The sequence below is a fragment of the Macaca nemestrina genome, chromosome 4, assembly GCF_043159975.1.
Source record: "Macaca nemestrina isolate mMacNem1 chromosome 4, mMacNem.hap1, whole genome shotgun sequence".
NCBI lineage: Eukaryota > Metazoa > Chordata > Mammalia > Primates > Cercopithecidae > Macaca > Macaca nemestrina.
In genome coordinates, this window is record NC_092128.1 from 15,340,672 (window position 1) to 15,481,273 (window position 140,602).

At 47.9% G+C, this 140,602-nt stretch overlaps 5 protein-coding genes, 1 long non-coding RNA gene and 1 pseudogene across 16 annotated transcripts in view; 3 read left to right on the plus strand and 4 right to left on the minus strand.

The window, feature by feature from the left end:
* Nucleotides 1-18,361: 18,361 nt before the first annotated feature.
* Nucleotides 18,362-21,244, minus strand: LOC105471172 (uncharacterized). The gene is made up of 3 exons (XR_981027.3): nucleotides 21,042-21,244; nucleotides 20,264-20,300; nucleotides 18,362-19,000 (listed from the first exon to the last, which is right to left on the minus strand). It is a non-coding gene; the product is annotated as an uncharacterized lncRNA (long non-coding RNA).
* Nucleotides 20,626-38,433, plus strand: LOC105471171 (EPH receptor A1). Of its 3 annotated transcripts, none has more exons than XM_024789531.2 (18): nucleotides 20,626-20,758; nucleotides 21,819-21,886; nucleotides 27,566-27,847; nucleotides 29,121-29,529; nucleotides 29,767-29,922; nucleotides 30,235-30,579; nucleotides 30,730-30,857; nucleotides 31,107-31,257; nucleotides 31,521-31,617; nucleotides 31,833-31,891; nucleotides 32,679-32,804; nucleotides 33,684-33,869; nucleotides 34,006-34,067; nucleotides 34,172-34,378; nucleotides 34,832-34,981; nucleotides 35,311-35,504; nucleotides 37,415-37,570; nucleotides 37,654-38,433. In XM_024789531.2, exons 1-18 carry the CDS (start codon nucleotides 20,677-20,679, stop codon nucleotides 37,730-37,732), a joined length of 2,937 nt encoding a protein of 978 aa, XP_024645299.2. In that variant the 5' UTR covers nucleotides 20,626-20,676; the 3' UTR covers nucleotides 37,733-38,433. The 3 variants fall into 3 exon arrangements, with proteins under 3 accessions (XP_024645299.2, XP_024645301.2, XP_070950417.1); XM_024789533.2 differs by having other exon boundaries at nucleotides 20,630-20,758; nucleotides 29,121-29,253; XM_071094316.1 differs by lacking the exon at nucleotides 20,626-20,758 and adding an exon at nucleotides 21,263-21,386.
* On the minus strand, nucleotides 38,074-48,024 carry LOC105471178 (zyxin). Its single transcript, XM_024789534.2, has 10 exons — nucleotides 47,758-48,024; nucleotides 47,393-47,615; nucleotides 46,726-46,925; nucleotides 46,490-46,582; nucleotides 45,853-46,374; nucleotides 40,807-40,927; nucleotides 40,525-40,694; nucleotides 40,258-40,436; nucleotides 39,238-39,358; nucleotides 38,074-38,621 (listed from the first exon to the last, which is right to left on the minus strand). The coding sequence occupies exons 2-10, from the start codon at nucleotides 47,598-47,600 to the stop codon at nucleotides 38,517-38,519; spliced, it is 1,719 nt and encodes a 572-aa protein (XP_024645302.1). The 5' UTR covers nucleotides 47,601-47,615; nucleotides 47,758-48,024; the 3' UTR covers nucleotides 38,074-38,516.
* On the plus strand, nucleotides 46,855-77,445 carry LOC105471179 (family with sequence similarity 131 member B). Of its 3 annotated transcripts, none has more exons than XM_071094317.1 (7): nucleotides 46,855-47,254; nucleotides 70,689-70,798; nucleotides 71,066-71,101; nucleotides 71,414-71,507; nucleotides 71,809-72,006; nucleotides 73,431-73,574; nucleotides 73,832-77,445. In XM_071094317.1, exons 2-7 carry the CDS (start codon nucleotides 70,745-70,747, stop codon nucleotides 74,302-74,304), a joined length of 999 nt encoding a protein of 332 aa, XP_070950418.1. In that variant the 5' UTR covers nucleotides 46,855-47,254; nucleotides 70,689-70,744; the 3' UTR covers nucleotides 74,305-77,445. The 3 variants fall into 3 exon arrangements, with proteins under 3 accessions (XP_070950418.1, XP_011721834.1, XP_011721836.1); XM_011723532.3 differs by lacking the exon at nucleotides 46,855-47,254 and adding an exon at nucleotides 68,111-68,267; XM_011723534.3 differs by lacking the exon at nucleotides 46,855-47,254 and adding an exon at nucleotides 68,695-68,830.
* A 141-nt stretch (nucleotides 77,446-77,586) lies between these two features.
* LOC105471182 (chloride voltage-gated channel 1) lies at nucleotides 77,587-116,161 on the minus strand. 3 transcript variants are annotated; one of them, XM_011723537.2, is made up of 23 exons: nucleotides 115,880-116,161; nucleotides 112,356-112,476; nucleotides 111,463-111,594; nucleotides 110,708-110,836; nucleotides 110,353-110,486; nucleotides 108,816-108,893; nucleotides 107,707-107,785; nucleotides 100,530-100,655; nucleotides 100,111-100,195; nucleotides 99,775-99,876; nucleotides 98,927-99,011; nucleotides 98,513-98,662; nucleotides 92,004-92,073; nucleotides 91,678-91,788; nucleotides 89,031-89,244; nucleotides 88,668-88,801; nucleotides 85,302-85,543; nucleotides 84,815-84,926; nucleotides 84,408-84,487; nucleotides 84,120-84,158; nucleotides 80,503-80,607; nucleotides 80,325-80,411; nucleotides 77,587-79,374 (listed from the first exon to the last, which is right to left on the minus strand). In XM_011723537.2, the coding sequence occupies exons 1-23, from the start codon at nucleotides 116,057-116,059 to the stop codon at nucleotides 79,003-79,005; spliced, it is 2,967 nt and encodes a 988-aa protein (XP_011721839.2). In that variant the 5' UTR covers nucleotides 116,060-116,161; the 3' UTR covers nucleotides 77,587-79,002. The 3 variants fall into 3 exon arrangements, with proteins under 3 accessions (XP_011721839.2, XP_011721840.2, XP_011721842.2); XM_011723538.3 differs by lacking the exon at nucleotides 107,707-107,785 and adding an exon at nucleotides 108,305-108,383 and having other exon boundaries at nucleotides 115,880-116,119; XM_011723540.2 differs by lacking the exon at nucleotides 115,880-116,161 and adding an exon at nucleotides 112,963-113,191.
* Nucleotides 116,162-119,062: 2,901 nt separating this feature from the next.
* Nucleotides 119,063-119,755, plus strand: LOC105471181 (adenosine 5'-monophosphoramidase HINT1 pseudogene; annotated as a pseudogene).
* Nucleotides 119,756-124,591: 4,836 nt separating this feature from the next.
* Nucleotides 124,592-140,602, minus strand: part of LOC105471186 (caspase 2) — a 20,751-nt gene continuing 4,740 nt past the window's right edge. For 3 of the 5 annotated variants that reach the window (XM_071094319.1, XM_071094318.1, XM_071094320.1), the window contains 10 exons: nucleotides 140,477-140,602; nucleotides 139,696-139,863; nucleotides 139,466-139,547; nucleotides 137,856-137,950; nucleotides 137,402-137,578; nucleotides 131,765-131,893; nucleotides 131,521-131,611; nucleotides 127,881-128,030; nucleotides 127,018-127,127; nucleotides 124,592-126,860 (listed from right to left, as the gene is read on the minus strand). The exon at nucleotides 140,477-140,602 is cut by the window's right edge and continues 25 nt beyond it. In XM_071094319.1, coding sequence (XP_070950420.1) covers nucleotides 126,729-126,860; nucleotides 127,018-127,127; nucleotides 127,881-128,030; nucleotides 131,521-131,611; nucleotides 131,765-131,893; nucleotides 137,402-137,578; nucleotides 137,856-137,950; nucleotides 139,466-139,547; nucleotides 139,696-139,863; nucleotides 140,477-140,602 — 1,260 coding nt within the window. In that variant the 3' untranslated portion in view covers nucleotides 124,592-126,728. Of the gene's footprint in view, nucleotides 126,861-127,017; nucleotides 127,128-127,880; nucleotides 128,031-128,731; nucleotides 129,817-131,374; nucleotides 131,436-131,520; nucleotides 131,612-131,764; nucleotides 131,894-137,401; nucleotides 137,579-137,855; nucleotides 137,951-139,465; nucleotides 139,548-139,695; nucleotides 139,864-140,476 lie in introns of those variants that run through there. The other 2 variants (XM_071094322.1, XM_071094321.1) reach the window with 2 other exon arrangements.

A 140,602-nucleotide genomic window follows, 5' to 3' on the forward strand; every position in this document is an offset into this window, starting at 1 on the left:
AGTAGGAATACCTGGCTCTTTAGTCTAGATGCATATATCACTTTGATAAAATCTTAAGAAAAAAAATGTGAAAAGTCAAGAAAGAGAGGGGTACAAGTAAAAACAGTCAAATTGGTCTTCTTTGGTTTTCGTAAATGATGGTGCCTCCTAGAAGCAAAGACTCATTTTCCTCTCACAGTTAGATACTGGACTGCTGTCCTCTGTAAACAGGAATTAAAGTGATCTAATATTGCTCATAATTTTATTAGAATCTTCCAAGTATGTGTTCTTCATAATTACTTGAAGGAAGAAAGGGCAGAAGACAATATGAGTCATTTTTCTAAAATGGCTTAATCATCTTGCAAAAAAAAATCCTAATCCAAGATTTCCATTTCTCAAATAATAACTTTTCTCCTGCTTTTTTTTTATCTCCACCCTATTCCATCTTATTTCCCCCTCCCATCCTCAGACAGCCCCCGCCCGCCACTCAGCAGCCCAGCCCTTCCTTAAGGCACCGGGGGTGAGGGGAGTATTGGTGGTGGTAGATGATGAAACACTTCTTCTTAGAACAAGGCCAGAATGCAGCAACCTACATACTCACTCTTAGTGGTAGGACAGTACTGGGCATGGGAGGGTAAAATAAAGAGGTAAATGAAGAGGCATCTGCTGTCTTTCCAAAATAATGGGAAAACTAGCCCATTTCCTCTTAAACTCAATGGAGAAGGACTTTTAAAAAGCATTCCCAATCTTTCAGCTCCTGACAACGCCCACGGAAATCCCTATGGTTTTACTTGCCTGCACGTGCAGAAATGAAGAATGTAGAGGAACTTCAGTGTGGCTAAGGTAGTGGCATTTCCAGCTGGGTAAAACTAGGAGGGGATTTCAGAGTGGCGCAGGAACACTAAGGAGTGAATGTGGAACCAATAGGAAATGAGCACCAGGCTCCCAGTAAGACGGTTGATAGATGAGTTCATTTTCTTCCTCCATCAGATAATGGGAACAAAAGTAAGAAAAAAATGTTTTCTAAAAAATCACAAGGCCAAGCACAGTGGCTCAAGCCTGTAATCCCAGCATTTTGGGAGTCAAGGCGGGTGGATTACCTGAGGTCAGGAGTTTGAGACCACCCTGGCCAACATGGTAAAACCACATCTCTACTAAAAATACAAAAAAAATGGCCAGTTGTGGTGGCAAGTGCCTGTAATCCCAGCTACTTGGGAGGCTGAGGCAGGAGAATTGCTTGAACCTGGGAGGCGGAGGTTGCAGTGAGCAGAGATCGTGCCATTGCACTCCAATCTAGACAATACAGCAAGGCTCTGTTGAAAGAAAGAAAGAAAGAAAAAGAAAGAGAGAAAGAAAGAGAGAGAGAGAGGAAGGAAGGAAGGAAGGAAGGAAGGAAGGAAGGAAGGAAGGAAGGAAGGAAGGAAGGAAGGAAGGAAGGAAGGAAGGAAGGAGAGAAAGAGAGAAGGAGAAAGAGAAAGAAAGAAAGAAGGAGAAAGAAAGAAGAAAGGAAGGAAAGAGAGAAAGAGATAGAAGGAGAGAAGAAGAGAAAGAGAAAGAAAGAAGGAGAGAAAGAGAAAGAAAAAGAGAAAGAAAGAAAGAAAAGAGAGAGGAGAGAAAAAGAGAAAGAGAGAGAAAGAAAGAAACAAAGAGAAAGAAAGAAAGAGAAAGAAAAAGAAAGAAAGAAAAGAAAGAAAGAAAGAAAGAAAGAAAAGAAAGAAAGAAAGAAAGAAAGAAAGAAAGAAAGAAAGAAAGAAAGAAAGAAAGAAAGAAAGAAAGAAAGAAAGAAAGAGAGAGAAAGAGAGAGAGAGAGAGGGAGGGAGGGAGGGAGGGAGGGAGGGAGGGAGGGGAAAAAGGAAAGAAAGAAAGGAAGGAAGGAAAGAAATCAAAAGCCACAAGATATTAAGTAGTTCCAGAAAAGAGATACAACCTCAAATTAAGCCAACATTAATTAAAAATCTAATATGAAGCTGACATTGTGCTAAACACATTCACATCCATCATTTTTTCATGTAATCTTGTTTAAGGATGTCGTACGCACTCCAGGATTTGCTCTTTTTTATGAGATACACTGTCTGTGCCTCTGTTTTTCTCAGAAAAATGTAGTGAAGCTGTGCCATTCTACATTTGCCCTGGATGGAACTCCATGATACCACCTCGCTTCACGATATTTCACATCGCCTGATGGAACCCAAAGAAACCAGCTTTATTTCTGTGCCACTTCTCAGTGATTAAACCTCAAACTTCGGAACCAAAATTGCTGTTCTGAATAACTAACAAGTGTTTTCTCACCTTCTCTGTTTTTCCTTTTTCCCATAATATTTCATAATTATGTCACCAGGTGGCAATGAGTAACTACGCCCATGCAGGCAAATATTTAAAAGAATCAGAAAATAGGGTGACATTGCAAGGAAAGTTGCAAAAATAAAATGTTCATCATGACATTCTACCATTTTAAATTAATTTAGCATTGGTCTGTTACAAAATGCATATAATTTAGATTCAGAAGAATTGGGCTTCAGTTATACTTTTGTCACTTTCTCAAGATGTAACCTAGGATAAATCTCTCCCTCTTTTTCAAATTTGATGTGTACAAATGTAATAAGAAGCACTTGGCAACGTCAGGAACATTTGATAAGGCAAGACACATAAAGATATGTGCGTAGCCAGGCACAGCGGCTCATGTCTGTAATCCCAGCCCTTTGGGAGGCTGAGGCGAGTGTATCACCTGAGGTCAGGAGTTCAGGACCAGCCTGGCCAACGTGGTGAAACCCCATCTCTATTAAAAATACAAAAAGTAGCCAGGCATGGTGGCATGTGCTTGTAATCCAGCTACTCAGGAGGCTGAGGCAGGAGAATCACTTGAATCCGGGAGGCGAAGGTTGCAGTGAGCCGAGATTACTCCACTACTCCAGCCTGGGCGACAGAGTGAGACTCCGTCTCAAAAAAATAAAAATAAACAGAAAAAAGAGGGCCCGGGCGTGGTGGCTCACGCCTGTAATCCCAGCACCTTGGGAGGCCAAGACTGGGGGATAAGCTGAGGTCAGGAGGAGTTCGAGACCAGCCTGGCCAACGTGGCAAAATCCTGACACTACTAAAAATACAAAAAAAAAAAAAAAAAGTTAGCCAGGCGTGGTGGCGCATGCCTGTAGTTCCAACTACTCAGGAGACTGAGGAGAATTGCTTGAACCCTAGAAGAGGTTGCATGAGCCAAGATCGCGCCACTGTACTCCAGCCCGGGTGACACAGCATGACTCCATCTCAAATAAAAATAAAAATAATAAATAAAGAAGGAGGTATTTTTATTTCTTACTAACAAACATATCTCAAATCTGGTAACAGCATTGTCTTAATATTTTGAATCCTGCAATGGGCGTCAAAGACCTTGAGCTAAATATCTTCAAAGTTCCCTGCCAGCCTAAAATTCCAGGATTCTGACTTTCTCTCTCTTTCTCAATCACTGTCTAAGTACTTACCTCTTTCCTTTTCATCAGTCTCTCTGGGACGAAGTCCAGCTTTACCATCTCTTCAAGAAATGCCTTCAAGCTACTGACAATTTTAAATTAAAATACCTTGCTAATCAATGAATCTAATAATAATAGCTTCTGCTTATTTTGTTCCTATTCTGAACCTGACATTTGTCTAAGTAGTGGCATTCCCGTCAAAGAGCTGTCTTACCAGAGATTAAATCTCACAATGTGTTTAGTTTACAAACAAGTCAGACTAGCTGAGGAGGACCTTCTTGGAAGAGTAGGGTGAGCTCTTTGAAATCATGAGTGAGACACTCCTCTGAGAAGCCCAGTCAGCGTGACCTCCCCTAAGGAAGGCTGGATTCCCAGAGATAAAAGAAAGGTCATAACTCTGGGTTTTCTGAGTGAACTGGAATTTGCTCCATCCCAGGTCTGGAGACCACGTAGAGAAAAGAAACAGAAAATGAAACAGCCATCCTCTGGAGAAGTCACACTTCGTGCCCCTGCCTAGTGAGAGCCCCTAAGTTGAAACAATATTCTTCCCTGAGGATTTGTTCTGACATGCACACAAAAAGGCACAGAGAAGGGTGCTTCTTGCTGCAACCCTCTAGAGGGGGAAAAGAGCGTCAGCATTATCATTAAATCATTGGTTCTTAACGTGAATAGTGCCTCCCTCTGAAAGGTATTTAGGAAATTTACGTGAGTGTTTTTGGTGGTCACCGTCTTCGGGATTACTATTGACATTTATTGGTTGCAGCCAGGATGCACCACAAAATGAAGAATTTTACCCCATCCAGCAAGGACTTTGGGTGTCCTGCCAGGCATTCATGTGGGCGAAAAACATCTGAGCCAAGAATTTAACTACACTATATATAAAGTAATTCTTGCACACTTTTAATATACAATGACTTTCCTAAAAATGAAACCATCAAATAAATTGAAAGACTCTGGAACTTTGTTTAATTTGAATCTTTACTGTGAGTTATTTATCATCTCAGAAAAATCATGAAGTTGATGGCAACATCACACGCATTATTTAAATCCGTAACAAAACACACCTAAATCTGTCTGGATTTGGATCTGTCACATTCCCTTGCATCTCCCTATAGGGGCAAGCACCTGTCTATTTCATTATGTTATCTACTACAGTGTACCACCTACCTATCAAATGTGAACTATTTATATATCAAAATGCAAATTATTTTTATTATAAATTGCTTTCCTTTATATTCTTATATTCAGTTAGGACATCATATTGAGTTTTAATCATTTTAGGTAAATTAATAGAGTTTATGAATTTCAGTTCACCATAATATGGGGGTCATTCCCTCAACATTTTTGTAAAAGGAGGCATTGGTCCAGACACAGTAACTTTTTTTTTTTGAGATGGAGTCTTGCTTTGTCACCCAGGCTGGAGTGCAGTGGCACCATCTCGGCTCACTGTAACCTCTGCCTCCCAGGTTCAAGCAATTCTCAAGCCTCCGCCTCCTGAGTAGCTGGGACTACACGTGCCCACCACTGTGCCCGGCTAATTTTTGTATTTTTAGTAGAGACAGGGTTTCGCCATGTTAGCCAGGCTGGTCTCGAACTCCTGACCTCAGGCCATCCACCCACCTCCGCCTCCTAAGTGCTAGGAATACAAGTGTGAGCCACCACACCTGGCTCAGACACATTATGTTTAATTACATAAAATATGATACGTTATACTGTGGAATATCCTGCCACAGTTAAAAGGATTAGCTAAATCTATATATACTGATATGGAGAAAGCTCCAAGACAGTCAAATGAAGAAAGTTGTTTCAGAAAAATGTACACAGCATGTACAACTGATATCAAGTATATAAAAATCTATATATATAAAAACACGCTATGCCTAATTAGAGAGAAAGAGAGAAAGAAAAAGCATGGGGGGAAGTCTAAAAGTTTAAAAATAAACTGATACCCAGGAGATTGAATCAGGAATGGTAGTCAAGGTGAATTTCTGCTTTATTTGTAATGCTGGAATGTGTACAAAGAGAACGTATGCAGGTATTCATTACATAAGTGAAAAAAAAAAAAACTGGTAAAACAGAAATGTTGAAAAGAATTGCCAGGAAAAAAAAGCTGTGCTCAAGCTTTCATGGTTGTCACCCAGTATTCCTGGGTGACGGAAACAGCTCCACTAAAGAGTGGCTTTCTATAGGAACGGCCTCTTGGCATAGTGTCTACCAGAAGATGCTGGTCCCAGCATCTCCTGGTTACTGGAGGGAGCTCACCGAGCCTGGCATTCCTGAGCCTCTCTGAGCCCAGCCCATAGCACCCTGATGCCCCACAGCACTGGGCAGCCATATCAGACCTCTGCATTCTTGTGCACACTGCACTTTGACTTAAAACCCAGCCTAGTCCGGGTGGCGCCCTCCACTGAGTATAACCTTGGGGGAGGGGGCAGTCCAATGCTGAGGTGAGCCAGGCCAGTGAGCAGCATTGCATTATCATCATTAGCCATCAAGAAGGCATGGAGCTTCACTGACTTTTGGGTTTTAAGGCAATTACTTTGCAGCCATCAAACTGGGCTCCCACCCTCTTCCAGATCAAGACTCTAGTAAGCATTAGGAGACCCAGAGACATAACAGGATTGGGGTTGGAGTACCAGAGGAGGGTTAGAGTGAACTCCTGGGTCTCCTGCCGTCGCTATAAGGTGGAGGGCTTGGCGCACTCTGAGGAAGAAGGAGGCAGCGCATCCTACATGACTACGTCATAGCCATCTCAGGGGTTATGGTCAGCATAAAGAACTCCCTTACAGAAGCTCATGGGGCTCATTGTCAATATCAAGTGCAACAGAAAAACTAGAACTCACCTTTTGGTAAGGCAGCTACAGCAACAGACCAGTATATTTCTCAAGCCCAGTTTGGAGGAAGAGGTTTTATACATAAAAGATCAATTTGTACAGTCATTTCCCCAGGTCCCCCCAGCCTGGGGGACAAATGACACATCGCAATGGCACTAGGCCCTATGCGCCCTGCCAGCTTGGTCTGTGGGTCTCCAGACCCAGCCCTCTCATGGGCATCCAGCCCCTGCACAGCTGTCCTGGACTCTGCTCCCACAGCGGCTCTGCTGCCTGCTGTTGCTGTCCTTCTCCACCGCTGCTCGGCCTGCCCGTGACCTGCCACCAGCCTCCTGCAGCTCTCAGCCTTAGAGGAGTGGTCTTACCTCTGAGAACTGTGCTCTTTCCATCAGCTTTAGGTAGCTGAGTCTTTAAGGGATCACACAGACCTTTTTTCCCCATAGAAGATATACTTTCAATGGGTATCTCAGAAAGCAGACACTCTGAGGAAACTTCCTGGATGACAAGGTCAGTGTCCCATTTTAGCTCACATATCTGCATTCTCTCCAACTCTGGATGCAAGTTCCCTGCCTTCCAGGCATCCAATGAGGCAACATTCTTCAATGCTCCTTTACTTTGTACACCATCTAAATCCCAGAGTCTTCAGAACGTAGCCATCGCTACCAAGGCCTTTGCATAAGTAAGATTCCTAGTGTCTACACAGAGCGGTGAGAGTTAAATGCAGCAATTGAGTGTGAGTTCTGGTGTCAGACCTTCTGGGTTTGAAGGTCACCTTGACTATTCCTAGCTGAATAACCTTGATTTCAGTTTATTTATCAGTAAAATGAGCAAACCACATGAGTTCTCATAAGATTGAATGGCAATGTACGTGAAGGGCGTGACATGGTGCTAGTTCATATAAGAACTGCAAAACAGCTATCAGTGTTCTGTCCCAGAGCCACCAACGTACAGATAAAGGCCCTGTTCCAACTTTTCCACACAGCAATGTGCATCTTAAAGGCTGTATTATGCCCTATATACTGCTTCATTTTAGTATTCCCTTCTTATCTCTGAACTCTTCTTCAGAGTAAGAATTCTAAAATTATATTGGATCTGGCCAGGCTCAGTGATTCATGCCTGTAATCCCAGCACTTTGGGAGGCCGAGGCGGGTGGATCACCTGAGGTCAGGAGTTCGAGACCAGCCTAACCAACATGAAGAAACCCCATCTCTATTAAAAATACAAAATTGCCGGGTATGGTGGTACATGCCTGTAATCCCAGCTACTCAGGAGGCTGAGGCAGGAAAATCACTTGAACCCAGGAGGCAGAGGTTGTGGTGAGCCAAGATTGTGCCATTGCACTCCAGCCTGGGCAACAAGAGTGAAACTCCATCTCAAAGAAAAAGGAAAGAAAAAAAATTATATTGGATCAATTGTGACTTTGTTTCTGAGAACTTCAAGTAAACAGCTGATATGGTTTGACTGTATCCCCACCCAAATCTCATCTTGAATTTCCATGTGTTGTGGGAGAGACCCAGTGCAAGGTAATTGAATCATGGGGGCAGGTCTTTCCCATGCTGTTTTCAGAACAGCAAATAAGTCTCACAAGATCTGACGGTATTATAAGGGGGAGTTTCCCTGCACAAGCTCTCTGTGCCTGCTGCCATCCATGTAAGATGTGACTTGCTCCTCCTTGCCTTTCACCTTCTGCCATGATTGTGAGGCCTTCCCAGCCAGGTGGAACTGTAAGTCCAATAAACCTCGTTCTTTTGTAAATTGCCCAGTCTTGGGTATGTCTTTATCAGCAGCGTGAAAACAGACTAATACAATGGCATTCACAAAATTTTAGATCTTAACGTTAAAGGGCCCTTGAGAGATTATGTAGTCTTGCCCATGACTTTAGATAAGATCTTATTATCCCCATGCAAAGCCAAATGAAATCAACAGAATTGCCTAAGATTGCATGCCTAGTAAAAGATGAAGGTTCAAAGCCAAAAGGCTTTGATTTACCCGAGAATATTGGAACTTTTGGCCATTTCCATTGCATGTGAGTGTCCATGGTTCTTGGTGATGGACTCTTAACTCCTTAAGTGCCACGAGAGTTTCTTAAAGTAGTTATGTTTGTCCATTGCTCTCCTCACCAGCCACTTACAATTAGGTGCTTCATAAAGACTTGGTGATAAAGGTAACACTAATCATGATAATAACAAGGGCCATCTTTCTACTATCCTATTGTTTGTTTTATTTATGTATTTTAGTTCTGAAAGTTGCAAAAAGGCAGTGAGGGATGCATTTCAAGCTGGAAGAAGAGCAATGAAGAAAAACAGAACAAATCCTCACAAGGAAATAAAAGGCCAGTGAAGAACTGAATAAAGAACTGAGTGAACCTCAGAGCCCCTTCTGAACAAACAACCTTTTGGCAGAAGGCCAGACCCTCAGGGAGGACGGCGGGAGGTGTCGGTGCTGCTGGAGAGAACTGGAGAGCAAAGGGACCATCAGAAAGTGACTTTTATATTTAATCCCGCTAGACTATTGGGAGACACAATGTGAAATTCACGTCACAGAGCAGAAGCATAGAGCAAAATAGGAGGATTAGAAGAGCAGACAGCAGGAAGAGAACATATCAACAGAGGAAAGGAAAGAAAAATATCAGGACTTCACTAAAATTTTCGTTCATTTTGTTCTCCTACCAGGTGACAAGCAGCAGAGGAAAACAAAAAGACTGTCTTAGTCATGGGTAACTGTCCTTAGTCTTTGGAATCCCATCCTTCCAAGAAAATCAAGACTCTAAATCCAAAAGCACCACATAATGATAAAGTTTTTATAGAAGGTATTGCTGGGGGACAGAGATGGAGGATGCATTCCCTCCCACAACCCACTGCAAATCTTCATAAATGCCCCTTCCGTATCTTGGCTGTTTTTAACCAATGCTCTCCTCCTGAGCATCTGACATGTCTCTGCCTGCTTCCTGGGCTTTTCTCAACAATCCTCATCCAGGCTTTTCTGGTTCCCTGCCTCTCAGTTTCCATTGCCAACCCCATCACTCAAAGTCTCCCATCCGCCAAACAAAATCCTAATTCGTCACCATTGTCTCTAAAGCATTTTCCCAGAGGGCAGAAATTTATTTCCAGCACCCCTATGTTCACACTGAGATAAGATTTTTTTGAACCAAAAATATAACTACGCATCTGAATATGAGTATCGGTTAATTTCCCTCACCTCCATGTCTAAGCAGCCAACACATCCTGTCATACTACAAGTAAAATGTCACTCATCCCCTCCCTCTATCCGCTCATTGACCAAGTTTGAGCCCTTACTGTTTCTTCCCTGGACGATTATCTCTCTGATTCCAGTTGCTGCCTCTTCCAGCTCTTCCCAAAATGCTCCGCTGAGCACGTGTCTCCCATATTCAAAACTTTTCCTGGTTCCAGGTTAGATAGGGAGGAAAGTTCAGAGTCTAGTCTGGTCACCAATGCTGACTCCAGCCTTAGCCCATCTCCCAATTTCCCCTCTTTACCCCAATCCAGTCGGTCACACCACCCTGCAATGCCATTCCTTGGACAGAGGCCATTTTCCCATTTCGTACAGGTATCGAGCTGATGCTTGTGTGGGCCTGAAACATTTGCTGCACAGCTGACTCTTCCCAGCCCCTGCACAGTCCTGGACAACCTGCTTCAGGCCCCCTCATCTCTTATTTAGACCAAGACAACAGGCTCCTAACCTACCCATGCTTCTGCCCTCAGCACTCCCCTGCCTTGCCCCATCTGTGTTCTGCACTCTGGGCAGGTTGATCTCTTCAAAGGCAAGTCAGAGAATATGCATCTTGTTTTACTGGACTCCCTCTAATGGTTTCCATCTCACTCAAAGTCAAAGCAAAAATCTGTGAAATGGCCTGGGAGACCTTAGGTGTGCTGCTCCCCATCCAACACCTATGACCATCTCCCTCCTAAAGCTCTGGCCTTCCTGTCCTTCCATGAACCCCATGCATGCCTGCCTCGGGCTTTAGGGCTGTTTCCTTGGCCTGGATTGCTCGTCTCTCCGATGACTTTTGTAGCTCATTCTTTCCCTCCTTCAATTCTTTGCTCAAAAGTTACCATATCTGTATAATAGAGCCCTCCTTATGCAATTCCTATTCCCCTTACCCTGTTTTAATTTTTCTCCCAGTATGTCTCACCATCTGAAGAATGCATTTTGTTATTCATTTATGTACCATCTGGCTCCTCCCCCTAGAATGTACACTCAGGGAGGGTGGGGTTTGGGTTTTGTGTTTTGTTTTGTTTTGTTTTTTCAATTTTGTTGTTTGCTGGTATATCCCCAGCACTTATAACAGTGCCTAACTCATAATAGGATCTCAATAAATTTTCGTGGAATGAATGAATAAAAACTGCCTGTTGAAGTCATTCTACTAGTCTCAACACAAAGGCCACCTTCTCCCATACTGTTCCTGTCAAAATTAGCCTACTGTATTCCTTGGCCACTTGCTTCTGCCTCCACCTTAGGGCTCACCCCTTTCACATAGTGCATCCCCCTCCCACAGAGGTGCTCCCGGAAGGTAAATGAGCCCATTTGCCTGTGAAGAAGCTCAGTCTCAGAGACGTTAAGAGAAATGTCCAAGTCTTACACATAGGAGACAGAAAGCTGGAGTCTACAGAATCCAAAGGCTACTAAATACCCATTCCATTAACTCCTAGTGCTTCTCAAAAACAAACAGGAACTTTCTAAGCAAACACTCAGTACAGTGGGTGTCAGGTTTTAATTTTGGTCTAATATTTAGTACTTCCCCAGAACTGCTGAAAGAAAGAAGAAAAGAAGGAAGAAAGGAAGGGATGGAGTGAGGGAGGGGAAAAGCTTCAGTCCCTTCTTAATTGAGGCTCTGTTCAGAAAACACAGCAGTTTCACTGTAAGAAGACTTAATCAGGGCCAGGTGCGGTGGTTCATACCTGTAATCCCAGCACTTTGGGAGGCCGAGGCAGGCGGATCACCTGAGGTCGGAAGTTTGCAGACCAGCCTGACCAGACCAGCCTGACCAACATGGAGAAACCCCATCTCTACTAAAAATACAAAAAAGTAGCCAGGCATGATGGCACATGCCTGTAATCCCAGTTACTTGGGAGACTGAGGCAGGAGAATCTCTTGAACCTGGGAGGCGGAGGTTTCAGTGAGCCGAGATGGTGCCATTGCACTCCAGCCTGGGCAACAAGAGTGAAACTCCGTCTCAAAAAAAAAAAAAAAAAAGATTGCTTAAAGCCAGGAGTTGGAGACCAGCCTGGCAACATAGTGACAGCTCATCTCTTAAGGAAAAAAAAAAGTTAATCAGAGTGTAAGTATATCTCTCTAGCTTACAACCTAACAGATACACTACAAACAGTGGGCACCATGTTTTCCCAGCCAGCACCTCCTAGATGACTTGGTTTCTGGTTTTTTTGTACGTATCCAAAGCAGAAAGCCCAAAAGTGAGACAACATGGTGGCACACCCCTCCCTCCCTGCCTCACCTGGTCAAAAGGCTATCATTACTGTGATGACTACGTCAAGTTAAGAAAGCTACTTTCTAGCCTAAGAGCCTACCATCTTTATAATAATAGGAATCTATAAAAATCGCTGTCACTTTCATATCATGTTGATAAATATTCCCATAGTATTCTAAGATTATATAAACAGAAATTATCTGTGGTTCTCACACCCGGAATTTGAAGATACGGGTGCAATTATCAAATTTTCCCACTAGGTGGCTCTCATATTTTATGAACCACGCATGGCCTGGGTCTCCTAAACTCAGGGATAGATTTGCAAATATGTACATTAATTTCTTATCAGAGGTGGTTATCTATATGTTCAAATGTGTCTGTGTCTGGGTAAGTAGACTTATAATACTTTCTAACTGGAACTTGTTAGGAAAACATATAAATTACCCTATTACCGATCCCTTTATAAATAACTTCTTCAAAGCAAAATGTAAAAGAAATCCAATCTGTGCCCAATTAAGAGGTCCCATATTTATCAAATTCTTTATTTATTTATTTATTTATTTTGAGACAGAATTTTGCTCTTGTTGCCTAGGCTGGAGTGCAATGGCACAATCTCGGCTCATCGAAACCTCCACCTCCCAGGTTCAAGTGATTCTCCTGCCTCAGCCTCCAGAGTAGCTGGGATTATAGGCATGCACCACCATGCCTAGCTAATTTTGTGTTTTCAGTAGAGACGGGGTTTCTCCATGTTGGTCAGGCTGGTCTCGAACTCCTGACCTCAGGTGATCTGCTTGCCTCGGCATCCCAAAGTGCTGGGATTATGGGCGTGAGCCACCGTACCCGGCCCAAATGCTTCTTTTGTAAAACAACAATATAATATTACCTCCTGACAACAGAACAAGTAACTTCAAATAGTAAGTATGGGTTATGCCAGCCTTCTTCCCAACCCTCTGTAGAAGTTACAAGAACTCCTAGCCTAGCTAGAAATAACACTAAATGTTTTTCAAATAAATTATGCTTGCTTAATCCAGAAGACAAAGCTGACAGTTTATTTCAGCACCCTCTTCTCACAGGCTCGCTAAATTAAAATGGACTTCAAGACATGGCCGGTTTATCACTTTCTCTTCCCCTCCCGAGCTCCAACCAGTAAACTTTTTGACAAGGACCAAGCTATCGCTGTGCTCCCGGGGGATTCCGGTATTTAACACTTGTCTCAACCTGTTCTTATTAAATTTCTGACATGCCCTAGTTCACTGAGACACATTTGTTCTCTTCCTTTCCCTCCCTCGCTTCTACCTGCCCAAGCATTAAGGCAGCATATTAACTTCTCAGGTTAGCAACACTATCTTCTCAGGCAGTCAAGCAAACAAGTTCAGATAGAAACACAATGCTTTCTCATGAGACACGCACAAATATCATCGTAAGATATTTGAGTCACAGCCACTTCACATGACTAACCCCTCCACATTTTCATTTCATGACTCAAGAAATCAAATGAAATATTAGGACAATTGGGGATGGTTTTACTTGTACTTTGGTATGAGATCTGTGCAGAATGGGGGTAAGGAAGGTATTGAGATAAAGGCTTGTATCTGAATACACACTTGGATATAACACACAACTCCACGTGAATTCCCGTTTGACTCCCTTTTTCTCTCCCATCAGCTCCAGATACAAGCCCACCTCACTCCCTGTGGCTGCTACCATCCACCCTTCAACTTCAGCTTTCCCTTCCGTGTGTCCCACTGCTAGAATGCAATGCAGGTTCACAGCTTCTCAACTACCTCTTGTCTCTAAAACAAAGAGAATGATTTAGAGGATGTTACTATTGCAGAGGTAGATACTGGATTAAAAAAAGAAAATCAGCGCAGGGAGAATTGCCATACGTCCTGAAGTGTTAGAGTGGTATTTATTTTCATATTGCATCATAATGTAAATAGGTGGGAAATGATCCCTCTTAGCAATTTTTTCTTTCTTTTTCTTTTTTTTTTTTTTTTCGAGAAGGAGTTTTGCTCTTGTTGCCCAGGCTGGAGTGCAGTGGCACGATCTCAGCTCACTGCAACCTCCGCCTTCTAGGTTCAAGCAATTATCCTGCCTCAGCCTCCTTAGTAGCTGGGATTATAGGTGCCCGCTACCACATCCGGCTCTCTTAGCTTTTTCTTTAGTTTTCTCTTGCCTCTTCTTGAGATCGAAGCTTCATCCAAACATCCCTTTTAATCCAGGAGCTGGTGCTACTTTCAGCAGACTATCCTTAATTCCTTCTAACCCATCTTGCAATTAAACCTGTACAGGAGGACACAAAAATAAAAAACATGTATCCTTAAATGGCATGGTGCCACCAGAAGCTTTTGCTTGTACACTTTCTCATATTTGTACTTTCCTCATATACTATGACCAACAACATTATCATCATTTCCCCCATTTTGCAGATGAAGAAGCAAAGGCTCAAAACAGCTAGGTGATTTGCCCAAGATCACTTGTCTGTGAAGTGACAACATTAATATCTTCTAAAAGATAGCTTTGCTTTTGACACTTCAGAGAAAACTTCCAACCACCTCTATCTCAAAACAGTTCTATTTCTAGCAAGAAGACAGCTTCCTAAACAATATCAGGTGTCTTCCTCTTAGCAAACTGACTGGAAGAAAGAAGGACATGCAGGGTTTCAGGGGGAGGGTGTATAATTGGGACCTGTGGCACTGCTCACAGACCGCCTCTGCATACTTTTAATCAATTAAAGAGTCGTTAGGAGGCTGGGTGTCATGGCTCACTCCTGTAATTTCAGCACTTAGGGAGGCCAAGGCTGGGGGATTACTTGAGATCAGGAGTTTGAGACCAGACTGGCCAACATGGTGAAACCCCGTCTCTACTAAAAATGCAAAAATTAGCTGGGCATGGTCGCAGGTACCTGTAATCCCAGCTACTCAGGAGGCTGAAGCCGGAGAATCACTTGAACCTGGGAAGCAGAGGTTGCAGTGAGCCAAGATCATGCCACTGCACTTCAGCCTGGGCAACAGAGTGAGACTCCATCTCAAAAAGAAAAGAGAGAGAGAGTCATTTGGATTAGGAAAAGTCTACTTTAAAAAAGGAAGTACGTTTTGTTTGGAAAGATTAAGCCTCTCAGAGACACACAGACAAGCTGTACAAACCATGGAAGTCGTCCAATGTAGCAATTCAAGGGTAGAACCTGAACCCGTTTAACCACAGGTCAAGAGGTTTTTAAAAATAAGGTGTTCTTTATACAGTGGGATACCATACAGCAATGAGAATGAATCCACACACAACCAAGGAATACATCCTCCAAATGTAATGGTAAAGAACTCGGACACCAAAGAATGCATATCAGATGATTCCATTTTATAAAGTTTAAAAATAGGCAAATCTACTCCATAGTGTTTTAAGTCAGGTGGGGAGCGGGGTAGTAAAACAAAAGTGAGGTGTTAGCAAACATCTCTGCTTCTTGAAACTCCAAATAGAGGTTAGGACACAGGACTGGGAGTCAGACAGAGCTAGGTTTAAATCCTGGTTCTGCAGTTGAGTGTCTTTGAACTACTTTAATTCCCTGTGTCTCAGATTTTTCCACCTATAAAATGAGACTAATGATACCTTCCTCCAAGGGTTGGTGTGAGAAGTCAATGAAAGTCATGTATGTGAAGTGCAGCAGCCTACGTAGGTGCTGTAATAAGTGGTAACTGTTATTATCCCCACCCCTGTTGCCTGGTGGTAAACGGGATCAGAGAACAGATAGGTAAGAGCACAGACAAGAAGGAAAGGGAAGGACCTAACTAGGCTTATGATTAAAGATGTGCAGAATCCACCAGAAGGCTGTACTGGCGAGTGCCATTTCCTCCCTCCCACAGCCCACAAGGTCTCCTGGATTTTGCTGCCTGCAAGTTTGGGCTGGCCCAACACAGTCAACCAAAGTCGGTTGGGTGCCATCCATGCAGGCCCTTGCTAGGGGACCTTATACTGTTATAGGAAAGGGGTCTGGATCCAGATCCCAAGAGAGGGTTATTGGATCTCACACAAGAAAGAATTCAGGGCAAGTCCATAAAGTAAAGTAAAAGCAAGCTTATTAAGAAAGTAAAGGAATAAAGAATGGCTACTCCATAGACAGAGCAGCCCCGAGGGCTGCTGGTTGCCCATTTTTATGATTATTTATTGATTATATGCTAAACAAGGGGTGGGTTATTCATGTCTCTCCTTTTTAGGCCATATAGGGTAACTTCCTCAAGTTGCCATGGCATTTGTAAACTGTCATTGGTGCTGGGGGGAGTGTAGCAGTGAAGACGACCCTAGGACCCTCTTGTGGCCATCTTGGTTTTGGTGGGTTTTGGCTAATTTCTTTACCGCAACCTGTTTTATCAGCAAGGTTTTTATAACCTGTGCCTTGTGCCGACCTCCTATCTCATCCTGTGACTTAGAATGCCTTAACTGTCTGGGAATGCAGCCCAGTAGATCTCAGCCTCATTTCAACCAGCCCCTCCTCAAGATGGAGTTGCTCTGGTTCATATGCCTCTGACAATACTAGTCCAAGAAATTAATTTGTACTAATTCTCTCATAATAGCTGCTAGCAACATACTGGGTTACCCTGCTGGTGATGTTGGTTGCATTTTAACCAGAGCCTGTGGACATACAAGACCATGACCTAGGCTGGGTGTAATTTCACCTTATCCTCAGTCAGAAAGGAGCTGGGTAGGGAGTCGAAGGGGAATAATATGAACAGGGTAATGTTAAGGTCAAGGTTACAAGAACAAGCCACAGCCTGGGCTGCAGGGACTCTGCAGGCTTTCCTTTCTGACTGCAGAATGAGAACAGGGACAGACGTCAGAAGGGGAAAGAGGGGTCCCTCTGGGAGGCCCCGTCTGCTGTGAAGCCTATGGTTCCTAGGGGATCAGAGCACAGGAGTTTTGGGGTTTGATTTTGTACTGTTAAATGATGTCTTAGGGCATCTCTATAGGGAATACTGCCCAGCGTTGAAAAAGAGAAACTGCTGATGGAGGCAACAAGAAAGATGGATTGTAGAAGGATGAATCTTAGAAGGATGGATCTTGGGAGCATCATGCTAAAGAGAAAGACCCAGAGTCCAGAGACTGCAGAAAATTCTGGAAAGGACAAAACTTATCCAAATGGACAGAAACCCTAAGGCTGGAGGTGGGATTGATTCACAGGAGCACCAGGGAATGTTTTTAGATGATGAAAGTGCTCTGCATCTTGACTGAGGTGGTGGCGCATCTACATTTGTGAGAGCCCATTAAACCATACACTTGGAATGGCTGCAATTTATTTTATGCACGTTATCCCTCAATAAAGTTGATTTTGGGATGGAAAAATAATGATGTCATCCCAGCACTTTGGGAGGCCGAGACGGGCGGATCACGAGGTCAGAAGATCGAGACCATCCTGGCTAACACGGTGAAACCCCGTCTCTACTAAAAAATACAAAAAACTAGCCGGGCAAGGTGGCGGGCGCCTGTAGTCCCAGCTACTCGGGAGGCTGAGGCAAGAGAATGGCGTAAACCCGGGAGGCGGAGCTTGTAGTGAGCCGAGATCCGGCCACTGCACTCCAGCCCGGGCGACAGAGCGAGACTCCGTCTCAAAAAAAAAAAAAAAAAGAAAAGAAAAATAATGATGTCTTAGTCACTGAGGTTGTTCTGCTCTGGGAGCAAGCTGGGAGGCCTGCAGGAGAACTCCAGCAATTCCCAGCCTCCACCATTCTCCTAGCCAATTAACGTTTGCTCAGTACCTTACAGTTAATAAAGTACTTTCTCCTCTTTTGATCATTACACCGACTCTGTGGCCTGGACATGATTAATCTCATTTCATAGCTAAGGAAACTGAGGCACATTATGGCTAAGGGAACTGGCCAAAGTCTCTTGACTCAAAATCCTGCTATACTTTTATTTTCTGAGACCACCCCTGAATATAGCCTCAGAAATCATCCACGCCTAGGGAAACTGAAACCGTGGTCCAGAGAACGTAAATAATTTGACAACAGTTGTACTGCTAGTTAAGAACACATACTAAACTTGAAGGTATGCCTCCTCTCATGACAAACCAACCAGAAAATGTCAAATCAAGATAATCCTGAAAGGAAACAGAAAGTGGACATTCATTCCCCATATGCAGAGACTTTCAGACCAGTCTGAAATTAAAGAGCCAATCCTAAAACAAAAAGCAAGACTTTTTTTCCAGGGCTCTAGACTCCACCTCTCACTGCACGGAGCAGTCTCCCCCACTCCACCCACCCACCCACCCCCTGGAGTCCCAAGGGTCTTGTAACTTTAACAAACTGCAGCAGCAAGCACACGCATTACCTCACCACAGTCTGGCTTATTTCCTAGCAGCAATTGTCCAAAGCTTGCTCCATTTCCCCCCTTCTGTTGGCTTTGCACCCTTCGCCCATTCCTCCCTGCTGAAATCACAAAGCTCTGACCCCCGCCAGCCGGTGTGAGCCTCCTCCTCCTTCCTGGAGTCCTTAACATTAGAAGCGAGGCCTCTGGTGCAGAGCAATGTGTATCAGATGGCCCCTCTGTATACACATTTTAAAAGCATGTAAGTGTGGGAGTAGAGGGAGAGAGGGAGGGAAAAATACACGATGATGTGTACATAGTATCATGGGCGTCCGTGTGAAGAGACCACCAAACAGGCTTTGTGTGAGCAATAAAGTTTTTTAATCACCTGGGTGCAGGCGGGCTGAGTCCGAAAAGAGAGTCAGCAAAGGGAGATAAGGGTGGGGCCGTTTTATAGGATTTCGGTAGGTAAAGGAAAATTACAGTCAAAGGGGGTTGTTCTCTGGCGGGCAGGAGTGGGGGTCACAAGGTCTCAGTGGGGGAGCTTTTTGAGCCAGGATGAGCCAGGAAAAGGAATTTCACAAGGTAATGTCATCACTTAAGGCAAGGACCGACCATTTTCACTTCATTTGTGGTGGAATGTCATCAGTTAAGGCGGGGCAGGGCATTTTCACTTCTTTTGTGATTCTTCAGTTACTTCAGGCCATCTGGGCGTATACGTGCCTGTCACAGGGGATGCGATGGCTTGGCTTGGGCTCAGAGGCCTGACACACGTGAGGAAGGAATCCTAGGAGGACTTACAAGAAACAGTTGATGGTGGTTAACTTGGGGAGCAGAAATTAGACGGTTGGAGGGCAGAGGGTTCTACTTTCCATTTTGTTTCTGTATGTTCAACATGAATTTCCTAACCAATGCCCATGAATTACATTTATTTATGCAAATAAGGATAGTCTGAGCCAAGAACTGACGGGCTGTGTTTGTCATATGCGTACCTGCATAAGAAAGGAAAAAAAAAAAAAAAAACACCTGAGACGCATTAAATTTTGGAAATGAGAAAAAGCACCTACAATCCACCACCTCCCTTCATTCACAGTACCGAAATGTGCAACAATGTAGATGATAGAAAAACTATGAACAATTTACCCAAATGGGATGGAGCCAAGGAGGAGTGAAAGAAGGAGGGCCAGGAGTGGACTCCTAGCCTCTTTTGTAAATGCATCATTCCCCTTTGAGCCACTGTGGCTCCTGTGTGTACCTTGCCTGGGGTCCACTCCTGCCCGCCGTTTGAATCATCTGTGCAATTATTTATGTCTCAACCCCCAGCATCCCCAAAGTAATAGCTTATATAGGGCAGACATTGTCCTTCTGTTCTTAGGTGCTTCTAGAGCTTCCTGCATGCATAGTAGAAACTGAACAAATATTTACTAAATAGAATATAAGGAAGTCTCAGCAGAGCGCAGTAAGTCAGGCCTGTAATTCCAACACTTTGGGAGGCAGAGGCAGGGAGATCACTTGAGGTCAGGAGGAATCACTTGAGGTCAGGAGTTCGAGACCCGCCTGGCCCACATGGTGAAACCCCTTCTCTACTAAAAATAGACAAATTAGCTGGATGTGGTGGTGCACACTTGACTCTTGTAATCTCAATTACTCGGGAGGCTGAGGCAGGAGGATCGTTTGAACCCGGGAGGCGGAGGTTGCAGTGAGCCAACATCATGCCACTGCACTCCAGCCTGGGCCACAGAGCGAGATTCCATCTCAAAAAAGAAAAAGAATATAAGGAAGTCTGCAAGGAGGTTAGAGGGCACCTTCTTAGTGGCTTGACACCACTAAGATGGGTTAAAATATTCTTCCCTGCCACCTGTAGCTGGAACCTTAAGCAGATATTCATGTCTGCTGTGGAAGTGCATGGCAAGGTTCAAACTCCTTTTCTTGTTTACCCAGCCCTGGCCCGCACCTGCCTTTCTGCCCTGATTCCCAAGACAAATCCTGCGCCCCAGCAGTCAAACTGGTCCATTCACCACTCCCTGGGCGCACCTTGAGGCTCCCTGCCTTCAGGCCCTTGCTGGTGCCTTTCCCAATCTCTGCCACTGAAAACCCAGGTCACACCAGCTCTCCCTGAACACTCAACTAACGTGCCCCGACGACTGGGCTTGCTTCCTCTTCTAACCTCCAGATGCTTCACTGCGGGCTGTACCCCACCTTGCACTGTGGTCATCTAAGCCTCCCCTGCTGGAGGGTGAAGATGTGACTCTTACCCCTGCCTTCTCCGGTCCTATTACCCAGCTCTGGGGTCTGCAGAAAGAGAGAAAGAGGAATATAGGAGTGTAATTCAAGTCAGAGGTAGAATTAGGTTAAAAGCTGGATCAAGACTGGGTTGAGTTTAGGATTAGAATTGGGAAAAGGTTCATCAATTCTTAATCCCACCTACTAGGCGGCGCCCGCAGTCCCATTAGGGTCAAGACGCCTCCAGTTCTTGAATATGATTACCAGTCTAGCAAGTTTCTTTCCTGCCCTGCTGTCCCTTTAAGAAGGTGAACCAGGTGAGGCCGGGACTCCGCCCCCGGCACTGGCCCCGCCCCCCGCCCCCGCCCGGCCCGCCAGGCTCCCCCAGTCCCTTGCGACCAGACCCTGCAGTCCGGGCAGCTGTCCCAGGTCCCGGCCCGGAGCCATGGAGCGGCGCTGGCCCCTGGGGCTCGGGCTGGTGCTGCTGCTCTGCACCCCGCTGCCCCCGGGGGCGCGCACCAAGGAAGGTACCAACCCCCGCCCTCGCGCCCCCGCCCTCGGGCCCCCGCCCCCGCGCTCCCACCCCCCTCCCGGGGCCAGGCCAGCACCCCCCTGCAGAAGCCGGCATTCCTCAGGAGGCCCTGTTCCCCGAGACCCTCGCCAGCTCTCTCGCTGTGCCCGACCGCCGGGCTGTCGACTGGCCAGGCCCATCTTTGGTCTTTAACCCCAAGCGGCTACTTTCCCGGGTCAGTCACCCCAACTCCCGCAGGCCAGCAATCGGCGCCTGGCAGTGAGGAGGGAGTTCCTGACCCTTGCCAGGAAGCAGCACCTGCACCCGCACCGCTGCCTGCATTCCCAGATAGTCCCAGCTTCAGGCGTCCACCCCAGAGATCTGAGCCCTTGGAAGTTGAAGGTGGCAAGTCGCCTCCTGCCAACCTAGGCCAGGGACAGAGGGACCCGCCTCCGGGGGAAGGGTTAGGACTGACGCCACAGGGGTTCCCAGTTTTCCGAGTCGAATATTCCATGTGAAAGCTGGAACACCCTGTCCGGCCCTACTCCCCACCACTTCCCAGGCAGGGAGCTGTGCCTCTTATCCCCACTTCACGATTCTGATCACTGGCCAGGTCAGGCCAAAGCAGGCTTCGGACACTGGAGGTGAGCCTCCCTACCCACGAAACCACTTCCGAGGTCCCCGGTCCACCCTGCCCACTCCTGGCTAGCATAGGTGAGCTCCTCCTGCCCTCCACCCGCTCCAATCCTGCAGCTGATGGGTGCCCCAGGCCTCAGCAGCCTGGGTAACCGAAGAGTTTTGTGGGGCTGCTCTTATTGCATTGACTTTGGTGGAAGACCCAGCGCTCCAAACCTTGTCCCACTCTGCCTTCCTTCCTTCACACACAGAAAGAGTGAAATCCCTGGAGCTCTTCACTCCTCAGTCCTGAGCCCTTTTTCTCCCCTAAGCCTCAGGAAGTCACAGCTTTTAGGAACAGGATGTTGCAGCCTGGGGCTGGGGCCCCAGAATGAGGAATGTGAGCTGCAGGGGCACCTCCTCCCCCAGAGGTGACAGACTTCTTTTCTCCCCACTTTCAGTTACTCTGATGGACACAAGCAAGGCACAGGGAGAGCTGGGCTGGCTGCTGGATCCCCCAAAAGATGGGGTAAGTGTCAGGGGAGGGAAGGATCTTGGAAGACTCCTGAAGGCCAGTGGGAAATGGGGTGGAGAGGTGGGTGGAGGAACAGAGAAAAGAGCAGGAAAAACTGGAAGTGTCTCCTCAGGGAGGGGGAGAGGAGGTTGAGTCAGAGCCTCCTGAATGGGACAAGGGGTGGGGGGGGCGGTCAGAATTCTCCCCAAGATGAACGCTTGAATGGCCTGGCTCCTCCAGTGAATACTTTGGAATATTGTGAATACAAGTTGATACTTGTGAGGGGGAGAGGAGCTCACATACCCAGGGAGAGAATGCACCATGCTGGGGACAGTTGAAGACTGAGACCAGTGCTTTGCTTGGGGAGGGACAGAAAAGGCAGAAAAGCATCCTCAATCTGAGATCCATTCATCCCAATGAAGTTGCATTGATAGGTTTCAGGGGCTGGGGAAACCCCATGAAAGTATACTGTAAATTCTGTATACGTAAGCGGGCATTTTTTTTTTTCCTAGAGAGGCCAGCCAAAACTTTCATCAGATTCTTCAAAGGGTCTTTGACTCCTCCAAAGTTAAAAGCTGCTCCCCTAAACGTTTTTGAGCCCTTAGCTCATCCTCCACACCTCCTCAGGCTGACTCCATGCACACCATGCATTCCAGCTGTTTGAAAGTGTCAGAGCTTGTTCCAATTCCCTTCCTTCCTTGGATGTTCCTAAGACTCAGTGAACAGGTTGTGGGGTGAGTCCGAGACAGCATATTCAGACTCAAATGCAGAGAGCACCTCTGATGATGTACGAAAAATCAAACTCAATTTTTTCCTACTGCACTCTCAACACAGATCACTTCGGTGACCTGTGGTCACCAAAATGCGTGGAGGGATTCCTCCTGCCTGCAGTGAGTTCTCTGGCAGATTCTTCACTGCACAGTAGCTGAGTGTCCTCTAATCTTATTCAGTTCTTACTCTATCTACCTGGAGATAGCCTCAGGTTGAGGGCTCAGCCCCACAAAACTGCCCCCCTCTAGACACCAATCACAAGTAATGGGTTGTCACCTATACTTCTGTTCCATCGGATGTAATCAGGTTTACCTGACCACCCTCCTCGGGTTCAATTAGTTTGCTAGGATGGCTCTCAGAACTCAGGGAAACATTGACTTATATTTACTGGCTTATGATAACGGATATTACAAATGATACCGTGAACACCAGATGGAATAGCTGCATGGGGTAAGGTATATGTGAAGGAGGAGAGCCACCCTGCAGCGACCTAATCATGTTTGGCTGTCCAGAAGCCCTGCAAACCCTGTCCCTCTGGGCTTTTATGGAGGCTTCATTACATAGGCGTGATTGATTAGGTCATTGGCCATTGGTTATCAGCTCAACCTTCAGCCTCTACCTTTCCTGCAAGTTGGGGGTGGGGCTGAAAGTCCCAACTCCAATCACAAGGTTGCTTCTGCCACCCAGGCCTCCCTGACCCCAGTCTAGTTCCCATCCCCGTCAGTCAGCTCATTGGCATATAAAAAGACATTTGTCGCTTTGGGGATTTTGAGCGTTTTAGGGGTTGTTTGCCAGGAAATGAGAACAAAGACCAAATATATATTTTACAATTCACAGCACCCTTTCTGCCGGCAGCACAGCTGGCCACAGAACCACAGGGGGCTGCCTAAGTTACTGGAGCATCTACAACTCTGGCTCTGAAACCCCTTCTCTCAGGGTTTCCTTCCTTACCCCAGTACTTGAGACTTCAATCCAGCCTCTGTTTCTGGGGTCAGGGTTACTTGCTTTCTTTCCCTCTGGGTCCTACAGTCCTGGCTCCATTCTCTGTTCTCTGTTCTCCCACAGAGTAGCCTGTAATTAGAGCTAATAGACTAAACCATAGTGGATCCTCCAGGAGGGGCCGTTTGGAAGATCCAGCCCTATTAGGTGACTTACCTCATAAACCAGCTAATCACCCACAGTGATAGCTGCAGGTCCATCTGCAGGCTCCCATGGGCCTTCCTTGGGCCGTTGACACCTCCACCCAAATAACTCTTCCCTAATTTGACTGGAATGGCAGCAAGGCCCCTTTCTCAGCTCAGACAAAACAGTACTGCATGCTGGGAGGGCAAGGAGACAGCCAGCAGTCACACACTCCCACTATCTACCTTGTCCCCCTCCTTCTCCCCATCTTTTCAAAACACACACACACACACATACACACACACACACACACACGCATGCAGGCCTTCAGGTCCAGAATGCACCCATGTGGCAGCCAGCAGTGCCTGAGTGATAAGCTAAAGGATCCTTACTGCTGACCCTGGACAGCTGGCTCTTGCCCATCTGTTACTGCTGGAACTGGGAGAGGGAAGTCACAGCTGGGAACATCTGCTTCTCCTGGCTCCAGCTGCAGCCGCGGCAATCTGGCTAATGAGCTGCACATTAACCACCCGCCACCCTGTCCACCTGACCCCCGCCAGTGCATCCACTTGGGCTGTCCCAGCACAGCCTTTCTTAGGAGCAGACTCTTGGTGCCTTTCTCATTCCAGCTTCCTTGCCTTTTAGATACCCCTTGCCCAATCTTTGAACACCCTAACATAATGCAAAAATATGTGCCTCGTAGCAGCTTCTGTTTCTGCCCCACCTCACCTCAAATTTTTGATTAGTGATTTTTTTTGCCTTTTCCCAGAGCTGAGGGTAGGGATGAGGGCCCCTGTATTATAATGGAGTAAAAACCTGGGGAAAGTGAACTTTCTAAGGGCCTCAATCTATTCTGCATTAAATTATGGAGTTGCAATAAAAATATCAATAGAATACTTTATAGAATTTGAGAGCTTTTGAAAATTCATCTGACAGAGGAAATACTTAAAAATGGTTCAGAAGAGTTTTTGAAGAATGAAATGGGAGACTTGTCTGACAAGCAGATATCAGAACCATCAGCTATAACTACAACATATGGCTTGCACAAGGTCACTCAGGTTAATGGGACAGAATAGAAAGTCCAAAAACAAGCCGACATATATGAGATTTTAGTATGTGATAGCATTGGAATTGCAAATCAATATGGAAAGTAACAACTAGTTAATAAACTGATAGTTAAATATGCATCATTTTTTAATAAAAATATAAAGATATATCTTTCCATTATACACAAAATTCATTCTAAGAAAGCTAAAATCTAAACCTAAAAGCCAACCTACACAAATTTTAGGAGAAAACATAGATCATTATAATCTTGAGGTAGGAAAACTTCCCAAGTAAAATATACAACCCAGCAATCATGAAGGGAAATACTGTAGATGTGATTATGGAAGAAATTTAGAATGTATGTCCACATCAAAACATCATTAGCAAAGCTAACTGGTATGGCAGACAGGGAGAAAATATTAGCAACATACATTTGAAGGAAATGATTCATGTCTATAATATGTTTAAAAAAAAACTCATCCAAATGAATAATCAAAAGACAATAGAATGTCATGCAAAGGTTATAGACAGATAATTGCATAAACATGCCAATAGCCAATGAACAAAAGAGAAATATACAACTTCGTCCTCTAAGAAATGTGAATTAAAATGCTAAGAAGCTGTGTTTTGACCCTAGGATTGGCAGAAAGCAAAAAGGTTATTAATATTCTATGTTGATGAAGTTTTGAGAAAATGAACCCTCTTGTGTTGCTGGTGGAAGTGTAAATTGATAAACCTTTTTTGGAAGACAATTTGACAGTATCTTGTAAAACTTGTAGTATGTCTACCCTTTGATATGGCAGTTCCGTGGAAATCTTACATCAATCTGCACATGATTTCTTTAAAAAGAAAAAAAAAAACTAGAAGATGTCTAAATGTCCAACACTAGGTGAATGACTAAATAAATTATGGCCTTCTCTACAATGGAGTATTACTTATGGTTTGCTAAAGAAAAAAAAAAGTAAGATAGCTCTATATACACTTTTGTGGCTATCTTTCAAAGACTTTTTTGAGAGGTAGTCTCGCTTTGTCACCCATGCTGGAGTACAGCGGCAAGATCTTGGCTCACTGCAACCTCCGCCTCCTGGGTTCAAGCGATTCTCCTGCCTCAGCCTCCCAAGTAGCTGGGATTACAGGCAGGTGCCACCATACCTGGGTAATTTTTTTGTATTTTTGGTAGAGACGGGGGGTTTCACCCTGTTGGCCAGGCTGGTCTTGAACTCCTGACCTCAGGGAATCTGCCTGCCTCAGCCTCCCAAAGTGCTAGGATTACAGGCGTGAGCCACCACTCCCGGCCCTCAAAATACTTATTATTTGTGAAAACAGAAAGTAGGTTACAAAATAACACTTGTATGATCCCGTGTTGAAAGCAAAACTCAGAAACATTCAAGCAGTTCTCTGGAGGCATTGAAAATGGTCTGGAAAGTTTTGCTAAAAATTGTTGAGAGTGGCTTCCTCTGAGAATGAGAGTGGAAGGATGAGGGTGAGGGAATTAAACTTTATTCTGTGTAAGTCTTTACTTTTTGACTTTTCACAATAAGCACACAGAGGTATAATGATTAAGAGCATGAATTCTGGAGCCCAGAATGCCTGGCTCATTTTCCAGCTCTGCCTCTCCTAGCTGAGTACCTTGGCAAGTCACTCGACCTCCCTGTGCCTCAGTTTCCTCATAGAAAGTGTTTAAACCGGTGACTGGGCCACAGTAAGCACTATGTTACTGCTAGCCATTAATATTACTAAGTTTAAAAGTTCTTTTCAGATAGAAGAAGCTAACAGCCTGGCCAACATGGCAAAACCTTGTCTCTACTAAAAATACAAAAAATTAGCTGGGTGTGGTGGTGCATGCCTGTAATCCCAACTACTCAGGAACCTGAGGTGGGAGAATCACTTGAACCTGAGTGGCGGAGGTTACAGTGAGCCAAGATTGTGCCACTGCACTCCAGCCTGGGCGACAGAGCGAGACCTTTGCCTCAAACAAACAAACAAAAAGTTAAGGGGAGTCAACTAGATAGTATCAAGAAGTCCAGCCAAATCTGTCAATTGTTGATTTTGCTGATGGCTATAATTGAAATATTGGAGAAGATGAGAATCCCCTATACAGTTCTGTGCTTGTTCTTACCCTCCAAATCTAAGGGGTTTTAATAATTAAAAATAAATCTTGGCCTGTGTGTGGTAGCTTACACACTTTGGGAGGCCAAGCAGGAGGATCATCTGAATCCTGGTGTTTGAGATCAGCCTGGACAACATAGTAAGACCTCATCTCTACTTAAAAAAAAAAAAAAAAAAAAGTAGCCCAGTGTGTTGGCAGGCACCTATAGTCCCAGCTGCTTGAGAGACTGAGCCCAGGAGTCTGACGCTATAGTGAGCTTTGATTATACCACTGTGTGGCCGACAGAACGAGACCCTGTCTCTGAAAAACAAAAAAATTCATCAATATCCTCTTGAACAAACAGAAGGGCTTTGCCTTGGGGGTACCTGACAGCTCTGCTGATGAAATAAGGGACCAGACTAACTGAAGGGACCAGGATCAACTGGGGATGTTAAGGGACTATTGTCTTACCCATCTTATAATCAAATAAATCCCCAACCCTAAACACTCAGTCTACTGTCCCAGAACTGAGGGGTGGGGAGAGGCAGGACAAGTAGCATAAACCTGAGGGGCTCTGACACAGCTGCTTCTCCATCAGCTCTAAAAACCAAGGGTTTGGGGAGCAGGAGATGATCTGGTCCCTGACTCTGATTCCCTCCTTGCAGTGGAGTGAACGGCAACAGATACTGAATGGGACACCCCTGTACATGTACCAGGACTGCCCAGTGCAAGGACGCAGAGACACTGACCACTGGCTTCGCTCCAACTGGATCTACCGCGGGGAGGAGGCTTCCCGGGTCCACGTGGAGCTGCAGTTCACCTTGCGGGACTGCAAGAGTTTCCCTGGGGGAGCCGGGCCTCTGGGCTGCAAGGAGACCTTCAACCTTCTGTACATGGAGAGTGACCAGGATGTGGGCATTCAGCTCCGACGGCCCTTGTTCCAGAAGGTGCTGCTTCCCTCCATGCCATCTGGGTCCTGGTACAGATCCCTGCCTGGCTCCTTATTGGGTGCCAGAGAAGGTTGCAGAGACAGGAAGAGGGTACAGAGGTAGAATCATGAAAAGTATTTGGCACTTGAGGCCTGGGCATGGTGGCTTGTGCCTGTAATTCCAGTGCTTTGGGAAACCGATGTGGGAAGATCACTTGAGGCCAGGAGCTTGAGACCAGCCTGGGCAACATGGCAAAACTTCATCTCTGCAAAAAATTAAAAATCACCTGGGCATGGTGGTCTATACCTGTAGTCCCAGCTACTCAGGAGACTGAGGCAGGAGGATCACTTGAACCCAGGAGTTTGAGGCTGCAGTGATCTGTGACTGTGCCACTGCGCTCCAGCCTGGGCGACAGAGCAAGATCCTGTCTCTAAAGAAAAAAAGAACAATGTGGCATTGGAAATCAGAAGGGCTGGATTTGAGTACCTTTTCTGCTGTGCCCTGACTTCGGGGATGTCATTTAACCTCTCCAGCTTTTGTTGCCTAGTCATAAAATAGTGACAATAATAGGGCCAGCTATATCTATTTTATAGGCTTTTATAAGCATCCACTGAGATCACAGGATGCCATGGTGGAGGGGGGAAGTGTAGCACAGAGTTATTCAGACTTTTCCTATCGATACCCGTGATGTTCATAAGCAACCTACTCCCTTAGTATCACTGGAGTCACGTAGCAAGACAATTCCCTGCAGGCTAGTACTCTCTGGCACATCTCTTTCTTTCCTACTCAAAAAAACATCCTGGGATGCAGAAGAGGAAGGAGCATTTGATGATACGATGTGCTCTTGTTTCTTTCCAAAGAGAAAATGTTGTAAAATTTGTTACTAAGTAAGAAATTGATAATGACATGCTCTATAACTGATCGTGTTATTGGCACTGGGTTTAGGGAATGCCTCTGAATAGTAGAAATGTTATGGACTGTAGAGTCCCAGTGCCTGGATTCCAGTCCTAGCCCCATGATGTGGTCGCTGTGTGATCTTATACAAGGTCTTTAACTTCTATTAGCCTTGGTTTCCTCATCTATTAAATAGAGACGATAAGCCATCCTGCCTCATAAGAGGATTGCATGAGCTAAATAGCATAATGCACATAAATGCTTAGCCTGGCACCTCACACATACAAAGCTCATTGTTCATGGTTGTGTAAAGTATTAAGCAAACAATTGTTTCTGTTATGTGGGAAAGAAGCAGGACTTTGCCATTGTTCCCCTTTCTTCCCCACCCTCTACCCAGGTAACCACGGTGGCCGCAGACCAGAGCTTTACCATTCGAGACCTCGCATCTGGCTCCATGAAGCTGAATGTGGAGCGCTGCTCCCTGGGCCACCTGACCCGCCGTGGCCTCTACCTCGCTTTCCACAACCCAGGTGCCTGTGTGGCCCTGGTGTCTGTCCGGGTCTTCTACCAGCGCTGTCCTGAGACCCTGAATGGCTTGGCCCAGTTCCCTGACACTCTGCCTGGCCCCGCTGGGTTGGTGGAAGTGGCAGGGACCTGCTTGCCCCACGCGCAGGCCAGCCCCAGCCCCAGGCCCTCAGGTGCACCCCGCATGCACTGCAGCCCTGATGGCGAGTGGCTGGTGCCTGTAGGACGGTGCCACTGTGAGCCTGGCTATGAGGAAGGTGGCAGTGGCAAGGGATGTGTTGGTAAGAATGGAGGTGGTGAGAACCTGAGGAACCACTCGGGAGGATTGCAGGAGTACCCCTGCAGAGAAGGCGGCCAGAGCTCTGCCTCAGTGGGTTTTTAACCTGAGTGTCCCAGAGCAGCAGACACACACATGCAGAGATGTTTCCAGTAGAAGGGATTGGGGCAGGAAGGGGTGGTGGTGGTTCTGCCTGTAAAAACATTTACAGAACCACTGCTCTGCTGTGTTCTCTCTCCAGCCTGCCCTAGCGGCTCCTACCGGATGGACATGGACACACCTCATTGTCTCACGTGCCCCCAGCACAGCACGGCTGAGTCTGAGGGGTCCACCATCTGTACCTGTGAGAGCGGCCATTACAGAGCTCCTGGGGAGGGCCCCCAGGTGGCATGCACACGTGAGTCCAGGGGGTGGGGCGTGACCATCTGGAGGGAGGGGCTGGATCTTTGCTGAGATTTTGTCAGGGTTGGATTTTTCCAGAGTTTGTCAGATATTGGAGATGGTCCAGGGTGTCAGGCACTTTTAGCCCCTGCCCTGGCACCTTGCTCTCCCTAGAAGAATGCAGAGATGTAGTCAAACCCAGTAGAAATCAAATCTCCCTAGGAGGACTTCAGAGGACATCGAGGATTGGGTGGTGGTGGAGGCCGGGGAACAGCAGCTCGGGTGACAGCGCGGTTGGCTTCTACTGATGGCTCCTCTTCTCCCACAGGTCCCCCTTCAGCCCCCCAAAACCTGAGCTCCTCGGCATCAGGGACTCAGCTCTCCCTGCGTTGGGAACCCCCAGCAGATATGGGGGGACGCCAGGATGTCAGATACAGTGTGAGGTGTTCCCAGTGTCAGGGCACAGTGCAGGACGGGGGGCCCTGCCAGCCCTGTGGGGTAGGCGTGCACTTCTCGCCAGGGGCCCGGGGGCTCACCACATCTGCAGTGCATGTCAGTGGCCTTGAACCTTACGCCAACTACACCTTTAATGTGGAAGCCCAAAATGGAGTGTCAGGGCTGGGCAGCTCTGGCCATGCCAGCACCTCAGTCAGCATCAGCATGGGGCATGCAGGTGAGAGGCTGAGAGGGGCTGGGACAGGGACCTGGCTTAACAAGGGCTTAAGACCACAGGGACAAATTGGTGGGCAAGAAGCCATAGGAAAGTTACTAAGGTTATTTCCTTTTTCCTTACATATCCAACCTTATCCCTCCGGACCCCCAGAGCCACTGTCGGGCCTGTCTCTGAGACTGGTGAAGAAAGAACCGAGGCAACTTGAGCTGACCTGGGCGGGGTCCCGGCCCCGAAGCCCTGGGGGGAACCTGAGCTATGAGCTGCACGTGCTGAACCAGGTCAGGATGCTACTGAGAGACAGTCTTCAGTATCTGTGCCCGGCACACCCCAACATTCCTAGCCTGGGATGTGGGGTGGGAGGAATCCACCCGAAGTCTACTGTGTGGCTTTCTCAGGGCAAAAGGCTGTGAAGAACCCTGTCGTAACCATTCTGCTCTCCAGCCCCTCCCTATGTGCTCTGATGCTGTCCATCACATCCACCCGGGTCTGGTTCAACACTGCCCGCTTAATGCAACTCCAACCCACAGGATGAAGAACGGTACCAAATGGTTCTAGAACCCAGGGTCTTGCTGACAGAGCTGCAGCCCGACACCACATACATCGTCAGAGTCCGAATGCTGACCCCACTGGGTCCTGGCCCTTTCTCCCCTGATCATGAGTTTCGGACCAGCCCACCAGGTGGGGTATCTTGTGTTCTGCCCCAACACACATACACCTGTTGCCCCACTGAGGCAACTCAGCTCCTGTTCCACATAGTGACCCTTCCTCTTCCTCTACACACATGCACACACATTCCTTTCTTCCGGGGGTGAGGGAAAGACACCGATCTGATGCACACTGAAAGATCTGACCCCTAGGTGTACCCAGGGCCCTGTCCTTTAACCCCCCTCATTTCTACGGACTGTGAGTCCCAACACTTCCTCACCCCTTTGTGCCTCCAGTGTCCAGGGGCCTGTCTGGAGGAGAGATCATAGCTGTCATCTTTGGGCTGCTGCTTGGTGCAGCCTTGCTGCTGGGGATTCTCGTTTTCCGGTCCAGGTGCCAGCTCCTGCCCCCTCCCCAACCACCAGCCCTGGGTCAGAAGCCCCTGACTGCAGCCCCAATGACCCTCCCATCCCCTAGTACCAAAGCTCAGTGAGTCCTCACACCCATCCTGCACTCCCTCCCCATTTCTGGGGAAGATTCAGCCAGAGTCCCTCGGACCCCTGAGGTGGTCCTGGGGCCCTGAAGGAGCTGGTCCCCAACCCCTGCAGGAGAGCCCAGCGGCAGAGGCAGCAGAGGCAGCGTGACCGCGCCACCAATGTGGATCGAGGTGAGCCAGGTGCACCTGCGTATGTCCCCACATGCATGTGCACACCTGTGTGTGTGTGTCCGTGTGTGTGTGTTGGGAGGTGGGAAGGGATCAAGGGACATAGTTGCTAGGCCAACTCTGGGGGGACATGTGGGGTTTGTTGTCCCCAGAGCTCTTGTGTTTTGCTACCTAATTAACTTTGGTTAATTAACTTTGTACTGATGGCCCCCAGTGGCTCTGATGCAATTATCTGTTAGTGTCCGTTCGCTGCTGGTGCTGCTGTCTTGTCACCTTGGGCTCTGGACAGCCCTCCGCATCCTGGAGGCCAGGCCTGTGGGCCGAGGCCAGGCAGGAGGAGGATTGATGTCCTCAGAGGCTTATGAGCTTCCTGCTTGTCACCTCATTAGGTGACCCACAAAGGGGAGAGTGAGTGGTCCATCTGGGCAACCGGGGTGGGAGCCAGGCATGGCTCTGTCTGGGAATGTGAACGAGGTGCGACTGACCAGAGTGGTGTGGGGACTGGCCGCTGAGAAGATTGGGCAACTCAGGCAGCAAATATGCTCTTTGGGTTTGGATCCTGGCCACCGCCCTGGACCTTGTGGAGTGAAGACAGCGGAGCTTGGAGCATAGACAGGGAGAAGAAAGGCTTAGTTGCTAAATGGAGACTTTCTCCCACCTCAGCCCAAACAGGAGTCACCTTGGGAAACAGGGAGGTGTGGAGAAGTGTGTGGTCCGCTGCTGGGCCTTCTGACCCCCATACTCCTGAGCCCTGATGTTGGTACTCCCCAACCCCCTGTTCTGCCCATAGAGGACAAGCTGTGGCTGAAGCCCTATGTGGACCTCCAGGCATACGAGGACCCTGCACAGGGAGCCTTGGACTTTACCCGGGAGCTCGATCCAGCGTGGCTGATGGGGGACACTGTCATAGGAGAAGGTGAGTCCCGCCGTGCACCGCAGCAGGACCCCCCTGTGGGGCAGCACAGAGCCACCAGCAGGCCCCTTCCTTCCAGCGCTTCTCTGGGGAGCCCAGCTGGCTTCTCTGGTCCAAGAGTTACCGGATGGACTCACTCTCTGCTCCGCTCTGTATCCTCTTTGAACCATTGTGTTCTTGTTAAAAACCCCTCATCAGGTGCCCTGGAGCAACCCCTGTCTCCTACACACTTGCTTCTGTGGTTTTGGAGTTTCTGATAAAGGGCATTGAACACATTGTTTTCATCCACAGAAGTGTTGCTGTGCTGAGGGCCCGGATGTTCTCTGATAATGCCCAAATGTAGGAGCCATTCCCTCCCTAGCCTGGCATTCCACCCCATCAGAGGCCCAGTGTCCTTGGGCTGCCCTGATCCCTTGGGTCACCAGAGGAAATGGGTCTCAGTGGAGAACAAAGCTTGGCGGTGTCCTTGCCAATTGTGCAGCTGAGCCAGGTGAGCTGGGACCAGAGGAGCTCACAGAAGAGAGGCGGCCATAGCCAGCGTCCCTGCCACTTGGGTACTAGCCCCAGACTGGCTTGCTCTTCATGAGCACGGCCTGGTCCCGCTCCACAGGGTTCATTCACCCTTCGGTTACCAAGCACCTTTTGTGAGCCAAGAACTGTGCAAACACTGGGAGACAGTGGTGAACAGGTCACAGCATTGCACTCCAGCTCCAGACTCTGACCTTCCCCAGCAAGGACAGCCCACGCCCTGTCCCGGGAAGGGCACTCCATGCTTCTGATTCTCCAGAAAAGAAAAGGGCCGGGGGACTGGAGGAGTTGCTGCCTGTCCCCTGGAGGAGCCCTGCAGTGCATCGGGCCACAGCCTATGTTCTTTCTACCCAGGAGAGTTTGGGGAAGTCTATCGAGGGACCCTGAGGCTCCCCAGCCAGGACTGCAAGACTGTGGCCATTAAGACCTTAAAAGACACATCCCCAGGTGGCCAGTGGTGGAACTTCCTTCGAGAGGCAACTATCATGGGCCAGTTTAGCCACCCGCACATTCTGCATCTGGAAGGCGTCGTCACAAAGAGTATGAGGAGCGCTCTCCCTCAGCTGGGGGCGGGAAATGCAGGAAGGAGGGGCGAAACCACTGGAAGTGGAGGGAGGATGTGCGGCCAGGGGCAGGAAGCCTGCTTCTGAGTGTGATACGTGTGTCTGTGTCTCAGGAAAGCCGATCATGATCATCACAGAATTTATGGAGAATGGAGCCCTGGATGCTTTCCTGAGGGTGAGGAGGGCAGAGGACTAGCTGGGGAGGGGGATGCGCCATGGTGCCCTGGGCACTAGGAGGAGACCCGGCCCATCCCGACTCACCCGCTCACCCTGCTACAGGAGCAGGAGGACCAGCTGGTCCCTGGGCAGCTAGTGGCCATGCTGCAGGGCATAGCATCTGGCATGAACTACCTCAGTAATCACAATTATGTCCACCGGGACCTGGCTGCCAGGAACATCTTAGTGAATCAAGACCTGTGCTGCAAGGTGTCTGACTTTGGCCTGACTCGCCTCCTGGATGACTTTGATGGCACATATGAAACTCAGGTGAGAGCCCAGTACAAACCCAATGCACATTCACATTGCCCCATAACATGCCATTCACACAGTCACGTGCATAAAGCCTCAGCCAGGTGCAGTGGCTCACACCTGTAATCCCAGCACTTTGAAAGGCTGAGGTGGGTGGATCACGAGGTCAGGAGATCGGGACCAGCCTGGCCAACATGGTGAAACCCCGTCTCTACTAAAAGTACAAAAAATTAGCCAGGTGTGGTGGCGCGCACCTGTAGTCCCAGCTATTCGGGAGGCTGAGGCCGGAGAATCACTTGAACCCAGGAGATGGAGGTTGCAGTGAGCCGAGATCACGCCACTGCACAGCAGCCTAGCAACAGAGGGAGACTCTGTCTCAAAAATAAAAATAAAAATAAAATAAAATAAGCAAAAGACTCGTGCTCAGGTGGACACCGTAACTTTCCGTCCCTGACCCATGTGCCTTCTTAGGGAGGAAAGATCCCTATCCGGTGGACAGCCCCCGAAGCCATTGCCCATAGGATCTTCACCACGGCCAGCGATGTGTGGAGCTTTGGGATTGTGATGTGGGAGGTGCTGAGCTTTGGGGACAAGCCTTATGGGGAGATGAGCAATCAGGAGGTGAGCCCAGAATATTCTTCCTCATCTCATCTCTCACACCTCTTATTCCCTCCCAAGGTCCTCCCATGGCCTTTTCCTGCAAATGTCTTTATTTATTGATGACCCTTGGTTTTTCTGTACTCCTGGCTCCTCTGGTCCTTTACCTCATGCCCTGTTCTCTTTACTCCTCCCACCCTGATCCTCCCACTGTGATCCTTCCATCTTGGCCCTCCCACCTCCTCCCATCCTGCCTAAAATCTCCACTGCAATTATCTTATGTGACCCTCGGTTTCTCATGGGCCTCCAGGTTAGCTTGCTACTCTAGAGCATCCTCCTGTCCTGCCGTGCAGGTTATGAAGAGCATTGAGGATGGGTACCGGTTGCCCCCTCCTGTGGACTGCCCTGCGCCTCTGTATGAGCTTATGAAGAACTGCTGGGCATATGACCGTGCCCGCCGGCCACACTTCCAGAAGCTTCAGGCACATCTGGAGCAAGTGCTTGCCAACCCCCACTCCCTGCGGACCATTGCCAACTTTGACCCCAGGTAACCATGTGGGGGAAGGACTAGGGAACCCAGAAGCAGTGCTAGGAGAGTGGAAATGGGCATTCAGCCACCTCCGAGTGCTGGGCCTGGGGAGCTCTGGACCAAGTCCAGTGTATGAGGCAAGACCACAGACATGCCCTTGGGGAAGAGTCCAAGAGGTCAGCTTTAGATCACGCATATTTGCAGAAAATCAGTTACAGCTGGGCCCCAGTTCCCTCACTTCACCTGGGCTCGAGGTTGGGGGTCCCATCTTTTCCCTTCTCTGGCTGCTTCACCTAGGACACTCCTGGAGCCATCCTTGCCAATCCCACTGCGTTATACTGTGGCCCAGTCTTGGGATGCATCCTCTTCCCCATAGAAATATTTCTGCATGTGGAGGAAAGGGTCATCCATTCACGAAGTTTTGGAGGACTGACTGGTGTAAGCTGTTTGCTGGACATTGGAGATAACAGCTGCACTTATGACCTGGTACCTGCTCCAGGGGGCTTGGGCAGCCAGGCTGGGGTAGGGTAGGCAGGAGCAGCCTTGCAGGGTTTGGGAATGCTCCTGGATCACATGGCTAGTTTGTGGGGAGCTGAGGGCTGGTAGGTTGCAGATAGTGCAGGATGACTGCAGCATCGTCTTTCGGAATAGCATCCATGAGGCTGGAGAGACAACCAGAGTCAACACAAAGAGGACCAACCCTGTTGAGAAGTTTGGACTTTACCCTGAGTGCAGAGAACCAATTCTTTTTTTCTTTTTCCCCCCGAGATGGGGGTCTTGCTCTGTCACCCAAGCAGGAGTAACATGGCACAATCTCAGCTCGCTGCAACCTCCACCTCCAGTGTTCAAGTGATTCTCCTGACTCAGCCTCCTGAGTAGCTGGGATTACTGGCACATACCACCACGCCCGGCTAATTTTTATACTTTCAGTAGAGACACGGTTTCACCATGTTGGCCAGGCTGGTCTTGAACTCCTGACCTCATGATCCACCCGCCTCAGCCTCCCAAAGTGCTGGGATTACAGGTGTGAGCCACCTGGCCTGGCCTAGAGAACGAATTCTTAAAAACTCTCCACTGGAGGGGACATGGTCAGAGTTGTATTTTACCAAAAATATGGCCTGAATGTAGAGAACGAACTGATGGGCAGGGGTAGGTGGGGCACTCCGGTCAGGGAGACAGGCAAGGCTGTACTTCAAGTGCTTTATTGGGTAGCCAGCGTGGCCAACTGACCTCTGTATCCAACCACCATATATAACCTTGTTTCTGGGAGAAAACATGCTCTAAGTCCCAACTTTTGAAACTATCTTTTGGAGCGCAACTCCCTCATACACTGGAGACTGCATGTGCTAATCTTTCTGGAATGCTGGATATTTTTTCCCCCAGCAGATTTACTTTGCTAATGGTTTTTGGCTCTGGTGAGCTTTAGTACAGGAACACTCATTGTATTGTGGGTGTCAGAGTGCAAGAATAACAGCCGAAGTTGAAGGTGGTGAGGAAGGACTGCTCCCAGAACTCAAGCAGCCACTACGAAAAAAGGCAGGACCACGCCCAGGTGCCAGGGCCTCTGTTCTACCTTCAGCTTCCTCTCAGACAGGAGACTTCCATGTCTTAACCAGCCCCCAGTCAGGTGCCCAGAACCGGCCACTCCTTCAGGAGACAGGCTGGTGATCCACTTCTGTTGGGGCTTCCAGGGCAGTCCCTTTCCATAGGTCTGTCGACAGAGCAGGACTGTCAGCCAGTCCGCTGTTGTGAGTACACCGGGAAACAGGCCAGGAAATGGGCTCAGAGATAATGGTGGGGTCGATCCAGTCTAGATGATCTCTGTGCCCAGACACCGAACTTCAGTGCTGGCGGCTGACGCTCAGAGGCTAAGGCCAACCAGATCAGCCCCTGTACTCCCGTGTCACCGACGAGCCCATATCCCACAGGGTGACTCTTCGACTGCCCAGCCTGAGCGGCTCAGATGGGATCCCGTATCGAAGCGTCTCTGAGTGGCTCGAGTCCATACGCATGAAACGCTACATCCTGCACTTCCACTCGGCTGGGCTGGACACCATGGAGTGTGTGCTGGAGCTGACCGCTGAGTAAGGAGCTGGGCTGTCTGGGCAGGGGAGGGCTGTCGGGGTGGAGCCTCTGTACTCATGCCCCCACCCTTCCTTGCCCACAGGGACCTGACGCAGATGGGAATCACACTGCCCGGGCACCAGAAGCGCATTCTTTGCAGTATTCAGGGATTCAAGGACTGAGCCCTCCTCTCACCCCACACCCAATCAGGGAGCAAGGAGCGAGGACGGGGCCAAGGTCCCTCATGGTCACTCCCTGCGCCCCTTCCCACAACCTGCCAGACTAGGCTCTCGGTGCTGCTCCTGCCCACTCTCAGGAGAACCCTGCTCTGCACCCCAGAAAACCTCTTTGTTTTAAAAGGGAGGTGGGGGTAGAAGTAAAAGGATGATCATGGGAGGGAGGTGAGGGGTTAATATATATACATACATACACATATATTTTTGTAAATAAACAGGAACTGATTTTCTGCCTCCATCCCACCCACGAGGGCTGTAGGCACTACAAAAGAGCTGACTACTGAGAATTCTGGAAAACAAGGTTTTTTTTTTTTTTTATTTGTAGCTATAGCTACAACCTGGCAGCACGGGGGAGGGTGGGAATGTCCTGGAGGGTCAGGGCATCTCCCAAGCCTCCGCAAGCAGAGTACAAAGGCTGCTCCGGGGGCTGGCCGAGAGCGTGGGTGCAGCAGTGAAAGCAGCAGCACTAAACCTGGTGCCCCGCTCAGGTGGGGTGTCTGGAGGACGGTGGGCAATCCCTGCAGGATGGGCGAGGACTAGACCCCAGGGTGGGGACCCTGCATCCCTAGGCCATCTTGGGCCCTGGGTCAGGGCACCTGGGATGCTAGAGTGGGGTCGGGAATGGGAGGGGCTAAACATCAAAACAATAACTGAGGTGAGGGCAGGTGGTCTCAGTGTGGGTGGTCCACGATGGGGCATGGACTGCGGTTTGAAGAGGGCCTGTCCTCACTCAGCTCTGGGCTCTAGCAGTGTGGCACTTCCGACAGAGCACGTGACCGTCCAGGGGGAAGCAGCCATTGTCATCTGCCTCAATCGACAGGGGCTTCCCGCAGTCCTGGGAAGAAGGAAGGGTGAGGGGCACTGGACCAGAAGGCCCCTGCTCTGCTCCACCCTACCCCACCCCGTGCAGCTCCATCGTGGAATTAGAAAGATGCTTCATGGCTCAGAGCTGGTGTCATCGCATTTTCCAGCCACACCCAACTCCCCATCCCTATCCTGCTTCCAGTCACCCACTAGCACCTTCCTGCAGGAGGGCAAGCAGTGGGTAGAACTGCTTCCAAGGTGTTTGCTCCCCTGCCCACCACCGCCCTAATAAAAGAGAGGTTTGGGGGCCTCTTCCATCCTGGCTCACCTCCATTCGAAGACTTCTTCTCTCAACTCCTGTCTCCCCATCCCCTACCACAGTAAAACACCATGCCCTTCCCTCCTATTGGCTTGTCCTGTTTCTTGGCTTATCCATGACTCAAAGTGACCTCAGAAGTCCCACAGCCCTGTTTCCTGCAGCGGCAGGAAGGATTCAGGCAGGGCAGATGGGCTGCCACCATGAGCCACCCTCAAAATCACAGCCCTGTTTCCTGAATGCTGGCGCTTTCCACCACCCAGTTAGTAAGCAGCATCTCCCGCCACCTCCTGGTCGGAACCAGCCCAAGGAGCCCAGAGGGATGGCTGACCTCACACTTGTAACACTTCATGTGGAAGTTCTTGTCCAGGGCAACCACTCGCACGGTCTCATCTCGGCCAGGCTCAGGCATGATGGGCTCAGAGCAGACGGAGCACCTCGGGGCGTACTGCCTGAAGGGGGAGAAAGGGCCAGCAGTTAGCCAGGGCTTTCATCCCCTGTGTGCACACACAGAAGCCAGGCTGTGCAGCCAGGAGGCAGACTTCTCTGCCCTGCATCTCTAGGTGGAGGAAGCCCACCAGAAGGGCCTAAGACTGAGCCACCATGACTGGCCCTCATCAAAGGGAGTTTCCTGCCTCCCCAGTCACTCTCCCAAAGCAAGATATCCTTCCACACACCTGCCACGGTGTTCTCTCCCACTAGATCCTTACTGTCCCATTCACACTGCAGCTCCTGCAGAAAGCCAGCCCTGAGGTACCCCTCCCATCCGATCCTGCTTCCCTGACCCTCACCTTCCCCCAATCCGCCCACCCCAACGCATGTTGCCTCTGCCCTGACTGCCTGGCACTGTGGAGGGATGTGAAGTTGTGGCCACCCCAGGTGGAATCCTAAAAGTGTCTGCCCAAACACTGACCCCCACTGGAGGTGGGGGTCAGATTCTGCACTGTTCCCACAGCTGCACTGAGGTTCTGTGGGTCAGCCTGGAAAAGGAGTCACCTTCTAAACACTGTTTCTGAGGAGAAACCAGATTTCCAAACAGCTGATCTCCAGAAGAACTTTTAGAACCCAGCCTGTGTGAAATGAAGTCACTCCAGCACACTTCACGAAATGCTGACATAGACACACGATAAGCTTCAGTGATCAAGGGCGAGGGAGGGACCAGCCAGCAGCAGGACTCGATGTCCAGGCCTAAGGCCCCTGGACAGCTACATCCAGATGACTTGGTCCCTGCTGTCTACACACAGGACATGGGACCAGAAAGCAACACCAAGGGTTTGGGGCTGTCCTGATGCTAGGGTGACTACCAGACCAAGCGCGGCAGAAGCCCAGAAGGCAGATGGCAGGTCCTCACTTGTGGTAGTCGGGGACACAGTGGGGCCGGTTGGCCTGGTCCACAATGAAGGAGGTGCCCTCCAGGGGGCGGGCACAGACCACGCAGGTGAAGCAGTGCGGGTGATAGGCCTTGCCCGTGGCCCTCAGCATGCGGTCGGTGATGGGCTCCCCGCAGGTGTTGCACTTCTCCAGGGTGTCCTGAGGAGGCAGCAGGAGGAGGTTGGCAGGGAACCGGCACCCCACAGCCAGCTTCCAGGGCCTGACTGCCCAGCACAGCCCAACTCACAGTGTAGCAGCTCTCGCAGTACGGCGCCCCCTCCAGGCTGTAGAACTGCTGGCCCTGGAGCTGCTGCGCACACTGGTGGCAGGTGAAGCAGGCGATGTGGAACAGCTGCCCCAGAGCGCGGACGGCCGGCTGCGCCCGGGCCAGGGGTTGATGGCATCGACCACAGAGTTCTGGGAAAGCCGGAGAAGACAGCAGTAAATAGAAGGAAGTATGTAGGGCTGTGAGGGATCAGCCCGCTCGGATAGGGGGCAGGGTGGGGCTGTCCCGGTGGGGTGGGCTCACCGTTGACGGCCACGTTCTGCCTCTGAGGATGCTCCATGTCCTGCATTAGCTGCTGGGTCAGCTGCTCCAACTCCTCCACCTCCTTCAGAGTCAGGGGCCCTGGGGCCCCAGGGGAGCGCACCTGCAATCCCAACACTTTCTTCACACTCTCGAGGGTTGCTGCCTCCACCCCCCCAGGCCAGCCTACCCGGCTTCTTCCGATGAGGACTTAGCTCCCAGCTCATGTCCCAGATGCTCAGGCTTGACCCTTAAAGCTTCTCCCTTGTCCCCCTACCCCCGCCATCCCCAGCACCACACAAATAACAGGGGAAGAGGACCTAAGCCTGGATCTCGTACAGCAAGACATTTCCGCCCGCTTTGCCCAAACCCCCTGAGCAGTCACAGACAGGCCAGAATGACTGAGCAGACGGAGGCCACGCACACAGCAGCTCGGGTCACTGAAGCACCAGACACTCCAGGGCCACGCATCAACTCCACAGAGCATGCTCGGACATCACCCCCATGGGACAGGGGCACGCAACAGCGTGCACACACGCGCACACACACCTACCCGGCCTGCCTGCTGCTGAGCAGCCCCTGTCAGCGTGGGGATACAACACAGGCAGGAATTGCAGGTTAAACCCACTGAGCTGTCTGCAAGAACCCAGCCCCACCCCCACACAGAGACCCTGTCCCTCGAGTGAGGGACTTCTGGACTACCTTACTCAGGTCCCTCCCCAGCAGCCTCAGAGAAGGTCCAAAGGCCGTCCCCTAGGCCAGTCCAACCTTTCCATTTAGGGGATCCTGGGGACTGCGGTGGGGAGTGGATGAAGGACAGCGCCGCCAGTAACCCTGAGAGGTAACCCTGAGAACTCCAGGAGGGGCTGTCTGACCTGCACCAGGACTGCCAGAGACACGCCCACAGGAGCAAGTGCACTGGGTGGGTCTTTTCTATGTCTGGAAAAGCCTACCCAGGACCATGTCCCCATCACCGAGTGTGCTACCTGCGGATGCCTTCATTCCCGTAACACCTGGAACCTCCAAAGCTCCCCTGCTACCTCCTTCCATAGCCCCTCTCCCCTCAGCCCTGGCTTCACTGCCCCTCACCCTGACCCCTATCTGTACCCAGAGTTGCATCCTTTCTGCCCAGTGAAGCATGCGTCCATAGAAGTCCAACTCCCCAGATCTTAGCCATTTTCCCTTAAGATCCTGCCATCTCTTAACTGACTCGTTCCCTGGAACACTCACTTCAACTTTGTCTCCTCCAGTCTTCCCTTCCTGGCATCTCGGGGACAGAGTGAAGGGCCTCGTCAGTCCTTGCTCTCCAGTGCCATTCTAAATGCCCGGCTCCTCCTTCAGAAGCACAGAATCCTCATGTGCATCACCTCCCATGGGTATCCCCGTTCATCAGGACCCTCTATCCAGAACTGTCCCCTCTGCCAGCCTGCACCAATGCCACCGCTTCAAACCAACCTTCCCTCCAACTCAGTCATCGTCCATCATGGTACATCCTTGACCTCAGATTTACCTCCAAGTCCCCTGCCAGCCATGATCTGCCTCTCCTCTCCCCATCCACACCTACTACGCGAACCCAGAAAAGCCTTAGTTCCCCCACCCGCAACCCACCCCTGGACTTTGTCCATCATGCCCCAGCCTGGTCCCCTGACCATGTACTCCTACAAGGTTCACTGTCCCTCCGGGCACGTGCAGCCACCCGCAGCTATCCAGCCCAGTCTCCACCCCAAGTCACACCACCACCCGCTTCCTGTTTCTGCTTCCAAGCTGCAAAAAGCAGTGGAGAGGTCGCTGAACACTGCAGAGTGAGCTCACAACACTGCAGCGCCCGCACGACCTCCAGCCCGGCCTTCCCCGCAACAGCTGTTCCAGACCTCTCCATCTTCTTAGCCGCGACCTGCTTCACCCACTTGCTGGCACCATGACCTCACCTCCCACATGGCTGAGGACATGGAAGCCAGCCAGCTTAAGCTCCCTCATCGTCCTTCCTATCCACACTGCAGCCACTCTGTCCTTGCTGTCTGGGATGCCTCTAGGGGGAGGGGACATCACCAAGATCTCTTCCAAGGACCGAAGCAGGCTGACCCTGCTTTCCCACAACACTCACCCTCCATCACCTGCTTCCCCGGGTTACACACGTACTCGAGCCCTTCTCCCCTAACTTGCAAAAACCACATACACTACACCACAGACTGATACACCCTCACACATACCTACCCACACACCACTCACATGCACACATACATACACCACACACCACTCACACATATACCACACACATTCACACTCACACATATACCATACCACACACACAAACACCACTCACATGCACACTCACATTCAGATATACCACACCAAGCCAGGCACGGTGGCTCACGCCTGTAATCCCAACACTTCAGGAGGCCAAGATGGGCAGATCACTTGAGGTCAGGAGTTTAAAACCAGCCTGGCCAACATGGTGAAACCCCGTCTCTACTAAAAATACAAAAATTAGCCAGGTGTAGTGGCACGTGCCTGTAATCCCAGCTACTTGGGAGGCTGAGACAGGAGAATCGCTTGAGCCTGGGAGGTGGAGGCTGCAGTGAGCATGGGCGACAGCCTGCACTCCGTCTCAAAAAAAAAAAAAAAGGATATACCACACCACACATACCACTCACACTCACATGTATACACGTACACCACTTGTGTGTATATGTGTGAAAGTATGTATGTGCTCATTCGCTTGTGCATATTCACACATATATATACAATGAATGTATGTGCTCATTCGCTTATGCATACTTTCACACATATATACACAATGACACACTATACACATCACACTGACACACCACTCACACATGCACACACCTTTGCTCACACATGCACACATATACTCATATACACACTCACACAATCACACCACACTCATGCCACTCATACATTCATGCTCACACATGCACATATACTCACATACACATACACCACACCCACACCCACACACTAACACACACACCATTCACACACATATGCCACTCATATATTCACATATGCATATACACACACACACACACCACACTCACATCACTGATACACAGACCTTCCCTTAGTCCTTTTCCCTGCCAATCTTTAAGACCAGGCTACACCAGTAGCCCCACTTCTCACCACCCACTCTCTCCTCAACTCCTCACATTGTGTTCCCACTACAGGGCACAAACAGGCCATCCCAAGACCGGTGACGATTTCCCAACAGTCTAATCTCTAGCCTTGAGTCCTCACTCCCTCAAATACCCCGCTGAAGGGCTCAGCTGTCTTCTCCAAGTGCACCCTGACTCTCCTCCTGACTCTTCTTCCCACACCTCCCAGTCCCTGCTGTCTGTACTCCCTGGGAACCTCCTCAGCTCCGACCCTGACCCTCCAGCGTCACAGTGTCACTGTGTCCCACTACCATGCTAGACATCTCTGGCCCTGTCCTGAAACCTGGCCCTGAATTTCTAACTGAATGACGGCCCCAGCTGAAAGTTCTCCTGGGACCTGTTGCTCAATACGCTGACAGCTGGACCCCTCCTCTTCCCGTCCAAACCATTTCCCCTTCTGGACTTCTCTATTTTGTCAGCAATCTTGTCATCCGCCCACACCCCCAATCTCCAAATCGCCCTGGAGACTTTGTTTTTCCTCTTCCCCTCACCCTTGTCTTCCAGTTGCTTATCCCTGGCTAAGTCCTGGAGGCTGTGCCTTCCCAACAGCTCTGGCACACAGCTCTCACATGCGGGGCTTAATATTCATTGCAGCTAATATTACTATTGCCCAAAAGTGAACTCATACCCATCACTGACTTCCCTCGAATACACATCTCTGCTGGTGAAACTTTCCAGAAAGCTTCCAAAAACACTGCTTTCACCAGCCCTCCTGACCCACCCTGCACCTACTCAAAAATCATGAATGCCTCTCCAGTGCTCAAGAGCTCCTTGGGTGAGCCACTTCACCTCCTATGCCCTCCAGCCCCGCTTGCCTCTCCAAGTACAGCTCCATCATTTTCCTACAGGAACCTTCCACTTTCTGCTCTCCAAACATCCCTCTCCTCTCCGGATTCTTACGTCCTGCCCATCCTTCGAAGCCTCTCCTAATTTGCCAGGCCCCAAGTGGACTCCCTGGTCTGAGTGCCTGTGACTCACAGGATTCTGCAAAGCTCACTGGTCCTTGGCATTTCTTCCTATGCTGTGTCTGAGTGTAAGTAGACATCCACACTATCAGTGGACTCTATGGATGCTTGGACCAGCATCATCATCACCAGAAACTGGAAGGTCTTATTTCCTGAACTAGAAGGCAAGAACCATTTTGTAATTACAGCTTTTGTATTTTGAGCATTCATGTGCTAGATACAGAACCCAACACTCTCTAGGTTATTAGTTCACCTAATCTTTACAACCACTGTATGGAGTAGATAATGTTAAAGATTGAGAAACTGAGGCTCAGGGTTCACCTAACTTGCCCAGTCTAAGGGCTTGGGAGAAGCCCGAACCAGGAATTCCATTCCAGGTCCATCTGACACCTGAAGGCTGAGCTTCTTGCAGAGATCTCGTCCTTCCCATGTCCTACCCTCCTGAGCACAGAGCACAGTGCCCGGCACGTGGTAGATGCTGGCTCAGCCAATGTTTACTGGGGCTGACTCTTATCTCCAAGCCCTCAGGCAGAAAGAGTGAGCAGGGAGATTAACTCAAGACCCAAGAATGGGAAAAACCAAGGTGGGACTGGTGATCTCATCCCTCCCTTTAACTTTCTGGGGTAAAGGCGCAAGGAAAGGTCCACCAGATCCTCCTAATTCAGAGCCTGTGCTCTCTGTGCCCTCCCAGCCAGGCCCCACCCAGCCCCACACCCAGCCAGGCCTCTCCTCCAGAAGAGCATTTTCTTACCACTGTTCCACCAGGCTAACCTCAGAGGATGAAACTTCCTATCCCGCCACCCCCGTGTCCACCCTGACTCTCCAATCACCTTCATGCTTCTGTTCTGGCTCCTGACTCAGCCCCGCCCCAGCACCCGGGTCCCAAGCCTTGTCCTATCACCATCCCTTACCTGGTTTTGGTTCTGAGCCGGTGCGGGCACTGGGTGCTGCTTCTCCTGCACTCGGGGCTTCTCCCTCTGCTGAGCATAGGTGAAGCTGGGAGGTTGAGGGGAGCCTGTGCCAGCGGAAAGAGCTTCGGGATGCCCCAATTTTTGATTTGGCTGTGACCCAGATCCACCTGGGGCTCCAGGACTGAACTTGGAAGCCACGGGAGTAAACTTAGGAGTCACTGGAGAAAACTTAGGGGCTGGAGCTGGCGATGAGGCTGGGGGACCTCGGGGCTGGGTGTTAGCCAAAGACACAGGCTGGGGCTGGGACTGGACATGGAGTTGGACCTGAGGCTTGGGCTGGGGCTGGGGCTGAACATGGAACTGCGTCTGGCTCTGAGCTGGAGCTGGAACCTGGGGCAGAGGCTGGGAGCTGGAAGGGGCCTTCCAAGGAGGCAGGGGTGCTGTGCCCCCAGCTGCAGGCTTAGTACTGGACTTGGAAATGAATGGAGTGGCCACTGGTGGGGGGACATATCCAGATGACACCTGCAAGGGGTGGGAGAGGGAAGAGAGATGCAGACAGGAGGACACCATCCTCCATAGCTCTATCCCCTGTCTCTCTGGCCCTGGGCCCTGCTTTTCCTACTCTGCGGTCCCTTACCCGAGCTTTGAAAGGATCATTCTTGGTCATGTCATCCAGCAGTGAGGACAGAGAGTCGATCTCCAAATCAATACTGCTCACCTTCTCCCTGGGCTAGAGGGTCAGAGGTCAGAGCACCTATTCCAAGCCTCCATTCCCCCCACCCCCAAGGCAGAGGTGCAGGGGAGGTAAGAAAGGGCCCTCTTCTCCTCGCCTTGGGGGTGTCCGGTACAGCCGCCCCTCCCAGGCCTCCATACCTGCGGTGGGGACGGTATGGGGGCCTCAGGCCCTCCCTCCTCTTCCAGAGGAGGCGGCGGGGAAGGGAAGATCTCCTCCTCCAGAGGCGCAGGGGGAAATGATTCCTCGATCGGCGGAGGGGGCGGCGGGAAGGCACCTCCCAGAGCACCCTCCGCATCGTCGCCATCCCCAGCGAGGGGAGGTGGAGGCAGGGGAAAGTCTGGGGTAGGAAGGAGAAAGACGTCGCCCGGGGTCCCTCTGCCCCTCACCCAAGCTCCCCTCGGTTTACCGCTCTAACCCCTAACCCAAGAATTCTCTCGAGGGTCCCAGAGCGTGTGGGGACGCAAAGGCGGGGCGCAGGGCGCCCTGGGAGTACCAGGTCAGGAAAGGCCGGGGGCACGGCCAAGGAGTGGTGCAGCTCCCGTTACACTTCGGAAAACGGACCCGGAGGGGAAGATTCGTGCCCCACATTCCCGCCTCCCACCCCCAAGCGGGGGACTTGGAACGGTCCCAGGAGCTCTGGCTCCCAGCCACGAGCTCCACGATGAGGTAAGAACATCTGCTCGGGACAGGGTGGCTGCGCCCAGCCCCCTAGGCAACAACCTTTCCAGACATCCCCAGATTCCCGAAAACAGTGCCCCCCCTCCGGCGCCCGCTGGGGTCCAGCCCCCAAGCCCCGCCGCATACCTTCCGGGGGCGGCGGGGGAATCTCGCCCACCCGGCCCATCTGTGCGCGCTGGGCCCCGGGTGCCGGGGGAGGCTCGCTGTCCCCGGGCCGGAAGGGATTCACTTTGGGTTTTGGGGCCACCACAGGGCCGAACTTCTTCTGCGGGGCGTAAAAAGCCGGAGCCGAGACCGAAACGGAGATCGCGGGAGACGGGCGGGGGGCCGCCATGGCCGGGCCGGGCTGCTGGGGTGGGTCGCCGGGTTACGCAGCGCAGAGCCCGGCTCAGGAGCCCCGGGCGGTCCCAGCTCCCCTTGGCGACCCCCATGCGCCCCCTCCCGGCGCCCCGCGCCCCCTCCCCGTGGGGCCGCCCTGCCGCTCCCCGCACCTCACCGCGGGCCGGAGCGTGCGCGCCGCGTCTCGGGTGGCCTCCTCGGCGCCGGGTCCACGGACTCTGCGTCCCAGTCCGGAGCAGCCTCCAGCCGGGCGGGGAGGGACACACGGAAGGAGGAGGGAGGGAGGAGGGAGGGGGCGGGGAGAGAGCGGCGCCCAGACCATACAAGGAGCGGCCCGGAGAGGGGGCGGGGAGAGCGGGGAAGGGCGGAGCAGGCAGGAAACTCCCCCAGGAAGGGGCCCTGATCCTGCCTCAGGCCAGAGGCTCCGCCGAGGTCCGCCCGCCCCCACCCCACTCCACTCACTGCCGCCCCCGCCGCCCCGGCCCGGCTCAGACCCCCGCTCCCTGAGCACAGGCCTCTGATGTCATTTCCTGACCTGCCCTCCCCCCATGCCCGACCCGCGGGTGCCCGAGATCTGACTCACCGTCCCCCTCCGGGCTTAGCCGGCGGAGGTGGGGCGGGTGCCGCAGAGGTAGCCACGCAGCCCCTGTGCGCCTCCGGCCCGGCCCAGCGACCTCCTCTCCGGCTTGCAGTTACCCGGTCCCCTCCCGCCACCACCCGCTACCCGACCACCTCCGAGTCCGCCTGGGGTGGCCGAACGTATGGAGCTGGGCTCCAGGGTGCACGAGGATGGGGGATGAGGAGCGGGGCGTTCTCCCTCCCAGCACCCCCCAGCTGACTCTGTGCCCGGAGCGGGTGTGTGAGCTGGAACGTCCAGCATTCTCGGGGATACGAACTTCCAACGCTGGGCAGCCTCTTAAGGCTTCTAGGAATTCGCATCCTCCGCGCCCCCGCCATAGGATCGGTTGCGAGAGGGACCGTTCGGGCCCGCGGGGCCGGGAATGGAGGTGGGAGGGCGGGGCCGAGGCGGCGGCCGCCTGCGGACTGGGGACCCGGGAGGACGGACGCGGACGCGGGCTGCTAGTCTTTTACAGCTCTTCAGCGCCCACCACTACCCACTCCTCTAGAAGACCCCGGGCGACGGTGGGGCTCTTGGGCATTCTGAGACTGCCCTTGGTGGAGCCCCCTACTGGCCCGACCGGATTTCTCAGCCTGCGACTCAGCCCCAGGCTACGCGAAAGAGGCCGGACCCGGGTAATTCTTCTAGTTCTTCTTCTTCTTCTTCTTCTTCTTCTTTTTTTAATTGCGCTGGGAAACTTACCCAATCTCGGCCCCAGTTCTTTCCCACTCACTATCTGCAAACTAAGGAGTCATGGCCTTTCGCCCGCTAGTCCAATATGCATCCCTAGGCGCTTCATTTTATCTCCTCTTGTCAGCTTTTACTGCCTCCTGAGGCCTTCCTCTTGTTCACACTGAGTGTCCAGTCCCTCCAAATCTGACTACACTCTACTGGCAAGGAACACCTGGGCCATGTTTTAGAGATCATCCGAAGACTAACACCAAAAGTTTATGAAGAGAAAGCAGAGGCCGAGCTGGAGATGGACCCGGGTCACACCCAGGTAGAGGCAGGATCTAAACTGAAACTGGTGTCAAATCTTTTTGCCTTGAAGCAACACTGGGCAGGATAGAGCAGAGTGAGGTCCGAGTGTGAAGATCCAGCCTGATGCCCAAACTGACGCCTCTTCATTCTCCTCTGCTCCGTCTGTAAAAGTCAAGGGTTAATCCATCTACTTTATTGCATTATATGGAGAAATAAATGAAATGTCATAGCTGTATGCTGTATATGACTCAGTATTATTATTCAAATTCCAGTTCTGCCCAGAATGAAAATTCTGACCCGGTTACACTAAGGCGTTTCCCCCATATGTCCCTTTCTGGGTTGCCAGGCACATCTCTCAGGGGCCTTGGTATTTGTAATGTCCTCTCTTTCCTTCAACCTTATTAAGTCCTTAATTATACCTAAGACGACATCCTAATCACCTTCGCAAACCCCACTGATCTTTTTCTCTGCCATCTCATTGTCTTTGTCACCACCAGTATTTCTCACAGCCACAGGCATGTGTGGCCATGTATGATGGGAAGTAGACAGCGCACACCTCTCTGACACGCTCAAGCCAGTCCTGGGCCTGTCTCTGAAGACCTGTTAGAAATTTCATACTGGATTTCCTGTGCATGTTGGAGATTGTGTCTTGGGCTTCACAGACCAAAAGTCTCATCACAAATCCTTCAAACTATGGCCCCTTTGGGGGAAAAAAAGATAGTTAAGAAGATGATTTCCAGATAACTTCATAGGAATAAAAGCCATCTATCCTCTAAATGTCTCCTTAAGTAATGTGTGTGTGCAAAATAGAGTATGTGTAATTGTTAGGCAGCTGAACCTATTTATAAATCAGAAATAGAAGAGTGCGTAGGCAGGCATAGTTTTACTGACAACTAAGAGCATTCAGGATGCAGAATATTCAAACAAAGACTTTTAAGCCAGCCATTCTAAATACAAGTAGAGACACCCAGAGTATCCCAGAAGAACAGAATCACTGCCCAAGATGTCTCAAGAGGAGCAGCAGAGTCAATGCTCTTAAAATGAAGACAATAAGCTGGGCACAGTGGCTCATGCCTGTAATCCCAGCACTTTGGGAGGCCAAGGCAGGCAGATCACTTGAGGTCGGAAGTTTGAGACCAGCCTGACCAACATGGTAACACCCCATCTCTATTAAAAATACAAAAATTAGCCTGGCGAGGTGGCGGGAGCCTGTAGTCCCAGCTACTGGAGAGGCTGAGGCAGGAGAATCACTTGAACCCAGGAGGCAGAGGTTGCAGTGAGCCAAGATCACGCTACTGCACTCCAGCCTGGGCAACAGAGCGAGACTCTGTCTCAAAAAAAAAAAAAAAAAAAATGCAGGAAATGAACAAGAGTGGTCTTAATGACTGAGCATTTTTCTTAAGTAAGCAATTCTAACTGATATCCTTAGGCAGTATGTGCGAAGTACAGCAAATAAGTTCCTGATTAAAGAATGTCCAACAGCTTAAGACCAGGGCAGGGAGACAGTGAGAAAATGGCCACTGCCCTTTACTACCTAAAACATCTCCACGCACCTCCAAGGATTTATAACCATCAGGAACCAGCAAGTTTTCTTCAAGAGTGCACAGCATAAAGTACCAAGTTAAGAGCGGTCATGGAAGGAAAAGGAAAAGACAGTGTCACGACAAAAAAATGATTTCTAAAATGGAAAGAGAAATGCAACCAGGAGGTTCTTTCCATATGCCAACTGCAGATGGATAGAGGTTCCCTCATAGGCCAGGCACCACGTGAAGCATTCTGAAAACAGCAACAATAGCAGCACCCTAACAATAACATCAACAACTATAATAGCAGCACACGCTGAGAGAATGCTTAGAATATTGTTTGAGGTGCAGTGCTAAGCACTGTAAATATATTAGCCCTGGCCAGGTACAGTGGCTCATGCCTGTAATCCCAGCACTTCGGGAGGCCGAGGTGGGTAGATCACCTGAGGTCAGGAGTTCGAGACCAGCCTTGCCGATATATAGTGAAACCCCATCTCTACTAAAAATACAAAAATTAGCCGGGTGTGGTGACGTGTGCCTGTAGTCTCAGCTACTCAGGAGGCTAAGATGGGAGAATCACTTGAAACTGTGACGTGGAGTTTGCAGTGAGCCAAAATAGCACCACTGCACTCCAGCCTGGGTGACAGATAGAGACTCTGTCTCAAAAAACAAACAAACAAACAAATATATATATATATATATATAAGCCCCATCTAATCATCACTATAAACCTGTGAGGAATATACATCATTACCCCATTTTTAATTTAAGGAAACAGGCTAACTGGATGTTGGATTTTTCACTCTCTAAACTGCAAAAATTTTTTGCAACACAAATATTAAGACTCTCCTGCCCCATCCTTGCTTCTATCCTTGTATTCCATCACTTCTCCTCAGGCCTTCCTACCTCGCCCATCAACAGCCCCTTTCAAGTCTGCCTTCACCCCAACACCCCTACTTTATACCTGTGGGCCACCATTTTCTCTTTCTGTCTCATGACACCATCAAATTCTGTCTGTCTATGTATCTGTCTATCTGCATGTGAACACATACACACATTTTGTATATGCAAGCCATATGTATACGTGAAGACTTCAAGAATTGTTAACAGTACAGTCAGGTTCAGTGGCTCACGCCTGTAATCTCACCACCTTGGGAGGCTGAGGTGGGCGGATCACTTGAGGCTGAGAGTTCAAGACCAGCCATGGCCAACATGGAGAAACCCTGTCTCTAGAAAAAATACAAACATAAGCTGGGTTGGTGGTGTGCGCCTGTAATCCCAGCTACGAGAATTGCTTGAACCAGGAGGCAGAGGTTGCAGTGAGCCGAGATCGTGCCACTGCACTCCATCCTGGGCGAAGGAATGAGACTGTGTCAAAAAAAATAAACAAATAACAAAGAATTGTTAACAGTAGTTGATGTTAGGGAGTAGATAGAGGAGGACAGAAGGCTTTTATACTGTTGTATTTTGTCCCTGTGAACATGTATTACTTTATAATCTGAAAAAAAAAAAAAAGAGAGAGAAATGAAAGAGCCATTGTATCTTTTTCCTGATATCGGAGCACCTGCCTTGCACTGAGTACTGTGTGCACTCAGCCTGCGGCTTCCCACTTGCTACCAGATTTACTGCCCCCCTCATCCCACTGGCCTGCGTGCTAGTACAAAAGAATCTCTCCCTGGAGGGACTGCAGACCCGGTGGGTGATGAACCATGGATGGGTTGGGCGGGCATCAGGATGAGATTAGGGTGAAGCACACAGCAAGACCCAGAGATCTTTGCAGCCAAGGCCAAGGTTGAGCAGCCTCCTGCCCTGTCCAAGGGCCACTCCCCCAAGAGAGGGGTGGGAGTGACAACCACAAATGCCTAGTATTCCTTCTTTCTTCAGGGTCAGCCCAGGAGGCTGACATCAGAGCATCATCCCCTATACACTTTCCCTCCCATTCCCAACCTCAGTTCAGCCAACATTTACCAATTAACTTCTATATTCCAGGCACTCTGGATATCAATAAAAATAAACTCAGTTCTTGCCCTCAAGAAACTCTCCATCTGGGGGGGTGGGAAATACTTAAGTAGATAGTTTTAGTATAATAAGTGTTACGGTTAGAAAAAAAAAATGTTCTAATCACCCGCCCAATAGAGCTGGCTTGGTGTGGTTACTAATTACAGAACCTGGATGGTCTTCTCACCGTGTAACCTCATTATTATCCCACCAGATCAGAAGCAGCAGTGAAGATTCCAGGACCACAGAACGAGAATCAACGTAAGGCATCCAGGGAGCAGAGGTCAGAGAAGCAGAAGGCAGGAGTCCCCTCATCCCAAGGGCTGGGCCAGCAAGCGTCAGCAGCCAGAAATGTGTGGTGGGTGGAAGGGGCAGAGCGAAGCAGATGGTCAGATGGCGAGGAGTCAGCAACCAAGGGAGCCAAGAAGGGCGGACAGGAAAAAAGACCCAAGGCACCAACAGCAGCACAGCCAGGTTGCTGGCACCGAGGCAGCTGCTAGTGGAGCATCAGCTGCCTTCATCCTTCCTGCACCCAGAGGAAGCCAAAATCAGAGAGCCTGGCCCTGAAGCTGGAGTGTTTGTCACTGAAAATAGTCGACTAAGGCACTGGTGGGAGTAAACACTGCAGAGTGGAGGCTGAATGTAGGTAGATAACCCCTCTTGCTTGAGGTGACAAGTACTAGTTGCTTCTAGTTGCTCCCCTACCTCCACTTCCTTTAATAAGGTGGGCTTCATATGAAGAAACCTGCTAGGCTGAACTGACACAGTAAGTGGGTGCTTCTCAGCCACCCTCAGAGCTTGCTCAAGCTTCCTTAGGCTGCCCTTTATGCCACCCCCAGAGATGTGACCCATGTAGCCAATGGACACTGTCTCAGAAAAAGGGAACAGGTGGACCCATTAAGGTCTACCAACAACAGCAGACTCGGAGTCTCAACATGCCTGAGCAAGCCAGTAGACAGGCCTTTGTACCCAAGTGTGAGATGCTACCAGAAGACACTCATGCCATTCAGCCAGCTCCCTGGTTCCAGCAAAGTCGTTCCAGTGTGCCTAAGAATAGTGGAGGAGGGCCCAGTGCGTTTGCTCTATACATTTGCTGACTGAAACTGAGTTCCAGAACCATTGAAATCTCACTCTAGATCAAGGCAGGCCCTGTATTTGGTAAAGCTTAAGGACCTTTATTGCATCACTAATTATTCATTCATGTATTCAGTAAACATTTATTGAGCACCTACTATGTGCAGGACAGTTTGTTAGGTGCTGGGGACATAATAATGAGCAAAGACAGGCATGATCTCAGCCCTTGGTGAGTTCAGGCCTTTAGAGGGTCTCCTAGGGGAGAAAAACACTAATCAAATAATGACAAATAAATGTGAAACTGTAACCGTTACAGGAACCTCAAGAGAAAGGAATAGGATGCATCTGGTAGAAACTATACATGGGAGATGTGACCTGTTTGGGGAGTTCGGTAGAGGGATATCCAAGCAGAGATCTGAACAATAAGTAGAAGTTAAGTATGCAAAGTGGGAGGAGAGAAATATTCCATGCAAAAGGATAAGTGTTTGCACAGCCCTGTGACAGCTGTGCGCACACTGGAGACCCAAAGGCAGGTAGGTGTAGCTGGCAGGTCAAGAGGGAGATTCCTCACCGGAGGCACAGGCTGAGGAAAGGCTGGACAGGTGGGTGCAGAGAGGTTGCAGAGCATGCGAAAGGGTTTCAACTTGATCCTGAGAGCAGTGGGGAACCACTGCAGAGTTTTGGGTTGAAAAGAGGGGCACGAAGAGACTTGGGAATTTTGGAAGTGTCACCCTAGGGACAGTGTGGAGGGTCACAGGAGGGGTCAGTGCAGATGTGTGTAGGACAATGAAGAGGTTCTGGTAGAGCTCGAGGTGCAAGGGAGGAGATTTGTGGAGATGGACAAAGGTAGCTAGATTAGAGAGCTTTGTAGGACATGAACTCGTCCACAGAAAGAGTAGGATAGAAAGAGAAAGAGACACCACAGGCCCATCCCAGCTTCTGGTTGGTACCTATGTGGAGCGTGGTACTCTCCACTGAAAAGTACACGTCTGGGAGTGAGATTGTGTGTTTCATTCTGGACGTACTGAGAACGAGTAGGCGTACAATGGGCAGTAGGATATCCAGGTCCAAGGCAGAGAACAGAAAATTATACTGAAGATCCACATTTATGAGTCATCTGCCTTCACATAGCAATTTGAAGCTGTTATTGGCTGGAAAAAAAAATCACCTATCCTATCAAATACTGCATGAACAGTCGAGAGGGCTAGGATATGGGCTTTGCTGGATTCTAGCATTTTATGGATAGGTGGAAGTGGGAGGTATGCACTTTCTGAGTAAAAGTCACCCTTACTCAGATGCAAGGCACATCTGCTCTTCCCCAGACCTCCGAGTCTCTGCCAGCAGTGAAGAAAGGATGCTTACTCCTCCCACTTCTCCTGTACTGTGAGTGTAGGAGTGCCTTGCCCACAGCTGCTCGCTTGGAGACCACCAGAGCTAATTTTAAGTCCCTTTTATTAACCCCAGAATGTCACTCATGGGAAGAAGCCCTTAATTCCTAGCTCCCGCTAAACCTTGGGCCCTGGCTCGCCTCCTGAAAACCGGTCCAGGGTGCCTTCAGAGCACGTAGGCCCTTTTCAGCAAGCAGTCCTCTTTTTTTGAGAGTCCTCTCTCCTTCTTACTCTAACCTGGATCATCCCTGAGGACACATCTCCTCGGCACCCGCCGCCAAATGGCAGGCAATGTTTTCCCCATAGCCCTGAATGTGGAACAGATATCTCTTTGAACTCTCATTGCTACATCCAGACAATTCTCCCTGCCTCCTTCCTAAAATCCCCCAGTTTTGAATGTCATGTAATTAAACTACATAACTACTGCCCATCCTATATAGTCATCTGTTGCCCTGGGTCACACAACCTCATTACTTTCTCTTGCTCTATTGCCCAGGCTGGAGTGCAGTGGCGTGATCTCAGCTCCCTGCAACCTCTGCCTCCTGGTTCAAGCGATTCTCCTGCCTCAGCCTCCTGAGTAGCTGGGATTACAGGTGTGCACCACCACACCCAACTAATTTTTGTATTTTTAGTAGAGACGGGGTTTCACCATGTTGGTCAGGCTGGTCTCGAACTCCTGACCTCAAGTGATTCTGCCCGCCTCAGCTTCCCAAAGTGCTGACATTACAGGCATGAGCCACGGTGCCTGGCCAAAAGTAAAAATAAATGAATAAAAAGAAAAAAATAAATGAGTAAGTCTACATACCCAAACATGTAACTACTAGTGGTGTAACCACTATTTTTTAAATTATTTATTTATTTATTTATTATTTTTTAATGTTTTTGAGATGGATTTTTGCTCTTGTTGCCCAGGCTGGAGTGCAGTGGCATGATCTCGACTCAACTGCAACCTCCGCCTCCCGGGTTCAAGCAATATTCCTGCCTTAACCTCCCAAGTAGCTGGGATTACAGGCACCCACCACGATGCCTGGTTAATTTTTGTATTTTTAGTAGAGACGAGGTTTCACCATGTTGGCGAGGCTGGTCTCGAACTACTGATCTCAGATGATCCACCTGTCTCAGCCTCCCAAAGTGCTGGGATTACAGGCATGAGCTGCTGTGCCAGGCCTTAAAAATTATTCATGAGGTATTTTACTGTTTTGGCACTAAGTCGTGGGATTTTGGTGTGTATTTTACACTTACAGCATGTCTCAATTCGCACTAGTCCCATTGCAGGTGGTCAAAGGTTACACATTGCTGGTGGCTCCCACATTGCATAGCAAGTTCTAAATAGACCCTGAGCCATCTCTTTACAATCCTAGTTTTAAGCCACACTTTCTCCAACCAGCTCCTTCTATTTTTCTAGTCATTCTCATTTTGAGCTTCAACAATCCCTTGACCCACTGGGACCTGCCATTCATGTCCATACCAGCTGACATTTCCTGGATAATCATTAGAGTCACTCCCTTGCATCTGTCTCAACTTCCTGTGCCTCTTTCTCACCCTGTGGTGCTCACTTGGCAAAACCCCAGCCTGGGCTGAGTCCAATTCTACCAACTCCATGCCTGCACCCACGCAGCTCGGTGGCGCTAGAGAAAAACACACAGCCCTTCTGACAGATCTCGTAAACTCCATGGCTGTGAGCTGCAGATGCCATCTGACCATTCTATGTCCTGATAAACATACCAGTCTCGTTTTTCCATCCAGTCTCCTACTCTCTCGGAAGGCTGCTAGACCTTCTCCTCTCTCTCCATGTCTCCTTCCACATCCTCATGCATAGCTGATGCCTTGCTTCCTGTTGCAAGGAGAAAATTAAACAAATTGAAAAAAAACCTTTCCTAGGCTCCACCTACATTGAATCAAACTAATTCCACATGCTCTCTGGCCTCATCTCCCAGCAATCATTTTGCCTCAGCCACAATGGCCTTGTCACTGTTCCTCCAATGTGTAAGGCACATTCCCATCTCAGGGCCTTGCATTTGCTAGTTTCTCTGCTGGGAAGGTTCTTCCACAGACCTGGATGTTTTCCACAGATCTGTATGGATCACCCCATTATCTCCATCATAGCCTTCCTCACATGCTGACCTCTCAGTGAGGCCTCCCATGACCATCCAGTTTAGAATGACATATACCAGCCCTTTCGTTATTATCCACCTGTTCTTTTTTTTCCTTTTCTTTCTTTCTTTCTTTTTTTTTTTTTTTTTTGAGACAGGGTCTTGCTGTGTTGCCCAGGCTGGAGTGCAACGGCATAATCATGGCCCACTGCAGCCTCTACCTCCCAGGCCCAAGCGATCCTCCCATCTCAGCTTCCCAAGTAGCTGGGACCACAGGCATGTGCCACCAGGCCTGGCTAGTTTTCTTTTTCTTTTTGTAAAGACAAGGTCTCCATATGTTGCCCAGGCTGGTCTTGAACACCTGAGCTCAAGCAATCCTCTCACCTCAGCCTCCCAAAGTGCTGGGATTACAGGCATGAGCCACCATGCCTGGCCCTTCCTTAATTTTTCTTCATAGCAATTATCACCTTAAATATATCATTCCATCCTGGGTTTTGGCACTCCCCGCAAACAATTCAGTCTCTTAATTGTTGTATTGCTGTTTCTTCCCCACCACTTCTCACTAGACTATAAGCCCCATGACAGCAGGAGTTTTAGACCATAGCACCTAGAGAGGTACTGACATAGAGTAGGTGCTCCCTAAATACTTGTAATATGGAATAAATGAATGAATAATGGAAAAAACTAACAAAAAAAGACAAAGAAGGAGCAGTCGGAAAGTCAAGAGGAGAACCAGGAAAGAGTGTTTGGAAATGAGGAAGTAACCATGAGTCCCTCACGAGGGTATGAAATGCCCCTAATGTGCCACTTAAGGTTAGAAATGAACAAAATATGTTGACATGGAGGCTAAGGGTGTTACAGGAAAGAGGTCCCTATCCAGACTCCAAAAGACGGTTCTTGGATCTTGCACAAGAAAGAACTCAGGGCGAGTCCATAGAGGAAAGTAAAAGCAAGTGTATTAGGAAAATAAAGGAATAAAGAAAGGCTACTCCACACACAGAGCAGCCCTGATGGCTGCTGGTTGCCCATTTTCATGTGTTTTTTAAAAATTATATGCTAAACAAGGGGTAGGTTATTCATACTTCCCCATTTTAGACCATAAGGTAACTTCCTGACATTGCCATGGCATTTGTAAACTATCATGGTGCTGGTGGGAGGGTAGCAGTGAAGACCAGAGGTTACTCTCGTGGCCATTTCAGTTTTGGCGGGTTTTAGTCAGCTTCTTTACTGCAACCTGTTTTATCAGCAAGATCTTTATGACCTATGTCTTGTGCTAACGTTTTATCTCATCCTGTGACTTAGAATGCCATAACCGTCTGGGAACACAGCCCAGCAGGTCTTAGCCTTATTTTAACCAGCTCCTATTCAAGATGGAGTTGCTTTGGTTCAATCGCCTCGGACAGGGGAGCCCCCTGTGTGAGCTGCTTCAGTAGAGTGAAGATGCCAGATTGGGTGAGTTGAAGAGTGCAGAGAAGTGAGGAAATGGAGAAGATGAGTGTTGGCAGCTCTTTCAAGAATTTTGACTGTGAGAGAAACTAGAGATCCAGGAAGAGAAAGATCAAGGGGCAAATTCCAGCTCCCACCTTAGAAGGAAGACATTGCTTGCATTCCTTGGCCCTGCCCCCAACACGGTTTTCCACCATCAGTAATAAAATTTGGCCTTGACTACCACTAGCCACCTCATGCATATACATGAACAAAGAAGTTGGAAAGGAAATTTTTCTTTAAGTTAAAGAGAGAAACACACCCATCACGTGGCATTCAAAATTTCCAGTGTCCTTTGGACTTTCCTGCCCACGTGGGTCCCCTGGCAGGATAATTGTGATTGATTGATTCAGTGAGTGAACAGCTTTCAAGTAGATCCCCACCCAGGAGAGCAATGCCTTGTCCCTATTAGCTTATCACCGTCACAAAACCTTAACCAAACAGTGGTCTGAACCTACACACTAGGATTACATACCCATTCTTAAATGAGCTCTGAACTGCTAAGTTAGAAAGAACAATGGCTTTTTTTTTCTTTTAATTTTATTGTGGTTGGTAAGAATGCTTATGAGGAGATCCACACTCTTAAAACTTTTTTTTTTTTTTTTTTTTGAGATGGAGTCTTGCTCTGTCGCCCAGACTGGAGTGCAGTGGTGCGATCTCAGCTCACTGCAACCTCCGCCTCCAGGGTTCAAGCAATTCTCCCGCCTCAGCCTCCTGAGTAGCTGGGAATACAGGTGTGCGCCACCATGCCTGGCTAATTTTTGTATTTTTGATAGAGACGGGGTTTCACCATGTTAGCCAGGCTAGTCTCGAACTCCTGACCTCAAATGATCCATCCGCCTCGGCCTCCCAAAGTGCTGGGATTACAGGTGTGAGCCACTGCGCCTGGCCAAAACATTTTTTTAACTCGTTTTATCTGCAAGGAGTTGAACAGTCTCCATGAGCAAAAAGATTATGAGGCCTGAGCTTATTTCAACAGGGCTTAATGTTATAATAAAAATCATAGAAAAATAATATAACATAGCTTTAGAGATGCATCATAGGATAAGGAGAAGAATGTTAGACTAAGAATTAGAGGACCTGAATTTTGGTTGCAGTTCAACCACTTACTAACTCAGCCACTTACTAACTGTGTGACTGTAAAAATCTGAGAGGTGGATTTTCCTTGTCTGTGGAAGTACAGCAAGGAACTTGATTTCTTTTCTTTCTCTTTTTTTTTTTTTTTTTTTGAGATGGAGTCTTGCTCTGTCGCCCAGCCTGGAGTGCAGTGGCGCGATCTCGGCTCATTGCAAGCTCCACCTCTTGGGTTCATGCCATTCTCCTGCCTCAGCCTCCTAAGTAGCCGGGACTACAGGCGTCCGCCACCACGCCTGGCCAATGTTTTATATTTTTAGTAGAGACGGGATTTCACCGTGTTAGCCAGCATGGTCTCGATCTCCTGACCTCGTGATCCGCCCGCCTCGGCCTCCCAAAAAGCTGGGATTACAGGCATGAGCCACTGCACCCGGCCAAGGAACTTGATTTCTAAGTACTCACCTAGTTTTAATACTCAGTCATCTGTAACTAATGCCCTATATATCCACCACTCTTTCATTGTCAGGAAAATGCCTTCACTGTTTTTTCTCTGGACTTGATTGCCTCACTTAAATAAGGACATAGCCAACTAGAGCTACAACTACCCATTATGTATTAAACACACTGTTTAGGAACAGGACCAGTTGTGGGAAAGGATAGTTAGACTTTGTAGCTGAAACAGATCTCCGCCCAAACAAGTGTTTGCAAGAGAAATCCAAGCTGAGGTTGCAGGATATTCCAAAAGCTAGCGAAGGAAAAGAATTGGGGAACCCAGAAGGAAAATATATCAGGAATCTGAGAGGTAGGCTGTCAGCTGTGCCTGGTGATAGAGAATTCTGACAGGTTGATAGAGCCTCAACCACCAGGCTGCGGTTTAGAGGCAGAAGCTGGGGAGGATGGCTTATAAGCATAAGGCAGGAGCTCTCTCCTAGAGGAGTGTGCATCAAGGTGAGGGCTAAGGGGTCTGAGCAGGGGAGACAGGGAGGCTCCAGTGGTGTGATATGACATCTGCTGCCCCTCTCGCCTGAGTTCATAAGTACTAGACAGGCAGCTACTGGAGACGATCAGGACAAGCCTTCCAGTTCCGGTTCTCATTGGTTCTCCATGGAGGAAGGAGTATAAAACTGGCAGATAGGCCTACTGAGGCTGGAACAAACAACTGCCTTGGATTCCATATTTGATCTTTCCCTCTCTTTGTCAATGCTCTGAGATTTGCTTGACCTTGAAAGATCCCATATGGTTCCTCTCTCTGGGATTGATGAACTCCATTTTTTACTGCCCACCTGGCCTCTGACTCATGGTTGCCCACACTCTATGCCCTGCCTCCTTGGTCCTGGCATCCTGCCTGGTCGCTGCTGCTTGTGGCCTGGTCATGGCGAGGACACCCCGAGGCGCTGTGTGTGCTTTGGGCCTGACTAGGAAGCAGCAGGAAAGTGCTGACATTCTTCCAGGCTTTCTGGCAGATATGCAGGATCCCTGGCTTGACTTTTGTCATCAGAATGTTTGGATGGAACCCCTAAATCTGCAGTAGGGGTTGCAGGCTTTCCCACAGACCTGCTTCCTAAAGAAAACACAGGGCAAATGCATCCCCTTGGTCACCTGAAGCATAGGCTCTATGACAGTCACCAAAGAAGCAGTTGTCTGGGCACTCTCTTCTGCTGAATCCTGCGGAACGTGATTTGGGGACGTTGACCTGCCCATGCAGGAGGGCTTTGGCTCATGGAGACCTGGGGACTGCACCAAGGAGAATGTGTCTGCCACCTTTGCCCATGCTGGTAAGCTTTCTTTTTCTTTTTCTTTTCTTTTTTTTTTTGGAGACGGAGTCTTGCTCTGTTACCCAGGAGTGTGGTGGCATGACCTCGGCTCACTGCAACCTCCGCCTCCTGAGTTCAAGCAATTCTTCTGCCTCAGCCTCCTGAGTAGCTGGGATTAAAGGTATGCACCACCACACCCAGCTAATTTTTGTATTTTTAGTAGAGACAGGGTTTCACCGTGTTGGTCAGGCTGGTCTCAAACTCCTGACCTCGTGATCTGCCCGCCTTGGCCTCCCAAAGTGCTGGAATTATAGGTGTGAGCCACGACCCTGGCAATAAGCTTTCTTATCTAACTAAAAATGGGAGTGAGCTCACCTTAGATCCCCAATATTTTACAATATTTCAAGCCTTATCTAAAAGTCAAATGAGCATGACCTGTGCTGGTCTATCTTTCATAGTGTCCAATAGATCAGAGATTGGTAATGTGAGGCCTTTTTGTCTCCACCACCGACACTGAAACCATAGAACTTCTGCCATGGACTCTCTCATCCTCTATAACTGGCTGAGCCATCCTTCCTCAGCAAACTTGCTGTGCCCCAGCACAATGGCCAGGACCCTCATCTGTTGATTACTCTGGGAACCCAGCTGGAGATGGCAGGTAGGGGTCGGGGAGAGAACTAAATCAACCACTAGGACAGATTCTATGGCCACTTCCTACTCTGTGGGAATACAGCTTACACACTGCGAACACCTGCACTCATCCATGACTTGCCTCTGAGTCTGCCCCTGTGTATGAATGGGGTCCCTTGTCAGCACCCTAATGCCCCTAAACCCCACTCTTGGTCCCCCTGTTGACTGAGTGTTTAGGAAATCACTCTGATTTTAAAGAAAATAGACCTCAGGCTGGGTGCAGTGGCTCACGCCTGTAATCCCAACACTTTGGGAGGCTGAGGCAGGCGGATCACCAGAGGTCAGGAGTTCGAGACCAGCCTGGTCAACACGGTGAAACCCCATCTCTACTAAAAATACAAAAATTAGCCAGTCGGGTGCCTGTAGTCCCAGCTACTCTAGAAGCTAAGGCAGTAGAGTTGCTTGAACTTGGGAGGCAGAGGTTGCAGTGACCCGAGATCTCACCACTGCACTCCAGCCTGGGCGATAGAGCAAGACTCCATCTCAAAAAAAAAAAAAAAAAAAAAAAAAAAAAGAGAATATAGACCTCTGTTACTGACCGTTGTGATTTCCACCCAGTCCCCAAAACTGTTCTTACAAGTTCTCCAGCATCAGCACTCTCACTTCTGACCTGTAGCAAACAGGGTATTTGAGAACCACTAGGAGTGCCCCAGAGCTGCCTGATCTTCAGGGCTGCCTCAAGATAGAGACTCTGACACCATACAAGGACATTGATAAGTAGGGACTAAGACACTTATCATCAGTATTTTATGAAAGCACCAAAGAGTTATTGCTACAAACCACTCTGAAGAAAGATCATTGCTTTTCCATTTCAAAATTTAGAAATGTAGATAGATGTATTCCTCTCTTCAGCTTATGGTCCCACCTTAATTAGAGAAAGACAAGCGTGAAAGAATGTGTATCCACTTAAATGTCCTGGACTGAGTAACTTTAATTTTTTTAAGTGAACAAATAAAGCACTTTCTACAAAATCCGGAATGGATTTTCCATCTGAGGAGCTGAGTTTAAATGCTGGCTCTTTTGCCCAGGTGCAGTGGCTCACGACCATAATTCAAGGATTTTGGGATCCTGCGGAAGGAAGATTGCTTGAGGCCAGGAGTTCAAGATCAGCCTGGGCCATACAGTGAGACCCTGTCTACAAAAATAAAAAGTTCAAAAATTAGCCGAGTAGGCCAGGTGTGGTGGCTCACGCCTGTAATCCCAGCCCTTTGGGAGGCCAAGGCGGGTGGATCGCTTGAGGCCAGGAGTTCTAGGCCAGCCTGGGCAACATGGTGAAATCCCATCTCTACTAAAATATGCACATACAAAAAATTAGCCGAGTGTTGGGGCACATGCCTGCAGTCCCATCAACTTAGGAGGCTGAGGCAGAAGGATCACTTGAGCCCAGGAGCTTGAGGCTGCAGTGAGCTATGATCACGCCATTGCTCTCTAGCCTGGTGAGCGTGAAACCCTGTCTCAAAAACAAAACAAAATTAAACACACACACACACACAAAAGGTGCTAGCTCTTTCTCTTTCCAACTGGGAAATCTTAGGGAAAAGGAAGTTAACTGAATTCTCAGTCCCAGTTCTCTCAACTGCAAGGCAGAAAGAATATCTTTCTTAGAGGTTTGTAAGAATAGACTGAAAACTCTATTCTTTAAATCAATGGTAAATTGATATTTGCACTTTAAAGTGCGTTTTATTTTTTTCTCTATCTCTCTCCTTCTGACTCTCAATAGATGATCTCGCCTCCTACTTGTCAGAGAAAAGTAGATGTCGTCAGACGGGAATCCCTCATTCTCCCGACACTAAACATGCAGCCCACTGGCATCTGCCCCGTCTTCCCTGCTGCTGGAAGAAGAGCTGGACTCCTCCCGTATAGTCTCATCCCCCTCCCTGAGCTCTGCTCCCATCTCTTGAGGTGGTTTTAGGAATTTACATTCAATATTGATTAATCTTCCCTTCTCTTATACTTTGAGCCTCCCCTTCTCAATTGAATATTTTCATAGACCTTTAACTTTGATCTAATATATCCCAATAAAATAAAAGGAACACTTGATTAAGTTGTATTTTGCAGCCGTCTCTCCATTTGTTGGGATGGATGTGAAGCTTTGGTACCTTCTTTCAATCCTGCAGGTACCACTGAAGTACCTACAGTTGTCCCTGGAGACCCTAGCTGCAAAATGGGATAAGTGTCTTGCCTGATCATTTTATCTGCGGGTTAAGCCCCTGCAGAATTAGTGAACCCCCCCAACTGAATATGTATTTTAAGTCCAGAAGTTCTTAAACATTTATGTGCCCCGGACCTCTTTGGCAACCTGGAAAGTCCATGCTTCCCTCTCAAAATAATATTAAAAGTATAAAGTAAAATACGTATAATTACAAAGGAAATCAACTATATCAAAATGTAGTTATAAAATTGTGATATCATAATACATCTGCTTCCTTTTATGGAAGCATTAAATCAGAAAAGGTAGAGGCAGGTTTAATACTACCATAATTTCAAAGTAGTGATAGACATTAAAGGATATTGTAAAAAATCTTCAGGTAATACAAACATCTGTGACTTCTATTTGATTAAGACACAGTATGATACAATACCTCAAATACTACTGTGGTTTTCTGTCTACTTGTATAACTGAGGTAAATGGGGAATTTCAGTTACAAGTGACTGAATGTAAAAATGGAATTTTTCCCATCCACAGTTATAGACTCTGGGTTCTGTCCATGGGTCCTGGGACAAGAATCTCAGTTTTAGATAGTACTGTCGCTGAACTTGATTGGTTCCTTTTGTCCAAGAACTATCCACAGGAGATTAGGAACACACACCAGCAACAACAGAGAGAATGGAAGGCATAGTCTCACCTTGGGGCTGTGTCTCAAAGGGGAAGGGTTAGGAAGTGCCAGCGCCACAGTGGGGGCATTCTGCCAAAGTCCTATATTTTTAGACTTTGGAAATGAACTGGTTAATATACTGATTTCATTGTCGAACTAAAACCTTTGAGTGGCGGCAGAGACTTACACAGGCTTTCCCATAAACTACTTGGGATGGAAAGAACGACAAGACAGGAGGAATGTGTGTGTGTGTGTGTGTGTAATTTGTTTGTCACCCAGGCTGGAATGCAGTGGTGCAATCCTGGCTCACTGCAGCCTTGACCTCACTGGCTTAAGCAATTCTTCCACCTCTGCCCCCTGAGTAACTGGGCCCACAGGCACCTGGCACACACACCCCGCTAATTTTGTATTTTTTGTAGAGACAAGGTTTTACCCTGTTGCCCTCTGCTTTCAAACTCCTGGGCTCAAGTTATTTGCATACCTTGGCCTCCCAGAGTGCTGGGATTACAAGCGCGAGCCACGGCGACTGCCTGTGTGTAATTGTTAAAGAAAAATGGGTATACTCTAATTCTTATAGCCTATTGTTTTACAGTGTCACAATAGGCCATGAACAAGTTTCCATGTCAACAAATGCAGTCATGAGATATTATTAATGTCTGCCTAATATTCTATTATGGACGTATACCATAATTTATTTAATACATCCCCAGGTTTGAATGTATAGGTTGTGTATAACCTTCCTTATCATGTAAACAGTGCTCTGATGAGTGCTGTAGTTAAATTGTTGTCCACATTCTATTTTTATTTCTTTGGAATATTCCTATAAAGGGAATAGTCATAGGACAATTCAGTAACAACCACAACAGCGATAGATATTTTAAAGATTTTTTTTTTATCAGTACTGTCAAATTGTCCTCAAGAAGGGTTGTTCCAGTTCATACTAGAACTAGGATCTTTGGCCTTGGCTTAGAAGATGGCAAGGAGACTGGGACAATGGCCCTAACTAGTGAGAAGTAGCAGAACCTTTGTATAAGAAGCCCTGCAGGGAGCAGGAAGGAAGCTGGCCAGGAATATGCCTAGAATATTCTACTTTTTTGTGTGTGGGTAGCGGGGAGGGACTGGAAATACCTTCAAGACAGAATGAGAGATGGGACTGAGTCTCCAAGACCTGGAATCCCTCGTGTTAAATCATTTGGATAAATGCAGCCTTATATAGTTGTGTTAAGGAGACCAAGGGGAGGGGTTTGCATCCAAGTTGGGACCACAGTAAGAGATACATAGTCATATATAAATATATGTATTACTCAGGGAGAGCCATAAGGAGACAGAAGTTTCAGGTGGGAAGGCAAGAGCATAATGGCCACGTGGTCCATTGCCTCATTACCTGGTCAGTCCCCTGTCGTGTTTTCTCTGCTCAAATAATAGGGATATGTGGGCAACTAGAATAATGGAGGTTCTTTGTTCCTTTTTTTTTTTAAATCATCTCTCCATCTTCTTTCCTTTGCAACTGGACAGCATATTCCATGAGAACAGAAACCGATACTTCTTTTATATAACCAACAATAGTAGATATGAAAAAAGAAAATGCTTTCTAATTCTCTCCACTGTTGAAATAAGGTGGCAGATCCTGCCACAAACTACACTAAACGATTAAAATCTAAGCAGACCTGCAACTGATTATTATCTCTTTCCTTCCCGCAGTTTTATAGATGTAGATTTGGTTTATTTCTTCATGCACATACACCAAAGGTGGATTCTCTCACCATAATCCCATCTCCCCAATCTGCAGTTCAATTGTTAGCGTCTTCTCCCACATCTTCATCTGCCACCCCATGGGATGTAGCTCTCCACTCACAATCTAAAGGTTACAAAGTTACATCCATAAGACTTAGTTTCCCTGTTAGGAGCCCACATCGGGGACCCCTGGCCCATTACCTTCTCTCTCTGCAACCTCGGAGGGACCAAAAATGGGCGAGGTGCAGTTAGAGCCTGGATGGGCACTTGCTTCTGTGAATGCCCGCCTGCCCACTCTCTCACACTTTGGGCTTTCTGGGTACAGCTTAGACAAAAAGGTCTCCTTGCCCTTTCTCATACATCTTTTCTGGACTCCACTTCTTGCCTGGTGTAACCAAAGTGCTCACTTAACCCTTGCAACTTAGACCTTCATCTCCTCCCCATGTATCTACCTGGCCCCATCCCACGAGCCAGAGGCCAATCTTTCTCTTTGCTGCTTCGGGACCGCCTTGCTTTCATTTGTCCAAGAAGACCACGTCTCAGAAAAGTTAAATTGGATTCAAGACGATGTCTTCTAGCCAGCCTCGGGTCCTGACATTGTTGTTAGTCTACTGCGAATAAACTATGCTCGTCATACTCTCCCATCCCCAACCAGGCCTGGAGCTCGACTATCTGCATATCCCCACACCCACCCCTGAATGTCCAGCGAGCATAGAGAAGTGACCCACACGATCCACTTGCAAAGACTTCATGTTCTGTTTGGGTGGACAAAATAGCGCACTTGAAACGCAGAGCCCAAAGCTGTGTCCAATCACGTTTCTGTGTGTGTCCCAGATGCGGCCCCAGGAAGAAAACAAGTGTTTGCGGAATTTGGTGGCCAAAGGCCCTTCGGCCCGGCTTTATTCTCACCACCACCCCACTTCCTCTCAGGGCATCCCCTGCCCCCAGCCCGCAAAATCCATCAACCAGAACCTCGGGGTAGGCCCTGGGTTCGTGCCCCGGCTCCCGAAACCCAAGCCGGGGTTCTCCAGGCGAGAGCCCCGGGAAAGGGGCTGGGTACGGGCAGGCGGGGGGGCGCGGCGGCGGGGGCCCCAGATCCCCGAGGGAGCGCCGCGGCACGGCCGGGGCAGGGGCGGGGAGGCGTGGGGCGCAGCCAATCCCCGGGCCGCCCCCTCCCCGGCCGCGGCGAGCCGAGCCGGGGCGGGGGAGCCAGGCGGCGGCGGCGGCGGCAGCGGCGGCGGCGACGGAGCTGCCGTGGGGAGGGATGGAGAGGGGAGGGGGGAGCGGAGCCGAGCGGAGACAGCCGCGGCGCTGCAGAGCGGCTGGGGCGGCGGCGCGGCTCCCGGTGCTCCCCCCGGCGCGCGCCCCGAGTCGGTGAGGGCCCGGTCAGGCGGCCCCCGGAGCCATGGGCTGCATCGGCTCCCGGACTGTGGGTGGGTACCGCGGCCGGGCGGGGACAGGGCTGGGCCCCCCGGGCCGCCCTCCCACCCCCTCCCCCATCCCTCTCCTCGCGCGTCCGGGCGCCCCGCTCCGCACCCGCCTTGCCCTGCTAGCTCCTTCACTTTCCCTCCGTCCGCCCGCGGTCCCTCTGTCCCTCCTTCCTGCCCGCTCTCCTCTCGCGCCTCCGGGGCTGCCATCCCGCTCGGCTCGGTTCGTTCTCCCCGTCGCCCTCCCGCAGGCGCGGTCCTCTCCATCCTCTCCATCGTCCTCCTCTCCTCTCCTCCGACGCTCGGCCCGACGCTCGGTCCCCTCATCCCTGCCCCTCCAGGCCATCCACCTCTGCTCCGCCGTCCCCAGCGCCTCCTCGCATTCCCCACTCCGGAGCAGCCCCCCGCGAAGGATCCCCGGCCTCCGCGCCAGCCCCGAGTCTCTTTCGCACGCCCCCCACGCCACCCCCTGCTGCCGCCTCCATCTGGCTCGGGTGCTTTGCCCCATCTCTCTCCCTCTCCGTTGCCTTTTTCTGTCGTTCCTGCCTCCTCCGATTCGCTTTGTTCACGTGCGTTTTCCCTCTGGGGCGGGGGCGGGATGAGTCCGGGTTCCACGCCCGGAGGGACCGGGCCAGGGCCGGGTGGAGGGAAGGGGCTGGGGGACGCGGGGAGGAGGTGGGGGCTTCGAGGCGCTGAGAGGGGTCGGGAGCGCGCGGCCCGGGAGGGTGGGGCCGGCCCTGCCTTGGCAGCCGGGGACCCGCCGGCACCTGTCAGCGGGGGCCGGCGGGGCGGGGCCGGCTCTTTATTTACCTTTGACGCGGGGAGGGAAGAGAGGCGCCTCCTAATCCACCTTCTCCCTCCAGCTTCTGCCTGGCTACCGCCCCAGACCCCCACCCAGGCATCCACTCCGCTCTCGCCGCTCAGCGAATTCATCCAGCCCTCTCCCACCCCCTCCCCCATTCTTCCCCTTTCCAACTCCCAATTTCTCCCGCCTACACCTCCTGGTGACCTCAGGCTGAGAGAATAATTCGTATTATTATTACAAACAAACTCACTCTCCAGAAGCCTGATTTCCCTGAGACCGGTTTATTTCCATGGATACCCCCTCCTCCTCTGCTTTCACCCCTTCTCCCTGGCTCTCTCCCTCCCCGCTGCCCCCCACAGCTCTGACTCAGCTCTCCGTCTCCCACAAAGGCCACCCCCCGCTCCCCTCTCCCCCCGCCGCTGCCCTCCCCTGTCTCCCTTCTCCTTAGGCTCTTCTCCGCCTGCCCCATTCCTGCTGTGTCCCGAGGGCCATCTTTTCTCTTTTCCCCCAGTCACCACCCCGCGGAGCCCCAGGGAAGAGCAGGCCAACTTTGGAGGGTCCTCCCTCCTCAGTCCAGTTCACCAGCCCCTTCCTTTCCCCCACCCCTGCTGATGTGCGGAACGCCTCCTCGTGCCCAGCCCCATTCAATGCTCCCCTTCCCAAAAATGGAGCTGACCCTAAACTCACAATTGTAAAACCTCATAAGTATAAAGGGTCTGTATGGTCAGATGGTTCAGGCAGTCATCTGATGCTTGAATAGTCCCTGTAGGAAGACCCAAGCTGTTCTTCCCCAAGACTTCCCGGAGCACCATCCTGCCCTCAGTCCAGGAGTCTCCACCAGGAGCTCTGTCCTGGCTCTAACAAGCACCCTCCTTCCCCTGAGTCCTGCAGTTTCCCACTCAGCCCTCAGACCCTGTCCACCCCTCCCACCATCTTCTGTCTTCTCTCTGACTTGAATTCCTATTTTCTTAATTCCTATTTTTAAAAGTTCTCTCTTCTCCTTGTGCTCCCCACCTTCCCTCCACTTTAATCCATCACTTGTCTCCCTACAGTCAGGTGAAATGCCTCCAGGTCACCCTTGGCTTCTCCGCTCACTGTTTCTGGGAGGACACACCCAGCTCCTTGCTATCCAACTCCTGCCTCAATTCCCAGGAGTCCTCTTCCAGTCAGTCAGACTCACGGACGCTTAGGAAGGGCCCACAGTGGGAGACACATCCCTGCCACCCTAAGCCTAGAGAAAAGCCCTTCACTAGAGCAGTTCTGCCCTTATCTATAGACTTGTAATAGAGAACAGCCCAGCTCCCATACAGAAACCCTCCAAGAGTCCTCAGGAAGGAATAAGAATTGATTTTCTGATAAAACCCAACCTCTGACCCCTCCACATAAACAACAACAAATAAGGCCATATATCAGTTTTTCTGAGTGCACTATTCTTGGTTGAGCTAAAACTGGATATTTGGGGTCAGCATTACCACTTGTCTCTCCTAAAATTTGGAGAGCGCAGGAATATAAGAGGAAATGGGCAGCTTGGGTAAGGGAGGGGTGTGAAGGGCTGGCCCCAGGGTGTCACCTCGGCTGCACAGGGAGGTGAGGGCGGGCAGCTAACTTTCTGGCCCCCTCAGGGAACGAGGTGATTGCAGTGGATTGGAAGGGCCTGAAGGATGTCGATCAAATCAACATGGACAGCACCAGCTCACTGCACGGGAGCAGCCTCCATCGGCCATCGACTGAGGTGAGACCTCACTCAGCCACCCCGAGTCTCTAGCTGCCTGCACTTCCTCAATTCCAGGGCAACAACCTAAACACTCCTTCAGACTGACACGTCTACAGAACATTTCTCACAACACATGCCAAGCAGTCCACACGGAGAACCCAGGCAGTGGTGTCAACCTCAGGAAAGCCCTCACATCCCACACTCGTGGAAGGCCCTCTGAGGAACAGGGCTTCCTTGCATTCCTGTGAGTGACTGGGATGCCCATTCCCTTTCCTCTCTCCACAGCAAACTCGAACTGATTTCTCCTGGGACGGCATCAACGTGAGTGCAGCTGCCCCCAGACCTCCCCATCCTCCCGAACTCCTCCTCCTTATCTTCTCCCTTGCACCTTCCAACGAGCACGGTATTCCTTGGCTCCAACAGGCACTGTGAGCCCTCACATTCTCAACCTGTGCCCCAGCTTTCCAGGGCACTGGGGGTATATCCCTCCTTGGGACTCTTGGGTATAGTAGCTTTCCTTATCATCTGCCCTAGCTCAAATACTTTTTCCTGGAAATCATGAACCTTCTCCAAGTATAAAGCACGCCCGTACCTTCTTATTTCTCTGCCCTTCCTCCCACGTTCCCAACCCAGCTCTCCATGGAGGACACCACTTCCATTCTTCCGAAGCTTAAGCGAAACTCTAACGCCTATGGCATTGGGGCCCTGGCCAAGTCGTCGTTCTCAGGTGAGACTCCCGATGTAGGAATGCCTTCAGACAAAATAATGCTGACAGACTCCTTGGCTCAGTCTCCCTGCTCCTTCGAGGTTGATGAAGACCCTCATCCTCACACCCTGACCTATTCACCCTTCTGTCAAGCCTCCCATCTTCCAGGCCATTCCCCCCACCACCCCATCTATGGAGTCCTTAGGGGAGCCTGCCCCAGTGGGATGGAGTCTCATGGGGCTGGGGTGGGAGGAATGGGGAGGGTCTGGTTATGGGTGTTGTGTGATATTCTGGAGGATGTGGGAAATGTCTGGCCCTGTAGGGATCTCGCGGAGCATGAAAGACCATGTGACAAAGCCCACAGCCATGGGGCAAGGCCGGGTGGCCCACATGATTGAGTGGCAGGGCTGGGGGAAGACACCAGCTGTGCAGCCACAACACAGCCATGAGGCCGTGCGCAGGGATACGGATGCCTACTCCGATCTCAGCGATGGCGAGAAGGAGGCACGTTTTCTAGCAGGTATGTGCACCCTAAAGCCTCAAGAGACACATTTTCAGGATGAGGTGGATGGCCTCCAACCTCATCCCCTGTGGCAGAATTAGCTCCATCCATATTTTGACCATAGATTCACATTTCCCAAACAGCTCTAATTCTAAATATTTTGATGTGCTAATTCAAATTAGTGCTCTTAAACATATTTTTATAATCATCTCAGAAAATGAGTGGAATTAGATGGGGATTTGTGGGTCCACCCATTCCAGATGCCTTCTCTCCTCATCATGAGACTGTCCAAACCCTGAACTCCCTCAAGTGCAGGAAAATAAAAGGGCAGGCCTTGGTCTTTGAAAGAAAGAAAGACCTTGGGGATTTCTTTTAGTCTTTGCCCCTTAGCATTTCGAGTCATGAATTCACCTACTAGACTCATTACTTGTGACAACCACTAGAAGATTAAGGGAACTGTGTGAGGAGATGGGAGGCCTACAGAAGAGGTTTAATTCCAGGAAAGTAGTGTAGGTCTGATAACAGGCATGCAATGTGCCTACAAGAGTGGCCAAGCCCTAGTGCAGGTCTAAATAAGATGCCTAGAAAGGGATAGGTCTGGAAGAGAAAGGAAGTATCGTTGTGTTGGTGATACGGGTGGGAGGAGAAATATCAGTGAAGAGGGTCACAAACATGTAGGGTGGGGGCCAGGGGCAGTACCAGCTTCAACGCACTCATGGATTTGACTAGAATAGGGATCCCATCCCTATAGGAAAAGTCTACCCATCCCCTTTTCCTTCCAATCCCTTGAACTTCCAGTTTTATATCATGGTGGACCCACAAGCCCACGATGCTCTCTTGGGGGTCTCTGTTGATCTTGAAATCTACTCTCTAGATTGCAATTCCTAAAAACCTCCAAAGATAAATTTCTGGAAATCCCGAATTTGAATCTCTTAGGATATCTCACCAGAAGACCCGTAACTCTTTCCCCTAGGAATCCTAAATCTGACTTTTTAGGAAGTCCCCCACAATACTCCATTCTCTGGGGACATACACAAAGGCTGTGCTGTCCAGTACATTAGCCACTGGCCTCATGTGGTTATTGAGAACTTGGTATGTGGCTCTTCTGAATGGAGATGTGCTTTTAAGTGTAAAATACCAGCTGGATCTCAAATGCTTCATATAAATAAAAGAATGTAAAATATCTCACTAATGACTTTTATTTTGATTATATGTTGAGATGAAAATCTTTTTATATATCGAATTAAATAAGTTCTATTATTTCAATTGATTTAACCTGTTTCTTTTTAATTTTAAATGTGGCAACTGGAAAACTTAAAATGATATAAGTGGCTTGCATGGTATTTCTACTGAACAATGCCGCACTAAGATGTCTTCCTACCCCACGCACGTGTCTAAAGATTTCGTGAGATATTTTGTGGTCGTTGCATTTCTTCCTGCAGGTGTCATGGAGCAGTTTGCTATCTCTGAGGCCACACTCATGGCCTGGTCTTCCATGGATGGTGAGGACATGAGTGTGAACTCCACCCAGGAGCCATTGGGCTGCAACTACAGTGACAACTACCAGGAATTGATGGAGAGTCAGGGTGAGAGATGTTCCGGAATCCAACCTCTGGAGCCTGCAAGGCCTCCCCAACTATCTCAGCTGCCTCCACTCAGCTCCATTCTTTTAAGACTTCCTTGTCCATCTCGGCTTTCCCATTGTCCTCCCTACTCCCTGTGCGCTCTGTGTCTTACTCCCGGTTCTCTGTGCTGTCTCTTAGCTGTCTCTTGTGCTGTCTGTGCTGTCATTCCTGCTCTTGACATTTTGTGACCCCACTGACCCCCAGGATTCTTTTTCCAGATGCCCTGGCTCAAGCCCCCATGGATGGATGGCCTCACTCTTACGTGTCCCAGGGTATGTACTGTCTGGGGTCGTCAGATGCCTGGGAAGCCAGCGACCAGTCCCTCATTGCCTCTCCAGCCACAGGATCCTATCTGGGGCCTGCATTTGATGACTCACAACCCAGCTTGCATGAAATGGGACCTTCCCAACCGGCTTCAGGATACTCTGCTCTGGAGCCTCCACCTTTGCTGGGGGGAGACACTGACTGGGCTCCAGGGGTAGGTGCGGTGGACCTGGCAAGGGGCCCTGCCGAGGAGGAGAAGAGGCCATTGGCCCCTGAGGAGGAAGAGGATGCAGGATGCCGGGATCTGGAGTCACTTTCCCCAAGAGAAGACCCTGAGATGTCTACCGCTCTCAGCCGGAAGGTGTCTGACGTCACATCCTCAGGTGTGCAGTCATTTGATGAGGAGGAAGGCGAGACCAACAACTAGCTTCCTCCCCCAATGCCCTGCCGTCCACTCCCACCTGAGGGCCATGGCTGTGACCCATACATTCCCTCCCCCCAGCAGTACAGCTGAAACCGGGCAGACAACATTGGGGAACCCAGGAGCTTCCAGTCCTCTCCCGGAAATGGAGGACCAGGATGGGATTTTATCCAGGCTTACACTCTAGAAACCCACAGGCCTGGGAACTGAGACCTGGGCAACTAGATGGCCATGAGCTTGGTGTGACTGTGGAGAAGGACCTGGGCTGCGGGCTTCTGGGTCTGTGCTGACAAAGCCTCCAGTGTGTGCACCCTGAAGACGGGGGCAGTGCAGCTGTGCTCAAGACTGGATCTCAGTTCTTCACTCCCCGATTTCGTCTTCCAGGAGCCGTAACTGTGCTGTCTGAATGCCTCCTTTCTCCATTTCACTCTTGCTTTTCCCAACTCTGTTTTCTCTGGCTGTGGCCCCAGCTCATCCTTACTGAGAGAACAGACCTTAGGGGCTGTTGGACATGGTTGGACAGGCACAGGGGAGGCTGCCTGAAGGGCACGTCCATGTGGAGAGTGGAGAGGCTGCCTCAGCGGGTCATTTGGCTTCTGAGATCAGGAGTCGAGGAGGAGGTGGACGTGGCAGCTGAGATCTACAGGGGGCACAGACGTGGTTCTTTCTATCAAGGCCTGCCCAGAGACAAGAGTCACTGAGGAGACCAAGAACAAACACAGCCCCTTGCTCTGGGATCTTGAATATCCCATGGCTGAAAGGAGGATCCTAAGGATCTGGGAAAAGACCCAGCTGGGGCTGGCTGCTCCAGCTCTTGCTTCCCTTTCAGCTTTCTTCCATCCCTGCTCCCGGAGCCTGGCCCTGAGGAGGGTGCGGGGACACCCGTCTTGGATACACCAACGCAGGATGCAGGTGTCGCCAACAGCGGGGGGAGCATGAGGGCTGTCTCCCCCTATCCACCCCTGTCCTCTGAAGCTGTTTACACTTTTCTCTTTGCCTTTTCTACATTTTTATAACTTCTTGGGCACTCAGGGTTGAGTGGGGTGGAGGGAGGAGTCCGGTGCTGTCACTCCCTCAGCCAGTCAGGGTTGCAGCTGAGGGCCAGGGTGGGCACTTGGCACCTTCTGCCCCTTCTTCAGCTCCTCCCAGGACTCCCAAACAGCTTCACAGCTGTCCTCCCTGCCTCCCCAGGCCTCCTACCGGAGGAAGACAGGAAAATTCGCGGATTCTTCTTTCCAGGATGGTGTATGGTGAGACACAAGCTTGCCCTCCCACACTTGGCATCCATGCTGGTGGGGACTGAGCAGCATATGCACCCCAGCACTACTGTAAGAGCACAGGCAGAGGACGGGCGGAGCGAAGCAGCGGCGCTGTGGGCTGGAGAGCACTTGGCCCTGCCACTGCCAGGGTAGCCCCTCCCCAGCCCTTGGCACAGGCAGAGTTTGGGTAGGAGAGAGAGGCCTAAGAGGCTCACTGCCCTATCTCTTTCTTTCTTCACACCCTTCCAAGGCTCCAGCTCCCAGGCTTGTGTCCTACCCACACTCTGTCAGGAGTTCTACCACTTGCATCCCCTGCTGGAAGGGAGCACTGTCGTCCTCTCCCAGCCTTGGGCACAAACTTTGCCCTCACCCCCAGGTCCCAGAACTTATTATTTTATAATGAGGAGGTTGAGAGTTGGGGTGTTTCTGTCCATCTATGATCCTGTTCCGCCATCAAGTTCATACTCTCCTACACACACTCCTGGGATGCAAGCAGGGCAGGGGTTCTGTGTCTTCCCTGGAAGGGGGACAGTGGTTATCCTGAGGCTGGTTTTTGGAGGAAACATGGGCTTAGGCAAGGTGAGCCAAGGCAGGGGCAGTCACCTAACTGAATCCTCCTGTACAGGGGAAGAGTCCTCTTGTACTTGCTAACATGTGCTAACTCCGTGTCCCAGGACCTCATTTCCAGGAACTCTGAGAGGTGGTTTAGCATGCCCGCCCTGGCAGCTGTTCCCCACCCATCTCCTGCTGCAAGCTCTGGGGTTTTGCATGTTCATGTGACCTTCCTTCCTCGGGGTCCCTGGTTCCTCACCTTCTCCAATGTGTGCTATTCCCACATCACCTCTTCCTGTCATCTCATCCTCTCAGTGCCCATATTATCTCCCCAGACCACAGTGGACAGCTCACCCACTGAGTGCGTTCGTTCATTACAGTTCCTTTTTGCTCAGGCCCGGGGGAGTTAGGAAAGGTAGACCACAGCAGCTTTCACTCCTCCTTCCCTTTCCCAAGGAAGCCACATGGTCCCTGACAAAAGATGACTAAAGGTCTGAAGGACTCTAGCAGGGTTCATACATGAACCTGGTGTCCCCAGGGTGCTGGCAGACAGAAGTCAGGCGGGGGTCTGTCTTCTGCAAGGAGCTCCCACCCGCTCTGAAGAGAGAGACTGAGGAGCTGGCCTGGGACCATCTTAGGACTCTTCTGGTGCTGGGGGCAGGGTGCATGGGGGTTGCTTATCGCCTATTTCAGGGGGTGGGGAGGGGCATGTGCAGGAAGAGGCTGCTGCGGGGTGGGAAAGGGTGGCTTTTCCTTTGGGGTTAAGGCTGTGCAGCACGTTTTACAGCAGTCCTGGAACAGGGCTGTTTTTATATTCTTGTGAATGAAACTGCTCTTGCTAAACGATTTTCTTTTTTTGGGGGGGGTGCACTTTCATTTTCAAATGACTTTATTAAATGAAAATCCAAATCTTCCATTCTTCCCCTCCATTGCCCCCTCCACCCCCACACACCTTCCTTCTTGTCCTCGTGTTGAAGCGGGGATCCTGGGGAATGAGTAGTATCTTCTCCTCGACCTCACCTATACATCCCACACACCATCTTCCAGGTCTGGGAAATATCCATTTTTATGGCCAGTCTCAGCATGTTTTCTTAATGTGACATTCCCACCCCAGGCCCAAGAGAGATTCTATGACATATATTACAGAGAGAATTCTATATCAATATATATAAATATTATAGATTATGTACACAAGGGCATGGGCTCAAATGCCCACTGCCAGTCCCCTACCCAGGCTTCAGCGTCTCTCTTGGCCTGGGGAAGTGGGAGGGACGTGATGCTGGAGAAGGTTACAGGCTGTGTTCAATGACACTAAACAGAACATGGTGGCATCCTCTGGCTGTGACTGTCTTATTTGGGGGATGGAGGAGACTGGGAACAGGGGAGGCAAAGGAGGAGAATGTCGGAGTGGGGGCACAATGGCAGAATTAAGCAAAGCATACGGGATGGCAAGGTTTGGGGAGAAAAACCTTGGGTACGGAGCAAGGGTTTGGGGATGCTCACAACACCTGGCCTCCCTTTGTAGAGAAAGCGCGCTAATGGAGTGCACAGCCAGGCTTCCTGCTGCTGATCTGGGGAGGGTGAAGATGTGACTGTCCCAAGTGCAGGCAGCACTCAAGAGCCCTGCCATCTTGACGCTTAGCTCCTAACTCTCTACCCCTAGGAGAGGCATCTGAAGAACCAGTCTAAGAGGGGGCTGGTGTCTGAGTGACCCAGTGACCTAGCTGCTCTGAGCCCTGATTCTTGGCAGGAGAGGCCCTGGCTAGAGCAGCTCCAGGGCAGAGCTGACCTTTGGCAGGACAAGTCAAGAACTACAGTGGAGCCGGGCGCGGTGGCTCAAGCCTGTAATCCCAGCACTTTGGGAGGCCGAGACGGGCGGATCACAAGGTCAGGAGATCGAGACCACCCTGGCTAACACGGTGAAACCCCGTCTGTACTAAAAAATACAAAAAACTAGCCGGGCGAGGTGGCGGGCACCTGTAGTCCCAGCTACTCGGGAGGCTGAGGCAGGAGAATGGCGTAAACCCGGGAGGCGGAGCTTGCAGTGAGCTGAGATCCGGCCACTGCACTCCAGCCTGGGGGACAGAGCGAGACTCCGTCTCAAAAAAAAAAAAAAAAAAAAAGAACTACAGTGGAGAGAGGGAGGATGTGTTTCCTAGGGAGTAACCTGGACACTGGAGGGCGAGGGAGCTGTGCTGTGGAATAGAAGGTTTTCTGCCAGAGGGAGTCAGCGGACATCATGGGGGCACGATTGTTGGGCAACAGGGCACCTGCTTCTCTCAGTGCCCTAGTCACGGCCTGGCCTGGAGATGCATCGGGGTCAGAGGCAGATTGCAGGAGCGGACGTGGGCCAGCGCAGGGCTCCAAGAGAAGCGGCTGTGGCTGGCCTGGAGGCACATTCTGGGGTGGTCAGTGCCTGAGGCCATAGGATGGTCCCATCCCCTCCTCCAACATGGCACTTACAGGGCCACAGTCGTTCTGGGCCTCCCCTCACCCCACCTCTTGTAGACACTGAGGCACAGATAGCACAGTACTGGGACAAGAGCACTGGGGAATTGTTGGGGGCAGCGGGAGGCAGAGAGAGGCAGGGGATTCCCTTGCTGCATACCAGGAACACTCAGGAAGCCCCATGGAATATCAGGGGTGCTTTGCTAGGGTTAGGGCCACCTGCCTGGCTGGGAATGGGGAGAATAGTCGAAATAATTGACCAAGGCTCCTCCCTGCCTAAATGCTGATTCCTCCTTTAAGACTATCACTATCACATTAAAAAATTCCTGGAAGAGGCATGGAATGTGGCATGACCTCGCCACATTCAGGATGCACCCTGCCCCACACAAGTTCACCCTCAGACTGGGCCTCTGGACAGTCTTTATGAGGAGGTCGTGGGAGGGGGTCAAAGGATCAATTCATCCTCATCCTCCTCGTCTGTGGATCGCAGGCTGGGGCCCTGCAAGATGTCAGCCAGCTCCTCTTCCAGCCCTGGACTCTCCACCAGTTCCAGCTCCTCCAGCTCACCCTCTATCTTGCCTGGGGCCAGGGAGAGAGGGGGCTCTGGGGAAGGGGATGGCACAGGGGTCTCTGGGGAGGCAGCAGTCACATCCCCTGCTCCAGTGGCTCCAGGCCTATCCTCAGGCAGGTTCCAGTTCTCTGCAGAAGGTGGGGGTCCCCCGGGACTCTTTCGAGTTGAAGTCGTGTTCCGGAAGCTGGCAAGGGGAGGGCGGAGCTGCACCCCAGACTTGGTGTGCCCCTCAATGGCCTTCTGTAGCTGAAGAGCAGTGGGAAAGGAAAAGCGGGTAAAAAGTTGGAAAAAGAAAAAAGATGGGGGCAGTGAGAGACAAACAGAAAAGAACAGATACAATGAAAGGACAAAAGAACAGGAAAGATACAGAGTGGCAAAAGGGGGAGAAAGAGAAACAGACAATAAGGAACAATCAGAGAAAGAAGACAGAAAAAGGACAAGAAAAGGGGCGTGACAAAAGATCCACCTGCCCAGACTCAGACCCTTGGGTGACCTCTTCCTTCCTAGTGACCACCTGCAGCCACATCCCCCCACTGCCCTATTTCCACAGCTTTCCCCAAAGCACATCCCCGAGAAACAGTGACTCATGCCTGGAACCCCATCTGAAACCCACACTATCTACGGAAGATCACATGGGCCCCATCTGGGGTGGAGAATTCCATTCCCTTCAGGGCTGTGGCCATAACAGGCTTTGTAGTCTCCTCCACCTCGGCTGGCTGCTTCCTCTACCCTCTCCAATCTCTGCATAAGAAATGGAGAGGGGAGCCGGGCCCTGGTGGCTCACATCTGGAATCGCAGCACTTTGGGAAGCCGAGGTGGGCAGATCACCTGAGGTCAGGAGTTCGAGACCAGCCTGCCCAACATGGTGAAACCCCATCTCTACTAAAAATACAAAAAATTAGCCAGGTGTGGTGGAAGGCACCTGTAATCCCAGCTACTCAGGAGCCTGAGGCAGGAGAATCAGTTGAACCTGAGAGGCAGAGGTTGCAGTGAGCTGAGATCACACCACTGCACTCCAGCCTGGGTGACAAGAGCGAAACTCTGTCTCAAAAAAAAAAAAAAAAGAAAAGAAAAGAAATAGAGAAGGGAATCTGAGGGGACTTCTGAGATGCTAATATCCCCTCTGTCCTCCCTGCATCCCCTTATCTTGTGCCCAGCCTCCCTCCTGCTGCTCAAATGGGACACATCGTGATTACCTCCTCCAGGGCCAAGACGCCCCTGAGCTTCCCCATGCTGGTCACATAAGCGAGGTGGAGGCCGAGGAGTGAGAACAGGGTGTGAGTCTGAGGACGAAGAGCACAGGTCAGTGCATGTTCCTTGCCCCACAGCTCTCCTGCCTTCCCTGCAGCCCTGAGCAGTCAGCAAAGGACTCACCTTGTGCAGGGTTGTCTGCTCCACCAGCTGGAAGGGAGACTGGTCAATACAGCAGGAATCAAAACAGACAGGTTGGCTCAGCTGCTCCTGCTCCCAGGCCTCAATCTGTCAGCCAGAGGATGAAAGTCACGAAAATCACGGAGCCTCCTTTCACCCCAGATACCTGATTTTGATCCCAAACAGCCCTCCTAGCCCCTGCCCAGAATCTGGAAACATGCAAGAACTGATCACAGATCCCCCAGATCAGAGGCCCTCCTCCTTCTTCCCGGGGACAGAGCCTCTCTGCCCTTCCTCATCAGGAACCCCCAACCTACCCTGCAACCCCCAGGTACCCAGAACATCCCTCCCTGTTCTAGGCCCCAACTCTCCCATCCCCTGGCGTCCCAAACATTTGTTATTCCCAACCTATCTTTCCCATCTATTTTCCACGACTACTATAAGATGCGGGGCTCCAATCAAACCAGACTGCTTTCTGCTCTTCAAACACGCCTTCCCCTTTGTCTTTGCTGTTCTGACCATCTAGAGTTCCTTTACCTGCCCTACCCTGTCCCTGCAGTGTACGTATTTCCTGACTCTCCCAATCAGACGTGCTTCTCCCTTTTTTAAATTCTCATAGTATTAGCTGGTCTCACCTTTTCAGAAATGACATTGGCCATACTTCCTGCTGTATTGGCATTTGTCTTACCTTTGCACTTGTCTTGAGTGTTATGTGGTATTGGCTGCTGTATATTGTGAAGAAACTAGCACATCACCTCTCATGCAGAGAACCATGGTGAGTACTTGTTGAAACTGAAGAGCTATACTGGACCTCATGGCACTTAGTTGACTTGAGCAAAGCCGGTTTTTGTTTGTTTGTTTTGGTCTATGACAGAAGCATTAAGGCACAAAGGCCAACCATCCTCTTGACTTTAGATATGCACACCAAAATTCCCAAGAGTCCAAATAATCCATTACATCTCTGGCTCTCATACATTTTTCTAAAATTTCTAAAATCTCTTTTCAGTCAGTACCCTCTGAATGATCTAGAACTCTATTTTCCTATTTGTCCAAATCTATACCTCTCAGACTTCAGAGAACATCACCAAAGGGCATTATATAGATTTAGGATCTAGTGTGTAGCCCATAGTGATGCTCACTCCACCTGTCCTGTCCTGATATTTCTGGATTACAATCATGCCTCCTCTATACTCTCATCTTCCTGACTAATGGATTACACAGGGTTACATAGCATAGGATGGATGACCACTTAGCAGGTGTGTTGTAGAGAAGATTTAGGTATAGGATGGGGGCTAGACCTTGCCAACCATGGTTTGGTCCATCCCGTCCTCTTGGTCTTTTCTATGATAATCTGTGGCCTTACGTTCCATTTTTGCCTTTCCTTAACAATAACGCGGCAACATTTTCAGTGAATGATTATCAAGTACATCCTCTTTGCCAAGCATTATTCTAATTGCCGTACCCGTCTTAGCTCATTTAATCTTCTCCAATAACTCTATCATTATCTTCACTTTATAGATGAGGAAACAGGCACAGTGTGGAAGTCATTTGCCCAGGATTACACAGTCAGTAATTGGTGGAGCTGGGCTTCTAACCTTGACTGCTGTTTGCATTCCAGGTACATCTCCAGCTTTTGCCTAAGGGATGCAGGATGTTGCTGTTGAGGCTGATGTGTTCCACTACTTGAATAAGCTCGGTACCAGTTAGAAACAGAGCTCTGTGTGTACTCCAGAGTATGCAGAATTAAACAAATCCTAGTAGGGACTTCTGGCAACACATAATTGAATCTTTCAATATTCCCATACTGCCCCCATACCATTTTTTGGTCAATATCAACATCTTGATATTGTCAAGGGTATCATCTGGTCTGAAAATTGTGTTCAAAATATCCTGAATTTCAACTCCTATTGGATCTTATCCCTCTAAAATGTCTCAGTGGGTCACATGGGAATTGGTAGCTCCTTGAAGTCCTCCCTGGGAAAGACATAAGCTAGAAATGATGGTCTATCTTACTTTTAATCCCTGGCTGCACTTTATTTCCAGTGGTCATTTGATGGCCACACTGATAAACTAGTTGGTTTTCAATCTTTGGAGCATTAAATTAAAAAAAAAAAAAGAAAAAAAGAAAAGCTTATTATTATTGGTTTGAGCAGCCTAACAAAGTACTCCTTAATTGCAATTATGGCCTTTCTGATTTCTGCTTGTGGGCAGAAGGAATAGTTGTTCCTTTCCCCCTGTGATCATCTATTTGAGTTTTTCACAAGTCATTTGTCAGAAGTGTGTGTGTTTTGAGGGGTGGGGAAGGTTTTCCTTCTCTCTTGTCACTCACAACACCCTCCTCCAACCCTGTCATGCTTTTCATTGTCAGCACATATATATTCCAGATATCCAATAAGATGTTTACTTAAAAATAATATCCGCTGTGTGTGTTTGTCAGCTTCATACTTTACAAGCTTTATGTTTTCAGCGATTGCAGCAAACTGTGCATTCTTTTACCATATGGAATAGTTGCCAATGGATTTTTTGTTGTTCCTCCACAACCCCTTGGTATGTTCTGATCTGGACCCTTCAGCTACCTGCTTCCAATCACTATTCCGCATTCTGTTCCCTCCTCACAACCAAGTGCATTCAGAATGCTTGACTTTTCTCTCTTGAAGATTGGATAACCACCTCTTTTAGGAAAGTAGGCATTTGTTTGTCCCCATGAGGCACCAGGGTCATTATTTTCTTCCTTTTTCAATTCTTCCCAGTAGCAATGCCTAGCATTTTCCAGTTGTTCACTGTCTCAGGGCCCTGATCAATCCAGCACAGTAACCTCCACCAGGGGCAGATTTCCTCATTTTGGTCATTTTGGTTTTTTTTTTTTCTTTTTCTTTTTCTTTTCTTTTCTTCTCTTTTCTTTCTTTTTTTTTGTGGGTTTTTTTTTTGTTTGTTTGTTTTGTTTTGTTTTTGAAGTGGAGTCTGGCTCTGTCACTCAGGCTGGAGTGCAGTGGTGCGATCTCCCCTCACTGCAACCCCCGCCTCCCAGGTTCAAGTGATTTTCGTGCCTCAGCCTCCCAAGTACCTGGGATTACAGGCGTGTGCCACTATGCCCGGTTAATTTTTGTATTTTTAGTAGAAATGGGGTTTCACCATGTTAGCCAGGCTGGTCTCAAACTTCTGACCTCAAGTCATCTGCCTGCCTCAGCCTCCCAAAGTGCTGGGATTACAGGCGTGAGCCACCACGCCCAGCCTCCCATTTTAGTTTTGATGTTCTTCTTCCATGTTGCTGTTTTAGTGCCAGCCTCCTGGTGACATTTTACCTCCATTAAAGCTTTGCCTGATCCAGAAAGTCCATAATCTCTAAAAGATCTGGGGCTCATCTTAGCACCATGGCCCCATTTACTCATGGAGGCTCAAAGTTTTTCTCCTGAAATGACGTGTCCCTCCGAGAAGACCTCCATGTCCCATCACACACTCATTAATCTCTCCATAATCATCCTTATTTCCATCCTGTCAAAATACTTCCCATCTAGATCACATTCTATTTCACGACAACACAATAAAGAAGGTAGAAACAAATTAGAAATATCTTCATTTGACAGAACAATCTACCCCAGATTTTGGTTTCCCTTACTCACCTCTTCAGGTGACATGTTATCCACTAAATCTGTGGAATCCTAGAGAAGAAAGACACAGGTCCAAGTTCTTTCCCTCTTCTTCCCATGGTTCATATGGTTCCCAATGAAACAATAGCCATCCCTCCCTGGCCAGGACCACCGATGCCTCCTTTCCATTAATCATCCCTTCCATATGATTAAACTCCTCCTCCTTGGTGGGGTCTCTGCCTTCCTGATTTAAGAACCATGGGTTTCTCACTCTTCAAGGGTAGGCTCCCTTTCCCCTGTATCCCAAACACATCTCCTCACCTGGGTTGCTTTCTTCTTTGGGGGGCGAGCTCTGCCCAGCAGGCAGTGAAGCAGGGACTGGAAGATGGAGGGTCTTTGACCTGACAGGAAAGGTGAGTGGATGGAAATGGACACAAAGCAACAGGAAACGGCTAGGGGCCCCACGCAGTGCCTGACACTTGCCTCCAAAGAGCTGCACTTCCCAGATACCTCACCCTCTCTTCCACCATCCTAAATCACCCTCTGCTCCCACTCCCTGGGACAGTGACAAGGAGAATTGATGAATAAGAACCCTTTCCTCCTTCAATCCCCCAGCCTCACCCCCGACCCTACACCACATAGGAGTTGCATGCAGGTCAAGGTCAGGTCCAAGTGACCAGAGATAACCCACAAGGCATGAGTTGGGGTGCATGAGGGAAGAGCGTCACCTGCAGGCTCTGGTGCTTCCGGCTGCTGTTTGTGGCCAGGCAGAGGCCCATTGGGCTCTTCTGGGGACAGAGGGGCAGTAGTAGAGGGATGGAGAGGAAGGGAAGGAGGAAGCTGTAAGGAAGAGTAAGAAGTCTCAGCCTGGAAGCAGAGACTGCCTGAGTGGGCCTTCACTGCCTTTACCAGTCGGTGGATGTTCTGGGAAAGCGAACTCTGTTCTTCCCCCCAGTTCAGAAATTCCTGTATCCCTTTGAATTGTCGAGACCATCATCTGCAACCTTATCTTCTTTTAGTCCCTGGACCCAGAGGCACTGGTCTCTTTGGTACCTGACCCAGAATTTCTGGCTTTCTCAGTTACCAGCCTCTCCCCTCCCTCTTCCCACTACTTTCAGGGAAACTACCCCTGTCCCAAGCCCAGCCCAGCCCAGACGACGCTTTTCCTTTTGCCCCTGATCTATTCCACTCCCTGGCCCTTCCTGGCGCGGTCACCTCGCTCTTCCCAGAGACGTCTTCGTCTTCATCCTCATCCACAAAGGCGAAGGACTCGGGCCGGCCTGGAGGCGCGCCGGGGAGCCCCTCCCCAGCCAGCCGCGCCTTCCCGTCGTAAGGCAGCTCCGACAACTTCCGCGCTATCTCCTGGGCCGCGCGCAGCCTGCGCTCAGGACACAGGTGGCGCTGCAGGAGGGCCTGCAGTTCCGACCGCTCCACCGAGCCCAGCAGGATCATTGAATCTGAGGGAAACCCACGCCCTGCCTGAGCGCCCCCTCCAAGCCCTCCCGCACCACCGCGCTCCGCATCCCTGAGAAGGAACGGAGAAGCGCCCCCCCGCCCCCCCGCCTCCCGCGCCCCGTCCCCACATCTTTCTCAGCTTCCTACAAACTCATTTTAAGAATCCTGCAAGATTAACCTCACTCCCTTTTATTTCATCCATTTAGCAGGTACGGGGCCAATTCCAATTAGTAGAGCACTAATTGGGCTAATTTGTACTTATTTTGATGAGGCCTTATATAGATTTCAGATAGGTGAGCTGATAATTAAGTAGGCGAACCAATGCTGTCCAAATAAAAAGAAACATGAGAAGCCATTTAAATAAGCTGAGATGTGAATCACGCTTTGAAAGAACTCTATAAGCAATACAAACATTATATCTCTCCCTGGAAGAAGGGAAACAAGGGAACTCTCCCTGTTGTATCTGACATTTCATCATTTAAAAAACCTGGGCCGGGCGCGGTGGCTCACGCCTGTAATCCCAGCACTTTGGAAGGCCGAGGTGGGCGCGTCGCCTGAGGTCAGGAGTTCGAGACCAGCTTTGGCCAACATGGTGAAACCCCATCTCTATTGAAAATACAAAAATCAGCTGGGCGTGGTGGCAGGCGCCTGTAATCCCAGCTACTCAGGAGGCTGAGGCAGGAGAATCGTTTGAACCCGGGAGGCAGAGGTTGCAGTGAGCTGAGATCGCACCACTGCACTCCAGCCTGGACAACAAGAGCAAGATTTTGTCTAAAAAACAAACAAACAAACAAACAAAAACAAAAAACCCTGCTAGGATAAAAACAAAATGCCTACTTTTCCTGAGAAGGTTCTTTTATATGATTATAGAAATTCTGCTACTATAATTAACATTTTTATTAAGTTTTAAGGCCATGACATTGCAGCAGTGTTATGGAGATGAATTCTGCTGTTAGGTCTTAGTCATTATTATGAAAACCTTGCACCTCACTTCTTGGCTGTGCCCCTGCTCTAATAAAGAGCCTTGCTGTAGAACATGGAAGGTATCTGAGATTTGGGAAAATATTTGAATTAATCCAATTTGAGAAATTTGGATATTCTGATTATCAGAAATCAGAACTAACAATCTTAATGGCTCTAAATGACCCTACATAATTTTTCTTAATTACACTAATTCAAACACTAGGAAAGAGTTCATTTAATATCTAGTAGATACCTATAACAAGGCACTCTGGGCATATAGAATCCATAGACTCTATTCTCAAGGAATGCCCACCTAGTGAGGAAGACAAGATACAGATATATAAACGACAATAAGAAATCATACAAAGCAGGATGAGGTGTCAAAGATGGTGAAGGCAGAGAAATGTGAAATTATTGTTTACTAAAAACCATTCACTCCTCCATATGAAACAGTTCCAGCCAGGCGCAGTGGTTCACGCCTGTAATCCCAGCACTTTGGGAGGCTGAGGCGGGTGGATCGCCTGAGGTCAGGAGTTCGAGACCAGCCTGGCCAACAAGATGAAACCCCGTCTCTACTGAAAATACAAAATTAGCAGGGCATGGTGGTGTGTTCCTGTAATCCCAGCTACTCGGGAGACTGAGGCAGGAAAATTGCTTAGAACCCAGGAGATGGAGGCTGCAGTGAGCTGAGATGTTGCCATTGCAGTCCTGCCTGGGCAACAGAGCAAGGCTCTGTCAAAAAAGAAAGAAAGAGAGAGAGAAAGAGAGACAGAGAAGGAAAAAAAGAAAGAAAGAAAGAAAGAAAGAAAGAAAGAAAGAAAGAAAGAAAGAAAGAAAGAAAGAAAGAAAGAAAGAAAGAAAGAAAGAAAGAAAGAAGGAGGAGGAGGAGGAGGAGGGGAAGGAAGGAAGGAAGGAAGGAAGGAAGGAAGGAAGGAAGGAAGGAAGGAAGGAAGGAAGGAAGGAAGGAAAGAAAGAAAGAAAGAAAACTCTTCCATAAGTTGGGCATTAAAGAACAAGCAGGACTTACTTAAGCATCAAATGGAACCATGTAAGAAGCTATGGGATTTACATTAATTGTCATTATTCATGGATTCCCTATTTGTGAATTCAGCTAGTCACTAAAATATATTTGTAACACAAAACCAATAGTAGAGGTGCTTTCAGTGTAATTTGCAGACATGCATAGAGCAACAAAGATTTTTAGTTGCCCGATGCCCCTGTTCGCAGCTGAAGTTGAACAAAGCAGTGCTCTACCTTCTTGTTTCAGTTTTCACACCGTAAACAGGTGCTCATTTTGTAGTCTATTTAATGCCATCCTTTTTACATTTTTGTGCTTTGTGTTGGTGATTTTGTTGCTAAAAATGGCCACCAAATATATGTCAAAGTGCTGTCTACTGTTCCTAGTGCAAGAAGGCTGTGATGAGCCTTATTGAGAAAATATGTGTGTTAAGTAAGCTTAATTCAGGCAAGGGTTATAGTGCCGTTGGCCACAAATTCAATATTAATTAATCAACAATATCTATGAAATAAGGTGTCTTTACCAGAAACACACATACAACAAGGTTATGTATTGATTGGTTGATGGAAATGTGACCAGAGACTCACAGGAATCCAGGCCTGCATTTTTCCTAGGAGCAATTGTTCAGTATAGTATTTGAACTTAATACTTAATTGAACGTGACTACCATGAATTATGAGAATTGACTGTATTTAGTGGGATTTTTTTTTTTTTTTTGACAGAGTTTCATTCTTGTTGCCCAGGTTGCAGTACAATGACGTGATCTTGGCTCATTGCAACCTCCGTCTCCCGGGTTCTAATTACAGGCATGTGCCACCATGCCCGGCTAATTTTGTATTTTTAGTAGAGACAGCGTTTCTCCTGTCTTTGGTCAGACTGGTCTCGAACTCCTGACCTCAGGTGATCCGCCCACCTCGGCCTCCCAAAGTGCTGGGATTACAGGCATGAGCCACCATGCCCAGCCCTTTTAATTGGATTTTTAACTGTCTTTTTGTGCTTGTGTATGGCTTAATTTTTCCTTCCTTGTACATAGCACATTGGATGGCCCCTAAAGACAAAGCCCCCACCACGGGGCCTCCTCTACCTCTATGTGACACTTATTCAGGTCATTAGCTCTGGAGTCTGCTTCTTTCCTTCCCACTGACCTTTTGAGTCAACCAGTGGTAAAGTCTTGACTGTGGTGGTCTGGAGCAGGGTTCGCAACTCCCCATATGTGTAAGAAGCTGAAACAAACTTCACATCACGTACCATGATGTCCTCAACAAAGATGGTATATTTACTATGGAGGGAGAAAGCATGGTGGGTTAGCCCCACCATATACCTATCCCTTCCATTCCTCCCATAAGATTTGCCATACTTTCAGTCACTCACAATATCTATTAAATGCATGAGAATATAATAATAATTTAAAACAATGTTTCCAAACATTAACCCTAAGCTCAATCTCAGCCTCTGAACCTCCCACTCTCCCCATCAGATCTGAACTAATTCCATCTAGTGCCCCTGACCTGAGCTGGTTCCAGCCAAGGTCAGGCAAGTAGGGTAGCTTCTTGACCTGGATGATGCTGTCATAGAGAGAGGGCTGCAGGCTCTGAGCCACCATATTGGCCAAGATAACAGCCACCATCATGGGCAGGATGTGAGCAATCTGACCCGTTAATTCGAAGCAAATCACAGCTGTGGAGACTGTGTGGGACACGGCACCAGTCAGCGCTGCTGCTCCTAGAATGACACAGGAATGCACCTGTAGGTTAGGACTACCGTTCTTAGCATGGAGGACATATGGGGATGGGATGGGAATAACACGGAATGAGAGACAAGATCCTGGTCAGTGCCAACACTCATAATGATTTGTCAAGAATAGGGACTAGAATACTGAACTCTTAGGAAATCATCATTTTGATCCCATTCTATAACCTTCACCAAGTTACAAAATCTTTGTGTGCGCCAAAATTTTCATTTATAATATGAAGATAGTGATGTCCTATCCATTCCTTGCTTTTAAAAGTTTGGATGATTATTCACTGAGCATTTTATTTTATTTATGTTTAATTATTATTATTATTTGAGACAGAGTCTCACTCTGTCACACAGGCTGGAGTGCAGTGGTGCAATCTCGGCTCATGGCAACCTCCACCTCCCAGGTTCAAATGATTTTCCTGCCTTGGTCTTCCAAGTAGCCAGGACTACAGGCATGCACCACCACACACGTCTAATTGTTGTATTTTTAGTAGAAACAGGGTTTGCCATGTTGGCCAGACTGGTCTCAAATTCCTGGCCTCAAGTTATCCGTCTGCCTCAGCCTCCCAAAGTGCTGAGATTACAGGCGTGAGCCACTGTATCAGGTCTCTTCACTGAGCATTTTACAACTCAGTTATGACATTTTTTTTACATTGGGCTTTAGGTATTAATGCCAAGAATTAATGAGTAAATAGAGTGGAAACCCAAGAATCGTGCTGTGGACTTGGAGCAATGAGACTTGTGTCAGATCCTGCTGTTACTATTTCTCAATGGAATGAGTAGAGCTTAATTCCTCTGGAATCCCATGCTGTCAACTATAAAGTGAAAGGGGTCATTTAGATGATTTCTAAGGCCCTTGTAGATCTGAAACTTTATAATTCTATAAGCTCCCTGAAGATAGAATCTATCTTGTTAATTTTTGGTTGTTTTCCCACTAACCAAAATAGTCACTTGTGCATTAACTATATTTCTTATTTAAATATGGAAGAGATATCCTATGGGGAAAATGTAGAGGAAGGCACATATGAAAATGTAACAAGAAAAAGTCAGCTGTGCGTGGTGGCTCATGCCTATAATCCTAGCACTTTGGGAGGCCAAGACGGGTGGATGACTTGAGGCCAGGAGTTTGAGACCAGCCTGGCCAATATAGTGAAACCCCATCTCTACTAAAATTACAAAAATTAGCCAGGCATGGTGGCATGTGCCTGTTATCCCAGCTACTTGGGAGGCTGAGGCAGGGGAATCACTTGAGCCCAGGAGGCAGAGGTTGCAGTGAACCCAGATTGTGACACTGCACTCCTGGGCAACAGAGCAAGACTCTGGAAAGAAAAGAAGAGAAGAGAGGAAAGAAGGAAGGCAGGAAGGCAGGAAGGCAGGCAGGCAGGAAGGAAGGAAGGCAGGAAAGCAGGAAGGAAGGAAGGAAGGAAGGAAGGAAGGAAGGAAGGAAGGAAGGAAGGAAGAAAGAAAGAAAGAAAGAAAGAAAGAAAGAAAGAAAGAAAGAAAGAAAGAAAGAAAGAAAGAAAGAAAAAGAAAGAAAGGAAGGAAGGGAGAGAGCAAGCAAGAAAGCACCACAAAAGGGAAATATAGGGAGGAATGACACTACTGGATATTGCATACAACATGCTTCAGAACATAAACAATCACAGGATGTGTATACAAGGAAATGTTCACAAGGGAGGCATGTGTACCAGGAAGTCATGAAGTTGGAGAACAAGAGCAGTGACCCTCATTGATGAAAGAGGCTTTTATAAAGAAACTATGTCAGGTGAGCAGGGTACCAAGTGAGCTAGAAAGCTGGTCAGCAATTCTCTATCTAGGGAAGGCATGGCCTGAGATGCTATGGAATTTTGGTGAGGAAGGGAGGAAGCACAATAATCCCAGGATTCTATTGGTGTTAGGCATAGCTCTATCTTAGAAGTCATTTTAGAATAAAGAAACTAGGGCTCAGAAGCAGCTATCTTGCTTCATGGTCACTGATAACAAGCAGCAGGAGAAATCTAGAGCTATGTTTCTTAGCTCTTAGTCCTGTGCTCTTAACTCCCCATCAATATAAACACATCTCAGGTTGAGTCAATCGCCTGCAACCTGAGCCAATCACCTGCATTGTTGGTTCTATGATTCCTAGGAAGGAAAGATAGAACCCTTATCAAACATCCAGACACAATCCTAGAATCTTACGATCTCATTTGATCCCTATGACCCTTTTCCACATGAGGAAACTAAGGCTCACAGAAGTTCAATAAGAAATAATGAGAGTCAGAGTCATAGGTATGTTATCTGAGTATAAGTCGAGTTAAGTAGCACTAAATTAAAATTGTATTGTGTAGCCTAGAATGAAGATCCAATGGGAGAGTTTAAGTGTGGGAGTCTGGAGTACTCAATGTTTGATTACAGGGAAGTGGGAATGTTTCTCACCAATTACTGCATAGCCCCCGGGTAGGATCTTATAGATGATGTCATCAAATAAAATACCATCAGGAAACAGCATGGCCATGATCTCTCCTACCAGCCTTCCAAATGCAGCTCCTAGAGGAAAGATAAAAGGAAGTTATCTTAAAAAGATAAAAGAAAGATAAAAGGCGTTACAAGATCCAAGTTCCTTGCTCTCTGTTTTCAGAACCAATCTCTCCTGGGGTGTTAAGACGAAATACAAACTCCCAGCATCCCGGGCCTTTCCTTATGTTTCCGGTATCCTAGATTGCAACTCTGAGTCAGACCCCAGGCTTCCCATCAGAACTTACCTAGCACAAACACAGGCATGAAGCCTCCGCAGGGTATGGGCATAGTGGTGGCCACGATGGACATCCAGAACTGCAGTAAAAAGAAGCGTTGGAATACCCTTTCAGCTCTGCCCAGTAGACATGCACACACACATCTCCCTTCCCACTATCCTTTCTGCAGAAATCCGGGGATAGCTGATCCTTCTGAAAGCCACTTTGTCTGTCACCCTTCTTCCAGAAACAAAAACCATAGAGCTCTCAGGCTAAGAGTACCAAAGACAATACAGGAATACTATCAGAAGTTTCCTCCAGATGACTAGACCAAATCCCTCCTACTTTGAGTGCCTGTATTTGCCTTTCAGCAGTCTAGAACAAAGAATGGAGCCCCAGAGTACTTCTCTTTCTCTGCCCCCAAAGAGCCCCAGCCCACTGTACCCTTTTAGTCCAGAAAGTTTGCCTCAGCAAATAGCCTGAAACTCTTGAAGCTGGAGGAAAACGTTTCCTACTCACATTATATTTCTGAAAAGGAGCTCCAGTTCTTTCTTTATTTTTTATTATTTTTATTTATTTATTTATTTATTTTGAGACAGGGTCTCGCTCTGTCACCCAGCACCCAAGCTGAAATGCAGTACCATGATCTCGGTTCACTGCAACCTCTGCCGCCAAGGTCCAAGCTATTTTCCTGCCTCAGCCTCCCGAGTAGCTGGGACTATAGGTGCATGCCATCATGCCCACCTAATTTTTTTGTATTTTTAGTAGAAATGGAGTTTTGCTATGTTGACCAAGCTGGTCTTGAACTCCTGACCTCAGGCAATCTGCCCGCCTCTGCCTCCCAAAGTGCTGGGATTACAGGTGTGAGTCACTGCGCCCGGTCGAGGAGCTCCAGTTCTAAGTGTCAGACATTTAAAGTCTGAGTGACTTATCTGGTCATTCATAGAACCATCTATATGGTGAAACTCACAGTAGAACCTGGAGAGAAGACTTACTTGCCTGAGCCACTTGCTTTAATCATCAGATCACCTTAAACAAGGATCAAAATTTAGATCTGTCCTGGCTATATACTGGAAGGGTAAATTGAGAAAGCTTGATAAGTCAGCCAATGTAATGGAAAAAAAAAAAAATCTCTAAGGCCAACTTTGTAAGCTAGAACTCCAATAGAAATTGAGACAATTTTACAAAAAGCAATATGTACATTTTGAGGCAAACAGTACAAAAGAATTGGCCGGGCGTGGTGTCTCACACCTGTAATCCCAGCACTTTGGGAGGCCGAGGTGGGTAGATCACAAAGTCAGGAGCTCGAGACCATTCTGGCTAACACGGTGAAACCCAATCTCTACTAAAAATACAAAAAAAAAAAAAAAAAAAAAAAAATTAGCCGGGCGTGGTGGCGGGCACCTGCAGTCCCAGCTACTCGGGAGACTGAGGCAGGGGAATGGCGTGAACCCGGGAGGTGGGACTTGCAATGAGCTGAGATCTTGCTTCTTGCCACTGTACTCCAGCCTGGGCGATGAACGAGACACGGTCTCAAGAAAAAAAAGAGTACAAAAGAATTGAGAAATAGAATGGAAAAAAGGCTAGTTGTTGAACTTTTTAAATATCTGTAAAAGAAATAAAAGTATGAGATGTAATATGTAAGCAAAGCAACAGGTTTATATGGCCCTTCCAAAATAAGTAAACCACTCTCAGAAAAGGATCTCAAACTTATTAGGTACAAGAGGGTAGCAGCTAAAGTTCAGACAAACTGCCAAGGTGAAAGTATTCACAGTTTTAGAGCTGTGCGCATTGCACTGTAAGCTAATGAGAAATATATTTCTTAATTTTCAGAACCTTAGAAAGAAAGAACTTCCCCCATCCAGGGCTGACCTCAGGAAGCAGTGACAAAGACTCAGAGAAAGTCTCATCCCAGAAGCTCTGAGATGAGGCAAAACACATACTCCTTCATGTCAGAATATGACTATTCAAAACAGTTGAGAACTATAAAAATAAATGGGCAAAATGAAGAGAATAGAGACTGAGAATCCCCTGAGGACAGAGAGTGCATCTTGTCCTTTCTGCCTTCCCTCTGCACTGGTGCATAGTGCTCAGTAAATGTAGGAACGATGTAGCTAGGTGAGTAGGTAGAAAGGAAGGAAGGAAAGAACGAAGATGGGCTGAACAAATAGTATTCATGCAAAGCAGGAAAAGCTTCTCAGAGCTAATATTTGCTAAAACACTAAAGAGTAATGCTCATCCAAGGGAACTTGTTTTAAAATGCAGATGACCAGACCCCACTGGAAGCTACCACATCAGATTGTCTGCAGATAGGGCTATAGGCACTTGTAATTTAAGCTTCTTAAGTGATTCTGACATTTAACAGTTGGATACCCCTTGAACTATCCTGTACCATCTCTTTGAAATAAGTATGTAAGAGCCATAAGAGATTTTGTAGGCTCAGGTTAATCTGAAAGCTCTAGCAATTCATATAACAGGTGACCAACAGGTCTGATTTCAGAGGATGTACTTTAGATTATCCTCCAAGATATGTGTAAGAACAGTATTAAGATCAGAGGACATTGAAGTTATCAACTCCGGTAGTAAGGATGTTGACACATGAGATTAGCAAACTTTTTTTAGCTATTGGCACGTGAAAGAAAAGATCCAGAAGTAATGTGAAACACAAATAACTCCCAAGACTGTCTTCTTTCTTTCTCTTTCTTTTCTTTTTTCTCTTATCATCTCTTTTCTTTTCTTTCTCTCTCTTTCCTTCCTTCCTTCCTTCCTTCTTTCCTTCCTTTTTTCCTTTTTTTTTTTTTTTTTTTGACAGAGTCTCACTCTCTCACCCAGGCTGGAGTGCAATGGTGTGTCAGCTTACTGCCACCTCTGACTCCTGCATTCAAGCAATTCTCCTGCCTCAGCCTCCCAAGTAGCTGGGATTACAGGCACCTGCCACCACGCCCAGGTAATTTTTGTATTTTTAATAGAGACGGGGTTTTGCCATGTTGGCCAGGCTGGTCTCAAACTCCTGACTTCAGGTGATCTGCCTGCCTTGACCTCCCAAAGTGCTGGGATTACATCCAGCTTTTTTTTTTTTTTTTTTTTCCAGATCTAGACCTACAGAACTCCCAAGATCTGAAATACTCAACTCCAGGGAACTGGAAAACTGGAAACCCATTATTTGGACCCTTCATTAGAAGGAGTGAAATGAAGGATTCACCTCGGGAGAATGAAGTGAAAAGAGTGAAAAAAAATTCTACAGAGCCTCAGCCTGTGCAGAGAACTTAGTGATACTAGGTAACAATGTTAGACTTACTAAAAGCGAACTGAGGATTTGGAATGGTATTCATACTCATTGTAAAAACTCTTCTCTTGATGTATAATGTAATGATCTTACCATGTCATGAGACTGAGGAAGATGGAAGTTCCCTTCATTAACACTATAAAACACCTGAATTGGCCGGGCGCGGTGGCTCACGCCTGTAATCCCAGCACTTTGGGAGGCTGAAGCGGGCGGATCACGAGGTCAGGAGATCGAGACCATACTGGTCAACATGGTGAAACCCTGTCTCTACTAAAAATACAAAAAATTAGCCGGGCGTGGTGGTGGGCACCTGTAGTCACAGCTACTTGGCAGACTGAAGCAGGAGAATGGCGTGAATCCGGGAGGCGGAGCTTGCAGTGAGCCGGGATCGTGCCACTGCACTCCAGCCTGGGCGACAGAGCAAGACTCCATCTCAAAAAAAAATAAAAAATAAAAAATAAAAAAAACCCAGCTGAACTGAGAATCTTACCAGCCTGTACAGATGCTGCCAGAAGACCACATAGACTACATTTCAAATTAGACACTGGAAAAATTGTTTCAGTCATGTTTATATTTTAATTTAGCTATGTATCCTACCTAGCTAAAAAATAAGAGCATGGTTATTGTGTCCAATGACAGTGAAAATGCTGAGAAGTGGTGATAACCAGGGAATATCATAGATTTGTAGCAGGGAGTGGTTTTATGCTTATAAGTATTATAGGATATTATAGGCCGGCTGCAAACTGTTGGGCTTGAAATATAGTCCAGGAAGTATAAGTTTCTTTTTCTGATACATGAATGATGTAACATTATCAAGGATATAATCTAGTGAGAAATTAATAAAAGTGGCATACAGATGAGTCCTCTATATCATCTAAGTAGATTTCTCCCAATAAGCTGGAATTTGTGAAGTGGAATCCAGACACATACTTAGGAATCTGGGGAGCTGGGATGAGGTTTAGGGGAAATGTTGAAAAATATACAGTATTTTGTTTCTACAGAACTTTTCAAAATCTCGATCTTTTAAAGGTACATATGATGCCAATGTTGCCATATAGCTCAGTCTAGAGAAATCTCAGAAAAATACAGTTATAATCATTGGACTACCATTCAATTCTGAGATCCAGCAACATGTGTACTTGGTTACTGTAGGTGGGTTTGTGTATTCAACAACTAATTATAGGAGGTTGGGATTTATAAATTAGAGAAGATAAACTCTATAATGAAAGTCTAAAAATCAAATCCCTAACAAGACACTGATAACTCCTTTTATGATAAAAAAGGAAAATCTTTTGAAGAAAGACATTTTAAAGGGATTAAATTAATAAAGTGAGTGTGCAAAATATGAATGATATAGACCCAACTAAACCACCTAAAGTGGAATAGGGAAGATCATTTGCAAATGCAGTTTCTAGAAACCCTGGGAATATGTTACAGAGTTGAAATTCAGTGTTTCAAATATCTGCTGTCTCTAGTCATAACATCACTGAAAAGTACATTAAATAAACAGCAAAAAATAGAAGAACATTTTAAAATATTTTGAATTTTTTTTTCTGTTGCAAGCATAAGATTAGCTAAAGGTTAATGATGAAATACTATGTACTTGGCACACAGTAAATGCTTAATAACATTTATTGAACAAATGAATATATGAACTCACTGTAGCTACTGCAATATAAATATAACTTAGTGACTCATATCCTGGGAAAACATAGATTTATAAAAGGTATCATAAATAAGTTAATAGCAAGGTATTCAAAAGCTTGAAAGTTCAGTATGGACAGACTTATAAATGAGAACTCTAATATATAGAGGAAAGTGTTGTGGTTAGGCAAGACACACTATTAGTAAAAAGATAATCACCACAAAAGAAAAAAAAGGCAATCAACTTTTTTTTTTTTTTCTTGAGACGGAGTATTGCCCTTGTCGCCCAGGCTGGAGTGCAATGGCACAATCTTGGTTCACTGCAACCTCCACCTCCTGGGTTCAAGCAATTCTCCTGCCTCAGCCTCCCAACTAACTGGGATTACAGGCATGCGCCACAACACCTGGCTAATTTTGTATTTTTAGTAGAGACAGCGTTTCACCATGTTGGTCAGGCTGGTCTTGAACTCCTGACCCCGGATGATCCACCTGTCTCGGCCTCCCAAAAGTGCTGGGATTACAGGCGTGAGCCACTGCGCCCGGCAAGCAATCAGCAATTGTAATAGATGTCACAACCAGGGTTAGGAATAAAAATATCTTATTACAAGGCAGTAATTGAGAAGTCTATAAATACATAATCCTTGATGGGCAGATATGAAAAAAAAGTGATGTAAAAGAGATCATCTTTTATTGCCCAGTTGAAGCTAGAAGAATCTGGTTTGGGAATAGAAAATCCTCACAGCTTCATCACCTAAATAGAGAATAATAACATTTATAAAAATTATGTGTAGTCACTAATACAATTAATTTAAATATTTTATCCCTTTTGAAGCTCTACAAAAGAGATTATTGACAAGCCTGGGGAAAAAAAGATGCTCAAATCACCTAAAAATGGATCATCAGATACATGGAGAATGAAGTACTTAATTATCTAATAAGTGGGGGGATTTGTTTAATTAATCCAAGGCTTTTACAGTTATTTATAATGCTTAACTCTATCTTGTACTTTTTTACTTGGCTATTGTGATGGCTTAGTCATTTAGCAAGAAGAACAATTAGAAGGGTTAGATAACTATGCCAAACAACACTAAATTGACATGAATAGAGCAATTAACTCAGATACTGGTTTACTTCTACAGCAACTTACTATTCTATAATTATTATTATTATTTATTTTTAGACAGAACCATGCTCTGTCACCCAGGCTGGAGTGCAATAGCACAATCTCGGCTCACTGCAACCTCCACTTCCCGGGTTCAAATGATTCTCCTGCGTCAGTCTTCCAAGTAGCTGGGATTACAGGTGTGCGCCACCATGCCCAGCAATTTTTTTTTGAATTTTTGGTAGAGATGGGGCTTTGCTATGTTGGCTTGGTTGGTCTTGAACTCCTGGCATCAAGTGATCCGCCTGCCTCAGCCTGCCAAAGTCGTGGGATTACAGGCGTGAGCCACCTTGTCTGGCCAACTCTATGGTTTTCAAATGACTTATTTTTAGGTTGGATGAAGACCAAATGAAGTTCTACCCCTTCCTACCCTATGCAAACCCTGGGTTCCTAGATGGAAAACAGATAGAGCTAAGTTTAGGGTGTTGCTATTGTCAGGAGCAGTACCTTCATGACGAAGAAGAGAAAGATGATGATGACAACGTTGACACGGGGGTGAATCCACACAGCTGACTGGCCCAGGCTCTCAAGATCACCTGCATGTTTCACCCACGTATTGTTGTCGAACAAAGTACTGATGGCTTCTCGGGGCATCAACTGAGAGAGGAAGAAGCAGAAGGGGTGGGTACTCCAGGGATCTCCTGTGCTTCCTTTTTTAGAAAACTTATTCCGCAGCCTCATTATTCAAGGGTCTCTTTTGCCCTTTTCTCAGGGAGAATCGCAAAAGTCTATCCTTGGACAAAACTACTTATACTCTGAAGCCTGAGGGATGTCCGTGCTGTTTCCTCTTTCCCATGCGGCCCCAGTAACCTAGTCATGTGCTTAGTGACCCGACCCCACCTCAGCTCCCCAAGAGCTGACCTCTCCGGCCATGAATTGACCCACTCCTGGTGGGAAGGTGAATGAGGCAATGACAAAGGTAACAATTCCAGGATACAGCAGGCGGCTGAAAAAGAAACAGAGTTAACCCCCACAATTCAGCCAACTCACAGTAAATACCATACTGAACGTCGGCAAGCTGAAGCTTCCTGTCTTCCACTGTAGTCTCGTTTATTTAACCGAAATTCTCTTTACACACACAAAAAATATTTGAGGCTGAGTGCAGTGGTTCATACCTGTAATCTCAGCACTTTGGGAGGCCAAGGTGGGCAGATCACCTGAGGTCACAAGTTCAAGACCAACCTGGCCAACATGGTGAAACCCCGTCTCTATTAAAAATACAAAAATTAACCAGGCACGGTGGCACATACCTGTAATCCCAGCACTTTGGGAGGCCAAGGAGGGTAGATCACCTGAGGTCACAAGTTCGAGACCAGCCTGGCCAACATGGTGAAATCCCATCTCTACTAAAAATACAAAAATTACCTGGGCATGTTGGCCCACGCCTGTAATCCCAACTACTCAGGAGGCTGAGGCATGAGAATCGTTTGAACCCAGGAGGCAGAGGTTACAGTGAGCTGAGATCACACCACTGCACTCCAGCCTGGGTGATGGAGTGAGACTCTGTCTCGAAAAACAAAAACAACAGAAAAATAATCTTTAAATGGGAGACCACACAATTTTCCCCCTCACCACAGTATCAGGGCTTCCTTATATTTTCATGCAAGCCACTCAGAGGCATTTAATGCCTTTCCCAAAGATAAAAAGGGAGGAACTCTTGGAGAAACCAGAAAGTAAATGGGTAGGGCAAAAGAAGGGCGGTGACTCACTGCTTAGCAAGAAACTGGCTGAGGGCCTTGTGATTTCGGACACCCAGCATGACTTGGCGATGCAGATACACAAATACGGCTCCCAGGAGCCCACAGCAAATCCTGAGGGTGTAATTTATAGAGTTGGAATCTTACAGATGTGAAATCCTCATCTCTTGGACCTGACTACTGCAGGGAAACAAATACCAGGCTTCCGTCTTTCCTATCGGCCCACATCCCCCCAGCAATGTACTCTATCTGTGCCAACCCCACCTTCTTTCTGGCTTGGGTCCCTTCCAATCTACAGCCTCACCCCACACCCTGCTCACCACACACAGAGCAGGTAACCCCACTGACCCGATGACAGCAAAAGCTGGTAGTTCCTTCAGGTCAAAGGGGAAATCCATTCGGAAATTGGTTCTGAACAGAGCAGTGATGGTGACTGTAGGATGGAAAGGCCAGGATTATGGTGGGAGCTTTGTAGAAACCCAACAGGGAAACAGAGGTGGGCAGTTTTCAGGATTAATTCCTTCCTTCCTCCAATCCCAGTTTCTCCTCTTGAATGTATTTTCCTTTTTTCTACGCACACCCCTGCATGGACATACTCTCCCACTCCATGACCTGTATCTTTGTCATACACCCTTGGGCCTTGGTCCCACCCCACAAATGATCCCACCCATTATTCCTTTTCTGAACTGCCCCACAGAGTTTTCCTCTGCACCTCATTCCCAGTCTTTCTATTTCACACAGCCTCCACCCCAGGCCTCCTTGGTTACCAGCATCCTTGTTCCACACTGCCAGCACTCGGAACACGAAGGCGCTGAACGTGGCTGCAAAGAATCCTCGCCAGTAGTTCCGAACAGCAAAGTAGGTGGAGGTGACCTCGATGCTAAACAGCACTCCTGCAGGGGCACAGAAGTGTGGTCGGGGGCAGACAGCAGTGAAAGGGCTCCCCCACACTCCCCACTCCTTGGACCTAAGGAGCTTTTGCTGAAACATGAATCTGGGAGGAAGCAGTAGTGGCAAGTCATGAACTCTTGGATTCCCATGCTCAAAACCACACAACCGCTCAGGCTAGGAGTTTTTTATTCTTATTTTTATTTCAGACAAGGGATGGGTTCAACAAGACATAAAGAAGGTTGAAAATGAATGGGCCTTCAACTTCCAAAACATGAGGATCAAGTGTCCGTGCCCTCTGCATCCCTTAGAATGTAGGGTGGAATGGGGTTCACAACTGTCAGATATCCACAGGGACTAAAAGGTAGTTGAAAAAAATCTGCAGAAGAGTTAAGAGAGAGAAAGTTCCAGAGCAGGTCCTCAGTAGAGTTGCCAAGCAGAGCTCAGGATTTACAGGGACTCTCCATAGCACCCTCCTCTGGACTTTCCTACCACTCTACATATACCATGTACCCTGGAGCAACCTTATAAGGAAGACAGAACAAAAATAGGAGGGGACTTTGCAGGAGCTGACAATTCTCGATAGTTCAAGAAAAGAAGGTAGAGGAGTCATACCAATAATAATAATGATGATGATGATAATAATAATAATAATAATAATAATAAACTAATACTAGGCCGGGCGCGGTGGCTTATGTCTGTAATCCCAGCACTTTGGGAGGCCGAGGCGGGCGGATCACCTGAGGTCGGGAGTTCGAGACCCGCCTGACCAACATGGAGAAACCCCCATCTCTACTAAAAATACAAAATTAGCAGGTCGTGGTGGCGCATGCCTGTAATTCCAGCTACTCGGGAAGGCTGAGGCAGGAGAATCGCTTGAACCCAGGAGGCGGAGGTTGCGGTGAGCCGAGATCGCGCCACTGCACTCCAGCCTGGGCAACAAGAGTGAAACTCTGTCTCAAAAAAGAAAAGAAAAGAAAAGAAGAAAACCAAAAAACTAAAAACCTGACTTAAAAGGACCAACGCAAGGGGAAAAGCCAAGAGCCTAGAAGAAGATAAAAACAATCATGCTTAAGAAAAGTGGGTGAGGCAAAAGGAAAGCTAAGTAGTAGTTCTAAGTAGTACTGTTTCTGAGCGTAGGTGCTGGAGCAGAAATTGAGGGGGTAGATCTACAGAAAAAGAACAAGGGTTGGTAGGGACAAAGTAAGGAATGCCAGTGAGGGCATAAAAAGCAACACTCAAGAGAGGCAAAGAAAAAAAATCTTTCAACATATTAAGAATAAGGGGGGTGGACTTTAATCCGATGCAAAGTAAAAATTGATGACAAAATTACCTAAAACCTAGCTAAGCCTCATCTTTATCAAAAACGAGGAAAAAGAACCAGGGAAATGCAACCATGCACATAATTGGATGAATGGAGATGAGGCCTGACCTCAGGAAACCTTGAACTAGGCCGGTTTGTCCCCTTTCTCTCCATGTGAACAGAGTGAACGCCCTCTTCAGGCAGCATCTCACATCCTAGTAATTTTCTTCTCCCTGTGCTATACTCAAAAGTCACATCTCTTGAATCCCCCAGGACCACCACCTTCTCTTCTATAGGTGACACTCAACTAGTTACATCGGGTCATTTGCTCCAAGGGGAGGGTGGCCTAATGGTTACATCAGGTCATTTGCACCAGGGGGAGGGTGGCCTAATGGTTACTCCTGAATACAGCAGCTGCTGCAGTTTGGCAGAGGATTTCCAGTGGTCAGTCCCAACTCCCCTTCCCTGGGAAGCCATCCAAAATCCTCCTCTTCAGGTCGAAACCATCTGTCCTTCAGCCTGCGCTCTCAGAATTTTGGGTTACTATAGCACTACCACTTTCAGATCCAGATATTTGTTTACATTTCTGAGATCCCCTAGGATTGAAAATTCCTTGGAGGCCGGGTGCAGTGGCTCACGCCTGTAATCTCAGCACTTTGGGAGGCCGAGGCGGGTGAATCATGAAGTCAGGAGTTCGAGACCAGCCTGGCCAACTTGGTGAAACTCCATCTCTACTAGAAATACAAAAATTAGTCAGGCGCGGTGGCAGGCACCTATAATCCCAGCTACTTGGGAGGCTGAGGCAGAATAATTGCTTGAACCCGGGAGCCGCAGGTTGTAGTGAGCCAAGATCGCGCCACTATACTCCAGCCTGGGTGACAGAGCAAGACTCCGTCTTGGAAAAAAAAGAAAAGAAAATTCCTTGGAAACCAGCACCTAGTACGGTGCCTGGTGCATAATCAGGGCTGAATGTCTATTCTAGGGATGAGCAGGGGAGGAGAGGAAAGGACAGGATGAGGATAAAAGAGAACAGAAGAGAACAGAATTTCAGGAAACAGAGCAAGGCAATGGGCAATGTGGGGCAGACAGAGCTTCGTCAATCACCCCTTCTGCCCTGCTCTTCACATCACATCAGGTAAGCAGCTACCTCTGGGGCCTAAAAGAAGGATTTGACACAGCAGGAATTAGGTAGTGAGTCTCTCTCCTTTTCTATACCAGTAACAAAAGCAGTCAGCTTTGATTTGCCTGGGTGTAAACTATCCAACTGATGAATATTTTACAACAATTTTTTTGAAATCCTGGGCTAGGTTTTCTTTCCCATGACGTGGTTCTGGGACACTTTCCCTAGCAGTCTGTCACTGTATGCTCTGGAATGAGAGCTAATTTTAATATTAGCCTGAGCCAAACATAAAATGTGCAGTTAAAAGGAAACAAAGCATTAAAAACAAAAACAGCTTTTGGAAACTCTCCGCTCAGGTTCTGGAACATTGCTCTCTTCTCCCACCCTGGATTCCCTCTCTACCTTCTCTGCTGCTCCTGTGCCTCTGCCCAACCCCAGCCTTTGTCCTTGGTCTCCTACTCCTCCTATTCACAAACACACTTTCTCTCTCAATTTCACGTATGCTCGTACCATCACCTACACCTATAAGCTGCTGATTAGCAAAGCTATGTTCCTGAGCTTCAGACTCGTCAACCCTGCTGCAAAAATGGTATCACCTAGATATGTCATAGGAACATCAAACTGAACACACTCAAAGTGAAACGTATCAGCTAGCTCCTCCCACCAGATCTGTTTCACTTCCCGTATACCCAATCATGGTTACTAACACCACTATCCACCCAATCGCCCTTGTAGGAAAGCTGGGTGTTAGCCTAGATCCCTCCTCTCTTTTACCCCACACAAAATTAATCACCAAGATGCCAGGCACAGTGGCCCATGCCTGTAACCCCGGCACTTTGGGAGGCCGAGGTGGGTGGATCACTTGAGGCCGGGAGTTTGAGACCAGCCTGGCCAACATGGAAAAACCCCGCTTCTACTGAAAAAAAAAAAAAAAAAAAATTAGCCAGGCATAGTGGCACTTGCATGTAGTCCCAGCTACTGGGAGGCTGAGGTGGGAGAATTGCTTGAACCTAGGAGACACAGGTTGCAGTGAGCCAAGATTGCACCACTGCATTCCAGCCTGGGCCAGAGAGCAAGACCCTCTCTCAAAAAGAAAAAATAAAATTAATCACCAGGTTATATCAATTTTACTTTCTATCATTCTTCTCTTTCTCTTCTGCCTCTGTCCAGTGCAGTCTCTTATTACACAGCATCAGGACTATGACAATCGTCTTCTTGTTAATCTCAGATTAATCCTGTTAATCCTCAGGCCGATTTTGTCCTGCACACATCTGACAAAGGGATTGGGTGGACACTCAAGGCTGGCCATGTCACTTCCTTGTGCACAAGTCTTTCATGGCTTTAATTCACCCATGACAGCATTTCCCAAAATCAGGTCTGTGAGATACTACAAATCCCACGAGACAGGGTTCTGTGGGAAATGGTGCGTTAGAGCTACATTTTAGATATTCCCAATGCGTGTCACCATATCAAATGTTCTGGCAACTTTTTCTTTTTCTTTTTCTTTTCTTTTCTTTTTTTTTTGAGATGGAGTCTCACTCTGTTGCCCAGGCTGGAGTGCAGTGGCGCAATCTCGGCTCACTACAACCTCTGCCTCCCAGGTTCAAGCAATTATTCTGCCTTGGCTTCCTGAGTAGCAGAGACTACAGGTACCTGCCACCACACCCAGCTAAGTTTTGTATTATTAATAGAGGTGGGGTTTCACCATATTGGCCAGGCTGTTCTTGAACTCCTGACCTCGTGATTCACCCAACTCGGCCTCCCAAAGTGCTGGCATTACGGGCATGAGCCACCGTGCCTGGCCACTGATAACTTTTCTAGTTTCAGAAAGAACTGTCTCTCTAACCAAGCACTTTCCAACTGATTTATAGAACCATTTTTACACATTAGATCTACAAAACCATGAAACACATTTATGCAAATCCTAGTCTAGAGAATAAATTCCATATTCTTATACATAGCCATGAGGGTCTCCATAATTCAGTCCCCCTTTACTTGTCCAGACTCATTTGCTATTATTCCTTCCTCTGTATCCCCTGCTAATACGCAGCTACTGCCCCCATCTTGACTTTGCAATGCTGGTTCCTCTATCCAGAATACCCTGCCCCCACCATCCTCCTTGCCAGTCCTACTTATTATTCAAGCCTCATATCAAACACCACCTCTTTTGTGATGCTTCATGGGCTCTTGTAGGCAGGTTAGCATAAGGTTCCCACTGCACTTTGCCCCGGCTGCCACTGGGCCACTTTTTCGAGTGGGCTATGACGATAGGTTTGCCTGCCTGTCCAGCCTCTCAACAAGGAGCACCCTGAGTGTGCAAGATCCAGCACAGGGCCTGGCACAGAATGGGAGCAAGATGCTTGTCATTTTAGCAGAATGCTGAATTCTATTTGTTTCATTAGTGTAAGAAATTAAGAGCTGACTCCATAATGAATATAACATTTCAATACTAATTTTCCTTTCAGAATTATTCAGTATTCATTTTAAAAAATCAAGTAATGGGCCAGGCACGGTGGCTCACATCTGTAATCCCAGCACTCTGGGAGGCCAAGGTGGGTGGGTCACTTGAGGTCAGGAGTTTGAGAGCAGCCTGGCCAACATGGTGAAACCCCGTCTCTATTAAAAATACAAAAAATTAGCCGGGTGTGATGGTGCGGGCCTGTAATCCCAGCTACTAGGGAGACTGAGGCATGAGAATTGCTTGAACCTCGGAGGCAGAGCTTGCAGTGAGCCAAGATGGTATACTCCATCCTGGGTGACAGAGCAAGACTCCATCTAAACAAACAAACAAACAAACAACAACAACAAAAAGCCAGGAATGCCACCTGCAAATACCTTTGTCATTTACCATGTAATACAAACAGCCTAAACATAGCACCTTAATTTTTAAGTTCTTAACAATTTCTTGTGTCAACAGCAATGCTTTATCTGTGAATTTTTTCTTTTTTTTTCTTTTTTGAGACAGAGTCTCGCTCTGTCACCCAGGCTGGAGTGCAGTGGCCGGATCTCAGCTCACTACAAGCTCTGCCTCCCAGGTTTACGCCATTGTCCTGCCTCAGCCTCCCAAATAGCTGGGACTACAGGCGCCCGCCACCTCGCCCGGCTAGTTTTTTGTATTTTTAGTAGAGACGGGGTTTCACCGTGTTAGCCAGGCTGGTCTCGATCTCCTGACCTCGTGATCCGCCCGTCTCGGCCTCCCAAAGTGCTGGGATTACAGGCTTGAGCCACCGTGCCCGGCCTCTGTGAATTTTTTCTTCCCTTTTCTACCACAATGGTTTCAGAACTGTTGCCTCTAACTTCTCTATGATCTTTACCTCTCCCATACTTGACACAGGTCCAAGAAGAACCTTTCTGATTCTTCTCAGAAATTCCAGTGTTATGAGGAAAATGCAAATTCTCTTCACATTCAGAGAATCTGGCTGATTGAAACAAAACAACAAGAGTCTCCCAGTCTAAAAATATTCTTTAGACCTCCTGGATTTGAAAGGCTAAAGAGTAAATAAAGGTGAAAGTGGGTACAAATGTAAGTGTGAACGTTTAACATGTGCAAAAATCCAAATACACTATCCTCCACTGACAAGGATTAGTGCTTTTAATGAGTAGAGCTGAGGACAGAAATGTAAACAGGATGCTAGCTGGTATGCTTGCTAACTTGGGCTCCGAAGTCTGTGCTTTGCCACAGTGTTTGCATAAGTTAGATCATGCATTTGCATTAACTTTAAACTCTTCTCCATTTATCATTCCTGCGCCAAGTCATTTTAGTTCCCTGGAAGACTCTATGAAAAGATTGCTTAACATTTCCATAACTGAAAAGAAACCTCTAACAGTGGGTCTTTTAAGAAGCAAATGCCCTTCCTGCAATTTTGTTTCTTCACATATCTACTTAGTGTCCTTTTTATCATCAGTGAATCCAATGAATGACCTGTATAATTCTGCCCTGCTAATCTAGCGTTAATTGATTTTGATGAGTCAATACACAGATACGACTGCTTTCTCCGACTACATCCATTTGTTAATCATCCATGATAAGGAAAATAATCTGAGAAATCACTATTTGCCTTATACTTGGAGAAAGAGCTAAACTTAACTTTAAATTGCTATCAAGGGACATTTATCCTTTGAAACTCTCCTAACTATTCCTCACTAAAAGCTTACCATTAATCTAAATAAGGTCTACCTGAATTCCCATGCAATTAGTAAAGCACAACAAAATGTGGATTTTTCCCTTGAAGGAGGAAGTTCATAGAGTTCTCCGTTAGAGATGTCATCAGCGTAGGGCAAAAACATCCAACAATACAAACAGGTTTTAAAATAATTAAGGGAGCCACGGAGACTGCCTTGGTTTTAATTCCCAGCTTGGACCTTACTAACAGAATGAACTTGCTCAAGTCACTCTCCCTCTCTGTAATTCAGTTCTCTCCTCTTCCTCCTCTGGAATATCAGTCTCATATGGCTTTGGCCAGGAGTAAAAGTAAGTGCTTAGAACGTTGCCTGGCACATAGCAAACGCTTACTAATAATCAGCTATTCTTGTAAATAACCTGGTAATACCAGCACTTATGGATACTGATTCAAACTGTTTTGGGAGTCAGGCCAGGCAAGATGATTGATGGGGGAGGGGGCCAATCACTTGCCTCCAAGTGGTGTCCCAAAACAACAGCCGACTCCCACAGCACAGCCCACCGTCAGGATATCAGAGTAGTAGTATGGCTGCTACTAGGGGAGAGACAGACAGAGAGACAGGTGGAAGAGAGGGAGGTGGGCAGGCAGAGGACAGGAAAACAAGCAGGGATGGGGAATAAGGCAGAATGAGAGGCCTAAGTCACAGGGAGTCCTTGTGGTCCCATGTCCCCTATAATTCCCAGGCCAAGAGAAACTCAGTGAGTTTGGCAAAAAGGAATTAACCTCATAGCACAGCACCAAAATGAAATAGAAAATAGAAAATGAAATAAAAGTTAGGCAAATATATGCCAGGCATATAAATCAACAAATGATAAGCAGAAAAGAGACAGCAAGAACTCCAGAAAGCAGTACTAATACATCCTGCACCACACAGCAAGCAGTCTCAAAAGAATACACAGCCCTTTGGTGAAAAAATATAGGTATCTGGATCCTAGGGGCTGTGATCCACAGTCATTCCCTGGATGCCCACTCCAAAGCTTGTGGCAGCCACCCAAAACCCCCTTCTAAGTCTTGCTTAGGCAATCGGGATAGGGAGGAAGTGCAACTTGCCTCCAACACGGGCTGCAAAGCAGCATCCCACGCCCACCGCACAGGCCGACACCAGGAGGTCAAGCTGCCCAGGCACGGTCTGCAACAGAGAAGCACGCGGGACAAGGGGGTGGAGGGGTGGGGCAGGCGGGGCGTATGTAAGAGGTGGGGTGAGGGATTGGGAGCTACACAGGGAAGGGGGAGCACAAGAGGGAAACGTGGAGGGAAACTGACACAGAGGGGATGGTATGGACTAGCAGGGAGAGCATGGGAACAGACCACAGGCCAGCCCTCCATGTGGGGGCACAGGTCAAAGAGGGGTGGGCATTCAGAGGACAGGCACAGGTTAAACAGAGGCATTATGTGTCTAGGGTAGGCGGACAGGGGGACGAGGAAGGGAGCGTGGATTAGTGCGATGCTCCTTCAGCACCACAGCCAGCCCAGAGCAGAGGCAGCCCTCCCAACACCCTGGACACACAGCCGGACTCCTTCTACCACCTGGCCCCGGCTCATTTCGCTGTCTCAACCTTACCTCATATACCCCACAGAACACAGACATGAACTTGCTGAGGACAGCAGCACAGATGCTGGCAATGTGGACGAAGGGGCCCTGGGGGAGGGGCAGCAAGGGGGCAGAGGTCAGAGGCCCGATGGAGGCTCTGCAGCACTCGCTGGACTAACATTCCTTACTCCAGGCACTGTGCCAGGGGCTGCAAATACAGGAGTTACGCAGAGGTCCCGTCCTCACGAGGCCTCATCCCAGGGAGGAGGAAGAGGAGAAACCAGTGTGTTTCTCCTCTCCAGAGAGCAAGGGTGGCGGAGGGTGGGAGGGCACGTGTTTAGAGAAAAGAGCCTGAGGAGCCTCCCTCAAGTAGAGCTTTGAATGATAGGCGGGAGGGAGCCACGCAGATGTCAGGAGGAAGAATGTTCCAGGCTGGGAAAACAGCACACAGGGGCCCTGAGGGGCCCAGGGCAGAATGACTGAGGGACAGAAAGGAAACCTGTGAGCCAAACACAGGGAAGCGGGGGCAGAGGCCTGGAGAGAGGAGCAGCCGGAGTTCACGGTCTCGAAGGCCATGTAAGAAGCTCCGATTAGGACGGGGCGTGGTGGCGCATACCTGTAATCCCAGCACTTTGCAAGGCCAAGGCGGGCGGTCACCTGAGGTCAGGAGTTCGAGACCAGCCTGACCAATATGGTGAAACGCCATCTCTACTAAAAATACAAAAATTAGCCAGACGTGGTGGCGTGTGCCTGTAGTCCCAGCTACTCGGGAGGCTGAGGCGGGAGAATCACTTGAACCTGGGAGGTGGAGGTTGCAGTGAGCCGAGATCGCACCACTGCACTCCAGCTTGGGCAAGCGAGCTAGACACTGTCTCAACAACAACAACAAAAAAACTTTCAATTTTATTTTAAGAGGCATGGAAAGCCTTAAGAAGTTTTTGACCAGGGGTCAGATGAGGCTGATTCCATTTTAAAAAGATGCCTCTGGCTGCTGGGTGGAATATGGCAGTAGGGGGCAAAGGTGCACACCAGCAGAGAACAGAAGGAGGCTGCACCCTACTGAGCAACCTTGAAAATAGCACAGCCTCATTCTCAGTCCTGGTTTTCTCAGATTCAAGCAAAGGAATTGGTCTGGATGATCTCTAAGACAGTGTTCTCAACCAGGGGAGATTTTGTCCCCCAGGGTCCATATGGCAATGTCTGAGGACATGCTGGTGTCACAACTGGGGGATGCTGCTGGGCATCTAGGAAGGGTCAGAGGCCAGCAATGCTGCTAAGTCCCCTCCACTGCGCAGAACAGCCTCCAACAGCACGGAGTTATCCAGCCCCAAATGTCAGGGGTGTCCAGGCTGAGAGCCTGCTCCAAGCTCCCCAGGCTGTGCGGTTTTTGTCATTGGACCCCAGGTGGAGGACCTTCCAAAGCACTTCCCCTTCCTAGTGTCCCCTGGCCCTGGCCTTGGTCCTGTTCCTCTGATCCTCTTCCACTCCCAGAGCTCCCTCTAGAGTTGGTGCCACCCTGGCTCCTGAGGGCCCTTCCCAGCTCTTGCTTCTGTCATGCCAGGCCTACCTCTTTCCCCACGGGGATGCCACTGCCCAGGCCCGCAGTCAGGGCGACAACCTTGGCCACAAAGGCTTTTATCGTGAGGTATTCCTTCAGGACAACCCCACGAAGTATTGTCTTCATTTCAGGGATTCCAGAGCCTAAAAGCGTTGAAAGATTATGTGCGGAGTCAAGGTGGAGGTTAAAAGGGAGATGACTGTTCAGAATATGGGAATGGGAATTGGAGAGGGCTGAAGAGGCAGTGGTGGGGAGGGTGGGGCCCGGCAGCACCGGACTGTGGGTGGGGCTGGATGATGGGGGAGACAGACAGGGCCCCTCTCAGGCCACCCAGCTCAGGCTGAGTCTGGTGGCAAGTTCTCACCGACAGCCTGGGGAGAGATGAGGTGGCAGAAGAGGGCGCTGAAGAGGATGAGGACGAGTGGGAAGGTGACCCAGACCAGGAACTGCAGAGGAAGGCTGGGCCGCATCTGCGCGTAGGACCACTTGTAGGCTGCGGAGACACATGCCTGGGGTTAGGCAGAGTGTGGCTGAGCAGCTGTGTCCACAGCACCAGGAAGTGTACCTGGCGTGTTCTCAGGCCGTGCTCATTCTGTGTGCCCCTTCCAAGATGGTGCTGCTCTCATTTGACACATGGGAAGCCTGAGTTATAGGAGGTGATGTGGCCTGTTCCAGTTGGTAGTTGGTGGCTGTGTCATGAATCCCACTGGAGTTTTGACTTCTCCCTTGCCTTCCCCTCACCCTGCCCTGGTGTGGTGGTTAGCATGGGACCAGCTAGAACAGATCTGGCCCTTGAAGGGCTGGAGGACTGGGTGTGACCAACCACCCGGTGTGCCCAGAACCAAGGGGCTTCCTGGGATTCAGGATGTTCAGTGCTGAAACTGGGAAAGTCCCTGGGAAACTGGGGCAAGTTGGTTACCCTATTAGAGGGCATCCACTGTTTGGGTGGCAGTGAGTGGAGGGGCGTAAGAAGTGGAGCAGGGCTAGGTCTGGTCTTTTATGGGCCTGGAGTCCCACCTGATCCCTCTCTGTGCAACATTCGTTTCCCATAACACACCCTGCTTACCCTAGGTAGAAACTCCAGAAACAGCTGTGGGCAAAGGTCCAGGTTAAACCTACCCTGAAGGCTTTTGGCACTGACGTAGTCCATGCTCCAGCTGACCAGAGCCATCAGCAGTCCCAGAAGCACCAGAAAGATCCAGTCTTCCCCTAACTTTCTTCTCACCACCTGTCCCAGGCGGCGGACACAATCTAGGAAGAGATGGGGGGAAAAAAAAAAATATATATATATATAGAGAGAGAGAGAGAGAGAGAGAGAGAGAGAGAAAGAGAGAGAGAGAGAGAGAGAACAGCTAACCAGTCACTACTTTGGGTGCTAGACCCAAGATGGGAGGGGAAGCTTTGGGTCCATACATCGTACGCACTGAGTTTCTCATTACCCCTCTGCTGATCGCTGCTCTGGCCCCGGCAAAAGGCACCAAAGTCCAACTCCCCATGAATACTTGAATTCCTTTCTAAAACTCATTTCTTGAAGTTGTGGGAGGAATAACAGGGAATAGGCAAAGTGCAAAGGAGGTGGAGAGAGGTGCCGTTTCCTTAATACTTAGAGGGGCCAAGCATGGTGGCTCACACCTCTAATCCCAGGACTTTGGGAGGCTAAGGCGGGAGGATTGCTTGATGCCAGGAGTTCAAGACCAGCCTCAGCATCTCTACAAAAAAGGTTTTAAAATTAGCTGGGCATGGTGGCATGTGCTTATAGTTTTAGTTACTGGAGAGGCTGAGGCAGGAGGATCACTTGAGCCCAGGAGTTTTAGGCTGCAGTGAGCTATGGTCACTCCACTGCACTTCAGTCTGAATGACAGAGTGAGACCCTGTCTCTTAAAAAAAAAAAAAAGGGTAGAGTTTTTGTAGCAGGGAAAAGAGTACGTATGTGCAACGGGATGACCAAGTTATTCTCCTAATCCCTATACCTCTTTCTACTCCAGATTTATTTATTCCTCAGTCCCCATCACCTTGACATTTGGAATAGTGATCCTCATCCTTGCTGTCCACGGTAGAACTGGAGCCCGTCTTCTTGGGCATCCCTATGTCCCGCTCCCTGTCTGAGAATTGTTCTTTGTGATGGCCATAAATCTGGACAGAGAGAGAATGATCAGTGTCTGCCTTGTTGAAGAGTAAAAAAAAATAATAGACAGAGGGCAGCAGACAGACTCACAGAAGAAAAGAGCAGCAGCTTTTTTGAATTCTGGGAGTTGACTGCATGCAGGGTGACTTTGTGGTCATCCCTGCCCTCTAGTCTCCACCCTCCATTTCCGCATTTCCCACCCTTTCCCTTGTCCATTCATCCTACCTTCTCTCCACCCATTCTCCAACCTGTACTCACCTTGATCCAAGGTAACCTTTATAAAGGAGGCCAGTTTCTGCTTTGAAGCAGAGGTACAGGACTGTGCTGAACCCAGCAGCCCATATCAATCAGGTGTTTTGTGTCACTGCTTTCTGTATGTCCCACAATTTCCCCAGACCACCTGCATTAACTTTCCTCCTAATATGAACGGTGAGGACAGACTGGATTATCAGGGCAGTCTTGGTTGCACTTTGCCTTGGTGTGTCTAGCCTTACCTGAGGCGCCTCAGGTCCTCTGTCAAGCTTCAAGCCCATCTACCTCATCTCCTAGCGCTTGTATGCACACACAGGAACTAGCTTGAAAAGGCAGGTCAATCTACTTCTTCCTACAGCCAGATAATTAGACCCCCCACCTGCCCTACATGTGAAGGGGGCAGAGCAGCTCCCTCGGATCTGGTGGCCCTCCACTTCCATCCCGAGACAGAGCACGGGTGTCTGTGTGGAGTATGCAACAGCTCAAACTGCTTTTAGCCTGCCCCACTCCCACTGCACTAACCGTCCTCTGGGGCCAGGGTCAGTCCAGGCCATGTTGCTGGATTCTGGGAGAGCCTGAGTAGAAGAGATCTGATTTCACAATATGAGCAGCATTTTACGCCGCAGTCCTGAACAGGCACACGCGTGAATTACCCTGCTCGTGGCTGTTTGTCTTCTGGGTTAGTGACCGAGGAAGGCAGTGTTTCCTTCCAAACCCTACCTGGGACCCAGAGAGAGAAGATACTTCCCAGTGGAAGTCAGACAGCTGAGGCTGTCTCAGCTCCTCGAGGCCCCAGGCCGGTGGAGACGAGGAAGGGGGTTGCCTCATATCATCATACCTGGGCTGGGAAAACGCTTCAAGGGCCAGATCTGTTCTAGCTGGTCCCATGCTAACCACCACACCAGGGCAGGGTGAAGGGAGGGCAAGGGAGAAGTCAAAACTCAAGTCTACAAGTGATACAATGTCTGGGATTTGTTAAAAAGTATTCCACCGTGTAAACCAGGCTCAGTGGTTCACGCCTGTAATCCCAGCACTTTAGGAGCCTGAGGCGGGCAGGTCACCTGAGGTCAGGAGTTGGAGATCAGCCTGACCAACATGGAGAAACCCTGTCTCTACTAAAAATACAAAAATTAGCCAGGCATGGTGGCGCATGCCTGTAATCTCACCTACTCAGGAGGCGGAGGCAGGAGAATCGCTGGAACCCGGGAGGCGGAGGTTGCGGTGAGCTGAGATCGCGCCATTGCAACTCCAGCCTGGGCAACAAGAGCGAAACTCCATCTCAAAGAAAAACCAACAAACAAACAAAAGTATTCCACAGTGTGTAGAGGGGTGAGGGTGGGGAAGGGGAGAACAGATGGAACAATAGTGACAAAACATTGATAACTGGGGGGTTCTTGGGGCTTCACTATACCATTCTGTTTTTGTGTAAGTCTGAATTTTCCATAATAAAAATGAAACAAAGAAAAACTAATCCAAACTCTTGTTTGCTTTTGAGACCTGTAGAAAACAGCTCAATTTTACTCCCCAAACTAACCATAGCTTCCCAACACGAGGCTTCATGCTCACCTGGCCAGTCTCCTCACTGTCACCAGGAAGTGCCATAATGGCACTGTTACTCAAGTTGTCATCCCACCCAGGTACGACCACGTACGTCAGTGAGAGCACAGGGCCGGGGGAGGGGTCTTCCCCCCTACTGATCCCAAATGGTGTTCAAAGGCCTAGTCAGACCCCGCTATCTCCAGGGAACCTTCCCAACGCTCGATACCAGCCTACACTGACCTGTATGTCCCTGTTCTCTACTGGGTCCCTGGTGCTGCCTTTGCAAATACTCCTGGGGGTTGGTCAGGGACTGAGAGCAGATCCTTTTGACCCCCAATGTTGAGATCCCCTGCACAGCTCATGCCTCAGCTTCCCAGCCCTAAACCTAAAGGAACTGTAGGCTCCCTATTAAAAAAAAATTAATTAATTAAAAAAAGTATTTTAAGTTATGACCAGACGGGGCGCAGTGGCTCACAGCTGTAATTCCAGCACTTTGGGAGGCCAAGGTGAGTGAATTACCTGAGGTCGGGAGTTCGAGACCAGCCTGGCCAGCATGGCAAAAACCTGTCTCTACTAAAAGTACAAAAATTTGCCAGGCGTGGTGGCGGGTGCCTGTAATCCCAGCTACTCAGGAGGCTGAGGAAAGAGAGTTGCTTGAACCCAGGAGGCAGAGGTTGCAGTGAGTCCAGATAGCACCACTGCACTCCAGCCTGGGAGACAGAGTGATACTCTATCTCAAAAAAAAAAAAAAAAAAAAAAAGAGAAAGTTCTGGCCAACTGACCTCTGGACAAATTCTATCCTCTGTTGTTCTCTGCATTCTTTGGAGGGAGAGGCACACTTACTTATTAGCCATGACCTATCTTTTTCCATGACAATTTCACAACCTTTCCTTTAGTTGTGCCCATCCCCATTCCCCCTTTCCTTGGTGGTCATATCCCACCAATCCCACAGCAGGAGGCTGCTCATCCCTAAACACTCCTAATTAGTCTGCATACTTCTGTTGCTGGGATCACATCTCTGCACTTTTTCAGGTGCCTAACACTTAATAGGTTCTTACTTGATCATCTTGCCACCTAAAAGCTTGATTACATCTCTGCTCATTTTGATGTTGGTAGATCTTTGATCACTGATATGCAATTCAGTCTGTTTTCTACACTTGTCCAATTCCTTTCTTCTGCCTTTCACAGAAAGATTCGTGTGTTTGTGTATTCTGCAGAGGGTCACAGAGGCAGAAATCTGGCAGTGTCTGCCTGTGGGTGAGGGTGTAGGAGACAGCTCCCAGCACACTGCAGTGTGGGCTCCTACGCAATCCACTCCACGTAGGTTATGTAAGCACGAGCTATTCGTGCATGTGAGGCTCTGCTGTTTCCCCATAAGATTCGGGTACTCTGTTGGTAAAGGTTGTATGAAAGTGCATGCATTTCTCTCTAAGTGCATATTTAGGTGAGCCCAGATTTCCAAAGATTTTAATATTTTGAACACATTACCATGTACTTGTTTTTTAAGTTAAAAAAATGTGACACTGCTCCCTCTTTTTACCCAATTCCTAATTTTCACCAGTCTCTGGCACCACTGTCTCCCCTCATCCGTGGCTCCCCTCTCCCCTTATAGCACTTTACCTGTGTGGGGTGGACGTTGTGTCGGGGGCCTGCATCCTTCCGGAGCCTGTGCTGGAGGCCCCCGTTCTCAGAGGGCAGTCCGTAGCTGGTGCAGTGTTCAAAGGGCATATACTGGTACTGGGGGTCACTCCCCCACCAGCTTTGTTCACCCCCATGCTGCTGTGACCGGGATTGCTCCATGTTCCCTCCCCCCGAGCTCCGGCCAGGCCTTGGCCTGCTTGCCCCTGTCCTTCCCCCAGTGTAGCTCCTTAAGCCTCTGCTCTTGCTGTCCCCAAGGCGTCTGGGGCAGCATGCCCACCTCCAGCTATTTATAGCCCCTTCTCCATCACATGATCCCCCACTGCCACATCTGATCTGCTTGGGGTCGAAGCAGGTGTGAGTGCAGTGCGGGGGTGGGGGTTGGGATGAGGACCTGAGGGACAGCCCCACAGGGAATTCCCTCTGCTGAGCCAGTGGCATTGTCCCCCTCCTTAGTCACCAGTAGTAGACTTCCAGCTCCATGTCACTGGTCCCTCTATAAATATCGCCTGGATCTGGATGAGAAACTGCTGAGTATGCTCTCAAACCTATGTGTAGAGCCGGATCTGCATGGAAGCCCTCCAGCTGCCCATCTCTCTTCTTCAGGATGCGGAAGGTGAGGGGTGGGTGCTGGATAAAGATGAAGTGACTCGAAGATCTGGAAACACTGGGGCGTTAACTCACCTGGGAGAGTAACTGGTGCCTCTCTGCCACCTCTCCTGGCTGGCTTGTTCCCAACTCTGTGTCCACCCAGGGTTCTGTCTGGCCAGCTCTGCCATCCCATCCCATCCCATGTCCAGCGTTCTTCTCCAGCTCTTTGCCCTCCTGTCTGCCAGAGGCTGCTAATAACAGCTTGGGGGCATCCCCTGATCCCATCCTTATCACCCGCTGGGTGTGGAACGCTTATGGGAAGTGGGAAGTCGGGGGTCGGTAATAGACTTGGGTTCTAGAATTTCTCCCACTTCCCAGACTGTTAGGTGTCAGCCACGCTGCTAACCTGGAGGGACTGAGCTTCCATTTGGACTGTGGAGCGCCCACACTGGCTCCATCAGATAGATTACAGGGGAGATAGCAGGGGAGAATTGAAAGTAGACAAGAGGCACAGGGAAGGGAGAGGTGGCAAAGGAGTGAGGGCTTCTCATGACAAGCCCGACAAACATGAAAGATGATGGGGAAGTGTTCTCTGCTATTCTTCCCTTTTCAGGTCAATAAATACTTTTTGGCCAAGGACAAACTTTTCTTTCTGGCATCACATTATAAAACCAATTTTCCTATGACATATCTTCCCTATGAACTCGTCACTATAGGAGAAAAGTTATGAACTGGGCCGAAGTGAAGTTTAGGATCCATTACCAAGTGGGGTCTGTCCCAGGACAGTCCAAGTTTAGGGACTGCAGGGCAGGGACAGCAAACATCTGGTCTACAATGTGATTTCGACCTAGGCTAAATGGAACCACCCAAAGCAAGAGGGAAGCCAATATCATTAAAAGTACTTTTTCTAGGGCCTCAACATCATTAATCATCAGGAAAATACAAATCAAAATCATAATGCAATATCACCTCGTACCTATCAGGATGGCTATCATCAAAAAAGCAAGAAATAGCCAGGTGTGAGGGCTCATGCTTACAATCCCAGCACTGTGGGCGACCAAGACGGGCAGAATGCTTGAGCCCAGCAGTTAGAGACCAGCCTGGCAACATGGGGAGACCTCGTCTCTATAAAAAATACAAAAATTAGCCAGGCATGGTGGTGCATGCCTGTAGTCCCAGCTACTTGGGAGGCTGAGACGAGAGGATCACTCAGGCCCGGGAGGTGGAGGCTGCAGTGAGCTGGGAAGCCACCACTGCACTCCATCCTGGCTGACAGAGTGAGATTATGTCTCAAAAGAATAAATGAATAAAAAGATGAGATAAATGTTGGCGAGAATGCAGAGAAAAGGGAACCCTTGTGCACTGTGGGTGGGAATATAAACCGGTATAGTCATTACGAAACAGTACAAAAGTTCCTCAAAAGGTAAAATCAGAACTGCCATATGACTCAGCAACTCCCATATATCGAAAGGAAAGGAAATCAGTATCTTAAAGAAGTATCTGCACTCCCATGTTCATTGCAGCATTATTCACAATAGCCGAGAAACGGAAAGAACCTAAGTGTCCACTAACAGATGAATAAAGAAAATGTCATGTGTACATAAATATATATAATGGAGTACTATTCAGCCCAGACAAAGAAGAAAATTCTACCATTTGTGACAACATGGATGAACTTGGAGGACATTATGCTAAGTCAAAACATGACATTATGCTAAGTCAAAACATGACATTATGCTAAGTCAAAACATTGCAGACGCAAAAAGAAAAATACTGCATGATTGCACTTGTATGTGGAATCTAAAACAGTCAAACTCATAGAAGCAGAAAGTAGAGGGTAGTTGCCAGGGGCTGGGCTGGAGTAGGGGATGGGAGAATGGGGACATTTGGTCAAAGGATACAAAGGTTCAGTTATACAAGATGAGAAAGTCCTGGAGATCTAATGTACATGGTGACTATAGGTAGTAATACCACATACTTGAAATTTGCTAAGAGGGTAGATCTCGAATGCTCTCACCTCCCTCCACTCCCACAGCAACTATGCGAGGTGATGGATACGGTAACCGGCTTGATTGTGATCATTTCACAATGTATACATATATCAACACATCAAGTTGTACACTGTTGGAGGCCGCACAAATGTTTCTTATGATTAGGCACAATTGAAGCCTGTCAGTAACAATATGAACCTGTGATCAATTAAGCAGCTGACCAATCATTACCTCCTCCTTGTTCTTGTTACCCAGTAAATATCAAGGGCTGAGAAGCTTGGGGGGGCTACCTTTGCTCACCAGAAGCAGGGAGTTCTCTTCTCCATGTTGCCTTTCCTTAAAACAGTTTCTTTTGTCTTAAGTTTTCATTTCTACATTCGTCCCTTTGTTTAGTCATAATGACGGTTTCAAGTGGTAACAGTAGTAACTGCTGTAATCGTGGTCTCAAGTAGTAGTTGTGGCAGTCAGCCACAGTACACCTTAAATATGTATAATTTCTATTTGTCAATTATACACCAATATAGCTTAAAAACATCTGCTCTGACAACAGTCCCACAAACCTCAAGGCCTATGAATCTCTCCAAAAAATTACAAGTGAATCGAGAAACTAAAGATTCTGTGATGATACCCACCTTTTCTGCAGGCAGAAAATAAGGACAGACATCTATGGGACTGGCATGAGCAGAAAGGATTACTTTCTTAATAAAGAAAATAGAATCCATGGGTTCCGCCCTCCCTCCGCGCCTCTACCCTGGCTGCTGCATGCGAGAGAGGCTGAGATGGAAGGTGAGGTCGCCAAAGCTCAGGTCACTCGGCCTGGTGGCAACACGATCTTCGGGAAGATATCTGCAAGGAAATCCCAGCCAACATCATTTTTGAGGATGACCGGTGCCTTGCTTTCCACGACATTCCCCCTCAAGCACCGACACATTTTCTGGTGATACCCAAGAATCGTAGATCCCAGATGTCTGCAGCAGAAGATGATGACGAAAGTCTTCTTGGACACTTAATGATTGTTGGCAAGAAATGTGCTGCTGATTTGGGCCTGAATAAGGGTTATAGAATGGTGGTGAATAAAGGTTCAGATGGTGGACAGTCTGTCTATCAAGTTCATCTCCATGTTCTTGGAGGTCAGCAGATGCACCGGCCTCCTGGTTAACCACGTTTTGGGGATAATTTTCCCTTCTCTAGGTGATGATTAAGTTAGGCAAGTTCCAGTATGTTAAACAGCACACTTATTTTTGCCTGTGTATGGAGAGATTCAAGAAATAATTTTAAAACCGCAGACATAACAAAACACATTGTTGCATGAAAAAAAAAAAATAGAGTGCCAAGGTAACATTGTATTCCTTGGAGGGCTTCAGAAACAAGATTCTCCCCTGTTTGTGGAGTATAGCTCTCCTGAAGGTAATCAGTTGCTGTCGGAACTTGATAAATATAAGCAGCAAATATGAGATGCAATTATGATTTTCTTACTATTTCTGAGAAAGGCAGGTCCCTAAAACAGAGCAGCCTAGTCATGGACTCTGAGATTTGAAGGCCGAGACCAGTGGAGTGAGGAAAGTACTCACATCCAGCCAAGCTGAGTGGAAGTGTGTGGTCTAGAAGGAAAGCACCAACTGCAATTCTTAAAACCAGATTCTGAAATTAGGAGGGTCAAAGACATCTACAGGCTGCCAGTGCTGGAGGACAAGGGTTTGAGAGTAAATATCCTGTGTTTGAAATTAGGAATAGTTTAAATCCCATGGGTTTAAATCCCTGCAAGAGAACAAGAAAAGAAAATGTAAACCATGCCCACTCCTCACTCCATCACTCCGCTGGGCCTAGAAGCTTAGGTTCTTATTTGGAGGCACAAAGATGGGCTTCCGGGAATTCCTATGAAGCTCCTGAATGTGGAAGCAAATTCATAAGCATGCATAAATGATAGATAATCTGTCGGGGTTTATTTTATTTACTTATTTTTTGAGATGGAGTCTCACTGTCACCCAGGCTGGAGTGCAGTGGCACGATCTCTGCTCAGTGCAACCTCCTCCTCCTGGGTTCAAGCAATTCTCTCACCTCAGCCTCCCGAGTAGCTGGGATTACAGGCACTCATCGTCATGCCCGGCTAATTTTTGTATTTTTGTAGAGACGGGTTTCACCATGTTGGCCAGGCTGGTCCTGAACGCCTGACCTCAGGTGATCTGCCCACCTTGGCCTCCCAAAGTTGTTGGGATTACAGGCGTGAGCCACTGCACCCGGCCTCTTTTGGGGTTTTAAATAGATCATCCTAGGGTCCATTATACAAAAAGTTTAAAAGTCCATAGGCTTATGGAATTGCTATTTGAAAGAAAATTGTACGAAGTTGCCATACAGGATACATGGAGGAGAAGTTTTGTGTTGGGTATAGGTGAATGCATTTTCTTTCCAGGCTACACCCTTGTTTTCAGAATCTCACGTCTTCCAGTCTGGCCTCCCCAACATACTGGGCAGTAAAACCCTTACGCTCTTTAAAGGTGTTTTCAGTCATCATTTTCCCTCTGCATATCAGGCAGCCATGGAACCCATGGCCACCTACTTTCTGAAATTTCAGCTAAGCGACAGCTTCCTCTGAAGACACGTTCTCTGTAGTGCACTCCACTGGTGGTCGTGTCTCCTCTCCTCTTTATTGTGCCTTGCCTCCTTATTCTTTTTTTTTTTTTTTTTTGAGACGGAGTCTCGCTCTGTCACCCAGGCTGGAGTGCAGTGGCACGATCTCTGCTCACTGCAAGCTCCACTTCCCGGGTCATGCCATTCTCCTGCCTCAGCCTCCCGAGTAGCTGGGACTACAGGCGCCGCCACCCCGCCTGGCTAGTTTTTTGTATTTTTAGTAGAGACAGGATTTCACCGTGTTAGCCAGGATGGTCTCAATCTCCTGACCTCGTGATCCACCCGCCTTAGCCTCCCAAAGTGCTGGGATTACAGGCCTGAGCCACCGCGCCTGGCCAGCCTCCTTATTCTTTGAGCATCCTTAGTCCTTTCCCATCCTCTGCACTCAGGCTTTCCCTGTAGTATTCGACAGGTCTCTTTCTCCCCCTTCTGGCTTTTCAAACATGATACATTTTTTTCCCCAAACTCCTACCTAATTATGACTTAAGATGGAATAAGGTTTGGGGTCTCAGTTTCATTCCCCCAGCCTAATGGGAGGAATCTTACAGCCCAAAAAAAAGTGAGGAGGAAAAATCCTTCATGCCAGAATAAGTCACAGAAGCAAGGCTGTTAGCATAGGCTCAAACTGACAGCTTTGGTTTCACATTCTGACCTCAGTTTCCTCAGAAAGGCAGTAACTAGAGGGTTAAGAAGATAAAATAACGCATGCAAAAAACATGCTATAGGCCGGGCGCGGTGGATCACGCCTGTAATCCCAGCACTTTGGGAGGCTGAGGCAGGTGGATAACGAGGTCAAGAGATCCAGACCATCCTGGCCAACATGGTGAAATCCCGTCTCTACTAAAAATACAAAAATTAGCTGGGCGTGGTGGCGTGTGCCTGCAATCCCAGCTACTCAGGAGGCTGAGGTAGGAGAATCACTTGAACCCAGGAGGCGGAGATTGCAGTGAGCTGAGATCACGCCACTGCACTCCAGCCTCGTGACAGAGACTCCGTCTCAAACAAAACAAAACAAAAATGTGCTATAGTGTTTGACTAATAGTAAGAACTGTTCACTCATATTAAACTGAAGCTCATTCTATGAGTTAACATTTATCAAACATTTTTATGCATTAACATCATGTGATTTACATGCATCGTCCCATTTAATCCTCATGGGGACATTGGAAGGTAGATGCAATTTTCCTAATTTTTAAATAAGGGAAATAGGGGCTGTGTTAGCTACCTTGATCAAGGTCTCCAGTATCTTCAAAGGCAGACCCAGCACTCAAAATCAGATCTACTGAATTCTAGAGTCCATACCATTAAAGCTACATTTGTGGACAGGCGCAGTGGTTCACGCCTGTAATCCCAGCAGTTTGGGAAGCTGAGGTGGGTGAATCACCTGAGCTCAGGAGTTCGAGACCAGCACGGGCAACATGGTGAAGCCCCGTCTCTACTAAAAATACAAAAATTAGCTGGGTGTGGTGGCGAGTGCCTGTAATCCCAGCTACTTGGGAGGCTGAGGCAGGAGAATGGTTTGAACCCAGGAGGCAGAGGTTGCAGTGAGCTGAGATCACGCCATTGCACTACAGCCTGGGTGACAAGAGCAAAACTGTTTCAAAAACAAAAGGGAAAATGACTCCTTCCCAGAAGCATGGGGAACATGAAATGGAAAGCTCCTCTCAGAACAGTTGTAGCTATTATTAATGTCTTCCTCCTTCTCAGATTAGACACCTTTCCTCCTGCCCTTTTTTTTTTTTTTTTTGATGGGGTTTCACTATGTTGCTCAGGCTGGTTTTCAACTCCTGGGCTCAAGCAATCCTCTCTCCTTAGCCACTTGAGTAGCTGGGACTATAGGTGTGTATTACTGTGCCTGGCGCAATCTTTATTTTTTAGAGACGGGGTTTTGCCATGTTGCCCAGGCTGGTCTTGGACTCTTGAGCCCAGGTGATCCACCTGCCTCAGCTTCCCAAAGTGCTGGGATTACAGGCACGAGCCACTGTGCCCGGCCAGCCTGGCACCATTCATAATATCACAGCTTTGATTGGGTGTGGTGGCTCATGTCTGTGATCCCAGTACTCTGGGAGGCCGAGGCAGGAGGATCACTTGAACCCAGGTGTTTGAGACCAGCATGGACAACATAGTGAGACCTCATCTCTTATTTTATAGAACAAAATTTTAAAAATTAAAAAAAAATAAAATCAGCTTTGGTCTGATATTACAGTTTTTCTTTCTTCCTGTTTTCCTTTCCCCATTAGAGGAAACAGGATGGAGGAGGGCAGCAGAGGGCAGCCCCCAGCTCTGGGAGGGGGATAATTTTAGAAGAGAATCCTCTGGCAGAGGTAAGCAGAAGGGAGCAGAGCTGTGAAATTCAACCTCACACCCTTATTCAAGGGCAAGGGGGTTGGGGGGCGGGGAGGACACGGAATCCAGTTCAGAGATACTGCTCTGTAATTCTCAAACATTATCACACCTCTGAAAAGCCTTCCTATCCTGAAAATGGGTATTTATGTTACTCCCACTATTTCCATAATTTCTTCGCCTGTCCTAGATTTTGTATCCCTCCCTTGAGGCTATCCCACGGTTGTTTTTCTTGCAGTGCAATCGACCAGTTTCAGTCCATTTTTCACACCCTTTTGTCTCCAGTGTTCTGTACCAAATTCTGCTCTATTTGCCGAGGTGCTTCAGTTCACCTCGGTCCCCTTCTGCTCTTCCTAGACAGCCATTCCCTTCTATCACTCAACAATGTTTCCAGCTCCCACAGCTGTTTCCTACCAAACAAAAAAGTTTTCTTTCTGGCTGGGTGTGGTGGTTCATACCTATAATCCTAGCACTTTGGGAAGCCAGAGCGAGCTGATCACTTGAGGACAGGAGTTAAAGACCAGCCTGGCCGACATGGTGAAACCATGTTTAAAAAAATTAAAAAAAAGTTTTGTTTCCTACTAAAACTTCTGTAGAAAGTACCTACAGAACATTCCATCTCTTGCAAACTTCCATGGCCCACCTGCACCTGCACTTACCTCTCAGGCATATCCTTTAGATACAACGCACCCCCAAAATATCCCAACTTACACAAATCCATTGCTTTGATCTCTTCTATGCCGCATTAGAATTCTCTTACAATCTATGCCCACTCTAGAAGACCTTAAATGCAACCAGGTAAGAAATGGAATTTTACTACCTTCACTCTCCCATCCTTCTATTCCAGCCCAATCTGTTATGGCAGCCTACATCTCATAGTCTAAGTAACCAAGAACGAGCACTGGTTGCTAATGACTTCCATTTCATCTATGAGAAATCCCAGGACTAGGCCAACTGAGATGGACCCACACTTGCCTATATTTACAGGACCATGGCAGCAAAATAAGAAGGGGTTTTCAGGTCTGGGTATGCCTTGTGAGGTGGTGAGGAAGGCTGCACTGTAAGGGGCTAAGGAAACAAAATCTGTGGACTTCAGAGGACTGAGTATCTACAGAAACAGATATTGAGCACACAACAGTAATAAATATGAGCATTTATTTGGCACCTGATGGCAATACAAAATCCTGGCAGTGGGAGTGGAAAGGTTATCTCACTCAAATACTTCCATCCTATGTCGACCCAAAGGCAGGACTTGGCAGCAAGGCTTCCAACCACCCAGCTCACAGAACAAATATTTATTGAGCACCTTGACTACTACAGGCCTAGCATTTTGCTAGGGACCATGGGAGATGTGAAGGAAGTTATCTCACACATGAAATGTCTTCAAGGAGCTAAAAATGCCAGCAGATAAAAGCAAAACACATGGAAAAACAAAGTACACATAATAATCTGTGTATATTGTCAAAAGGAACATTTTATCAAAAGGTAGGATTGCAGCTAAGGTTGGCTTGCCTTCTTCCCTCTTTTATTCAACAAACATTTACTGAAGACCCACTATGTGCCAAGCACTTGGTACGTGATGATGAATAAAACAAACAAGGTTTCTGCCCTCATTTACAGCCTGGTAGGGGAGACAGAAATGAACAACTAGAAGTAGCATACATATAAACTGCAATAAGTGCAATGAGGGGAATAGACAAGATGTGGTGACAGATGCAGGAGTAGACTGCTCAGGGACTGAAGGGCCCGGGAACGGTCAAGACTTGAGGAATAAGGACACCACCTGAGTCAAGAGTGGTGGGGGTGGAGAGATGAGAAGGCCAAGGAAGAGGGCAGGAAAGAGCACAAAATTAGAAGCTGAGGAGACCACTCGGGCTGGAGCTTAGCAAGAAATCACCATTTAATGAGGTTCAAGGGGAAGGCAAGAACCAGTTCTCATAAACGAAGGTGAGAAGTTTAAATTTTAAGTGAGGTGTAATAGAAAGCAGAAGGGTTCTAAGCAGGGGGGTGACATAATCAGATTTATATTTAAACAACCAAAACCTGGCCAGGCGTGGTGGCTCACACCTGTAGTCCTAGCTATTTGAGAGGCTGAGGCGGGAGGATGGCTTGAGGCCAGGAGTTCGAAACCAGTCTGAGAAACATAGTGAGAACTTGCCTTAAAAACCAAAAAACACCAAATAACAAAAAAAAAAAAAAAAAAAAAAAAAAAAAAAAAAAAAAATTAAAAACCAAAACTACTGTTATGTGGAGAATAGACTGGAAGAAGAAAGATTTTTTGTTTTTTTTTTTAAAAGGTCTTAAAGAACAGGGAAGTTTCAGATAAGCAGGGATAAAGGTTTCTAGATTGAAAAATGACACGTATAGCACTGAAATAAAGGCCACATAATATCAAAGTAGAGTTTAATACCGAAGCAGAGTGCAGGAAGAGAGAGAGAGAGAGAGAGACAGAGAGAGAGAGAGAGTTATAGAGTCTAGGGAAACACACCTGGCCTTCTCTGATGCTCCCCACGAGGCTCATTTTAGTAACAAAGCTCAGAGAAACAACCAACGAAAGATCTTTGAGACTTCCATGGGCAAAGATCAATAAGGTACAGATGCAAAGCAATGTCGGCTGACAGGCTGTGGAGCCTTGAGCCCAAACGAGGCAAGAGTGTCCTTCCACTGGGGGGCCCTGCAGTACTGAAGGGAACGCACAGGCCGCTTCTGCACACTGCAGCAAGGTGTGTCTCTAGTCACATTGCAGCAAAGTGTGTCTCTAGTCATGTTTGCCTCTTCAGAGCCAAAAGATAATGTCTACATTAAATGTGGACACCTTCCAAACTCTCACTCTAGGACAAAAAGGGTGGGGGATATGAATGAAATAAAAGATAGGAGATGATCTCTCAGACATCTTAACTAATGTAATAAAAGCAATTACTAAAGTGCCATCTACAAAAGCTGGAACTGAACACAAATATGGGGAAGTTATATGCCCTCTCCCCATAATGACACTGTGTTTACAACTTCACTTGTCAGGCTCTTCAACTGCAGCTGAAACATTCCTGGCAATAGGTCCGATCAAGGCTGGCTCTACAGGCAGAGGGCTTCACAGAAGAGGAGCTGGCCTGGAGTCCCACACTCAAAGGCAGAGATGATGGGCACTGGAAACAAGTCTGGGAGATTCCCACATCCCTGAGGGGGCAGAACAGAAACTGTGCATCCTGAAGATCCAAGGCTCTATCACACCTCCTGTGGTCCAGTGGCTTACACCTGGCGTGGATGATGGGGAGGTGGCATCATGTGGGAGGGTGTCCTGGGAACAGGTAGAGGTGGCGGCACAGAGTGCTGCAGTATTCAGACATCTCCTTGCACCGGTGGAACTCTGTGCCAGGGGCATAGCCTTCCCGATCCTTGATAAGTGCATTCACCTGGAGGGGCAGAACCAACAGGCCCAAGTCTGAGAATCTCGGGCTTCATGAGAGCAGCACGACGGGAAGGGGAGACGGACTATGAAAGAGCATTCAAGGGAGAAGGAAAGTAGAGCACTGTGGAGACGCACAGGGGTCACGGAGCCCGCCGGCTCACCTTAACCAGCATGTCGGCCACGTGCATATCACAAGCCCGCTCAGAGAACACTTGAGCGAGGGCCTCGATGTACCAGGAACCTCGTTTGGTGTTCCGCATGGCGGCAGTCCCTGCAACCAAAAGGGCATTAATCACGGTGTGAATGCCATCACACAGCTGGACTTCCCAAACTAGACTCGGCCATGGCATCTGCACCCTCCCGAGTCAGAGAACCCAGCATGAAGAATCCAAGTCTAGGAGGGTACACTCTTTTGAATTATTGGCATACTTTGGAGATACTGTAGGTCTGTTTCCAGACCAGCTCAAGAAAGTGAATATGGCAATAAAACAAGTCATACAAGTTTTCAGGTCTCCCAGTGTGTATGGAAGTTACGGTCACTATCCTACAGTCTATTAAGTGTGCAACAATATTATGTCTAAAAAATGCATGTGCTGTAATTAAAACATACTTTATTGCTGAAAAATGCTAACAGAGGCATGCCAATAGAAAAATGGTGCTGATTTTAGACGCTTGAAGGAGGACTGCCACAAACCTTCAATTTGTAAAAAGCAGCTGAGCATCCCAAATCCAAAAATCTGAAATGCTTCAAAATCTGAAACTTTCCAAGTGCCAACATGATGCTCAAAGAAGGTGCTCACTGGAGCATTTTAAATTTAGAATATTTGGATATGGGACACTCAACTAGTAAGTATAATGCAAATATTCCAAAATCCAAAAAACCAAAAAAATCCAAAATCTGGGACCAAAAAAATTCTGGTCCCAACATTTCAGATAAGGCATACTCAACCTGTATCTGCAAAGCATAATAAAGCAAAGTGCAATAAAATGAGGTATGACTCGACTCTTTTGGAACTCAAAGTACCTTTGAGGCAGGCATAGCCGCATATCATGTCTGAGCGCGTGGGCAGTCTCATCTTTGGCAGCTTTTCTTTACCGGCATCACTCTCCTCGCACCCAGGGGATCCTGCGTGGTTCTTCCCATCTTGTTGGTCAACCCCGCGATCAGTCTCATCTGTAACAAAGGCAGACAGAGTGGACAAAGATGTTACTTCTTCTGTCTCTCTTGGGCCTGTCACAGGCAAGCCCACATTTCCTACAACCTTGAAGGGGAAGAGCCATTTCCAGCTGTTGCCTCCAACCTATGGCTGATAAACTAAAAATAAATAAACAAATAAATAAATAAATAATAAAAATTACTCTCCCAGCATGCATCTGTTACTCAGGGGATGCCTCATACACACCAGGCACCACGCTCAAGCACATGCATATCTGTGTGGTTGGAGCAGTTCCCGTTCTGTGTAAGACAGGGAAAATGCCAAATCAAATACTCCTTGTAAATGGAACTGAAAATCATCTAAGTCCACAACACACTTGTTTGATTAACAGTATGCCTGGGAGTCACAGTGCTTTTTATTACAATACATAATAAAATATTGATATATTTAATTACATAAACAAGAAAAAACAAGGTAATAAATAACAAATACAGTTACCATAAGTATGCTACATAAAAATCACAACCTCAAACTACCTACCAAAAAAATAATAAAACTAAGTATGATCAGTTGTTTCCAAGGTGGTTTTGATATCTTTGAAGCACTATTTGTTAATTTCATAAGATAAATTACAGCAAGCATCCAAGATTTAAGAAAAAAAATTTTTATTTTATTTCTTAAAATAACTTTTTAAATCTTTTTTTTTTTTTTTTAATAGAGATGGGGTCTTGCGACGTTGACCAGACTTGCCTTGAACTCCTGGCCTCAAGTGATCCTTCTGCCTTGGCCTCCCAAAGTGTTGGGATTACAGGCATGAGCCACCACACCTGGCCTTATGAAAATTTTAAGAGGGAAAAACTTAAAATGGGGAGAATTTGACTACGTTCTCCCAGAAAATTTAAAAAGATCATCCATATTCAACTTCAGCAGTACTTTCTCAACATACCCTGAGCAGATCCTTGCTCTTGATACAGGCCTTATGTATCCCAAGACAGACTCTTATTTTTGATGATGTTGTTTCATTTTGGGTGTGGGCAGGGGTGCTGTCAGTAGGAAAGACAGATAGGGAGGACTCTCAGGTCAACACATAAAAAGTAAGAGTATGCTCTATTACAGTACTTCCTGATCCACGCAACATGAAGGAGCTTAAGAAAGATGGGAAGCTTTAAGAATTGGGGTGGAAAAGGACCAAAGCACAGACTTAATAAAAATTGTCAAGCAACTGCCATGTGTTGGGCACTGTCTTACTTTAAGGCCTAGGGATAAAGTGAAGAGAAAATTCCTGCCATCATAGAGCTTACACTCTAGTTTAGAAGCTGACTGGGGCAGGGGGGTGGAGCTTTTTATAGACATTAATTATATTAACCAAATACAGCAGGAAGACAGGTGAACTCAAATTTTCAAAGGAACAATTGGCTACTGGTCATTCCTTGAAGGATTTAATTTCAGAAAAGTTAGAGAGACAGAGTCAAAAATTCAGATTACTCCAAGAAAGAGCAATTACTCCTTATCCAGATCCAATAGGGTATTAAATCCCTGGATATAGGAGGAGAAAATGACCATTTAACTGTCATTTTGTTAGTAAAGACGCCTAAAGGAAACAGGCTAAGCTAAAGAGAAAGGAGAATTCCTCTCTCACCTTTATATCACAGATCCACCAATCAATAAATGCCATTGGTTCTTTTGTCACTATATTCTCATATTTGTTTTTTACGTAATACCTACAGTTTTTCAGGCAGATTAATTTTCATCCATTCATTCGACATTTATAAGTGCTACCATGCGTCAGGCAGGGCCCTGGGCCTGGGGATAGAGCAGGGAATGAAAAGTGAAGTTTGTGCCCCATAACCTCTTTCCTTAGTGCAGCCCCCTCCACAGCAGCCTTCCTGGAAAAAAAATTCATCACATTATTTCTTACTTAAGCTCCCAACTGTTCCTTACTTTTACCGGCTGACGTCCAAAATCTCAGTTATGACTAAAGGTTTGAAATGAGGTGAACCTACTTTGTTATGACCAGCCACATCTCACATACTCACACAGATGCTGTTTTAAAATCAGATCCGAGCACTGGTTTGGGAGGAGGGGAGGCACAACATGCCCTTTGAATCTCAGTGTGCTTATCATGTTGTATTGTTTCCTTCCCATGACAGACTCTAGATACTACTCTACAACTATGTAAATCAAATTACTCCAGGTACAAATGAAGCCGTATCCTATCCACAAAATCTCTTTAAACTACCCTCACTTAAAATGATCTACTCTTACTGCATACTCCTTTCTAAGTACAGTTTGTACCTTGCTAATTTCACCCTTGCTTACATGAGGCCTGTGAACTAATCTTAAGCTACTTCATGTATATTTACTTTATTTTCCTGAGTAACTGGTCTGCTCCTTAGAGAGACCACATTTCCTTCTGCTTTTGGGGCAGTAACTGCTGTAGTCTGAGTCATGATGCAGGATCTCAACAGACTATATTCTGAGGTAATATCAGATCAGGATGACAATAGTATTAGCTATTTACATTTGGCCACACGAGAGATTAAAACAGTAATTATTTGAATGTTTGGACAAAGCGACCTTTGAAGCAAACTATAAGCCCTTTATGGCACTGATCGTGTTTTAAGAGTTACAGCTGGCATATTTTGTGGATGTGCTGTGAGCCAGGTACCGAGCTATGTAAGCCCTTAAATGCATAATCTCATTTAACCATCACAAGCACCTTATGAAGTAGGTACAAGGACTATTTTCATTTTATATTGAGCAAACTGAGATGGAGGGATGCCATTTAACTTAACTTCACATAACTAGTAAATGGTGAAGTCAGAATTTGACTCCAAAGTTAGGGCTCGTAATTACTATTATTTTCCTCCAGGATGAGAAGCATGCCTATGTGTCTTTTAATCCTCGTCCTGCAGTCCTGGCTCTTAAAGGAGTAAAACAAACTGCATGAGAAAAGAGGGGCAGCAGCCGCTCATGGAAAAGGAAGAGTCAAAGGCCAACACGGATTCTGTTCTGCTATCCTGCATGACCCATGAATGGTAAGAAGAAAGGAGGCAAGAGCGAAGTGTAGGTAAAAGTGAAGTATATGGAACAAGTGAAAAGGAGAAAGAGTGAAAGAAAGGAGATAAAATAAGAAGGACGGGGAAAAGACAGATCAGAAATCCATAACTGGAATGAGTAACCAAAAAAAGGGCACCGGCGTTAATAAAGCAGAGAAAAGTAAGAGTTCTCAGAAAGGAAAGCAAAGACACTGATAAAAGAGTCCTGAGAACAGGATATGGTGGTGCACGGAGAGCTGACCAGCCTGAGAGCCATGGGCTGCCCAAGTCCCAGCACACCCCATGCATTGGGAGACACTTACAGAGCAAGAGAGGCGGTGGCAGCAGTGAACAGAAGGAGGTGCCCAAGGGATCCAATAGCACCTGAGAGGAGCAAACAGGAAAGTAAGAGCTGGTGGGAGGCCGCCCAGGAGCCACCACCCAGGTGCTGGTCTGCCAGGGCACTCACCTCCACGGCAGGCCTGGATGAAGAACATTTTCGGTTTGTTCTGTAGGCTTGGGCAGTTGGCGTTGTCAAAGAGTCGAAAAACCTCTTGTAGCTGCCAGAAAGAAACAAGGAAGAAGGGAGGTTAAGCATTGGGTGGGGCCTCCTGAAGTCCTATACATGCAACAGTCGCCATCACGGGACAGACGGCAGGCAGGAGGTGAAGCAGCCTGGTTTCAACAGCTGGCTTCCACTATGGTATCCGCACCTGGAGCAGTTTCCCATCCACACCATAGATGGCGCCCTCCACACCATGCGAGAGGAGTGCTACGATGCAGGAGTCCGTAACTCGGTGTGCAGGTAACCGCGCAAAATTCTGGAGTTTCTCTTGCATTTCCTAAAAGAAAGGAGTGTTTAGTGTTGTGCACTAGAGTCAGCACCAATATAAGCATCACACTTTGGTTTCTTTTTGAAACCCTAAGCTATTAGAAGATAAAATGCTTTCTGTATATTCCTGTGGTCAACGATAAAAGAAGAGACCTTTGGAGAGACTGAAGAAAGCTATGGACTCACCAGAAAAACGCATGTGAGTTCAGACACAATATTCTGAATACAGATTCAGACGTACTGAGACAGGCAAAGAGCTCCTGGATTAAAACAAGTTACTAAAGAAGCTAATCATGAGTTGGTCAACTCTGATTAATGCCCTGTTCATAACCAGATCCTTCATTAGAGCAAGTGCCCTTGTATATAAACGGCATAAGCGTGACTCAAAGTGTAGCTATGAATATGTAAATATGCATATTCAGCTACAATAAACTGTTCTGTGACAGCATCATGATAGTAGAGAATAGCAATACTTGTAATGTTGTCTTCTGTCTAAGATTCTAAGTATTCGAAAGACAGTGATGATGTCTGTATAAAACGCTTTGTTTCAGCAAGAGCGCGCTATAAAGGAGGATTCTATACAGGGCAGTAATTACATACACAGGCCCTAGGGTCAGATTGATCTAGGTTTGAACCTTGGCTTCATGAGTCGGAACAACTTACTCAGACCCTTGAGACTCCAATTTTCACTTTATAAAAAAAAATTATGAGGACATTTTCTCTTAAGTTTGTGAAGATTAAAATGAGATATTATGACAAAGGACTTGGCCTGGGCAACCTAGCAAGACTCCATTAAAAAAAAAAATTAGCCAGGCATGGTGGTGCATGCTTGTAGTCCCAGCTACCCTAAAGGCTATGGTGGAGGGATCACGTGAGCCTAGGAAGTCGAGGCTGCGGTGAGCCGTGATTGCACCACTGCACTGTAGCTTGGGTGACAGAGAGACACCCTGTCTCAAAAAAAACAACCACCAAAAAAACCCAAAAACCAATCGCTGTGTCTGGGACACATTGCAAAAAATCTGCTGTTATTACAATGTACACGTCTAATAAAGAGTATTTTTCTCAAAGAAATCTATTACCGGTCAATATTGTAGTTCAACTTAAGAACTCTCTGTTCCTGTTTGTTTGTTTATTTATTTATTTATTTATTTATTTATTTATTTTGAGACGGAGTCTCGCTCTGTCGCCCAGGCTGGAGTGCAGTGGCCGGATCTCAGCTCACTGCAAGCTCCGCCTCCCGGGTTCACGCCATTCTCCTGCCTCAGCCTCCCCAGTAGCTGGGACTACAGGCGCCCGCCACCTCGCCCGGCTAGTTTTTTGTATTTTTTTAGTAGAGACGGGGTTTCACCGTGTTAGCCAGGATGGTCTCGATCTCCCGACCTCGTGATCCGCCCGTCTTGGCCTCCCAAAGTGCTGGGATTACAGGCTTGAGCCACCGCGCCCGGCCGTATTTATTTTTTTAAAAGACAGGATATCGCTATGTTGCCCGGGCTTGAGCATACTGGCTATTCACAGGTGCAAGATCACTACTGATCAGTACAGCAGTTTTCACCTGCTCCATTTCTGACCTGGGCTGGTACACCCCTCCTTGGGCAAGCCGGTGGTCCCCCACTCCCAGGAGGTCACCATATTGATGATGAACTTAGTTTGGACACCTGATCAGCATAGCACACTACAGCCTAGAACTCCTGGGCTCAAGGAATCTTCCTGCCTAAGCCTCTAGAGTAGCTGGGACCATAGGAATGTGCCACCATGCCTGGAGAATCTTGTTTATCTTGCACTAAGTTGTATACATGAAGACCATTACCTTAAGCATCTGGTCCATCCGTCAGAAAGTTATATTGTGTACCTAAAGAGCATAATAATTGGGCACACATTTTTAAACCTATGCCTAAACCTATGCCTCCCTCTATAATTCACGATGTCTAGGTCTTCTATCTGAGATGGGGCAGAGAGAAAACAAGTTCATTTTATTATAAACTTGAATAAAATTGTAATGAAAATAAATTATCTGGGTGGAAGAATTAAAACACATATATTTAATCACACACACTGCCAAAATAAAAAGCACACTTGTATAACACACTGCAGTAGCTCTCAAAGTGTGGCCCCTAAAGCAGCAAGAGCAGCATCACCCAGGAACTTGTAAAAAACGTGAAATTGGGCTGGGCGCGGTGGCTCACGCCTGTAATCCCAACACTTTGAGGAGGCCGAGGCAGGCGGATCACAAGGTCAGGAGTTCGAGACCAGCCTGGCCAATATGGTGAAACCCTGTCTCTACTAAAAATACAAAAATTAGCCGGGGGTGGTGGCGGACGCCTGTAGTCCCAGCTACTCAGGAGGCTGAGGCAGGAGAATCGCTTGAACCCGGGAGGCGGAGGTTGTAGTGAGCCGCCGAGATCGGGCCATTGAACTCCAGCTTGGGAGACAGAGCGAGACTCCATCTCAAAAAAAAAAAAAAAAAAAAAAAGTGAAATCTTAGGCCCCAGCAAAATGTGTTTTAACAAGTCCTCCGGGAGGCTCTGATATGTTAAAGTTTGAGAGCTACTAATTTATCTGTTCGGAATACTTCTGTTTGTAGATAATTGAGATGCAATTATATAAAATATTTGAAAGTCTGCAATATAACTAGAAATAGATTGGTGTTGAAAAGTACGTGTATTTTCTAAGTAGAAGCCAACAATAATGATAGAAATCTTAAGGTAATGACAGATAATCAAAAAAATTCTTCCAAGAAAATATAATTTCAAGAGAATACATAACTGTGAATGTTCCTCTGGAGCTGACGCTAATAGAATTTTAACATTGAATAGTTAAAGAAGTTAATTTTGCTCAAAGAAGAAAACAAAAATTATACACCTGCGCACTGAATCACGACCATTTTGCATTTAGTGAGATTAGGTCAGTAAATAGAAAACAACGTCCAAAAACAGAATACACGCACTTTGTAACCAAACTTAGTAAGACTCAACCATTCAATAAATGGGGATTAGACATTTGGAGGAATTTTTCCACAAGTAGAATAGCTTAAAATAGGATCTGCAGATTTGTTTTTGATAAAATTACAGTACTTCTATAAATAGCAGGGTTCTTAACTCCTAAGTGTATTTTTAGCTAGGGGTTGGGGGACATGTGAAGAGAGTAACTTGTGAACCCTCTGAAATTATATGCTAAATTCTACGGGCAGCTGCATTTTCCAGGGATGACCTATAGCTTGTCCCTACATTTTCAAAGCGGTCTGTGACCCAAATGCAAGCTAAAAAAAAAAAAAAAACAATACATGTGGTAAAAGAAAATTTCCACTTTGAAGAGCACCTCGTTTCCTAACATAGGGTCAATCATAATTCTAGAACTAGTAACTTCATGAAGTAGATGCAATCAAAAGTTGGTAACAGAGAAAAGTGAAAAAATTAGGGCAGGGAGAATGCCCATGCTCATGCAGCACTGTCGGGGAAGAGGAGTCTCTAAGACTAATTCTACTATTTCCTGTTTTTAAATGGAATTCCTCTCTCAAGTAAAAAAGATTTGATAAGGAAAAGAAAAGAGGATCTTATTTTTTTTGGTTCTGTTTCTTTGCTTGCCAAACAGCTATATGATAAATGAGTTGAGTCTCTAGCGAGATCCCACCAGGAAGAGAGTATTCTGTGCAGATGCCCAGTGCACCAAATTATGACACCCACTGCAACTACCTGGTTTATAACACACACATTTCTTGTCCACATACTGTTCTCCCTGCCTAGGGTGGCTTCACCACTCCTCTCTGCTTTAGTAACTTCTATCCTTCAAGGCCAGCTTAAGTCCTGCCTCCTCCATTTATCCTTCTGATCATATCTACCTAGGCATTTCTTCTTAGCTATGACAGAAGATACTTTCTCTAATCTTGTTTAGTCCTTAGGAATATAAGAGGACACATTTCCTTTTCTGCTGATGTCAAAACTCCCTCATCTGATCTTTAAACAAATCTGTGGCAGCTCACATAGTCCCCCATCATAAGGTGCTCGAAGTTCAACTCTACTCAATTCCAGTTATAGAGCAATTTGACCAAAGAATTAGAATCCAATAGGTCACTGAATATGCATCAGGCTTAGCATAAACGGAAATGGTATTTAGAAAGTGGGCTCATCAACTCACCAAATCTACTGACAGTCTCTGAAAAAACAGCAGTATATAGCTGACTTAGTGGCTCAGTATTACACCTTTAACTATTAGACATCTAGGATCCTTTATCAGCTGCATACAAATTGAAAAACCAAGACATAATAGATTTCTAGTAAAATAAATGGCTAGACCAAAACCTCTAAGAAAACACACATAGCGCACATTTTGTTAAGTGACCTTCTGTAGGAATTACGGATGGTATCTGCCCTTTGTCTCTTTATGCCCAGCAGACTTCTCAGGAAAGCATATAAACTACCTGAATACTTGAGGACTGAAGCAGCTGTTCCTGCCGTGGCTTTAAAGCAAGGGTGGATTTAACTACATTGCATGTGCTACAATGGGGAAACTGGTAAAAACAGCATGTAAAGGACAACACTCAAGTACCTGTGGATGAAACCAGCCTAGCCAAAAACATAGTAAATACATAATTATTCTCACAGGAGGGCAGCTGAGAAAGAGAAATGAAGACTACAGACAATGCTGAATGGAAAACAAAGATCCTCTATCCCAACAGATCAAAATGAATCTCCTAGAAATTTTAATTTCACCACTGACAACCTCAAAGCAAGTTTAAGAAAGTTCTATTATTCTGGAATAAAAATAAAGAGTGAATATGAATCTACAAATAGGCCATTATTGATTGCAAAATAGAAACCCTAAAGGTCACAAAGTCAGTTGTGCAGTACAGTAACTGAGGTTAATGAGGAACAGCCCATAATGAAAATGCTCACAATTTCTAGCAATCTGGTCCAAAAACAATCCACCCTATGATATGACTTGTGGTTACATAACTATGAAGAATACTTCCCAGCCAGGCGTAGTGGCTCACACCTATAATCCCAGCACTTTGGGAGGCAGATGGGGGCGGATCACCTGAGGTCAGAAGTTCCAGACCAGCCTGGCCAACATGGCAAAACCCTGTCTCTACTAAAAATACAACAATTAGCCGGGCATGGTGGTGCGCGCCTGCAGTTCCAGCTACACAGGAAGCTGAGGCAGGAGAATCGCTTGAACCTGGGAGGTAGAGGTTGCAGTGAGCTGAGATCATGCCATTGCACTCCAGCCTGGGTGACAGAGCTAGACTCTGTCTTTAAAAAAAAAAAAAAGTGAGAACCCAACTGTGGACTATTATTACTTTATGAAACCACAACCTGAGATGTCAACACTAAAATGGCTGGCTGGCCCTAATTCTTTCTACTAGATTGCAAGGTGAGAGGCAGAACAGAGTGAATAAAAATGTAAGTAGAGTAGACCAACTTTTAAGACATATCCCAGCAGGCACAAGAGCAAAAGATGTCCCTGGTCCCAAAGTGTTGTGCAGTCCTCTAATTTACACATCAGTTTTTCCTGCCTCGGGTACCTGTGCAGTCTGGTCACGCAGAACATGGACGTCATAGCCCAAAAGCTTGAAGAGGGTGACTAGAGTACTGTGGTCCACATCCCCTCCAGAGCGAAATTCCAGTTCTTTCTCTCCAGTGAAATGCACATTGCTCAACACCAGTGCTAGGCCACGAGGCCGAGACTGCAACCTATAAGCCTGGGGAGGAGAGGCCAGTTAGAGGATGAGCATCTCGATGACACAAGATTCCCTGGCTAGATTAGATTAGACATTTCAAGAAAACAAAAACATCGTAGTTTTCTTCCTAACCCCCAGCAGGTAAAAATAGACAAATGCTCACATAAGGCATTTAGCCAGTAACAACTTTCTGACTAATAAGGCAGAAAGGAAATGTACATGCAAACTAAGTTCAGGTTCCCTGGAAGGGTGTCTAATTTCCCAACTCTCTTCCTCTTGTCATTATGCAAAAACTCACCAGCTGGAAGTGTGTCTGATAAAATTCAGGAGTGCAAGGCTTCACCTGAAGGCAGACAGGACCATCTTTATTGTCTAGGGAGTGTTCCACAGTATCTGTGGTATAGACAGAAAACCAAAAAACTAGTATTTAACTTAACCATCAATCTTAATATGTCATTGTAACTTCAGACATCTCTTGGAACCAGGTTTTGATATATAATGGTCTCACTCACTCCCCAAACCTGTAGGCTTCATGAGGGCAGAGACTCTTAGTTTTAGCTCACTAAAGGATTCTCTGCACATAACTTGCATGTAGCAGATGCTCAACTGGCTGAATGACTAAATGGGCTAGCTGGTAAAGTCTTGCTCCAATCACTAGGCTGCTCCATCAGCAGGCTGGTGGCCCCAAATATAGTCTTTTCTCTTTCAGCTTTATAAAGCCCAATTGAGCATGAACTTCCTGCCTATATACATGCTACTCAAAGGGCCAGTTATCATAAAAACTGTTATCTGGGGTGGAAAGGAAATGGGACCACCTATTTATAATACCCTGCCTAGGCGGTGACTCATGCCTGTAATCCCAACACTTTGGGAGGCCGAGGCAGGCAGATCACGAGGTCAGGAAACGGTGAAACCCCGTCTCTACTAAAAATACAAAAAATTAGCTGGGCATGGTGGCGTGCACCTGTAATCCCAGCTACTCAGGAGGCTGAGGCAGGAGAATCGCTTGAACCCAGGAGGCAGAGTTTGCAGTGAGCCGAGATCGCGTCATTGAACTCCAGCCTGGGCGACAGAGCAAGACTCCATCATAAGAGGGGGAAAAAAAAAAAACAAAAAACAAAAAAACAAAAACAACCTCTTGCCTAAACTGTCCTACTAGCCCTTAACAAATTCACTGACAACTGTTCCCAGTATAAAGTATGTCTCAGCTGGGCGTGGTGGCTTATGCCTATAATCCCAGCACTTTGGGAGGCCAAGGCAGGAGGATCACTTGAGGCCAGGACTTTGACACCAGCCTGGGTAACAAAGTGAGACTCCTTCTCTACAAAAAATTTAAAAAGGAACTAGGTGTGGCGGCATGCACCTGTAATCCCAGGTACTTGGGAGGTTGAGGCAGGAGGAGCCCTTCAACCCAGGAGTTCGAGGCTGCAGTGAGCTATGATGGTGCCACTGCATTCCAGCCTGGGTGACAGAACAAGACCCCATTTCTTTAAAAAAAAAAAAAAAAAAAAAAGGCTCATGTTAGGGCAAAGCCAGATACCAGACAAGAAAGAAGTCAAACTGGGATGTGGGACACCCCCCTCCTTTTTTTTTTCTGAGACTGACTCTCACTCTGTTGCCAAGGCTGGAGTGTGGCGGCATTGTGTTGGCTCACTGCAACCTCCACCTCCTGGGTTCAAGCAATTCTCCTGCCTCAGCCTCCCGAGTAGCCGGGATTACAGGCACCCACCACCATGCCCACCTAGTTTTTATATTTTTAGTAGAGACGGGGTTCCACCATGTTGGCCAGGCTGGTCTTGAACTCCTGACCTCAGGTGATCCACCTGCCTCGGTTTCCCAAAGTGCTGGGATTACAGGCGTGAGCCACCGCGCCTGGCCTGGGACCCCTTTTAGTCCATCAATTCTCACCTGTCGACAGGCGGACCTTCTTGTGAAGTGGACAGGACTCACACACCGGGAAAGGGAGACTCAAGTCGTGGTCACAGCTCAACTGTAAGAAATCAAAACTCATGATGACAGACCTTAGGGAGGTGGTCCGCTCCAAATACAACAAAATCTAGTCTCCCTCACTCTGACTTACAAATTGCTTTCCAGTCAAACTTTCCTTCCCAACACCCCATATGACTAAAGCTTCATACCGGTGGGAGTACATGCTGAAGCCCGGAAAGGGTGGTGAGCAACATATCCTCCAGGTGGCCTTGCTTGGTCTCCCTCAGTGCTTCACAGAAGGCATCAAAAGCTTGGGGACCCCTCTTAGGCAGCAAGTTGAGGAGTTCCACGTTCTGGCTGAAACTGCCCACTTTGGCCTAAGACACAAGAATAAAACATGGAATCATATTTACTTCTCTACCTATAATTCTATTTCTCCACATGAGCTTCCTAGTAGTGTCCTCATTCCTCTCAATAATTCTTTTTACAGGAAAAGATATGTTTAGGTGAAGTCTTTCCTGTTATTCTTGAATTTATATCATTTCTGTCAAATGCTCTATGGTAGAAGGGCATTTCCATTTCTTTAGAAACGTACAACATCCAGCTGGGTGTGGTGGCTCACACCTGTAATCCCAGCACTTTGGGAAGCTGAAGCAGGTGGATCATGAGGTCAGGAGATTGACACCATCCTGGCTAACACAGTGAAACCCCATCTCTACTAAAAATACAAAAAATTAGCCAGGTGTGGTGGCACCCGCCTGTAGTCCCAGCTACTTGGGATGCTGAGGCCGGAGAATCATGTGAACCTGGGAGGCAGAGGCTGCAGTGAGCCAAGATCGCGCCATTGCACTCCAGCCTGGGTGACAGAGCGAGACTCCGTCTCAAAAAAAAAAAAAAAAAGGATAAAGATACGACATCCTTTTAATATTTTGTCATGCTCTGTTCCCACCCCTATGATCAATTTATCTTCTCTCTTTTGCCTCCAGATACCTGGATGAGCTCTCTCATTTCCAAGGTGATGATGTCCTTCTCCAGAAGATGTTCTAACAGTTCACTCAACAACAGCTGTTTGGCTAGCACCACTCGGTTCTTTTTTAGAGTTTCCTGATGGTGAGG

Coding starts and splice junctions, on each gene's coding strand:
- LOC105471171 (XM_024789531.2), top strand. CDS start 20,677: ATGGAGCGGCGCTGGCCCCTGGGGCTCGGGCTGGTGCTGCTGCTCTGC. Junction 30,580..30,729: donor CATCAGCATGGGGCATGCAG/GTGAGAGGCTGA, acceptor CCGGACCCCCAG/AGCCACTGTCGGGCCTGTCT. Junction 35,505..37,414: donor ATTGCCAACTTTGACCCCAG/GTAACCATGTGG, acceptor CATATCCCACAG/GGTGACTCTTCGACTGCCCA.
- LOC105471178 (XM_024789534.2), bottom strand. CDS start 47,600: ATGGCGGCCCCCCGCCCGTCTCCCGCGATCTCCGTTTCGGTCTCGGCT. Junction 39,359..40,257: donor TGTGTCCCCGACTACCACAA/GTGAGGACCTGC, acceptor CTCCCCCTTCAG/GCAGTACGCCCCGAGGTGCT. Junction 38,622..39,237: donor TGAAGTGTTACAAGTGTGAG/GTCAGCCATCCC, acceptor CCTTCTTCCCAG/GACTGCGGGAAGCCCCTGTC.
- LOC105471182 (XM_011723537.2), bottom strand. CDS start 116,059: ATGGAGCAATCCCGGTCACAGCAGCATGGGGGTGAACAAAGCTGGTGG. Junction 108,894..110,352: donor GCATCCCCGTGGGGAAAGAG/GTAGGCCTGGCA, acceptor CCCCTCCCCCAG/GGCCCCTTCGTCCACATTGC. Junction 107,786..108,815: donor TGTTCTGTGGGGTATATGAG/GTAAGGTTGAGA, acceptor CTCCCCTAGTAG/CAGCCATACTACTACTCTGA.
- LOC105471179 (XM_011723532.3), top strand. CDS start 68,240: ATGGGCTGCATCGGCTCCCGGACTGTGG. Junction 70,799..71,065: donor TCCATCGGCCATCGACTGAG/GTGAGACCTCAC, acceptor CTCTCTCCACAG/CAAACTCGAACTGATTTCTC. Junction 72,007..73,430: donor GGAGGCACGTTTTCTAGCAG/GTATGTGCACCC, acceptor TTCTTCCTGCAG/GTGTCATGGAGCAGTTTGCT.